The sequence below is a fragment of the Plectropomus leopardus genome, chromosome 7 (assembly GCF_008729295.1).
Source record: "Plectropomus leopardus isolate mb chromosome 7, YSFRI_Pleo_2.0, whole genome shotgun sequence".
Taxonomy (NCBI): Eukaryota; Metazoa; Chordata; class Actinopteri; order Perciformes; family Serranidae; genus Plectropomus; species Plectropomus leopardus.
In genome coordinates this window covers 19,501,630-19,623,525 of record NC_056469.1, presented here as the reverse complement: position 1 = coordinate 19,623,525, position 121,896 = coordinate 19,501,630, and the positions used below count along the sequence as shown (strand labels likewise).

Sequence of the window (121,896 nt, the reverse complement as noted above, 5' to 3'; positions counted from 1 at the left end):
TCAACAAGCGACAAAGATGATGGAGCCACAGCTTCGAAACAGAAGATATTGTTGTCATTGACAGTCTCTTGCTGCTTCGGAAAACTGGAGCCTAGTCGAGGCTGATGGGAGATGTCGTTCGGCGCCAGGCAACCTGAGGCCGCCGGCGTGGCCTCTGTACTGCATATATTTACACTGGGGAGGAAGACGGAGTGAGGAAGGGGGCTGACACGGAGCAGAGAACACTATAGCGATGCGAAGGGCGACTAGACAGAGCACATTGAACAGAGGGGCGGGGTGGAGGGGGCTAAAAAGGTTTGGGTAGTGAGGGGGTCTACATGCGAAACCGTGGTATAAACCCCCCAAATTACATAAAGGGGTAGTTAAGACTGACGCCGTCACCACCCACCCTTTTTTTTTTATACATTTTGACATCATTCATAGCAGCTTCACTGCTACACAGTTAAAATCAAAAAGCCATACATATGTGTGTGTGTGTGTGTGTAGGTGTGTGTGTGTGTGATCAAAGGTGACACTTCACATGGCCACCACTTGGACAATTTTCAAAAGGTCACATGACCATCAGTACCACATTATAACTATAATTTCCATAAATATCCACCATAATATTGAGACTTTATGTATCGTTTCCATAAGGCAAACATTGTAGGTCAGTCATTAGTCTATGTAGTATATTACATAAATGATCGTCCAGTTGTTAGATTATCTATTTTTCTCATTGATCACCGACACAATAATCGTTAATATACACTCTCTATCAACATCGGCCCGGTGGTAATAATGAAGGGAAAACAAAGTGAGGAAGTACCGAGTCAGACAAATCTGCAAGGCATTCTGGGAGACAAAAGAGAGAGACAGACAGTGTGTGTGAGAGAAAGGAAGAGATGTTGACAATGGTTTTGACCTCGAAATTGAATTGAGGGTGGGGGGGGGGGGGGGTTTCTGGGGGATTTGAGGGGGTAATGTGGTCGTGTGTTTGATGTAATGATTCAATGGCTCCTGGAATAATGCATATTCTTTTTGTTCACAGATCACTGTGAACAAAAAGAATATGCATTTCCTTCTTCCTTCCGTAGAGAGGGGTGGGGAGGGAGGGGTCGAGGCGGGGGGGCTTTTTTTGGGACGTTTTAGGGACAATTCCAGGTGGCGCTCTCGATCTTTACACCTTCAGCAGAAGAACAGTAGAGAGGGAAACCCAAACACACACGCTGACACTCATCCCTGCATGTAATCCGGTCCCTCGCCCCTGTATGGCCCCCGGTCCTAGAAGGACAAGAGATGAACCAAAAGAAGAGAGAAGGGAGGGGAAAAGGAGAAACGCTTAAAGTTAAAAACACAGGAAAGATTATTATTACAATTAATTAATCATACTCTGATACCTTGGCATAATTACTCATTAACATTTAAAGGAACTGTAGGCTATATGACATTCAGAGCATTAATATAGCAGCAAACCACTAGTTTGCTATGTAAAGATATAGTGGAGCAAGGACTCTTTTATGCTAAACATCAGATACAGACACAGATGAAGTCCTCTGTTCGTACTCGCTGTTCATTTTTTCTGTATTTCTGCACATTTTTTGAATGCTTACAGATGCAGATGAAATGGAGCAGTACCACCTGAGATGATGGGGACAGTGCAGCGTAGTTCAAGCAAGATTTGACCGTAAGATGTGATAAGGATATTTGGAAAAAAAGACTATCAATGAGCCCTAATAGAGTCCTGAGCAGAGAATGAAATCATTCAACCTGTGTGTGTGTTGTAATTTTAGCTTCCCTGTTTGTTGTTGTGGTAGTGCAGCCATGCATGCATGTTAGTGCATGTGTGTATCGCACTGGCCAGCTAATAGCCACGACTCTGCACCCTGCTCGCCCTACTGATATCGGCGTTGTTACTGAGGTGTAACACCCACCCTCTGGTTTCCCCGCTTTTTAAAACCGTTAGCTCTGTCAGCATCGCTACTGTTGTTAGCACTGTTGGCGCTGATAGCACCATTATCTGATAGCCAACGGAATCTGAATATTGTATAAATCTCCTTTAAGACCTCGCCTGTGCATTACAACAGTGATACAGTGTTTTTTTTTTTTTTTCGAAATTAGAACTTCATATACTATAATCAACATTTCATTTTAAGTAAGAATGACTGAGCATCAGTGTGTACTTAAAATGGGAAATTTTAAGTATGTTACAGTCATTATAGGGTTAACATGCATTAATGTTAACCACCAGAGCTGACATTTTGACTTTTCAAACACAGGTCACACTAATAACTTTACTGTTGGCTCTTTACCTTTTGGGTGTCTCAGAAAGACACACAACTGAACCCTATATGCACAACACTGACACTGAAACACCTAATTGGAATGCAGCCAATATGAATGTTATTAGTTACACCTATTTCACACGTCTAAATAACCACCATGACAGAGGGCTATCGAATTTTCTAATTTACCAACATGTTAACATGGTTAATCTCAAGTTACAAAGCCATGAAATACTGGAGTTAAATTGTTATAGGCCATTAACGATCATTTTTCTCTTGTCAAACATAAGTGAAACTATCGACATCATTGGTGTGCCTGAAAGGCAAGTCCCTGAGCAGTTACTGCAGCACGAGCACACAGCCGTCATTAATGTGATTAGTTATACCTATTTGATACGTCTTACTGACCACCGTGAGAAAAGGCCGTTGAATTTCTTTGTTTAATAACATGTATATATAGTTTATCTCAAATTACAAAGCTGTGAAAAGCTTAAGTTAACATGTTCAGGAATTACATTTTGACTTGTCTGACAAAGGCAAAACTAATAACATTTATAATGGCTCTGTTCCATTTATGTGTGCCAGAAATCTGAGCCAGCATGCACAATACAAGCAGCCTGGCAACAGGACACCTCAATGAAACGAAACCCTTATTTAGTCATCAGTTACACCTGTGTTTGACAAGTCAAAATGCCTAAAGAGAGAAAAGTCTGTTGAATTATGTAATTCAGTACAGTAACATGGTGAATCTTAAGTTGCAAAGCCATTAAATGCTGTAGGGATATCTTAATAATGGTTCTCTAGAAAGCAAAAAAGTCAACGATTTTTAATATACAATTGAGGATGGTAGATCAGGCATGTAAAATTTCATCACAACTGAAAGGACAATTGTAAGAAAACCTTAATTTACCTTCTCTCCTTCTGTTTTGTGCCATTAGGCAATCTAGTCGATTTCCAAACTGTAACCTGATAGCTTTTAATGTAACGGTGTGGAGTAAAAGCTAGCACAGGCTGCCAGTGGTGTCAGTAATGGGCTCACTGGTTGAGGGTAATTACAATAATGTGCCAATTTTGATGTGATAGTGGGTTGTTGATATTAAATGCTACATGTGGCACCTTTTAAAATGGTGAACAAAGAGGTACAAAAGCATGACGACAAAGTCGGAGGAGGAGGAGGCAATGACAGTGAGGGACAGCGTATGAATACAAATGCCACAAAAGTATCCGATTATGGTCCGATTTTCCGTGCCTGGTCCAGAACAGAAAGGGGGTTTGTTGTGTTCTAATGATGGCAGGAGGAGATTAGGAAGGAAGGAAGAGGCAGAAGGACAGATGATGGAGAGATAGGCTGACAGAAGTGGCAGCAGTGGTGGAGGAAGAGAGCAGGAAGATGTATGGGTCTGACGGCGGAGTGAGTCATTGAAGGGAGACTGGCCGAGATAATGGGTAAAGGAATGAAAGAAGAAAGGGGATAGATGAAGGACTCACTTAAGATGGTAATGCTGAATGCAGTAAAAGGGGGGAGGGTGGGTGGCGGGAAATGGAAGGGTAGGAAATCGCTCATTGGGGACGGTTAATGTGAATTGGGCTTGGAGAGAAATGACAACTTCTTGGGTAACGGGACAGAGCAGAGCGACAGTCTGTGTGTGTGCACGCGGGAATGTGTATGGACGAGAGATGGAGGGTGAGAGCATGAGTGAACGAGGGAGAGAGAAAGAAGGTAATATAGGCAAGCAAAGCTTTAATGGGGCGGAGAATAACGAAAATAGGGAGAGGGAGATAGGAGAGGGCTGAGAAAATGCTTGTGCTGTGTGCAGAGCAAAAATGAGACAGCGCGAAGACGGAAAAACAGAGTGCCATCGCATGAGCATCGTTTTGCGGTAGTATGTCACGTCTGTTTGCTAGTCACACCAGATAAATGTGATCATGCTTATGTTCTCGATGTGTACCCTGTGCATGGACCCGCATGTTCTTCAATGTGATAACTTACGAAAGAGCAGCATGCTGGCGTTGGAAGCCCCCAGACGGTTCGAGGCAAAGCAGGTGTAGTTGCCAAAGTGTTTCTCTGTCACATTGGTGAACAGCAACAGCGAGCGCGTCTTCTCGTTTTTGATCCTCAGGGTGTTGTCACTCTCAACCGGCCTAGGTGGTAGTGGTGGGGGCGCGAAAGTGAGGGAAGGAAGCAGGAAGAAGAAGAGAGAAAAAATGGGTGACAGAAAAAAAAGAGAACACCACATAACATCACACCTAGTGACTCAGCCCGCATAACAGGCTTCTTTTCTTCGTCTCTCCGGAGACAACCAAGCAACACAGTCCCCCTCCACACACCGGCTCTGTCTCACCTTGCACTAATAGTGAATCTAACAGTCCATAAATAACACACCTCCTGCTGGGGCACATTATACTCTATTAACAGCTCTCTCTAGCTGGCAAAGGCTTGTCTAAGTACGTCTGCATCTTACTTCGGCTGATGCCAAATCATCCTAACTCCCATACACTCTGTGGGACCTTTTACAAACTTGGAAGGATGGGTTATGTGTGGGTAATGGAGAGCAAATAGCTTTCCAACAAGCTAATATTTCTCCAGAGATGGCAAAAACATACATGATTACCTCAGACCTATACTGGTGTCAGAGGTGAGGCGAATGGATGGCAGCCAAGACTACGTCCACTGAAGTCAGATTGTTTTTGTAAAGATCTCATGTCCCCACTGACAGATGCAGCCAAATGATTCTGCCGAGTCTCAGCTTGTTATATCTCTGTTCTGCTCCCTCGTTTTCTGTGTTAACACCCACTGTATACTGTTGTTTTTACATACTGCAGAACTCTGTTTCACTCTTCTCATTATCATACTTTCTGTTTCTGTTGTCAGACAACTGATTGGTTTAGTGTAGTTTCACCATTTTTCAGCTAATACAACTCAAATATACACCTGAAAAAGTCATTACTTTTAAAGCAGTGACAAACCAAAGCTAGTTTTGCTGTCCAAAAGGTTGTAGGCTGAAGCTTTAACTTACATACCCATTTTACATGTATTTTTTGTACTGTCTCCCTTTACATTTATACAATAAAATGACAGAAACAGGAAAAACATAATATATCTATATCATATGTACTCAAAAGTCCCAAACCAAAATTCTGTATATGTAAGTCTTTCTCATATATCTGTGTTTTGTATTCATTTTTTATCTTTCCTTTTGTGAACATACAAAGTCCCCTCAGTTCATGCTGACTCACTCCAGTTACGAGCAACTTCTGGATACAACCAGTACGGAAGCGTCCTATTTTTTACTTGATACATGAACTGTGCTTTTCTTATTGTAAAATTCTTATAGCTCTCCTCTGTAGCATAAAAACCAGATCTTTGATTGTTTTGTATGTATTTCCCAAACATCTGTTTAAAAGAAAGATAGAATATATGTAATGAATTTAGATTTCTGTATTTTGTTTTGTGCAACATTACAATTGACTTTGACATTGTTGTCTATACATGATTAACACTGAACAAAATTTAAACTCAAAACTACAACAGCAACTGCAACATCTGTAGCGTTGTATTGTGTGATCTTTTTGTTAAGAACATCCCAAGGCACACTTAATCAGCACCTTGTTATGCCACACCTGTCTGGTTGATGCATTATTTTGGAAAAGGAGAAGTGCTCACTATCTATTATGTATATAAAAATAGTCATATTTTTACTTAAACCTGTGTAAAATGGGAGCAAAAACAAAAGTGTTGTGTTTGCATTTGTGTTCAGTGTATATGTAGTTTTTTAGCAGAGTTTGAAGTCTATCAAAACCCAGAACGCATTCATGAACTTTCTATATAAAATAGTGTAAAACAGTGATTCAGTTGAGACTCATAAAAGCTGGATGTTAACCAGACGCTGCACTGAGACATTGACTAATCGTCATAAAATGAAAGCACGGGTTAATGATGACACCTATGTGATCGGCTCCACTAGAGGGAAAGTTGTCCTCTACAGCCTCCAAACTGTGTCTGAGCGGGCCCACTGTACATCATTGTTTCAGAAGCTGGTGTTTATGGACTCTGTAGAGCATTTTTCAAAAATCTTGATTGTGTGTGTAAAAAAGCCTCTGCAGAGTGAGAACCAAAGTCAAAGGAAACATGCATTTTAGATGGAGCTTAATGTGAAGAGGAGCCCTGAACTCTGTGGCGTTCTCACCTGTGGTCATCTCTGTACCACTCAAAGGAGGCTGGTGGGACTGCCATGGCTTCGCAGCGCAAGATGGCCGTCTTACCCAAATGGGCTGGCATGTTCTTCATGTCTGTGATCATGGGGGGGTCTGGCAGAGAAAACAAAGGAGAAAATAATGGACAAACAGAAGTAGGGAATTCAGCAATTAGTATACATCAGCCCTCTCCGAAACGTAGAGCCAGGTCAGCACAGGGTTGCAGATCCCCTCCAGAGAGAGCAAAATTCAAATGTATGAATTCATACATAATAATGCATCTGAAGTATTAACATATATCATTAATACATCATTGTTCTATAACACCGTAGGTCTAGTGTGAGCTGAATTATCACCACTGAGCTGTTGTTGTGGTGCAGAGAGGAATACTTACAGTTGACTGTGACCTTGACCTTGCGCTGATCGGGTGGAGCCACTCCGTTGTTGGTGATGCATTCGTAGTCCTCAGCCTGCTGCCTCTTGATCTCTGTGATGTCTAGGAACTCCCCGTCACTCACCAACCCATCTATTGACATAAGATGTTAAGGGTCACTATACATCAAATGCAAGGTGACTCAGGCTACTGATTTATGCTTGCAGACTGACATCCAGTTTATAGCTAATATAGCTAACAGAGATCTGGAAAGGCACCAATGCACATGTCAGATTTCAACATATAGTACTTGTTCAAAAGATTTGGATGACAATCCCACGCTTCACTATCCAGGATCAGGATCAGTACTTTAGCACCATTTTTTTTTTATAGTAACATTGTATTAGATCACCCTGACCCACATACAAACTTTTAAAGATTACCAAATCTGGGTACCCAGTGCTCTTAGTGGGACTGCTTATCACGATGTAGGCAGCTACGTAAAGAACAACAGATACAGTAGTCAGTGTGGGGTCACTTTAAGTGATGTTATTTACAAAAACAGAAAACAGTATGAGGAATACAACTGTTTAATGACGTTCTTATTGCAATTAATACAAAAAGATTAAGGGAAGTAAAAATTCAAATAATTTTGTTTGATAGTGATAGCTATTTGGGGGATAACTGTATCTACTTCATTACTAAAGTGATTAAACAAATCAAGTGCAAAATATAAATATATGTAAATATATTTGTCCAATTTAGAAGTTTTTGCATTTTGATCCTGAAATCCACCCTGAACCCACGTTTCTGGTGGGACCTGGATAATCCAGATTTTTTGGATTAAAAGTATCCCAATCCTACACTAATCCTACTAAAAGTTTGGAAGAACGCATGCTGAAGGTTTGATCCAGGTCAAAACCCAAACTGATTATATGATGTAATCTTATTGCTGAATCCTTTTTTTTCTTCCTTTGAACCATCCACTTTCAGGATTTGATCCCATCTGTTTGCCAAAGTCTAATCAAATTACTTGAGAGCAATTGGGCCCTTGAAATTCTCTCCAGTACTAACATATAGTTTCATATGGTGAAAATCAATGTCACAAAACAAGATTACACATAAAATACGCAAATCATGGTTCACAATCAACAACACATCCTAACTCTTAACTCATCAATTATTGACGCTTATCCGTGGCCCTGTACACTTCACAATATGACGTCCCAGGTACCCCTCCTGTGTCAGCTTTGGATGCTCATGAATGGCATGTCAATATATGCTTTTTTCATGCATTGTGTCTTTTCCCTGTTTTCACAGGGAAATAACAGCTTCTGCATGTTGAATACATAAAGTCATTTGTCTTTTAAATGCATCATTTTCAAAATAAACTTAGAATGTTTAGTTAAAAACTTTGTCTTGAGGTTTACATCCTTTGGTTTAGGCAACAAAAACATGTTTAGGTTTAGGAAAAAAACATTATGGTTTGACTTAAAACATGTGTGTTTCTAACTAACTTAACGCAATGTCACATACATCACGTGACATTCGTCTGGCATTGGATGCTACATTTACTCACACATACCGCCGCCAGAGACTGCCTTAGTGTGTTGTGTTCTGACAATGAGGGCCACTGACGAAACAACAGTGTTGGGAGTGAGACTGGTTTGTAACGAGCAGTTTTATATAGTCAAAACCTTTCTCACTTTGTTTATTTCTGATTACAAATTGCTACTTGGAATTATTTATTTTGATGACAGAAAACAACTCAAATCAATGAGAAATCAATAAGAAAAAGATCCACTAAAACATATGATGACACTGAATTATTGACAAGTCCTAACAAAATATCTGTAATCAAGTAAAATTGATTATGTTTCTCTCATATTTGTAGCATGACCCAAACTAAGGGCCTCAGGCTGGTTTATTGAGAAAAATAATGGTCAGTCAGTGGCTTCTTGTGTAGATGCAAAGTAAATAAACAGGATTTGACAGCAGTGACACCATTACTTTTACAGTGTCAGGGGAAATTGTAAGCTTTTCTTCCAGGCAGCGGACACACCAGGGGGTGGTGGTCTGTTCACTACATTATGCACTGAGAAGAATATTTGGCTGTTATTTGATGTTGACAAACTCCCAGGTGCCCCCAAAACAGAATTAGTCAGTCTAGCACTTTCACTCTTTTTCCTCAAGGCGACAAACAGCCACAGAATCTTTTCAGAGGGGAGAGTCGAAGGGACGGGCTACAAGTTATTGCTCCTTCATGTGAGGGAATGGATGTTGGGGGTGTTATTGGATCGACAGCAGCGGAGAGAGGAAGAAGAATGAGTGTGAGAGTGCACCCCCCTCCTCCCTGTAAGTCTTAGCAGCCAGCTGTCTCAGAGCCTCCAAAACCATTAGGCCTTTTTTTCCTCCCCTTTACCCCATTAAAGAAGTCAGACTGTGGAACACGACATAATATATAATCTCGCCACTAACAAGGAAATCCAGCTCTTAAATTGCTGCTCACTTTTCCCTCTCAAAGCCCCCCTAAACATACACACAACCACTGTCAATCAGTGGACCTTTACTTCGACTCACAAACACCCAAACGGCGCCCGGGCACGTTTGTGAGCAACACCGCCGCAAACACACACACATACACACAAAAAGGCGCTAAACGCCATGATTATTCCTGTCAGAGATTAGCGCGGCGGTTCTAATTGAAGATTATACTGGAGGATTATTAGTGTGGCTACTGAGCTGGAGACGATTATTTGCAGCTGCTGCGGCAGAGGCTGAGCAGCGAGCGACAACCGCTGTGATGGCTGCTTGTGCCACCCGAGCAAGTGTGGGCAGGCGCTGGGTGCTGGGGTGGGTGAAATGTTATTCACTCATTCCATTAGTTTAATAAATATAGCTCTCTTGTGACATCTCTGTCAAGCAAGCAGAGCACCCAACATTGCCAGAGGGGGTGGCTGAGGGTGTGTGTGTATGTGACGGGGGGAGAAAGATAAAATCAGACAACTAGCACTGGAGAAATTACACACAAGGCTGTTACAGATGACTTCCAAGAAATAAAAAGGACAAAGAAAATAAAAAAAATGAGAGCGATCGTGCTAGAGAGCGCATTACAGACACAGAGAGAGTGGTAATTTGCAAGAGATACCGAGCAGGACGCTGAATGAGATACACAGATATAAAGATAGAAGAAAAAAAGCAACATTAAGTGGGAAATGGAGAGATGTCAAGTTGTGTATTTGATGTAGTTGGCTCTTTCGTGGACTTTTCATCCTCAGCACCTATGTGTGATGTAATATGACAGTGCAAAGCAGCCCTCTCACTCTCCCTTTCTCTCTCTCCCCTGAGATCTCTGGACTAGCATCGCACACCTCTCTCTACTTTGGTGGGAGATCATATCTGACTGCAGCGGGCCCCTGGCACTCCTACAATGGCCTGTAAAATACATCTCCATCAACCACTTATGGCTTTTGAAGGAGCCTGACTCCTGACCACCAGAGATAGTTGGATTGCACCTATGAATGAAAGGAGGGGAAAAAAGGATCAGGGGTTCTGGCTTGCCCTACAGTAAGACTGTGCTCTATTTCCCCAGCAGTACTTTGAGCCTGACTAGATCATCAGGGCGCTTGATTTCTCGGCTCCTCTTATCCATTTCCATTACAAAAACTACTGTCCAGGCAGAGAGGTCTGATGTCGGGTTAAAACAGAGAAGCACAGACAGCCTGACAGACTGTACAACTGTTCCTTTGGAAGAGTAAAGGGCTGGCCGGTGTGTTAGTTGACTTGAATGAAGCTACAATAGAGTTTAAACCTCCTCACACATGCCTGAAGTTACTCCATGGCCTCCTATTCAGGTGGTTTACTCCAAACGCTCTCTCACCTATGTCGTCATGTATTACTGCTTTGCAGTGGAATTTCGTGTCTTCATATTACATTCCAGGTATCCTTCTGCATCTGCTGTTTAGGTTCTGTGAGGCCGCTACCGTGATGTCAACACAAATATGTGGGATTATGTTTAGGTTACAACAGCACTTAACAGCCAACGCCAGGATGTCAACAAATGCACATGCTGGCACAAGTGGTTAGGATTAAGCGGCAAGAACCCGGATGGTTAGGTTTAGGCCGAAGAGGCACTTGGTGTAGATGTAGAAAAAACCTATCACATTCAGACGGGAAGCGAACACTGGACTCCTGCATGAAAGTCCAGGATTTGTCAGATCCATCCTCCACCCCTCCTGCCAAACATGAAGGGACCTTCATGTTAGGTCTTTATTGGCAGTATTTCAATCTGCTGTATGATCTGGACATACAGGCTCTGTCCAGCCGCATTCTCAACTGATGCCTATGGTCCATTTATCATGCTGCTGCGGAAGGTGTCGTCTAGGAATTAAGCGGCGTGTAATGACACTGCAAAGGGCTCTGTCCAGCTGCGTTCTCGGCTGACGACGTCCAGCGGCATATCATGGGGATGAAAAGAGTGGCTTTTGGCGTCTGAATCTTACACCTTATTTGATCTTATTTGATGACTTTTGAATGAGAACAATAATGGATTTTCAAATCCCAAGAAAAGATGAAAAACAACAATCGTCTGTGTAGCTAGGGTCTGATGTATCCTCTTAGCCATAGATCTCCATGTTTATCCACGCCGATATTCAGGCTCTTCTCATGCACTGTTTGTATGTTTTCCTACAAAATGTAATGGTCAAAAATTCATACTTATCCTGAGTAATCATGAGCTAGTGATTTGCGCATAACCCATGTACTAGCCTAAACACAGGAACTTTACTTGCCTAAAACTAGCCTCCATAACTTTGCATCAAGTACATAACGTCGTTTAAAGGGTGCTAATTCATAGGATATCATACAAACTGTTATTTAAGGATACGTCGCATTGAGCCAAAGTTGCACCATTGACATGCTCTTTCATTATCATAAACACGGGAATTGCATTATATTTTGATTTAGTCCCACATACAGCGTCCTGCTGCTCTAAATACTCGCTTGTGTTAAGGCTAAAGTAAACCTTAGTTGGTAAATTTTCTTAAGAATCCACTGCAGGTAAACAAAAACAATCAGTCAGAGTCAAGCAGTTTCTAACGCACCTGTCAATCATGTTGGCCACTGCTCATGAATTGCGGTCAAACTGTCGAACAGCACTCATCAAATATGAATCAAGATCTACTGCATTGCCTATTTCTAGCAGCTGGCTCAACTACAAAATCTTGAGCAATTTATCTGGTGAACAGTTGCAACAAGGATCAAAATAAACACACAATTAATGTACATAATGCTGGCAAAACAAACAGAAATGAATGTGTTTCAGCTACAAAGCCATTGTCAGCCATTGTCAAACAAAGCTGGGATGGCAATTTGTACAATCAGGTGAGGTCGAAGCAACAATCAGGACAGAGAAAATGACCTATTTGCATGATAGGATCCACCTGTGAATGAATGACCCACCCAGCAAAATCCTTTCCTGAGTAGGAGGAGTGTTAGCAGCAATCAGAGACAACAACTGCCTGTGTCACAAGCTGAGAAGTAAAAAAAAAAAAAAAAAAAAAGGGATGCCAAGGATAGGAAACAAATAAGACAAGACTTAAGTTAAGAAGCTATAGAAACTACATCAATAGATAAATGAAGATGCACATAAAAGATAAAACAAAACAAAACAAAAAAACCTAATTACTGTGCAAGTTGAAAGCTCAAATTACACATTTCACAGAAAAATCTCAGGGACAAAGTAATGGGGACACATAGCAATTATGAGAAAAATAAAGTAAGAGGCTTTCTTTACCCAACTAGCCTGAATAATTCAAGACAGCATTGAGAAAAAAAAGTGGGAAAATTAATACATACATCTATGAAAAACATATTAAGAACCAAAGGATAATCGGCACGTACAATTTAATAAAGAGCTGTATGACCCTGTTAGTTTCTTAAGTTAGTTTTCACTCCCGTTTAGTTTTACCAACCAGTGGCACAGATAAATTGTTGCTGTGTCTAACCAGTCAATATTATGATATTTGTCATAAAAATGCAAACTGCTCCCACATGAGAGATGCTACCTGGCTGGCAGAGTTGCGAGCTTGCAAGCTTGCAATCATTAGCTGGCAAACTAGCTCTCCGTGTCCATAACATCAGCCACTTTGCACAGTCAGCATGAATATTATCTCGGAAGGCGATGGTCACTTGCCTGCATTCGCTCGTGTCACTGTGTTTTATGAAGATGAAGTTCTTTTACTTTCTTTTAACCCTTTAAAACGTGAACAAATTGGCTTAATCTCTTCCATGTGGTACGAGGAGGAGTGTATCATGTGCAGACTGTATGTATGAACCCAGAGAAAAAATTTGCCACTCCAATAATCATTTCTTTGTCGCTTAAAATAAAACCAGTTTATAATGTAAATTAAAAAAATTCTAATATTTTTCTCCTAAACCCCTCCTCAGGAGTAAAAGAATAAATCAGCAGGAGTTTCTTTGCTGTGCTCATAGGCTTCTCAGAGGTTTCTCAACTCTGACAACAGATAAAATACAGAGTTGAGACTTGTTGAAGTTTCCTTTTGGATCTCTTATCTCACAAGCTGATTATTTCAGACAAATAAAGATCAGTGTAGTCAGAGAGGAAAAAAGAGCATTTTAAGATCTTAAATTAGTATTGGGCTGAGATTGAAGGAAGGCTGTTTCTCAGAAGCTTAATTTAAGAGGTATAAGAAAAAGGTCAAAATCTCATAGTGATGTAATTTTGAGTGCAATTATGTCCAGGAGAAATAAGCTGGAAAAATATCTTATTTTGAATTTTCTTTTCCTATAGTGCCGCTTTCAGCAAATATTAAAAAGCTACAGTTATAAACTTTATACATGGGACAAATTTTAAAGATTTTTTTCTTTTAATGTTATTTGTTAACAACAGCAAATATAAACTAGTGCCAGTCTAAATCTTAACATAGAGCATATAAACATTTTTGATAAGGACCCAATAAATTTGTTTAACAAAGAATTGTGAGCAAGATATGCACTGAATGGGATATTTTGCTGTTGAAAAATAAACTTTTGAGGGCTCTCTGGCAACACTTTCCAGCCTTTTCCAATCACCTGATTTAGACACTCAACGTGGACACCTGCTCTTCATTTTCATCAAGCCACACCTGTCCCTCATCAACTCCACTCAGTATACCCATACAAAAACACTTGTCCTCTGTCACATCATCTTTGCTGCTGAAGCTATAGCACTCGCTCCTTTGTCCCTGCCTGTTCATGTTTTCTGCTCATTTTTGTTTTCTGCCGGCGTCCTTTATGGATTTGTTTGACTCTGCTGACTGTATTTGTTGCCAATCTCTGCTTTTCCTTTTCAGTCCAACCTGCTTTTTTGTTGGGTCAAGCTTTTAGACACCCAAATCATCCAACCACACTCAAAAATCATAAACTCCCTGTCAAATGTTTAGACTCTTTATCATCATATTGGTAACTTCTTAGTATAAAGCACATTCCTGTTCCTTTTCATCACAAGTATCCACTTCACACAGAGCCTTTGTGTGTTTTAAAGGATGGGTCAAATGATAAGGCCTCAATGCGCTGGTGTATTTAACTGAATGAGACAGAATGCCCGTATGTCTCTGAGCGGGTCAGCTGATGGATGCCAGTCAGAATGAATGGGTGGGACAGATTGAATCTGTGCTTTGGCGGAGATGAAGGAGGCGGCGCCCGCAAACAGCAGAGCAGCGTCACCATCTGCATGTGAGGGGGGACTCTTTGGTTAAGTTGCAAAGGAGTTGAGGACTTTTTAACGGGTGTCTGTCTCACCTTTAAGGTGGTGCACCTCCTCCTGTCCTACCACCAGACGCACACATGCTCTTTCCTCCACGTACACATTTCTCCTCATCCTCCCTCCCTGCAGTTTATATGCAGTCTCTGAGTAATGGGGACAGATGGCTGGCAGCTTCTTGCTGTTTCTTTGGGCTAGTCCAACCCCCCCACCCCTCTCCGCCGCCCCTGGTCTCCGGCAACTGATGGCTTGGTTGCACAGACTCCCACGGAATAGCAATGCGGCCCCTATCTCTTTCTCTGCAAGCTGAGGGGTTATTGGGGGAGAGAGGGAGGAGAGGAGAGGAGGGGAGGGGAGGGCGGTGTGAGATGGTAAGGGGGCGGCTAGTGAGGGAGGATTATTGCTGACAGAGGAGAAATGCTGTAGGCTTGCAAGTGAGGACAACCGCACAGAGTATGTGATGTAAGCTGTGTGTGTGTGCTTGCTGCAGGTGTGTGTTTGTACATGCTCTTCTATTCTTCTATATTTTTGGGCGTCTGTGATCACTAAGTGCCTGTCCCTGCTTGAGGTTTTGTGTAGGTTCACAAACTGTGCAGAGAAGGACATTGGATGCACAGCAGGCTAAACCCAGGGACAAACAAGGGAGAGAGGAGGAGGAGGAACAGACCTCTGAGCGAGCCCAAAGCTGTCTGTTAGTACAGCAGTACAGTATAGGTTGTGCTTTTGCATAACAGTATAATTACAGCATGTTGAGCAGTTGTACACGCTGACCTATTTATTACTGCTGTCTCGGTGCTGCATTTGATCTGTGTTGCTGCTGCTCTAGTCAAGCAACTCAGCCAATACTGCTGCACGATGAATACGCTTTAAACATGAATTCTGTGACACTGATGCAACACCAGCCTCACAAAGAGGTCATTATTTGACTTTCAAAACAGAAAAGTCAAAATAATAATCCTCGTTCTGTTATATCTACCTCGTCTGTCTTATTCGAAAGTTTAATCTGAGATACTCTGGCACACACACATGCCCAAATCACACACAACAAACCAAAAAGGTCACGGAGCTCATGCAATATGCAATTTATTGTAATTTATTTTAGCCCAACTGATAGGGAAAGCACTGTATTAGAAAACTGAATGTTAAAAGAGACTAGAATTTTTTGCTTAAATGCTGACAATTACTGCAGTAAAATACATTTACAAATATCGAGTCATAGCGCAATGGTATATTCAGTACATAGCAATTTTCTTTATGTGCCAAACAGATGACACAGCACTGCCATTACAGTGCTAATAAAACCAGACAATCTCTAGAGGCCATGTAGTGGTTATTTGCCTGACTTTGGACATTAGTGGTGACAAAGATGGGAACAGATAGGGAATAAACACTGCGCAAATCAAAATGGATTTGACTTCATCTATCAACTCGTGCAGTCTGACCGCTCTGAACTAGTTTTGATTCCACACAATGATGGGAGCTAAAAATAGCCGATTTAATGCCAGAAGTGGCTGTTAGCGTAGGCTGGCACCCCGATGCTGGTTGACAGGGTGGATGAAGACAGATGCTGATGATTACAGGTGGTGCGCTGGGGATAATTACGTATAATGTGCAGTTATTTGGGACAAAACATTGGGACGCAGGGAAAATTCGAAGAGAATGAATTTAAGATGGGGACAGACTAAACAGCTGGGTTTAAGAGTGATGGCACAGGTATGTGGGATAAAGATGTGGACATGGGCTGAATGCTGATAAGCCTTTAGGAGGGGACAGAAGGGGGGGGATAAAAAGACGATACAAAAGGTGGAACAGGGTTAGGGATGAATGTGACGGCAGGGAGATAAAGGTGAAGCTGTGAACAAGAGGTCTCCGGATCTGAAGACAAGCAAACAAGAAGGGGTGGCTTACATTTCTGGTCTTTCCAGGTGACGGTGGGCTCAGGCCGACCCACTGCCAGACAGTAGAGGTTTACATTCTCCCCTTCGTTCACCGACACATTTTTTGAGATGTTGACGATTCTGGCCGGCACTGAAAAACAAGATCAGGCTATTAAAATATGACCTCAAAATCCCCCTTTTTTTCTTCCATAAATTATTGATTACAGCCTGTTAAGGTGTTTAAAATATGATGCAAATCCCTGCACCTCAGACAGAGAGGCAATCAGCTGATTAATGATCTGTGCCTGAGTGCTTACTAAAATGTGCAGCCATACGCTTGACCGTCTATTTAAAATGTACTGAATTCTAAATTGCTGCAAATGGGCATTAAAATCTCCTTCGCTTGACATCTAATCCAATTTGATATTTAAAGAAAAGAAGAACACTGGTAGATATGGTAGTCAGAATTTTTACTTTTCAGGTGAATGACCACTCCTGAACACCGCTTTGCTCCGAACTCACCAAGAGTTGGAGCACTGTGCATGTAGTTAGTTTGATAACAAGATGGCCCTTGAATTTAAATGGCCCATTATCATTGCTTTTAATGAGCTTGGCCCTCAGATTGCTTTTTTTTTGCACAACATATACCAGGGATTCTATTTTTCTCTATCTTGGTGGAGTTGAACACTTGGAGCGATAAAGCACAGATTGGAGTGGCGGTGAAGCTGCTCCCGCTTGATGCACTGACTTGAGGGTGTAATTATTTTGTGTGATATCAAGCTAGGGCTGGAATTGCAGGCGACTTGGAAATAGGTATATATGGTCATCTGTGCCAAGCCTTGCACCCTGCAGACAAGAGTGTTTGTTTGGCTGCAGTGCGATGGAAAAACTCTGTTAGTAAGCAGCTGACATTGTCTCCGCCACCTGTGAGCCAGGCCTTGCGCTTTTGTTCCCAGCAGAATGTACCTCATATATCCTGTTAAAAGTTTTTTTTCTGCTGGTGATGTACAACTGCAGTCTGCACAACACACAGTCCACAACATGCATAAAAATTGACACGTGTAGTGAAAGGTCTGAGATCCATCCTCTGGGCAGTTCTGCACTAATGTCACTCAGGATCAGTCAGACTCTCACTCACTTAGCCGCTGACTTGATGACTGAACGCCAGTCGTAGTCCTGCGCTGTCAGTTATTTAGTCGTTGGACAGCAGCCCCTGTGTACCTCATCTACTACACACGCTCAGTCTCATCCATCTGATCTGCCTAATGTTTAGTTTATACAGACAAGCAACCTGAACTTGTCGCATGGTCGTAAAAAATGTGCTTGAACTTGGCCTTCTCATTGAAACTGTCTTTGTGGTTATCTGTCACCTGCACACATACACACATCAGCCAACTGAGCTTGCAATTTAAAATAAAGATAAATACCAACCTTAAACAGTCAAACATCATGAAAACATTAAATACAGTTTTCTATCATAAATTGAAGCCTGAATTAACACAAAAGAAACACTGACAAGTAACCATAGAGAATCTTAATTGCTTCCCCTGATGTCAAACCTCTTTCACACCCAAAAGACGGCACTGCGCTTGGATGAATGACGAAATGCATAATTAAGCCATTTAGTTTTTATCCAAGGCTGCTTACAGTAACATTGCTGCACGGATATCTTTTTTTGTGCAGCCGCGGTGGCAATCAAATCTGCAGGCTCTGGATATATCAGGGAAATGAGCCAGCACTTATAATGGAAACAGTAAACATTTATTACAGCTTCCTGTTCTGTCTCAACTCAGCTGCTCACCTTGGACAATGAGGTAGACATGAGCGATGCGGGGCTTGTTATTGGCCTGGAAGGTGCAAGTGTAGGGTCCCTCGTCGGTTACTTGCACCTTGTCGATGTGGATGGAGAAGTCACTGTTGTTGCTGTTTGCCAGCGTAACGCGCTTATCCAGCGACCACTTGTCTGTCCCCGTGAACAGGATGTTAGAACGGTTCAGCCAGGCCTTGTGGGTCACCTCCTCGTCAATCCGACATCTGCGATAAGCCAGGAAGTGATTAACAGGTGAGACGCCTGTTTGACATTATGTTAAGGGTTGATATTAAATACTGCTGAGGAGTGATTTTATCATTACATTCATCATCTGTGCAGATATACAGCAGGGTGACATATCAAAGGAAAAACCAACATAAAGAGTTGTCGTGTTGAGCGCACCGGGCAGGATTTAATGCAACTTAAAAATAGATTGCACAAGTCTCTTGAAGTTTACTGGAACACCATTCACCCAAAATATTCCACATATCTTCCCTTTTCTAGTGCTTTTATTAGAGGTGTTCCAGTACCTTTTTTTTCTTTTCTGATAACAATTATACACCAATACTTGAACTTGTATCAGGGCTAATACCAAGTACCAATTGGATGGCATTGCATAAAAACAAACAAACAAAAAATAACAGCTGTATTTTACGAATCCTTTTTATGGCATGGCTAAGGTAAAACCCTAAACTGGTAAGAAAAAATAATGGCCATATCGCTGGCATTTTGCTAAAAAATAACAATACTCCATTTGCCAGCAATAAATTTATCTTTGCTGCTCTCAAACAACAGTTGCCAGTGACTGCACAGTGCAACAGTTTGCCTATGTTACTCTCTTAGAGGCAAAAAGAAGAATTGATTTCCTAAAAAACTAATGTTTCATACGGGTGTGAAACTACTTCAAAGATGTGTAAGATCAAGAGGGGAGGATTGCAGAATGCAGCTGGTTGAAACATTTCCCAGCTAGAAATGTTACACTTTTTACTGAGACCTATGTGTAATTAGAGGTGTCTTCTTCTGCAAAACAAATGGTCGTGGTGAACAACACCAGTAAAAACACTGAATAAATTTGAGTATTAATAGTGACTGCAACCTTTTCCATTACATATAAAAGACAGCCTTCCAAGCAGCACTCAAAGATTGATCCAAATTTGTCTGCACTGAGTTTGAAAGAGAGACTGAATAAGTAAGAGATATATAAAAAGAGAAAACCATTTTAAAGTTTTCACTGGTCTCTGTGTTGCTTTGTACTGTTTACTAACCTGTTTTCCGGCCTCTCCGTGGCATTGAATGTCACACCAAAAAACAATAAAAAAAACAGCACATACACAGAAAAGGCCTGCTTATCTGCTGCAGAGCCATGTACACATACCAATAGTGGTATCAGAACAACTTATTATGATGGTGGCGAATGTTACTGATTATGTTTCTCCCATAGGTAGTCATTTAGGTGAAAAATACAGTGACTGCAAAGGTTATAGCAGATGATTCACATATTTTTTTCCTAATCAAACCATTCAGGGACCTCTTGTACCCTGTACTGTATGTAAGCATCTGCATTAGTTATGTACTCCACTAATTTATTTATTTTTCTGTTATTTATCTGTCTGTAACCTCTTGGGTAACCCAGCACTAATGATTCTCCATCACTCCTTTTACACAGGTAGAGAAAATGGGTCAAATTATAAAAAAATGTCTGTGATCAGTTACAGAAAACTTTTGATTAAATGGCTGCATGAGAAATGGTTGAATAACATTATTCTCTTAGGAGTTGTTTTGTCTGTAAAATTGAAAATAAATGCAGTCCAAGATACAATTCAAGTCCAGGTGAATGCTGACTGGCCGTTCGCCTAAAACTGTCTGTAAAGTCGAGATTAAAGTTAATGGCAATGAATGAAAACAAATGTGGACATAAGGAAAGTATGAGAGAGTAAATGATAATGGTGCTAGTGATTAAAGCATAGTGAATCACTAGATTTTTTTTTCCTTCAAAGGATGTGGCACACCTCAAAACAAGGACCATGATCCAAAGGTGTAACTTCAGTTCTTGTCTTGACCACTAGATGTCCTTACCCAGCTTCAGCTCACTATGAGGCCATGCCTTTGTAGTCCTCATGTTTAATTGATATGACCTGGATAAATATCACTGTTGAGGTAGATCTTAGATCACCTGCCAAGTCAGCGGCAGTGACACCACAACGCATAAAAGCCTCAGTGCTGAGGAAGTTTGGAAGTCTTCAACAAATAGGCTAAAAGGCACTGGACTCACGTTCAGGTGGACACATGACATGAGGATGAAACCATTCAAAACAGTTTTGAAAATAAAAGAAAAAAACAAAAAAGGAAAAAAAAATGATTAAGATTCTGTTCGTGGCTGGTGGGTTTCTATAAAGTGACAATACTTAAAGAAATCCCACCATAAAAATTCATTATCTGTTTACAAACACTCTGTTAATCTATTTTTAAAATTAATCACTTCTCCACTGATGATGTTGCTACAGGACTGCAGGCCCAAAGGAAATGAGCACCATAATAGCATCAAATGTGCCTCTTCTTAATGGCCCGCATCAAAGCCAACACAACAGCATTGTCTCAAGCATAACACAAGTATTTGTGCCACTTGGGCAAAAGTGATTTTACATGAAAATAGAGTTTATTTATAAAGCTGTTTAGTCTTCTGTTTGTCGGCTATTGGCCATTCAGTGCAGACTAAACTTATACATCTGATTATAAAATATGCCACCACATTTCTAGCTAGAAGCTATAAAGGCTGTGTTTTGTACTGTGAAACTTCCAAAATAATATGTGGAGCACCTTTGCGTATGTTTTAAAGCAGGGGACCTCCAAACACAAGCCTGAGTTGTGACATGGTTAACAAGAGCAAAGCAGGGAAACATATTTCTGCTATGAAAAAATCTCCAATCTTTGTGTTTTTTTTCTTTTGAGTAACTGGACAGTGTTTCATCTTTAAAAATATTCATATAAGACACTCTTGGAGGGAAACGCAGACTTCAGTTGATAAAACATGAAGACTTGTGCAACACGTAGAGGAGCCACAAGCAGTGTTGTATGTTTTATGCAGTGTTTTAGTCCCGATCACCATAATAGAGAACAAGGTTGACCAAAACCAGAGTGTATCAAGGCTGAGACAAGTCCTTTGAGGGGTTGAAACAAGTCAAGACCAGGCCAGTGCCAGTCCCACTCTGCAGGACACACTTTCAATAAAATGTGGAACATGCAAACCTTAGGCACTCAAACCGATGTGAGAGATTCACATGCCCATAAAAAACACCCAGTGATAACAAATTCATTCCTCTTCATTTACCTATTTTATTGCCATATTGTGTGTGTGTGTGTGTCTGTCCAGTGTGTGTATATGTAAGGGTGCTGCTGAGAAATGTCTTGATAAAATCATCAAAAGGCGTTGCAGATGTGAATATTATGTGTGGGAAGCGTCCTTTGTTTTCTATGAGCAAACAAATACAGACACGAAGGAGCTGAAGTCCATATAACCATCTTTGTTCATCACTCTTTTTTTGCACAGGCAATTTAGTGATATCCCCACAGTTGTGGTCTTGAAATCGAATTCCAAGTCTTTTTTTTTGCTGAGACTGAGACAAAACTTGGTAAAAATGTGGTTGAGTTCCTTCAAAAGGTGGTCTTGAGCACGATCTCCAGATTGAGAGCAGTCTTGAATAATGTAAGAGTGTTCTGTTATGGTGAATGGCATGAAAGCTGGCGACACTGAAACGGACACAAGAAAAAGACGCTCGTAACGTGACACTGCTGCACAGCTTTGCTGATACCAAACTGCTGCTCAGGAATAGAAGTTGACATTGAAAGCACAAATTTTACCACCCAGGTGCATTCAGGTTAAAGTTTTTTGGTACGAAAACACGCAGATAAATTCTATAGCTTTGACGTCTTCGCAGCGTCAAAGCATCTTCAGGCTCCGTGTCTTGATGACATTATCAGCATCCTGACTCTGATTTCCAGAGTTTCAAGTTCCAGAGACTTGTTGATGTTGACACATATTGATAGAATCGTGTTTGGCTTCGGAATGAAATATGTAATTGAAGTGGAAGGCCCGCTCTTCTTTTAGGAGAAAAAAAAAAGGAACTAAGAGTGGAATTTGTTCACAGATCTGAAGAGGTGTAGGCTTAAAAGTGATGGAAGTAATGTTGACTTGGACTTTTTGGGCTGCTGAATGTACTGCCAAGCCAGGTCACATCCACGCGAGGGGAAAAAAAGCAAGTTGGCTGTTTTTCTGCTTGGTTGGGAGCCGGGGAAAACTGTGATTTCTACTTTATCACTCACAGTTAGGCAGGTGGGGCTGGCAGCAGAGGAGGTCCACCCACCGAGCAGACCTGTGCATCATTATTATCACATCTATGTAAAAGGTGATTGCAGACAGACGGGAGGATGCCAGCGACATCTGTAGCATCATTTAATCAGCTATAAGATAGACAGAACTGGAAAATATGGCACGGTACAGGATGCCTAATTGAAGTTTTGTGACAGAGAATTGGCAATTACATCAAAATGACAGGTGGGGGGAAACACAAACATGTTTTTCATGTAATTAGTAGGTGCAGGTGTAGGATCAAGTGTTACCTCAAAGTGACGCTTTCTCCTTCCAACACTGTAATGTTGTCCGGCAGGTGTCCGAATTCTCCTCCGTGCACGCTGGACGCTGCCAAGAAAAATGAGAGAAGAGACCAATGAGCATCCAATAATGGCACCAGACGCTCCACTGGTGTTCATCAATCTCAGGTCAGGTGCTCAGAAATCGACTACTTCGCCGAATCAGGCTGGGGCGGGGATGTGCTCGGCATCCTGCCTACTTATTTCTGAAGGGAAAGTAATAAATATACTAAACAAAAGAGTCACAACGTCTGCACTGACCCCCATACTTGAATAATGATTTGGTTTTACCCTGCATTCTGGTGGGATGCGCGTTCATTGAACAGCACTGATAATGAGCCAGGGGAAGAGGATTCACGCGGAGCTGCCGGAGCGTGAAATGAAGGGACAGCAACGGTAACAGAAGGGATGCTCATCCTGCCTACCAATACACACACACAGACACACTCGGAGAACAGAGGCACATGCTTACAAAAGCACAAACACCCACAAGAACAGACACACACACTGAGAGCCATTAGCAGAAGTGGAAGTACAAACTTGGCATCTCTGAGATGTGTTTCAGACACTCAGGTGAGAAAATCACTTTAAAACAGTTTGAAGTCCTTTATGTGAACTTGCTTGGACTGCAAACAAAGATAACCAAAGATCTTATATGCTGCCAGTGATATTGCCCACTGAGGCTGGCTGCTCCCTGGTACGAAACCTGGCCCTCTCCATCTAAACTCTGCCAAATAGCAGCATGACACCGGCTACCTCAGCTTGTGCCCCCCCCCCCATCTCCAACAATCTCTTTCTCCCTCTGCCTGCAAAATGACCTCAATATCTCCAATAGGCTTTTGCTGTGGTCTAGCCTTGAGGTTTAATAAATGGTGACTTTATGAAACGAAACCGGTGCAGTGTGGAGCTTAGAAGCACCTCAAGGTTTGTTAAATAGCCGCACAAAGTCAAAGACATGTTAAGCATGCTGAGTGAGAATCTGCTGGGAGATAAGACCCAAAATGACGGCAGTGCAGCACTAAACGGACAGGAAATGTTGGGTTTTAAATTAAAGAAAGGGTCTTTGAGGAATCAGGGTTTGATTACAAAGAATAATGAGAGAGGCTTCAGAATTATCATGCACATCATGGATTGCTAATCAAAAGGTTTTCAAACTGCATAGCAAAAAGTCCAGAGATGTGCCAACTACACTAAATAATAATTAATCATCTCTTGAATAAAGACTCATCATGCTCGTACTTTCCTGTGTGAGTTTGTGAAGGTGGTGTGGTTTGGCATATCTGTGTAGATATGCCAAACTAAACATAAGCTTCCTTTGTGATTATGTATTCATGTATTCGTGTGTGCATGATTATATGTGTGCACCAGTGCATGTGTTGCTCATGGTTGAGTTTAAGTAGTTACAGTATTGAGCCGTCTGTTGCTCATTTGTGTGAATGTGTGCATTTGTTTGCTGACATACCGATGCAGAACAAGAAAGGAGGACAAACTAATGACGCCTCAAAAGAAAACTGGCCCTGAAAATCTCCCACTAAAAGCTGTAATCGCATTAATGGGTGCTGCCGCTGCCGCTGCCGCTGTGCTATCTAGGCCGGCCAAGGATCCCAGAACTGGCTCCGTCTCTCTCTCTCTCTCTGCTCTCTGAAACCCTTGGGGAGGGGCGTAACACATTAGCTATTGTGTCCAATGTTCAAAAACTGTCACAAGCTTTCGTTTATCTGTGGTTTTTATACAGAGTGATGTTGCATAGCATTGCTGTGCTCATGCTTCCTGTCTTCGACTGAGACAGTCCTCAGCTCAAGCCCTCAGCTGTTCCATTTCAAGTGCTCTGTACTCTACACACTAGACTTTATTTAGGTTAATTCAATTCAGTTCCAAGGCTTGGGGCTCAGAGACGGGAGTGACATGCTGTCACAAATACACACTACCCCACATACGCAATTACAGACACACACATAGAGAAAAGACGCTCTCGATCACATAATGTAACCAGTGGGACACACACGCCACGCACACATTTTGATTGAATGAATGATGAATGCATATGCCGAATGCTCCAAACAACATTGCGAAGGTTACAAACCAGCGGGGAGCAATTCCCATTTCCCTACTCAATTCCCATTTTCACAGCTCGATTGGCACCTCGCATTCTAAAACCTGTATCACCCTGCCTCCACTCCCAGACGCAGCACAACACGATAACCAGGTCAGCACACTCAGCCTCACATTTCTTCTCACACGCACTGCATCACAGGACCAATCACACATGCACTGATTTCACACACACGTATGCAAACACACTCATCGATGTGACAACAATCCAAACAAAGATTTACTTAACTTTCCTCGTGGAAATTACAAATGTGACTTGATCTAGATACACAAAGTCGAAATACACACAGAGAAACACACAGTGATATCTTGCACCACTCTTCCTGATTTACACACACACCCACTACTGTTTAACCCCTACTGACCTTTCTCAGTCACTCTGAATGCTCAGTGCACAGTGAAGTGTTGCTTTGACCATGGCATAGGTAGAAGTATTCATTAGAAGTGAAAATGATGTGAAAATCAACTGCTTGTCTAAAACAAACAGGCCCAGCGTGTCTTTGAGAAATGGGAGACAACCTCTGTCCACTGAGACAAAAGCTGGCATTCATGCTTCTCTTTTCACTTTTCTAGCAAAGCATCACGTAAGAAGCTATTGTGTAAAAATATTTGCTTTACAGCTGGACTACGTTGTTTTGGCACCAATTTTGAAAATAGAAAGCAGACCACAATGCATATAACCCAAACCCTCAGGATTGTAAACTGGCTATATGCCTGGAACTGGCTGCTGATTATAGCTAAGTTTGACAATAAACTGAGACAGTCATGAAAACATGCACAGATAATGGAAAGAAAAATCTCTTTTTGTGTTACCATTGCTGTGACTCCACTCTCGAATTTAAACTCCTGATATGATGAGCCAAAGCGACTTGCGAAACGTCTTACAACCTCAAAAATGTAGCCTATACGCGAGGTGCAAAGGTGCATAAGAATAAATCGATTGGGTGTCTTGAATAACAAGACTAAAAGTGTCAAAGCAAGACTGTACTGCAGTGTTTTTTTGTAAAAAGATGCTGTTAATAACAATGTTAAGATGATGTTTAGTATTGTAATGTTCACCATCTTACTTCAACGTGTTAGCTTGCTAACATTTGCTACATAGCAGAGGTGGGACCAAGACATTGTTTTGCTGTTAAATCCCGATTCTAGACAGGGAAGTCCTGAATCAAGTCCTATGTCAACACCGATAAGTCCTGAGGCAAGTCCCAAGTCCTAAACTTTGAGTTTTGAGTACTATACATTTTTCATATTGCATTTTTTTTGTTGCTGACCACTGTGTATAGTTTTTCTATGCAAATTATATTGATTTTGGTGTCTTTTTTTCTCAACACAACAGTAGTTCTTTATGGTTCTCCCCTGCAGCTTCATTGGATGCTGTCAGATTGGCTCAAACTAAGTGGATCTCGAGAATTAAATGTTGACCTGCTGGAAATAAACAGTCTTAATTTTAGTTGATTCAGAAAATTAAGGGAATTGAATTGATGTGCAGCATACTAGTACTAGTCAACTTGCAGTAAAGTCATCAATTTGTGACTTGAGACTTACGTGAGTCCAAATTGTCTGACTCGAGTCCTCACCTCTGATGCTTTGCACTTGATAGAAAGTACAACTAAAGCTTATACAAAAGTCATCAGTGTAGGATATTGGACAAATTAAAAATTTAGCCTGATGATGGCACAAGATGAAGAGTCAGGGGATATTTTACCCAAAACCACAAATGTCATGCATGCGCGAGATGAAAAGCTAAGGGATCACTGAGGTCACAAGGATTTGTGCTTTGTGTATCATGGACATCTGTGCCAAAAAGTCATGGAAATATTACATATTTTAGTCTGGACAAAATTGGTGGACTAACTGACCAACATTGCCATGCTGCCAGAGTGATTAGCAGGACAATTTCTTAGTTTGTTGATACTTTTTTGTTTACTATTTTAAAGAAAATTTGTCATTGTCTGATAATGATCACTTGTTTGGTAAAAATTTTAATGCTAGATGAGATTCTGAGTGCTTGATTTTCCGTCAAGAATGCTACACAGCAGTCTTCCGTTGTCAAAATTGGCTAAAGCAATCAAATCAAATTTAACACTATAATGGTTATTGCTTCTACAGATAAAGGAATATGAAGTGCGCATCTGCAGCATCTCATTAATGGGAGAGCAGGGGTGCTGGTCGTAAACATCATCTGGCTGAATGACTGCATGTGTCTCAAACCCTTTGATGTAATCATCGTGATTTATCCCTTTCAGGCAATAAATTCAAATGTTGCTGGCCAAACACAAAAGATCAAACAGAACAATAATGAGCCCAGAGAGCAACCAGCAGTGTGCTGTTTCATGGCCAAAACAGAAGAGTCAGACATCACTTTCAATTCCTGAGCTACTTTTGGCTTTATTGATCCCTATCTCAAATTCTGCTTTTTCTCTGCTCCCTCCTGGGGCTCAGCATGCAGGCCGATGAACTGCACCCACCAGGGGGATTCAGGAGTCTTGCCCATTGACACTCTAGTAACACGGGTGTGCCTGCCAACGGGGAAGCTTAAACCACCGACTACCCTGCAGACTCTAAATGCGGAAATGCAACAGTGTGAATTCCGAAGGAACACTTTTTGTCTTTATTGCTTTAGTGCGATACTTTTCTCAAACAAAAATGGTTTTGTATATGAGAGAGAAAATCCTGAGCTTATATAAAAACACAACCAAGCTGAGAAATGATAAATAACCACCAGTGTAGTTGGTGAGCACTGCATCAGGCCCTGGTGTTGAGGTGGTCACGGGCATATTAAATTTCCCTGCTCACTGTTGTTTACAGCAGATACAGTCCGTAATGGCCACTGGTATCTGTTGTCCTTGCTATGACCTGCTGTTTTGGCACACAAAAGGAGCCCACATTTCCATACCATACATGTACAAACACACTTGTACTCTGTCCAAACGACCCCCGTCAAGCTTTTGTCTGCACATGGTATTGAGCCTCGGGTCTAGACTTGTCTGGCATTTTTAAGAGAATAAAATTTTATGGACACGCCTGAGGGATTACACACAGGAAAACATTGGGCCAGCCAACCATTAATTCACCTATACGGGAGGTCTTTGTCAATCAGTTCAGCTGCTGCAATGTACACCCTGCAAAAGCACAGATCTTTTTTTCTCATCTTTGGATAACGCTTTATCTATTGCTGGCCCATAGGAAGGCATTCGCATAATTCCCTCCTCTTGTGGTCCAGTGTTTTTGTCTCTCTACTCTCCTGCATTGTGTCTTTTGCAGCGTTGCAAGGCTGCTTGCTCAGTACCCATGAGACATCTATTATGTGATTTGTATTCTCTTGACTTTTACATGCGCCTGTTTGTAATTGCACTTGCTACTGGCAGACACTTATGAGTAGAGCTCTATTGAGCTGTACAACTTTAGCCTGCGTAGTCCTTGCAAGGCTGTCTTTGTACTGTTCATCTATTTCGCGTTGCCCTTGACGATCAAATAAACACAGAAAGGAGGCAAAGCTACTTCTGAAAGCATGATTGGCGTCAAGACGGATAACAGCGGAGGCTATAATGAAACCCATAACAATAATCCGTTTTAACGGAGGCTGCCGTGGTTTTGAAATTGAAAGGCAAAAGAGAGAGGCATTGCACAAGGTTAGAAGGGAGAGGTGAAAATAGATAGCCAGGGTGAGCTGAGGTCCTAAAGAGAAGAAAGTCACTGAGAACGAGGTAAAGCTGTAGTAGAATATGGAATTACAGGATGTTGTGTAGTAGCAGCAATAGTAGATGTAGTTGTAGCAGCAGTGGTGATAATAATGTGGTGTTGATAGTAGCAGAAAGAGAAGCAGCGGTGAAACGGCAAAGAAAGTGCGAGGACACAGTCTGTAACACTGGGGCAGAGAGCAAAGCAATGGAAAGACACACCCGCATAATTAACACCGGCATGCTGCAGCCAATTAAATATTTACAGAGGCACTTCCCTCCGACACCTTGATGATGAAGAGAGGCAGCCCAAGGATTATCAGATGCCAGGAGCCCAAGGCAGGAGACAAGGGGTTGGGGGTGGAGGATTAAACATTAACTGGCACAGATATCCCTTTCTCTTCCTCGTCTGATCCCATTAACTCTAGACGGCCCAAATCCAACCTCATGTCCACCCCTCTGAAGCCCCATCTTCTTGCCCTCCTCCTCCTTCCCCTCTTCTCCTTCACTCCACTACTCATTCCACTCCCTATTGATGAAATCCCTGACTCCCCTTCTGGCTCCTTCCACCCTCAGCACCACCTGTCAGGGACAGAGCAATGGGAGAGCAGGGAGAGAGTGATGGGCCAGGAGTGAGAAACCACCTGGATGCTGCGCTCAAACAGCACAACAAGATGGATATGCAGGGCGCAATTTCTGGTGAAGCAAAATGAATGTCAGCAGGATTCCACTTGACAGGAAATCTAAGAAATGTCAGAAGTCACGGTGAATGAATTGTTTTGAATCTGCTTGGTAAAGTCATTTTTCCCCTTTCTCAGACCAAATACATTTTTTGTCCTGGTGGAGGAATGTGGTGGAATGAATAAAATGAGTGTCTACGTGACCTGTGGTTGGTTTTGACATTAGCTGCTCTGGTGAGCAGAAGTTATAACAGCCCTGACACACCAAGACGACTGTCAGCCATCGCTTGATGTTGGACTGTCGGTGGGTGTCTGTCGCCTTTGTTTTTGCATTTTTTTCTGCATATTCAGCATGTTGAATTGACTGTGGAGACAGTGGAACAGTGGACAGTGGAGTTCGTAAATAAAAGCACTCTGATTGACAGTTTAGCTAACAAAAGTGAGGAAAGCTGTATATGGCTAAAATCATAAGGCCATGTACGATTATTTGTTTTAGTCATTGAGCTCTTCAGCAGAAATGGTTAGTAATAAATTCTGTAGTTGTTTGTTGGGGCATGATAAATAGCGTTTGTTCATTCAACAGTAGCTCATGTTGTTCATGTGCTAATAGGCTAACAAGCATCTTGAATCCGTCCCGCCAGTCTCCCGGTTTCCCTTTTTGAATTACGAATACAGGATACTGCTGCCTGCTGGTACGGTGAGTTACTGTCTCACACGTCGGCACAGAACATGAGCAACATGAGGCAACTCAACAGTTGACCAACATCGCCACCAACTCTTTGACGATGGTGTGGTGTGTCTGAGCTTTATGGCGTCAGGAGGATTAGTTGGACATTTAGCTGTTTGTCAAGGTCATATATTTAGCTGGCCTTACTGGCCCCCATATTCCAACCATTATGACACACAAAAAACTGCTACCACAGCATGATCTCAGCAGTGAGTCAAAACCATCAACATTTACAGAAAAGCAGGGCATAACCCTCGGGTGTCAAACTTGGCCTTACCAAAGATGTGACATCTGCCCCTTTTTTTATTGTACACATGCTGCATCCACAATTCTGCCTCTGGTTCGCTCTGCCCATCCCTCCCTCTCATCCAGCTTCTCCTCCACTCCCTCCCTCCCACCCGCTAATCCCTCTTCACACATCAATCAATAGAGCACTGCAGAGTGCACGGAGCCATACAGTACTCAATGCAGCAGTTGTACAACTTCAATGGGCAGCCACAGATCTTTACCATTGAATCAAGCGTGGCCGGGTAGAAAAGCCGAGCGTGCTAAAACCAGGGACGAGCCCCACTTCGCTTTCCTTTACCCCCCATTTTCCTTGGACTGACGCCTAAACCCCTTAGCACTCGTGAAATCAATACAGTAGTTAAACTGTTACTTCCTTTCCCAGTGAGTACACACACACACACGTCCGCCTTACACAAGGCCCTGTAGACTCCCCTAAATACACCCTGTGCACTGGTAATTTGACAGATTTGTGGGCAAGTGCTGTCACTGTTTTATAAGAGAAGCTTTAAATACTGATTCACCCCAAGTAGCTCTGCATCTAGCATCGTCTGACAATAACGTACTTTATAAGCAGAAAAAAGGAACAGAATACAAATATCAACATGGTGCCTTCTCTGGCACTCTCTAAGTGTGAGTTGTAAATTCACATTTTAGTGTTATGATAAAAACACAAGGTAAAGGTACAATGGATGGAGAGGCTGAAATATTTGCAAAAATACCTCATAGAGTGTCTAATGGATACAGTTGGTAGTTATGTGAATGCCAACAAAATGTCATATCCCTTTACGACAAAGCGGGAAAACAAGTATTCATACCATTCTGAAGAGTTGCTATGTGGCTGTCTGCACATCAAACAAACTTAAAGATCCAGAGTTGAAGGGCATTTTTCAACCTGGACTCTATTTTCATGTGTTTGACCGACTAATGGGAGTGACTAATGGGTATAGCATTTTCTTTTAATTGGTGCAGTACTGAGGGAGAGTAGCGGCCAGGCTGTAATGTAATCACTCAAGTGCTTGTTTTTGCCACTGACAGGCTCAGAATGTTATTATTTATGTGTCTGACAAATTGATTGAACGGGTCTCTATAGAGACCAACCTTTATAAAACCTAAGATTTCTTTTGTTCAATCAGAAACAGCCTTAAACTCACCCTCATCAAACCCACCAAACTCCATTTATATTAACAGAAATTTTATGATCATAAAACACACTGCATTCAAAGTCAACAGAAACAAGATCAAATCCACAGAAAGCATCTTGGTTCATCTTTCCACTGTTTTATCAATCACCAACTCTTATTTCATTGATATAAACCCTTAAATCACCCAGGTTGATGTGAAAATATGCTGGCTGTAGACACACAAAATTTGCTTTTTAAATGGAGTCCAGTGAGTTTGGCAAAGGCGATTTTGGGATTTTGCAAAATTATATAACTCTTTTCCAAACAGTGAAAGACAAGACAGACAAATTGTTAAGCCTCTGGTGAAACAAGTTGTGAGCCTTGAAAGACCTGTAGTGGTTGAGGCTGCAAATCCCTGTGTGATAACATTATTGCACATCATCAAAACAAAGGCTAATGGCAATTGTAACATTGTGCTATACAATCTTGAAATGTGCATGGAATTCACTAAACATAATGCTTGTCTCTTACATCATTGTGTTAATGGCTGTAGGGTGCTGGTACTATTATTTTAATTCATTATAGCTCAAGTAAATGTAACTGTGTCTCTTATGTAAGTTTAAAAACTGCACTGTCCCAGCATGAATTGGGCAAAGATTTGTTTACCTCCTCACCCACCACACCCCCTAACAATGACTAGACACTGACTGTATCTATTATCACTGTATTGTTGTCCATTCAACCAGACATTATGAAAAGAAAAGTAAAAATCTGTATTATATTAAAAATACTCTTCAGGCTTTTTGATGTTTACATACAAAATTATGTTTACATGCAGTGTCTCCTCCCAAATGCATTTGTATATCCTTGAGGTCTAACAAACTTGTTGATTTAATTTCCCTCCTCGGAGAACATTTGCAAAGACATTTTTCTCATGTTTTTGAAACCTCTGCATTGTTTACATCTCTGTCTGCATGGTAGTAATTTTCTCCTTCCCTGCCTTCGTCTGGTGCATTTCTTGTTGCCATTTCAGCACTGAATGTTTAATATTGTTAAATTGTTGGCAGGGATGTGTTTTGGGTTCATGTGCAAAGACTAGTAATCTACAAAACACAAACACAACAGGGACCCGCTCTTCAAAGCACTGCTCCCTATCGTGAGTAGTGGTCAAAAACTCCACAGGATACCATTAATGGGAATATATTTATGTGATCTGTATCTATAATAACATATGACAATGTGCAAAATCCAACTGAACAACACTTAAAGTAATATTTCAGCTGCTGAAATTAAGATCTTTTCATAAAACTAGTCTGTCTATGCAGTAGAGAGATGCAAATAGTTTTGACATTGGTGCCATATGAACAGAGAACGCAGAGTAAAAGGACTGGGGCCATGGAGGGATTACTGAATGGGTCTACCAAGCACAGGCCTAGGGGCCCAAAGTGCCAGGGGACCACCTTAAACTGCAGTGTTACTTGAAAAGACACTTACCGACCTAGAATAGACTAAAAATTACTGCGAGTAGATGCAAAGGAACTGCAAAGAGACTCATAATAACTACAAAAAATGGCAATACAACCACAAAAAGACACAAAATGACTACAAAGATACACAAAACAACCACAATTTTGCAAAATTACCCCAGTGATACAAAATGACCACAAAGAGACAAAAACACAAACAGATACAAAACTACAACAAAAAATAACATCTCAGCAATTAACACAGAATGTCCTCAAAGATACAGAAAAGAACTACAAAGAGACACAAAACAACAAAAGATGCATAACGACTAAAGAAAAAAAAGGAAAACAAAAGGCAAAGCCACTACAATGTCTGTGTTTCTTGCTTCTTTGTAGGGAAAGTGGTAGGGCCTTTTGCATATCTGTGCCCAGGGGCCCAATGTCTTATAATTTGGTGATGGCTGTTACATTTGCTTATGCTCAAGAGATAGAAAACCTACAACTACCAGAATGCACTGCACCACAACAGACCAATAAACGCTCCCACTGCGAGACTTAATGTGAGATTCCTGCCTAGAAACAATATGGCAGCTGGCTGATAACAAGGAATCCCATTTTACAACTAAACAGTAAGTTAAAATATGGGTCTAAAAATGTTTCGGGCAATAAATAGGCAATGCAGTAACAGAATTTTGGTTTATATTTGATCAGCCTTGCCTCGTTTTATCAAGTGATCCCAGTTTAGTGCAAGTTTAGATGTGAGAAAAGGACAGCTCTATCAGGATCCTCTTCCATAATTTTCTTGTCCTAACAAGGAAGTACAATCTGTTGTTGGAGTAACGGCACTAGAGCCGGTAAAAATCTGTCATATGACACATTGTGTGGTAAAGTATCCCTTTATCTGACATTCTGGGCTGCATCATTTGTCATTGCCTTCAAAACTGTTACAAATTGCAGTTGCACAAATAAGACAGTTTCCTGGCATTTTCTGAAACTTATGATTCTGTCATTTTTCTTGGGCGGACCAGCTTAATATAGTATAATGTCAAAATAAAAAAAAAAATCCATGTAATAAAACTGTGAATATGCTCTGCTGTTCTGTATTTTCCCTGTTTATAGGAGCTCTTTCAAATGCTGTGAGACTGAACAAACATTTCCAGCCATGCGGTTAAGCTTCCAGCACAGTGGCGAGGCTTACCCTATAGTTTACACTTGAGCCTCTAAGAGGGTACAATAAAAACAGCAATTACCGGGCGATAGTGACAGGAGACAAAGGAGTGTAATAGCATGGGAGCAGTTATTTTCGATAGGACCATTGGCTGTAAAGTGGAGTCAAAAAGAATGAGGCATCAAAAAGTCAGTTGAGTGTTGGGCAGTATGTGTGTGAAATGGACGACGAGGCGATACGAGCTGCCAATGGTCATTTATGACACACTTGAAAAGTAGCACTAATGGGAAAAAAACAGAGTTTGACGAGAGCTTGAGAATTACCGCCGCTGCTGTTCATCTGGACATTAACTTACAGTGAAAGAGCCGAAATCATGCAATTTCCATCAAAGACAAAAGATGATGTGCTGATGATGCATTCAGTGAATTTCCAACAAAATCTCGAGTCAATGTGGAGCTGAATAAAAGATCTCATTTAGCTTTTGTTTAGATATTTTTCTGGGCGCACAATCCTTTACGGCACCACCACTGACTTAGCTTATTAATTCCACCCAACACCATTCATTTCACACTGATAATAACACATTTCTGTGGAAATATGCAAAATATGTAATATACTCAAACAGAGTAATAAGACCAGTTAATTGTGATGAGTGAATGGAGGGAAATTAGCCACTGTCTGAAGCCGCCATGGTAATGAGCAATCTAAAATAAGTCATTCTTTGTCTGCGCCTTTTGCAAACAGCAAAACAAAAAGGAAGAACATTTTGGCTACAGGGGAGCAGCGACATTTTCACATCAACACACTCAATCTCAAAGAATGCACAAATAACTGAGTGCTCTGCTGGAATACGGTGCTTTCGAGAGCACCTGGGTTGCATCTAAGCATTTGTGTGTCCATGTGTGTATATTTTCTGGCATGCGTGTTTGAGTGAACATTTCTAAAGTGTGTCCAGCTCAGCATGCATGTGTGTTTGTTTATGTGTGCGGGTGGGCTGATGTGTTGTTCAGGACCACTGGGCAGCTCGTTCAGGGGTCTCGATACCTGCACCACAGGGGGGTTAGTAAAGGAGTTAGGATGAAAGCATGAGATCCAGGCAGGGAGGAAGGATGGAGGCGCAGGGAGGAGGGAAAGGGAGGAAAAGGAGTCAGGGGAAGGAGGAGGGGGGGTGAGGGCCAGAGCCCAGGAGTAAGGTGCTGTCAGGATAATTCACAGCAGTAGTACTTGCTTGCAAAGAACAAAACAGAATTACCTGAGGGAACAGAAATCAGCTAACACCTGCTTAGGAGGGAGCTCCTGAGGGACGGAATGGGAGAAGGAGGAAAAAAGGAGGGAGGCATGGTGCAGTGCACTAAGACGTTGGCAAGTACAGCAAAGTAAGCATCATTGTGTGTGTGTGTGTGTGTGTGAGAGAGAGAGAGAGAGAGAGCGAGTGAGCATGAATGTGCATATGTGTATTTGCAAGCTTGTGTAAATCCGTTTGCTGCGTGCGCGTTTGTGAATCTGTGCGCAGTGTTTAAGTGTGTTTTTGTGCATGTGTTTGCATACTTCCGTCTGTTTGTGTGCAGTTGGATTCCGCCTGGCTGTGCCCACAGCCATCCTTACAGCTGTGGATGGGGTTCATTTGCATTCTGAATCGCAGCAGCTCTTGCCATTGTTGCTCGACTGCTGTGACTCGGCACCGCTAGTTTCTGCACACATAGCCGCCTTGCCAGTTATGCTTGGCTACAGCTGTGCTGGAGAGCTTGTGGCAGACATTCAAACCCTCGCCACCAAGCTCAGGGCCTTGGTTTGTAAGTTCGGGGGAGTTTGGTTCACGTCATCTTCCTTTGTGAGCTACCTGGGTTGCTAGGCTCCAGTGTACTCTCCTCCAGCGCATCTTGGAGCGCCCTTCTCTTTCTCTCTGCATCCCTGTCTCACACCAGATGGAAGGTGGATGACACCCTGGCTAGCTTTTGGCGCCAGAGGCGTGCTGCCACTGCTCGATTGCAGGAAAGCCCCTACCCGTTCCCTCGACAGCACCATAGCCTCGCTCACATGCTCCCTGGTCTCTCTTTTCATCTTGTTGAGCAAAGATGAAGTTAAAAATAAACCCCGACTTTGAACACAAGTCTCCCTCCCTTTTCACCCTCCAACCCCTTCTTGCTGCCCGGGTGATGACATGCTTTTGGTATTTCTTTGGAGAGGCCGGTGTATTAGAAAAGAGCAATCGATAGAGAGCCCATTTAATCTTTGCAGCTGAGCAGAACTGAGAGGGGTCTTGTGTATGACATGCAGAAAAAAATACTGAGAATCAAGAACAGAGAGATGAGAAAGAAAGGTAAAGGTGAATTAAGGTGTCATAGTGTGTTTGAGGAGGAAACAAGCATGCAGCCAGTTACTTGGGGCGAAGCAAAGCTGTGTGTTTATGTCAGCCCTGGTGGACTGAGTCACTGATGAATCTGCTGGCTCATGTAACTGATGAAGCTGTTTTACCAAAGCCCGGGGCTATCGAGGAGCATGAGGAAATCAGGGGCATAACTAAAGCTGTGATAGAAGTAATGTGTAATTAAATACAGTGCCACTGGCTAATTTGCCTTTCATTTATCACTACACATCAGTTTCTTGGGTGTTTTCTTATTGTGTTTCCTTGCAGAAAGGGTTGTATAATTCACATTGTGGAGGTTATTAATCTTTCCGTGCGCTGTTACAAACATAAACAAATTCCTAAGTAACCATAAGTTATTGGGGTCCGTCTCCTTGGAGCTGTTTGAATTGGATTAATGCTCCTTCATGTGGAGCACTGAAAATGATCTCTGGCTCCCCTCTCCCTCATGTATGAATGAGCTGCAAAACAATTTCACTCCTGTGCCACAAGCACACATAAGCATGTGAAGACTGCAGACATTCCTTATGCATATGCCCACATTTAAAAAATAAAATAAAAGCAGGTATCGTACGCGCCTGCTTTGTCACCTTGACAGTTTTTACTGTCGATAACGGCAGCCCAAAAAACTTGGATGATCATTAAAATTTCAAGTGTCTTACACTTTACAGAATACAATACACTACGGAACAAAGGGGCATCAAGACGTAGCCATCTTCCTGAGACATAAATTGAAATATTAATAATAAAACAAGCACAGCTGCCAGGATGTATTGCAAATGTCAAAGTCTTCGAAAAAAATGAGTGTGTGTGGCAATAAATCTTGCTCAAGCGAAAGCTTATTCGATGCTGTAAGGAATATTTCACCAATAATATAACAAAACTAACAGAAGCTTTATGAAGTGGAAATAGAGATATTCTTTTAAGCTGCATGCTAATGTAGCAAAGATTTTTTCATACAGCCTTAGTTTAACACACTAAAGACTATCAGACAGCTTTCTTAATTTACATGTCATTCATTATTACTATTCAGCAACTGAGCAAGTGTTTGTGTCATAGCGAGATTGCTTTTTAGCACATAATTTCTAACCTTTTTACAAGCTGTCTCATTATCTTTACTCACTCCGTAATGCATCGGCACCAACTTCATCTGCAAATGACCCGACAAAACATTAGCCAGATGTTTATTCTCTACATTTGCAAGAGTCTGGGAAAAGATTGAAATCAACCCCCTGAGATTTAGGTTAACCTCCAGCAAGACATGATTGTGCCTGACTCATGCATTCAGGCCCTGATTGAGAAGAAAAAAAAAATTTTGAACAAAGAGAAGATGGAGAAGATTACCTGAATATTTTCAAGGAAAAATCTTCACTCGGATTCTTTTACACTCTTACGTAACTTATCATCAATCTGTGATGTTCAGTGTGTTCCAGGAGTTATTTTGCCATGAAGTAATTTACTTTTTTTGTGTGTGTGTGTGTGTGTGTGTGTGTGTGTACCCAATTTGACTCAGTCTGCCTCATCTGCTTCTATTAAAGCTAGAGATTTCATGTGCTTCCTAGAATTGCACTGTTAGAGCAGAGTGAGATGTCAGCTGGAGAAATAATGACTCGCAATACAAAATGTCCTTAAATTGTAACATTTTTTAAACCTTCTTTGCATTTTGTTCTACTGAAGCTACCTTCAGCTGAGAAAAATTGGTATCTTTGTCCAGTCTACACTGAGTTTCCCCCTTTAAAATAGTTTGGCCCTAGGGCAAATTGGTGAATCAAAAATACAAACCCTCCTGCCTCTATGTTTCTGATGAACAGAAACCAACACTGTTGCTTTTGTACACTGCATCACTGCTAACAACCTTGAGTGATGCCTCATCATCTACATTTGGCTGGTTATCTGAGTTAGTTTTTTTATTTATTTTTTAAAGAATCATTCTAAATGAGTATAATGAGTTTTTTTCAGTATTTTCCTTGAGCAGGAAGATTTAAGAGGCTGTCAGGAACATGAAGCAATAAAAAAGGAGAACAGTCATTTCTGTTGGTTAGACCTTTTCTGACCTCACAACTCTTGAGAAGACATTACCTCCTGCAGCAGTTGTTAACTGCACTTTCATCAGAGGGACTTTTTCTCAGTTAAAGTCATTTATGCACTGAGGTACAATGTCAGAATTGAAATTAATGTTGATGTTTTCCTTACTCTGCTCCTTCCTTGTTTATCTCTACGTAGCAGCGTTGTAGTACTTGAGATTGTCGGTCTTCTTGAGACTGGTCGTTAAAATCAATATTTACTATATAAGTGTAACCGTGGTTAGTGTACACATTGTATTTTTGGGGTTATTTTAGCAGGAATCATTCCATGTTATCATTTTGGACTTACTAAGTTATTTTGAATTGTTACATATAGTAATTATTCATTTCTCAGTAATATCACTAGGACTTTTTAAAAAAATCTATATTCTTTTCCGTATCTTTAGGTTGCTGTTTAATGTCCCCCTAGCCTCAAGTGAGAGTAAGAGTAACATTAGTTACTACCTGCTGCTGTCTGCAGAGACAGGTGTGAGTGTAACAAACTCAGGTTGATATGTGCTGGAGTTGGTGAACAGAGTAGCTGGATGTCCTCTGTCTTGCCTTGTTGGTGTTAATTAAATAAGATTAAAACAAAAGAAGTTGTATCCCGCTCATTACCCCCATGCCAGTCGGACTGGAGAGAGCTACCAAACAAGAAATAGGGATTACGCCGATATTAAAATATTATTAAAAATTGCAAGCAAGTTGTGTTCAACGGCTAGTTAATCACTTAATTAACTTTTAATACTTTTTAAAACCCTGCAGACACCCTGTAATAATATTCCCAACAGCCTCAGCTACACTTTGTGTTTAGTGCTTATTAGCAAATGTTAGCTTGCTATCACGCTTAAGTAAACATGGAAATCATCAAACCTTTGATTGGGCTTTGATTGAATCTACTTTGTCCTTTTCACTTGTGACATGGTTTGGTAACCTCTCTCTGAGGAACAAAATCTCTCTAACCCAAATCGTCAAATTGGCTAGTAAGCTTATAGGTGAGTCTTAGCTCAACCTGTCAGCTCTTTACTCATCACAGCTGCAGCGTAAGTCAGCTCAATTCCTCAGGACTGTTCCCATCCCTTAAATAGTGAATTCCAGCTTCTTCAGTCTGGCTTTTGGTTTGCCTCTAGGTGCAGAACAAAACAATACTGAAATACTTTAGTATCTGCAGCTGTTGCACTACTGAACAAAGCGAGCGCAAGACGATGCACTCGGCACTTTAAGCTTTGGAGTGAGTCGATGAGTGTGTGTATGTAAAGGCACTTGATGACATAGGAGTTTCTTGTATTTTGATACTATTTTAATACTAGATGATACTTGTTTCAATGGATTTTATTTCAGTTTCCTTTAAATCCATATTGCTGTGATGTCTTGTTCTGGAACGCTGAATTATGCCATCTACATGGCAAATTTACCGTTGGGTACTAATAAAGAAACCTTGAACCTGCTAAACAAAGGCATTTAAAGAAGTATTTCACTGCTGGAAAGATGGTCTTTTAGAAAAACAAACAAAAAAAACACACTATGCGGTAGAAAGCCAAAAATACTGGTGCTACATGACTAGAGAAAACAGAGAATAAGGATGGCTAACCTAGTTAACTACAACTACCAAATTACACTGTACTACACCGGACCAATAAACACTCCGGCGTAGGGGCTTATCTGTTTTCCCTAGAAAACAATATGGCTTTAAAACTGATACAAAACTATTTCTAATTACAGATAAACAGTTAGCTAAAATATGTTTCTGAGGGCATCTTAGTTGAGAAATAGGCAATCGAGTTACAGAATCTTAGCTCATATTTGATCAGCACTGCTTACAGTTTGATTTAAATATATTCAGCCCCTGTTTTTACAACACAGGAAACAGTATATCACAGATTTTATTGTTCAAAAATTCTTGTTTTACAGCTAAACAGTGCACTAAAATATGTTTCTGAAAACACTGTAGGTGAGAAAATGGCACAGTAAAAGAAACTTGTTTTATATTTGTTCAGAACTGCCTGGTTTTACACTTTGGTCTGAGTTTGAGAGAGAAAGAGGCAGATCACTCTCTCAATCTACTTTTGTAGGCTTTGGGTGTGTTCATGAATACAATTTGATGCTCAAAATTACAACTTTGTTGTTCCCAGTAACAGAGTGTTCCATTTCTACATGAATAAGACAGGATTAGCAAGTAAAGTTTCAGTAATACTACCTGAGAATCCTGCCCGCAGTACTGCACCCCGAGCAATGCTTTCATCAGTGCTATTGTCTCAAGGATCCACTTAATGGAACAGAATATATGACATAAGGATGTTTCACATTTGGCTGGTTTCAGCTTCTAAATGAAGTGCAAGGTGAATAATCAGCAGGTGTGGCTATAATGTCTGGAGGTTGGCGTGCGCTGATCAACGTTACTCATTCATCATTGACTCGATTATTGACTTGACTTTTCATCCACAAATGTTTTAAAATGTTAAAATTTTCCGAACTTCTTAAACAAAATTCTTGGGGGTTTAGGAATGATGAATGCATCCACTTCACGATACTGAATTGCTCTCCAAACTAAATTGAATAGTTAGCAGCCCTGCTGGCTAAAAGTGAGAAGCCTGCTTTTATCTCTGTCTGTAATCATATCCCAATTTAAAGAATTTCTTCAAATTTGGAGCCGTAAAATCTGCCAGCGATATCTGAGAGCTCGACAGGCAAAGCAACTATCCTCATCTCAGCCTCTTTCTCCCTCCAAATACCCTGCTCAACCACTCTTCCCCTATCCTAACCTAACCTTTTTTCTCTCATTTTACCACCTTCTTTCAACCCTTTTTCCTCCTCTCTTCTACACACCTCTCTACTTCCTTATCTGCCCACCTCCTTGCTCATCTCCTCTCCCCTGCAACGCCACAGCTGATCGTCTCCACTCTCTAATTCAGCAGCTTATCTGAGCATACAAGTTCCACAAAGCTCCATGATCCCTGTCACCTCGCAGCCCTCGTGGGAATCATGAGTCAGTGCTGCAGATAGATGACGGTGTAAGAGCTGGTTGGGGGGGATGAAGGAAGGTGGGAGGTTGAGAAGGTGACAGAAAGAGAGGTAGAGGAGGAGGGAGCACTGCCGGGGGATGGCCGAGGAAGTCTGAGAGAGAGGAGGAGACTGGAAAACGCAATGAAGTGCAGAAAAGAGGGCAAAGATAATAGAAATCGGAGGGGTCAATGATAAAATAATGGAAATAAAAGAAAAACAATAGCAGCCTGTTGGATTTGCCAAATCCATCTACCTATTGATTTTTCAGGTTTAGGACGTTTTCTGCATTTAATCCGCTCTCCTATGCTTTCTGTCACCTATCACTGCAGATTATGTCAAATAAAGCAGAGATGCCGTGAAGTCATTTTAAACAGAGGCAGGAGAGAAACAAAGCAGAGGTAATGGATATATATTAAGAAATATGGAGAGAGGGGGAGGAAAGGGAAGTGAGCGACAGCTCCCCAGATAAAGACAGAGACAGACAGATTGTCGTTTTAAGAGATTTAGTACTGATGTGTCACACAAATCCTGATCTTTAGTCTGACAGGCACAAAGAACATCTCGCTGCCACACAGACGGAGATGATGAGGAGGACGACGACTATGGGGGGCATAGTCGTCGTCCTCCTCATCATCTCCCCCTCGCCAACTCCCCTCTCCGCAAGCTTCTCTCTCTGTTGTCACTTCCTCTCTGCCTCATTTCGCTCCACTCCATTCCTCCTGTTTTTTCTCTTTTTGCTCTGCATCATCTCTCCCTTTCCTCGTTTGCTCAGTTCACCTCAACCTTCTCGACTCAATTTCCCTGCTCTCACTCCTTCGACTCTTCTTCTCTCGTTTCTGCTCTCCTTCATTCTTTCGAGAGCGATGTTTCATTAAAAATGCTCCAAAAAGTCAGATTTTGCTGCCCTGTCTGCTGCTGCCCTCACGGTCCCCTCTCTTCCCTCCTTGCCTCTTTCTCTCCTGGTGTGTCACTCTCCTGGTGGATTCTCCCTTGACTCTCGCCATTAATGAATTTTGGGCACTTTGCAGCCACAGATGGTACAGCAGGCAGCCGCTGGCGGCAGTGCCTTGGCTTAACAAAGAGAGAACGGGAGACAGAAAGAAAGAGTGCTGCAGTGATAGACCGTCTGCCATCACCTCTTTTAAAAAGAAGATAGAAACCAACACATTGCTGCGTATATAACCCCCACCTAAACCTCACTTCCTCCCATGTGGAGATACTGACATACTTACTTTAGTCAGAAAGCCACTGTAAGCACAAGGACCACCCACCCTCTTTTAGTATATTTTCTCTTTTTGCTCTATTTTCCACAGCTCTCACCAGCCATGCTTTTTTCGCAGTGGCTCTTTGGTTAATTGCAAAACCTTGTTTCTTTCTAGCAAGCTTGAAACCTCTTTCCCTGCAAGGGAGCCTTCAGGCAAGGAAAGCAGCCTGAAGTTGTACTTCTCTCTCCATCTATGCAACCAGCACCCCACCCTTACCTTTTTTTCTTTTTTTAATTCATCCCACTCACCTGATAAGATTCAATGCTTAATTCATTCTGCCCTTGGTCACTGAGAACCTAAAAGGCATCAGAGTGGGTGGAGGTATCAATGATGAGAGCATGCATACTGTAAGAAGACATGAAAATGGGATTTGGAACAAATATTTGTTCAGTAAAAAAAAAACAAAAAAAAACTCCCAAGGTCTCAGTGAAAATCTTCAGCATAATTCCTGTTATTATTCATACTGCTTGGATCTCATTTTTGTGGTTTTATCTTTTGTCATTTGTTATAATAAATTGTAATTATATATTTTAAAACACGAAAAGGGGTCAATCAAAACCTGTTATATTTATATTATAATAATATAATATGATATAATGTATAAGAAATATACTATAGGTAGGTACATACAGTATTATGTATTAATACATTGAATATTCCAACCTCAGCTGGAGTTTGATTGTCCACTGTAATGTTGTCGACCCCAGCTGTGACCTGGGAAATCTCTAGCTCAAAAGAGTTTCTCTTCTTGGCCGTATTACGCCTCTCCATCCTCTCGTAAACTGTGAATATATTGAGATGAGATATTTAAATGACAGTTGTTTTCAGATGCCGCATTTATCAATGTCCCATCACTCCTATGCTGTGATGGGCAAGATACAAACATTTCATGAATCACATGCCAACCCTATCGTTAAGTGATTTTTGTGCTGAGATCTGCGTTGGTTTTGATAACTGATGGCCAGTATTTAGAGGCAAAAGTGAAAGAAAGCATATCCAGATTTTAAAAAAATAGGCCCGATAAATCTTAATGATCCCCTTAAAGCCTGTCGTACTGAACTCAGGTGTAATCGCCTGGCGGGCATGTTTGATTACCTTTGCCCACCCCTCAGCTCTGCCATCATACAGAGAATACTGTAAATACACGCACATGAGAGAGAGGACTGTGTACTCAGTGTATCTTGTGTGGGCGTCCCTATATGGTCAGCACATCCTGAGGTAACACTGAATGATTTATGAATTCTGGGAGATTTAACAAGCTCAAAAGGTACTGCTCCACACTATGCTATGGTAACCTCTATAGAGGGCTATGTATAGCACCAATGAGCATATAGGTTAATTGTGCTAACTCAAGGGCATCCCAGCTGTGGTGCATTCGAGAGTTGGACCATTATACATTTTAAGGCCAAGCAGTCCTTCCCCACAAAGCTTTCCTCTGCCCCCTCCCCCCCATCTCTCTCTCTTCTACCATCTCTTGCCCCTCTGCAAACAAACTGCCTAGTCATCATCATCATCTCCCTTGACAATGATGGTTGCTTTCGGTGCCCCAGGTGAAAACTGTTCTCCCACGCAGAGGTCAGAAGTTCAAGTCCTCTGTCTACTCACAAACTTTTTGGGAAAGCGGGCAACATCACCTTGCTGTGCTTTTGTACTCTTGACATTTTAGACAAAGTACATGTGATAAAAAGAGGGGTGAAAAAAAATGCTAGACTCAGGGGTTTTCTGGATGTTCAGGGACACAACACAAAGTATCAATGTAGACTTGGAAGTTATAGCTGTTCCCTCTGGTGTTACATGATTTTCTGTGTGGTTGCTGCACACCCTTTAAAATCTCACACCTTTTCAGGAGGTGTAATAGCTGTATGCGAAAACATTAACAAACATATTATATAATAATGTATTTAATTGAATTTTTTTGGGATAATTGTCTCACATGTTTTTACACCTCCTTTAGAAAAAAAGCTTTTATTGTGCTGCTTGCTTTAATCAGTCCAAACCTGACCAAACTGAGCAGTGGGCGATGTGTCGTGGATACCATCCTCCATCACAGAATCGAAGTCATGAAAGGGGTTTATTATGTGATAGAGTGAAAATGCTATTAGAAAGCCCCTTTTCAAAACAGAAGTTACAAAATGCAGAAGTCAATAAATCAGACAAAATAGAGTGTATGATCCACAAAATAAAAATGATAAAATCAAGAGAAAGCCGAAGAAAACAAAACGGCTTCAAGATGGTTTTAAAAGTGGTGCACTCACTTTGGATTCTCTAAGACTTAATAACAAAAAAACCCAAATGGAAATATCTGTGTTTGGCTAATCCAGTGAATTAAATGACAAATATATCATAGCAATCTAATTCAACTGGGGCTGCAACACTGTGAGATTTACAATGACCATTGAAGATATGAAAACAGGAGGGTTTTTTTTGGTTGAACAAATACTTTATTATAATTGAACCTGAAATTGTTTTATAATGGAAGTATGTGTAAAGAGTCTGAACGGCAGTTTAGCTGATAGGGAGATGAACAAACACAGGTGAAATTCTCTGTCCGGTTGCGTTTTTTCTCCAATACCGTAGATAAGCAAATGTAGACAGTACTGGTAACTTTAAATTTTTAAACCATGGTATACAGTGAAACTGGTATACTGCTGAAAGTCTAAATTCAAGTAATAAGTATTTTTTAGTATTGATGAATCTGCTCTTTTGCCAATCACTAAATAAAAACATGAAAAAATTAATTTGAAGTTTTCTTTCATTAGATTTTACATCCCATCATCCCCTGCTAGTTGTGTGTGTGTTAAAATGCAGAGTGTACGGGAAAAATAATAACATTCATTCAATAATATATGATTGTATTTAGGATTGGCCACTGTGGGAGTCAGAGGGAGTGTAATGTACAGAAGTACATAATATATACCCACAAAAACGAATATCAAGCAAGCAAAATGTATTTATATAGCACCTTTCACATACACCAGTCACAAAGTGCATCACAAACACAAGAAATATTTGCAAAGAAGTCAAAATAAAACCCAGATAAAATAAATCTAAAAGTAGATAAAAGCACAGGATTGAAACATTATTTTTTTATTAGGACGTATATATTGTAGAACTACATTCTACATACATCACAGTGTAAATTAATTAAAAAAAATAGGGAATGGGAAAAAACAAAAAAAGTGAAAACAAAAATTTGATCGCATCTTAGGGACCAGACACCCTTGAGCAAAGTGAATACAGAAGAAAATACTGCACTTCCCAAAACATCCTCATCGCTGTTCAAATGATATCTTCCAAATTAGTGTCCCACAAATGTCATTGTCACAGTACTTAGACTATTTAGCTCTAAGTAAAGTTACAGAGATTGCATTAAAGAAACATGGTGATGACACACTTTACGATAACTCAGATTTCACCTGGTTTTACAGGGGACATGAACAAAAGTCTCCTGGGAGAAAGGCCTGTGTTTGTTTGAACTATCTACCAACCCAACCTTTTTCCTTATGCATACTGTCACACTCTATACCCCTTCCTCCTTTACTCCCGTTAGCACACTGGTCACATTATTGTGGCACTCACACTTAAGTGGGTTTTATCAAAATTCTGGTGCACCACTTTTTTAGGTATTCCTACAAACATTGCATGAGAACAGCTGACAGAAACTACTGTGGAGGCTTGAGTAAAACCAGAAAATAGCGGAAAATGTCCATAACAAATTTCCAGAGTCCAAAGTCTCAATAATATTTACTTTACAGTGAGAGCAGAAAAGCAGCAATGTCCACATTTTAAAGGTTAATAAGTTAAGCCCATAATCAATAATCAAAGAAGCAGAACTCACTGATTGGTAACGTTGCTCTGAGTATAGTAAAAGTATTGATATTAAAAAAAATCTATCTTGGTAAAAATGGTTAAGCAACATCTCTAACCAGTTGACAAATCTCTATCGCCTCAGGATATCTATCTTCATATCTCCTGAATCTAAACGGAACTTAACTCTACTTCATCCAATAATGAGAGCAGATGATGACTGTACTCCATCTCCTCTCTGGCCCATACTAACACATCACACTCCTGACTCGCTCTTACAGTCCTTGTCTCTCCTTCTGTCTCCCTCCCAGAGGAATAAACAATCCACAAAAAAAGTTTGCTCCAACCTTTTTTCTCTCCAATCCATCTCTCATCATTGCTCTTCCCTTTTCTGCTTCTCCCTCCATCGTCTTCTCATTCTCCATCACTCCCTGAGGTAGGCGGTGGTGCGGGGGAAACTGACAGCCATCATTGCATCGTTTGTCGGCTCGGCTGCTAATCTGCATGGCGTTAATAATTGATTGAAGCCTGCAACCACAGATCTATGATGGACTCTCTCCCCCTCCATCTCTCTCTCTCATTCGTTCCATCTTTTCTCCTCCGCCTCTAAATATACTCCCACTTCACTTCCCCCATGCTATCAAAATGCATTTTTCTAGCATTTTTCTTCATTCTCTCTCTTGATGAATCTACTGAACCATCCTAATTCTTTTCTCACACTCGTAGTCTCTCTCTCATACATACACAAACACACTATGTGCCCTCCTCTCCTTCACTGTGAAACCTTTACATCTCTGTTTCAGCTTTTCATCCACCTGTTCAGTTTTTCAGAAGAGCTTTTTCAAGTCCTTCAGCTGTCTCTGTCTTGTGAGGTGGCTTTATGTGCTTTATCCTTCTCCAACAAACAGCAACTGAACAATGCTGTGTCAATGCCTCGCCACCTGTCCTACTGTAGGTAGCACCACATTAGACACATACAGGACCGTGCGCACACACACACACACGCACACACACACAATTTTTTCTTGACAACATAATCCTGCCATGCTGCTGTCTGTGATTTATGAGACCCAGTTAAAAGGATGTGAGGGTTCTCTCTTCCCTTCACCTCTCTCTCTCTCTCTCTTCCTTTATATCTCCAAGGTGTTTGTGTGTGTGTGTGTGGGTGTGTGTGTGTGTGTTGTGAAGTAGGGGGAGCATCTATAAGAGGCGCAGGGCGAATCAAGTCACTTGTGTCCCCCTGTGATTTCTAACCACAAGCTCTTGCACCAAAGCACTGCAGTGCTCATCACTCACCTGCCCAGTGTGCGTACATACACACCAGGTTACATGCATCTACTCTGCAAAAAAACATAGACACACCCCGACACACAAACAGAGGCCTGTGATGGTGCACACACACACACGCAAACGTGTGTATGCAGGTTGTCCCTTTGTATCATTCTTTGTCCCCCTTCTAAATCTAGAGGTATTTGCAGGTCTGTGAATGCAGCATAGGGAGAGCTACCCATGCGTTTTGGTTTTTGTTTTTCCCCAGCTGCAGTTTGAGACTGGCGCGGAAGATAATTGATCTGCTGATCCGTTCATAGCTGATCAGATGAGATCGATGAATGAGAGAAGCAGCTGGAGACTTTTAGACTGACTTAAAGCCACACAACACCACCATCCAAAGCCAACCACAAAAAGCACCACCAAGACTTAAAAAATAGACATAAGAATCTAAATTTAGCACAAAGGTAGTGGAGCTGACAGAGAGGTGACTGGAAATATCCACATCTATGTCATAACAGATTATTTGATGTGCAGTGTATACTTATCAGTTATCTAGCACCCATGATATGAGCAGAAAGGTAACAAAGGTTGTTACCTGAGTCCCTAAACTTCAAGTTCACTATGTGGCAATTAGTTTGTGGGTACATGACAAATACATTTGATTGTGAATATGCACAATGTGTAGTTTCTCAAAAAATGACAAGGGACAAGCTTTTTTTTTACACTGTGTTGTACTGTAGTGTAGCAGTATCTCAAGATCTCATTTGTTATTTCTGGGTATTGGACCGCTTTACTTTATTGGTGCTTACTGTACTGTACTGTACTGTACTGTACTGTACTGTACTGTACTGTACTGTGTTCATGATAAAACTCTAAAGTAGCTTAAACTGGCATTGAAAGTCTAATCAATTTTTGTTAATCTTATTCTGAATAAAAAATAGCTATGTACATTTACACAAGCAGAGTAGTGAAATGCAGCTCTGGGATATTTATACAGTACTTGTATAGTTCCATTGTCAACTTTTGTGCTATTTGCTCCACTGCCTTTATTTTAGAAATGTAATAGTAGTTACTTTGCAGATTCTGATCATTAATGCAAAAATAACCAACAAATAAATTATGATGTATTATTACAGGTTAAGTTGACATAAGCCTTTATTGATCCTTGATGGGGTTGGTGTCAAGGTTAGTGTTAGGATTTTGGGGAAAGGGGGCAGGGGGTAACTGGCAGTATATAAAGTAATCAAAATTACTTTTGCTATTTTAACTTTATTTTGATGGTAATGCTTCTTTTGTTTTATCTCTTACTTCAGTAGGATTTTGGCTTTTACATGTTATATTTATATGGTTCCTATTCCAAAATAAACAAAAATCAAATTAATCAAATTAATCAAATTGCAAACTGACTGACCGAAAGCAGACCTGGTGCAGTGTAATATTCTATAAGAACATAAAGAGTCTCAGCATCTCCGGTCAGTCATGTGCTCTGTACCTGAAGGAACTTCAAGCTGTATGCATACTTAGTGGGAAGATTCGGGGGGGGGGGGGGGCTTATTAGCTCATTTCTGCCCCGGGGCCCCCGGCAGGTTAATATGGGTCTAGCTATGCATTTTCCTATGCCGCACACATACATGTTCTCTCCTGTTGCAGTATTTCACAGGTGCACAATCAATCTCATCTTTCTATATACTCTCAGCACATACATGTCTGCTGCACTTGCACACACACCTCTACCCTCCAGACATAAATTCATAATAATATCTTAAGGCAGCCATCCATAGCAACATAAACACATTTAGAGGAATCTAAGCAGCAGGAGACACTGCGACTGTATGGGTGTGTTTGTGTGTGTGTGTGTGTGTGTGTGTGTGTGTGTGTGTGTGTTGGAGCGTGCTGTGTATGGGGGCTTGGCTGGGGCCGGAGCTTTGGCAGAAGCCAATCTGCCCAGGCTGTTAGTCACGACGCTGTGACACCCCCAGCTCCCAGGCACTGCACGGGTCATTAAGGAGCAGCAGCACAGCCGGAGGATGGCTGCACACACACGCACACATGAGCACACTAAGACACACTGACATACATAAGCACAGGAACACAAAATATTGTGTTTGTTGTATCTATCTGTCAGTCCCCTTAAACCACCCCTCCAGGGTGCTGATATACAGTACAGCTCATCATACACACACACAAACGCACACACACACACACATACACACACACACATGCTACTTCAACTACCTTCCACAGGGGGAGCCTGCGTGGCATGAGCTAGCCAAATGGGAATCGTCTATTCAATTACTGAATTAAATCCAGAGCCCCAAAGGGCCCCGGAGACTCAGGAAGAGGCTAATTGAGAGGACGGGATCGTCGCTGCAACCTCAGTGTTGCTCTGTATCCTGACCCTTGGCACTGCATGTTGCTGCGGCCAAGCAGGACAGCATGGGGGACAGGGCACGAGATATGATCTCCAGGCAAAACAGTCAGAGCCAGGGGGGTCAGAACTGGATGAATCGATGAGATAAGTGGATTAGAGTTGATTTTTGCTTCCGTGGACTTAACTTTGAACCTGAGGTGGGGTAGCAACAGGATAGATAATCATGAATAGTTGGTGTAGCGATACATCTCCATTTAGACCCCCAGAGAGCAGTTGTTTACCATTGCAAGGGGAAAAAGGCATTTTTATGACCTCATTTTTGGACTTTAATTGCACTGATCTATAGGTGTAATAAAAGAAGCTGAGAAATAATCAACATCCCAGGGAGTGTTGAGTGGTTTCTCGGCCACCAAAGTGGGATGCTCCCCACCCGGAGGGGGAAGTTGTTTCTGTTAAGGGCAATGAAGGAGGAGGGAAGAAAGTTAAATGGCTTTTAATTAAATTTTAATCAAGAGATAATTTTCCCTTCCCCAAACCAGTTAGGAGGAAGAGATGGATAGACCTGAGTAGAAGGCGAAAGAGGGATCCCCATGGCCATGATGGATTGGATGTTTAAACCCTGTAGAGAGCCCAGCACAGGTGTCTTGTTAAAATTTAATCGAACAGTTGATTCTCAATGAAGCTGCCAGATCTTAAAAAAGATGAAGTTGCTGTTAAGATGGAATTCTTCAATCCGGCTTGCCCTGACTCGTCTGAGCAGTCTCTAGGGAGACCTGTTGTCAATGTTTTTGCTTTAACATCAGGTTAAAGTATTTGTAAATGAATATAATTGGTGTTGTCATCCACTCTGGAACTCACTCATTATTATGGATAATGTCACCACCCTCTGTACTGCCAACACCTTTGCTTGGCCACCAAAAATGCCCCGACCTTTAAGCAAAGCCTGGTGCTCAATACGACTTTATTACTTTATTGACTTGGCTGGCTTAGCGGTGCCACTGCTGCACAGTAGACATTTCATCCCCAATGCCAGACTGCTGATGTCATAGCTGCCCTGGAAGCTGGACCCATCGTCATGAAACCATAGAGCCATGTAATCATCCAGACCCCTCAACTCCCCCTCGCTCTGCTCTACTCTCTGCTCTTTATGAGGTGCTTGGTGGGATGGGCAGGCTGCATTCTGGCCCGGAGCATGACCACGACATTACACTTTCCTCACTGCAATATAAGAAAACACCACCAATAATCACATTATCATATTCACGCAGCATCTGTGTGACTTATAGGGGAGCGGTGACTAGCTGCAAGCTGGATGTTGCATTGGATTACATTTCAGCTGAGTGTTTCCTGTCGTTACGGCTGGCTATTACTATTATCACCTTCCTTGCTAGGCAGGATGGGAGCGCAGCAGCACATAAAGTGAAAATGTCACAGGGGTTTTAGTGGGTAGGAAGAGGTTTGGAGGCTCCGGTGCGCAGGGCAGAGTGTGTTTCTGACATGGTGTGTGACGAGGGGCATCGCGCCGACCCCTGCTCATGAATAAGACATGGGCTGAGAGGGCCGCCGGGGTGCCCGCTGTCCATTTGCCATTTGCACGCTTGGCCAAAGCCATGGAGGATGACTGGTGAGGGAGTGCTGTATGGAGCCACTCTAGGAATACAGCATGGATATACAGAGTACACAGTGGAGACCGCTGCTTGCAGCTGTGCCATTTGTGGATTGAGGTTTTGAGGTCTACTACACCACCATAATTAATGACTGGTTTGTCTGATTACATGGCAATGAACAGCATGTCAATTTGATTGAATTTTTAAGGGAAAGCATCTGGGATTCTGATTTGTTTGTCTCTGGGTCTCCACATCACTCGCCTGTTGTATTAGAATATTATAGAAAAACAATACAAAATGCTCCATATTCCTGTTCAGTCTGTGTCAAACATGTGACACCAGGCTGAAGTAGAGAAATAGCTGCAGGGGAAGATTGGGAAATGCAATGCAGTACATCTCTAGTGCTTACTTTGGATACAAATTTCTGCCTTTATCATTTCCGAAGTTGGCCTTGGGCCCACAAGTCAATGTCCTTTAATGATTTCCAATAATTATGCAGTCACAGCATTTGCAAATTCAATATGAAGGAGGAGCGCTGAAAATTGCATGGAAATCTGAATGTTGAGGTAGCTTTTGGAATTAAAATAAACCAAATCATTATTTCGCTTCTTAAGCTCAGGCTGGCACACCAGAAATGGTTAATGACTTTCATCCGAAACGCATCTGACCCATCCCCCCATGGGAGGTCAAGCTAACATCGATCCACCCCCCTCAACCCCATCTTTCTTCTTTTTTCCTCTCCTTTTCCACCCGACCAAGGCAGATGGAAATCAATAGAAAATCAAGGAAACAGCCAGAAAATAAGTTGGTCGTGAAATGTTCCAGACTGAACTTTTACTTCAAAAGGAACTTCTGAAACAGGGTGGAAAGACGGACACACCAGTCACAAGAACTTTGAAGCCCAGGCCTTGTGGATGTGAAGCAGCAAATTGAGGTGAAGAGTCAGAGGGAGGATGCTGGCAGCTCAGATAGAGGATAAGAGGTCAAAAACACCACAGATGAATGGGACAAATAAGTGTGGTGCTGTTAACACAACCTGACACCTGTACAGAAAGGCTAACCCTTGTTCAACATGACTGTTTTTCGACCATCCTCTGGACGGATGCTTGTTAAAGTGGTTTGATGTTTTTTAGCTGGCTGTTTGAACTGGAGTATAATGACTGAAAACACAGCACCAGTTATGCCTCCCCTGTCTTTCTTCTGGAGCTCTGATAGGAGTGTGTGCAATCCTCCCGTATAACAGTGTGAAACCTGCCTGCTCTCCTCGAGGCTTGCTCAAATGTAAACAACTCCGACTGGTTGACTCAGCCCTTAACCTCCAAGCCCATGGGTCTCCTCAAGCTTTTAATACACCTTTCAACTGAAAAATGTGTATTTCAGGAGGCAGCAGGATAGTTCACGGGAGCTGTTAACCACTGACCTTGTGGCTCACAGTGCCTGTTAGCAGATTGACATGTCTAACCCAACTACACTAGGCCAAACAAATTAGACAATAAAGCAGGCAAAGGACTGGAGGCACCCAGCTGAATGCAGCCATAACAGCTTCACTCGGGTCCAGTAGAGAAGCAAGGAAAGCAGCTGCAGCCCCATACTAAAATATCTCTTATAATGAAGTGCTGAAGTGCAAGGGAAGATTATTTGTTACAATAGCCGGGATTGATTGGGTCTGTCTAGACAAAACCTGCAGAAAAACAAACTCAGAAGTACCACAGTCTACAAATCAAACAGCCCACATTTTGCCAAACCACCCAGCTTTTTAACCCATACATACAGCAAGAAGAAAAGCAAATCTGGCCCAGTGTGCAAACAGTTGGCTCAAGAAAATTGCAACTTAAGTCTTTCAACTGATCCAGAAAATATCGCTCCAGTGTAGTACAACATTAGAAGACATAAGACTAAATGACAGAGATACCCATTAGCAAGCAGTAGGCATTCATTATGTAAGAGATACGTATTTAATGAGATCACACTACATGGCTGCTACACGCTCAAGGAAGAGGACAAGGAGTAGTAAAAAATGGGTGTTCATATCAGAAAGCCTTTAATTAGAGCTGAGTGGAAAACATCTAGAGGACTGGGAAGCTTGCTCAGCGGGGACTTTGGTTGGACGGGAGTAGAGGAAAGAGATGAAAAAGATCAAGAAACAATTGGGATAAAATAAAAAAAGAACAGAACTGAAGCGATAATTGCAAACATGTTGGAGAAGGGTAAGCTGCTGTTGGAGGATTGATGGAGAAGGTGGAGGTGTAAGGCAACAAAGGGTACTAGCACTGTAGGAGGGAGAACTTTGGTACAGCAGGTAATTAGAGGTGATAAAAGCAGACTGTTCTGGGTGAGGAATGCTGTGGAAGAAGGAAGTGAATGGGAATAGACTGAGGTGCGGAGGTGCACAGGTGGGGGTGGGGACAGGTGGCAGGCTGGTGATTCGGGGTGGTAATTGGTTGGTAGGCTGCTAGACTGAGCCTATTTCTGCACTGTGTGGCAGTTTAAGGTGTGTGTGTGAGCGTACAGCAAAAGGGAGGGAGAATTGATCATCAGATTTGTTCATTCCTGTGGAAAGTCTGGAGGCAGGACAGGGTACCAGGGGTCAGAAGAATTGGGCTTGTCTAGGTCCGATCAAGGGAAAACAAAGGTAAACAAGGGAGACATGGAGCAAGCAGAGAGAGGAAAAGTAGTAGAGGGTGAGTGGAGATGAAACATAGGGAGGGAAACAAGACAACATAGAGAGGAAGAGAAATACAGACTCATGGGAGGATTAGGAGGCGAATGCAGTGGTGAAAAAAAAATAAGAAAAACTCATTTACAGAAGTCGGTCGGAGGCATCTTCAAAGTTTTGGAGTCGTTCACAGAATTTCAAGTTAGCCAGCCAGATTTCAGCTAACTCACTCCGAAATGCATGGTCCACTGAGAGGAAGACATCTCCTTCCATTCAGGTGGCTCAGACTGCTGGAGCGCATTATGTAGTTGCAAAAATTGTATGTCCAAGTCCAACTCACTTCAATCTTTCCTGTCCGAATTATAACTCTAAATAGCCCAGTGCTGCTTTGACATTTTTTTTAGCTCTCTCCCAGAAGGGCAGAGGAATTGGAGTGCTGTGGGAGAGCTTACTGTGTGATGAAGATTGAAGTGCAAGTCCATGATGAAAAAAGCTTTTTCTTCCATAACCCTGACCACATGCCTCAGCAGTCCTTGCTCAATCTGCAATGCTTACATAAACTGTCAGTGTGCAGCATTCTCAGATATCACAAACCTTTTTTTGTTAGTACAGTGTTTGAGTCCAGCCTTCACAAATATCGTCAGCTCACACATAGACTCTACACTTTACCTTGTGAGCCGCCTGATAAGTGTGCAAATCAGTAAATCCACTGGAATCAAGTGGATGAGAAATTCCGTTAAGGAATTGTCTTTAGACACATGTGTATGGCTTGCTTTAATATAAAAACTTCATTTTTTAAAAGTCATGTGAGCTATGGGATTGCGCTTGGATGTGTCAATCACAATCATTTTGAAGTGTGGGCTGAAAGAGAGCTGCAGAAAGGAAGATGCCACGATAGAGGGAAGGGTAAGGGGACAACAGCGAGCGGTAAAGGGAACAAAAAGACAGGAAGGTGAAAGAAAGAGGCGCTGCGAGTGTAAGCAAAAGCAACCAAGAGCAACGAAGCGATAGAAAAAGGAAAAGCTTAGATGTTTGTCGCAGTCACATTGCAAATCTCTTCAGAGAGGAAGTGAGGTGAAGTGAGAGGGGAGGATGGCAATGAAGAGAGACATTAATATTACACTAAGTCAAGCAAGACTTAGGTGTGAAAATGGCCTCCAGTTTGTTCGCCAGTACTGTTGCCAAGCTATCAGCCTGTCCCCTTCAGGCAAATACTCCACAGCACAAACAGACACTCATATTCAGGGAAAGAAAAACTTTTCTTGCGGCAGATAATCAAGCTGCAGTTGCATGGTGCTGCATTTGTAATGTGTTTTTTTCCATGCTTTGGGTTATAATTCAAGACTGAAGGATTCTCAAGCACTTACACAGTCTTGGTCATTCTGCTGTCAAGATGATAGGTGAGACATCGATAAATCTTCCATGAAACCAACCCAAAAGTGAGGAGAATAATTCTATAAGCCCAGAGGGAGGAGGGAAAAGGACTCGAGGAATTTCAATGGGAGAAGAACGAAAACAGACACACTGGAAGAAATGAGCAAGCTGGCTTCAAGAACCCTTGACCTACATGTCAGGCCTTGAGGCTGAGCCACAAAGCCCACTCCCCGTTTGCATGGCAATACGTTTTGGCAGCAGATGCTCTGATGTCAATCAGGCATCCTTGATGAATTTAAACAAACTGGTGTTCTTGAATGAGGAGCGCAAGCGAGGAAGACGGGTAAACAGAAGACAAGAGAGAAGGAATTTGAGGCTTGAAAGGCAGAATAATTGTCACTATTGAGAGTGTACACTAAACTAGCATGCATCTCCCTTCCTGGAACTTGCCCCCACCCTACAGCCTACCCTTTTGAATCCCAACTCTTTCACTCCACCTCCCCCCACCAACAAACCCAGTCCTCCAACCATCCCCCCTGCCTGCCCCCTGGAGGCCGCTCATACTTCCTGTAAGTTTCCACTTTTCAGTGCCAGAAACTGGAGCTTGTTGCCATAGAAACAGCCTTGTATAGGAGGGGAGGGGGAAAAAAATCTCTGCCGCATTGCTCGACTTGGATGAGTGTTTTGGATGTGTGTGCATGTGTGTGTTTGTCGGATAGAGACCTTATGAATGAGTGTGTAATCAGGCACTTGTGGAGATGGGATGCTGTGTGTTTTTGTTCGTGTGAGAGAGGGAGGAGAAACAGTTTGTTCCTCTTAACTGTGTTTCAATGTAAAGCAAAGTCAAACTGTCCATCATCCTACTTTGTATGCTCCGTATGTGTGTGTGTGTGTGTGTGTGTGTGTGTGTGCATCCATGAACATGCGATTGTGTGTTACTGATCCCATTTCCTGCCCATGAATGTATATCATTAATGTAAATGAAACAGGATGTTTGACTGGTTACATCACTTACATTCTCTGCATGCATGGCAGGCTCATTACGCGCCGTGGCCCGTTTAAAGCCTCTCAGCCAATCCCAGGATTGCCGTGGTGGAATTGAATCTCTTCAATTTGCTTCTGGATCCCAAAGACCTTAACAGCCTTTACTGGTGGCAGGCCCCTTCCCCCTCACTTCTCTGGCTCAGCCCCTCTGGTGACTGAGGTGACATATTGTATTAGACCATCAGAGGAAGGTTACGGAGCCTTGGTCTGCACCTCCCATCCTTCCCCCAATTCTCATTCAGTCCCAGCCTCTGCCTCCTTCGCCTCTCTAGCCGCTCAGCAGCCTGGCAGCCCCCCGTCCTCTATTGATCCCACAATCTCATCAAGCACGTTTCCTTGAAGATGCAATTTCCACCACATCAACACACAGGGGCCGGAGCACTTTGTTCTAGCCGTGCCCGCCGTGTCATCGATCTAGTTCGCCGCTTGCTCGCTGGCTCCTCATCCTCTCCTCCTCGTTCTACCATCATTGCAGCCATCATTGCACTGCTGCCAGCGTCACCTGCAGCTGCCAAGCGATCCACCCCACCCAAAAAACAGACACTCCCCACCCTCCAACGGCCACCAAAACGCACCTCTCAATCCTCCCTGCATCTCGGCAAACGTCCACTCCGCTGTGCACTTTCCATCACTGCCCAAGCTTTTGATTGAATAGGGTTCAGAGGAGCGGTGAACCTTAGCGCACCCACACACAATGCTTATAAACACACACACAATGCACATGCAAACACACACCACACGCACAAGTGCAGGCATATGCCCCCCATCAAAACGGTGGCAGCAAAGGCCACGAGGGACTCAGTGGGAAGGTTGATGGGTATCCCTGTTGTGGAAAAAAAATCCTCTACTGAAAACTGTGTCACATTCAATCAAACCTCCACACAAACAGCAGCTCTCACCTACTATCTATTTATACTGTACAGTAACCACCAACAGAATCATTCCCTGTATATTTGTTTTTTTACATCACCCTCATTCCTTTTTATCTCTCTTTCCTTCACATACATCCACACACTCTTCAGTACACCCACACACATCGCATATAGATAAATACACACACACACACACACCTCATCTGCTGGGCTTCAGCGCTGAGGTCATGGCGGTCTAAGTCTACACCTCAGGGCCTCCGAGACCTCATCCAATTCCTGCCTCCTCCTACTCCCTCTCCCATTTCTCCTCCTCCTCCCCTCGGCCCTCTGTAATCCGCTTCTATTTCTCTTTATGTAATCTTGTCGCAAACGCGTTTCAGATATGACTAACACATCCTCCCGTCCATTCCCCTCTCCTTTTCTTCCACTCCTTTTTCTCGCCTTCTTTCTTTAATTACCGAGGCAATCATATTTACCAATTCCCCCCACTTGTTTATCCCTCCCCGCAACTGTTTGAATATTGAAATTGCAATATTTATTTGTCTTCTCTACTCCTCGTTCTTGGAGAAAAAGAAGGAAATATAAGACAGAATCGTGGGGGATTTAATTGAGTGGGTCAGTGGCTTTGGGATGAATTATTAAATAAGCAACAAACATCGCTGACATGCAGGCGGTGGCACCGGCAAAATTGTGATTAAAAACACCACACGCTCGTTCTGCCTTCTCACTCTGCTCCTCGTCTCCCCTCCCTCCCACTCCTCACCTCACCCCCCCCATATTGGATGTCAAAACTGTCTGTCACAGTTCTTTTTAGCAGGCAAGACAAGACACAGACTTCGCTGCAAGTGGCCTTTGAGGCACTAATGTCAGTGTTTATTTTCCGGTGCCCACAATTACGCTACTCGATATTTGATGATGGTGTCACCTTGAGTTATGCCATGAAAACGGGGAGGGACACACATGAAAGCAGGTGAGAACTCAAACAAATGCTGAATATTTTTAGGTACGCACGAGACATTTGGATGCATGCATATCTTTCTGATTTACCTGATGCCTCCTAACTGATGCTGCAAAACTCCAAACTAGAAAACAAAAACCTTGCTTTTCTAGCACTCATGTATCTACAGCTTTTACATCCTCTGACATTGTTTTTCCTGCAGAATAAAATAGGACCAATTATCACATCAGTGTTCATACACACAGAGGAAATGGCAGTACAGTGAGAAAAACCTGCTATGGTTTGTGTACAGTAGTGACTGTATACACTTAATGTCGGTCCACGTGAAGGTAAATAAGACGATTGTTGCTCTGTTGATCTGGAGTCACAGAGCATCAAGCTGCGTCTGCTCTTTAAATTGAGAATCATCGGCCATGATGCACGCGTAACCGGACCATCATCAAAGACTGTCACTGTTGACACATTTGGCAATCAGCAAAGAACTCCTCTAGAGGCCGGCCTGATTACCCCGTAGGGGGTAATGACATTTCTGAGTGTAATTAATCACGTGTAGAGCGCTACTCTTGGTTGGCGGATGTGAATCATGCCAGACATTCGTACTGAGACCATCAGAAAAGACACCAAGTGACTACTTTTCCCAGCTTGTGTTCCATTTACATCCAATTACCTGGTGGTGGGAGTGACACACACACGCACACACATTCTTCAGCTTTGTTTCCAAGAATATATTGACCTTGTTTCTCCTTGCTTATGAAACAGAAATTAGAAAGCCTCCACTGTCTGACCAATCCCTCCAAGTGTCTGGTTGCAGTGCTCCTCTTGGTTTTAATCAGTAAAAGGATGGGACTTGCTGGCCTGTCTGAGGTAATCAACATCAGGGGCCATAAAGCGATGCTAATTGAATGGTCTCCTCATTGTCATGCACAGGGGGTATCTCTCCTCGCTCCCTTTCTCCCAATCCTTCCCTCTCCAATCTAACTCTCCCATCCCTTTTTCTCTTGTATGCCTCTCATACAAGTCCCTTGGAGACCCTCCATTGCTGGCTCTGGCTTTTCCCACCGACAGCTCTAAGAAAACAGGCCTTGTTTGAAGTGGATGGAGGAGCTGCTGAGAGAGTTTAGCCCCTGTTTGGATCCAAATTTAAGGGGGACTGAGGAGAGGGGAGGCATTGGAGGAAATGGTATAAACATTTTAAAGAGATCAACAGAGCAAGTGAGGTGAACATGCACGAGTGGGTGTGAGTCTGTAAGTGTCAGCTATACGGTATGTGAGTGTAAAGTTTTTCGTGTGGTAGGAAGAGATGCTGCCCACACAAGAGGTTTTTTTTTATTGAATTCCACTTTTATTTCCAAGATTTATGAGTATGTGTCGATTGCAAAAGTCGGTCATGTGAGGAATTCCACTTTAGCTTTGCTGGAACTGCTAAAAAGTATTGACTGTTTTTAAGTGTTCATCCCTCGCAGTGGCCCCTCACTCAGACCCACACTGTGAATACCCATACAGACAAGCCAGAACCGTGACCAAGCACATCGGCTAGAACAAAAGGCCACTGATTTTATATCCAGCTTTGCAGATGAAAGGAATTAGAGTTACATCACGTACTGGGGTATAATGGCACATCAATGACTCACGTCGAAGCAAATATTGTGGGAGGATATGTTTTTTTTTTTTTTTTTTTTTTTTGTTCCAGACATCGTTCAACAAATTCATGCAGTTGCATAACAAGTCCGCTTAACCTGAACAAATGGCGTTGCTCACACTTAGATCAGTGCCTCTTCCGCATATGGAGGCGATCCCCCATTGAGAGTCTCTCCTCCAGGCTACTGTGGCAGAGGGATGTCATATGAGAAGGCACACATGCCACTTCCAGAACCAGAGGCGGCATTCTCCTGCGACTACTCCACAAAGCCGAACCATCGACACAGCACCTCCGGCGACAGAGCGGAAACCACACAGCAGAGACGCAGCCCGTGTGTGTGTGTGTGTGCCGCACAGCGGCTCAGCAGGCAGACCATAGCATGCTGCCGACAATTGATTTTCTTTTGTGTGTGCCCATTTTCACCTGGAAATGCAACAAAACTGTAATCATCCCCACACTCCCCATCTTCTTCCCCAACGACCCCCCCGCTTCCCCTCATCACCACCCACCCTCCCGCCCCCCAGGCAGCTGCTGCTCAGGCTGCCATCTGGAGAGAGGCTGACCACCGCTTATCAGCCCCTGGCTCATCACACAGCTGGCACAGTGGCACGGAGAGAGAGAGGGAGAGTGAGGAGAGAGACAGGCAGAGACGAAAGAGAGGAGGAGTTAATGAAAGAGTGGAGGACGGCGAAAGAGATGTAGCCATGGAGAGATAAAGGAGGGTGAGAGCAAGATGAAGAGCGACAGATGAAGAGGGGAAAAGAAACGACACTAGAAGATGGAGGAGTAATTGGACAATGTGACTGCCAAATCAGGAGATAAGCAAAGATAGCGCAAACCAAATGACAATGAGGGAAAATGAGTGATGAAAGTGTGTGAAAGGGTAAAAAATAGAATAAAAGTAAATCAGACACAGGAATCTCAGGGGCAGGGGGCGGGCAGTTGGAGCTGAACCAATGTGTTTGTCCTTTATGCCTCATAAATTGTCTTTCAGGGCATCATTGTGTGGACTATTGATCTGAAAAAGACAAACACACCCCCTAAGGTCCGGGGAGACGACTGCTTGTTGCCTCCATTGATGATGTCGCCGTTCACTCACTCTTTCATAACAGTCCACTCACCTCTCGACCGCAGAAGAGTGGACCTTACACTCAGCCTTCTCTGTTGGCCTCTTAGCATCTTGGCCTACGCCTCCAGGAGCGCAGGCCGAGTGGGAGGCTCCGGGAATAGCCTCCTGGGTCTCCTCTCCTCCTCTACCTATAATGAGACTTTGTGTTGCTGTGAGTCACCGTGTCAGTCAGCTCACTCGGTTGTGTCTGTCAGACAACTGCTGTGAATCAGGGAGTGTGTCATGTGGGTTAAATGGTACACAGTCCACTGTATATCTCCCCATCAGCTGTCAAAAAGTGTCTGACATTGACGCAGATTAAATCAAAGCGCCCTCCTTTCCGATTCCGCCTAAACACCCCGGCCTTGTTTATGAATCTGAGGGCCTCCCTCTGTCGGATGGTGGACGCTGCCTGCTCAGAGCTGCGATTCCCCTGGAGGTTTGCAAACCTGTCTCCTGTTTGGCTCTGTTGTGTTACTCCTCCTCGTTACCCAACACGTATTTACATCAAGACACTGTTTGAGTGCTTGCATAGCACATCGAGACCCAGTTTCACTCCTGCAGGATTTCATGATGAGATCAGTGAGTAGGACTGGCGAGAAAATTACGTGTTTCATATGCTCAGCCAGTTTTATTTTCATGATTCAATCATCCAGCTTGGCTCTAAATTGGTCCTCCAGTGCCGGGATCTCCTACTGGGTCTGCAGCTGTGGGAGCATGTTGAGGCTCCGTGGGCTAGAGCATCTCATAGGAGAAGGCTAGCCGGCACCAGGTGTGGTCCGACTGCCTCTTGAGAGTCCAACTGGCTTGCACATTTCCTCTCGACTCTTGGCCTTAATTACCAAATTCAACTGGTCATTTGGATAATAACTCACACTGCCTGTTTTATTCTGTTTCTAAGTCTTGGAGACATGTCCTAATGAGCTGATAATTAAACAGTACCTGAACTTGTGTGCCCCCCCCCCCCCAGAGGAGTGACATTATCTCTCCTCTTGGTTACAGTAGATCAGTGAGATGCTGGTTGTCGCTGCCACAGCTCCCTCCCGTCTTGGAGGCAGGGAGTAAACCCACTCGTTGAGAGACAGCCAGAGCAACCTGATTAAATCAGCAGATTTATTTTTCTGTGTTGGTCCCCGTTGTCTCTTTGTTCCAGTTTACTTGCAATCCAGAATGCTTCTGATGGGGAAGAGGGGAAACAAAAGAAGCAGCAGCAGTAGCTTTCTTCTTCTTTTCTCTAAAGAGATTATAAGCGCTTGTGAAATGACTTCAAGGAAAAAGCGCATGGAATTGTCTTTTTTTCACTTCATATCAGCCCGCAACCATGAGCATGAGACAGCTTCCGGGGAGACAAAGTGGCTTCAGACATCTTGCCACACACACAGTCGCAGCAGACAATGGTCCGGCCTCGTTTTAAGCCTGTTCCCCCAGCTACCGTAACCATCTGGATGGTCTAATAGCTTGTTAGCCTGAATCCAGTGGACCAGTCAGCGGGCTGGTGTAGTGAGTAGAGTTGACTGGCTAAAGGCTAAAGGTCAGAGTGTTGGATGGGGCGCATCCACCAGGCATCCACAGAGATGATTTACAGTGATCCCTTTAATTAATCCGTTCAAGCGTGTTTCTCCTCCTGTCATGCACACGAGCGCTGACTTTTTACACATGCACTGGACAGGCAGCACTGATGAACTGCAGGCTTGGATTTAAAAGATGTGCTGAGCTTCATTGTGAGTTCTTCCTTTAACGCTTGTTATAACCACATTTTCTCTTTGTAGCCGAATATGGCCGGGGACAGGCGACGCCGCTCTGCCAGGAGTTAGCATTAGTGTGGGTCTAAAGCTCATCCATCAAAGCTGGTGTTTCGCGATGCTCCCTGCCTCTGATGCTACCTGTTTCCCGGCTGATCAGGTCCGCTAAGCCTACAGCGCCATCCAAACGCTCTCTCTTGTGAATTGCTTCTCCAATCCAAAGTGACTGATCCAATTCCACATGAAGAAAAAAAAAATCCTGGTTCTGTATCGATGTGAGGGCGCCACTTGCTCAAATCTTTTGAAAGTCAATTGTATCACTTACTCCCCATTCCCTCTGTCCCGTGACACTCATTTCTGCTCGGTGGAAGTTCTAATGAGTTTTTGGCACAGCTCTGGCTGATGCACGCGGCACAGATATTGGAGACACTTTGATGCCAGGTGGTGAATTGCTGTGTGGAAGAAAAAAAAACTTGGAGATGGTTTTCCACAGAAGAATCCTATCCAGCTGTATTGACAAATGAAATTTAATGACTTGCTGTTTATTTTAGGGTTTCAATATAATTCAGCTGTGAAATGGTTCAAATTTATGGTTATGTGCTACATTTAAAGAATAATATTTAAGTGGTATCCAGGTGTTCCTTTAATCTGAAGGCATGATGAAAAGGTAATTTTTGATTTGGGAATCACAGAAAATATTTTGTCACCTGCTTCCACATTAATGAATTTGAGAAAATTAAAACACTTTTTGGAGCGTGGTTCTCATGATAAATCTTTTTATTGTATTCATTATATGCAGCAAGAGCAGTTATAGTGTAGTCATGTGTTTTATGAAGTCAGTAATCATGAATCAAAGTTATTGATGCTATGATATTGGTGAATAATCACCACTTCTGTGTAATTATTAACCAATTTGTAAGCGAATGAATGGATAGAGTGTTTCTCTGATAAGCACCACCACAGTTATATGGATAATGGGGATTTCCAACACTGCGAAGAAATACATTAGCTTGGACATAAATCTTGACACAACAGTCCTTTTTGTGCGCAGATGAACTCTTGTCAGAATGAGGGAAAAGGGGATATTGGTAATTATAGTTATTAAATACATGCCTGTCAGTATCAGCCTGCTAGGAGGCAAACATGATGGGCTTATATAGAGAAACCACTTCATTTGCTAATTATCTGAACAGCCAGGGCCTCTTATACGGCTTCATGAAAACATGAGTGCTGCAGTGAGAGGTCGTGTCCGTCACTGTCAAAAGAGGTCCTTTTAGTGCATCTGATGCTATGCGGGTCAAGTCACACTTGTACACTTTTTAATGTCATTCAGATGGGTGTATCAATGCTCATTTCCAGTTGATGGAGGCATAAAAATGCACGGTGGCCCGCCGCTTAGTGTGAGGATATGGGAAAAAAAAAACTGTCAACATGAGCGACAGCCGGCAAGCCTGAGCCGACGCATGATTGCACTCCAGAAACCACCTTCTGGGGAAAGGGTCAAATGAGACTGTAATCCTGACAGGATTCTTAAAGTCAGCGGGCTCATAACTCATAACTAAGTATAATTTAAGGAAGACAACAAGGGCTGCAGCTGAAAATAGCAGCTAATGAAACAGCCCCCAGAGTTGTGCTGTGGAGGGAGTGACAAAGTGATGATAACGTGATGGGACATATGATGGGATGAGAGTTAAAACGGAAAGCAAGTAGGAGGAAAATGCCACTCACTTTCTTGCTCTCTTTCTTTCACTGTCTTTCTCATTCACACACACACACACTCACTACAAGCACATATTGACCCAGTCAAGTAAAGCAGTCCCAGGGTTGCCCTGGGTGCTGCCCATCAGGGACAATTAAACCCAGTGATCTGTGACCTCCCTGCCACTCCGTGTCACTGGTTGCCTTTCAGGAGATACACAGAGACTCTTGGTTTCTCAGAGAATCACTGGGGGCTACAGTGAAATCAAGGAAATCATAAGAATCTGCAGTGGCTCACGTGGTGTGTTTTCTTTCATTGCTGTCTCACCCACTGTCTCTTCACCTTCCACTGGAGTCTTGCAAATTAATTCCAGTGTCATGAGTTTTCACCTCTCTCAGTGCAATTTAAAATGCAACGGAGTGAAAAAGAAAAGCATGTTTTTTATGAGCATGTTCCTCTGTAATTAGAAGTCTGGGCAGAAATGAGCATGAGAGTGGCTAAGTGGGATATGGAGAGGAGGAGCAGGACTACTTTAAAAGATCCTGAATGACAGTCAGGAAGAAATGATGCTGCCATTAGATCATCTCACACTCGTGCTTGCTTTTCTGTTGTTCTTTTTCTGCTTTCTATCAAGTCCATCATCCCACCGTCACCCTAAATGCAGCACCCTGACATGCATGCGAATTGGCTGATTTGCTGCCTGCACTTGTTTCCCCCCAGACTCATTTGCGAGGCCTGGCGTCTGCCGAACACGAGCTGGATGCACACCAGCAGGTTCACAGTCAATTAAACAAAACACAATGCTACGGTGATGAATAGAAAGCAAATGGATTTGACGATAATTTGTGCCCTTGTAACACCATTTGTGAAACTTTGCTTCTGAAGCGATCTATGATGCTGTTATCACTACAGAGAGAAAGAGGCAGAAACAGAGAGAAAAAAGACAGATCCCATGGAGCTGCTAGCATCAGCATTCAACTTGTATAACAGCCAGCTAGTTATGAAAAGCCTGGGCGCGTGTGGGTGTTCTGCTTTTAGTCAAGTGCAAACATTTTAGCCTTAAGAGGGAGATCTGCCAGAGTCCATTGCCAATATGAATGCGGCATCAACACCCACGCCATTTTCCAGAAACTCAAGTACACACCTCATACATATGAACAGCACGACAGCACACACTCCAAACAAGCTCTTCATATACATTCACTCATGTGTAAATACTTTCCTGCTCTCTCATGTGCATTCCTACATGCCTCCACATTATAAGAACATGCGAATGTGAAAATACACACATCTTGATAATTGGTGTGTTACATCACAGCGTTCAGTACAGAGCCAAGAGGGCAATATAAATAATGGAATAAAATATAATTATTACCGCTGAGGCCCATTGCATCACCCCGGGCCAGACAAACCATGCACCAGATTACATGGTCGATTTCCTAATAAAACTCCTGGACTTCATACTTTTTAATGAGCTCCTTCCTCATATTTGACATGTCCTAAAGTACTCTGTTAGTGCATAGGAAGACCTTATGACCTTTCCAAAAACCCTCAGACTTTATGAACATTTTGTGATGTGCCAGCCCTATTATTGACCTAGCTACTGCGATTGCTTGGTTTAAATTTTAAAATGTAAATGTCTGACTATTCTGACTTGTATCTGTGCAAAGTTTGTCACTACAGAGAGGTGTGAATCTGAGATTCAAATAAACCTTGGGCAGGCTAGATAAGGTAGGTCACTAATCTGAAAGTTGATAGCTATGTAATACAGGAAACACATGCTGGCATGGGAACAGATTTGACACCGGAGATGAAACCCAGAACCTCTTGTGCGGAGCAGACTTGTCAGTGCAGAGAGCACAGTTAGCATTAGCATACTAAAGATTTTGACAGCAAACATAATAGAGTGTGCAGTTTCTGGATGTCAATCAGCTTCCTTCCACTATTTACCAACAAGGAGATACTGTTGCATGTTTCACAAACACTAACATGGCCACTGCTAGTTAGCCTACACGCTAACAAACAACATAAATGCTAACTACACTTACAACTCTGATACATTTACTATAGTCGCCAATTTTTGTGCATGTCAGAGTCCTCATCTGAGTTAGGATCCGACTAAGGCGCAACATATATGGCTGAATCTCTCTGATAATTACTCTTTTGCTAACTCAAGTCATCCTTTTGCGTACTGCTCTTTCACTGGTCATCCAAACAATGAGCAGCGCTGGAGTAAGGAAAAGCAAAACAAAACATACCACTGGCTCCTCTCTCAATAAGGGACAAGGAGAACATGTGCTTCCAGCCTCTTTTCCATATATTTATTTAATCTATTGTGTTGGACAATCATGTTACACAAAATATCAACATATCTGGAGATGGACTTTAGGTAAGATAATAATCAACTTCCAGGATAAAAAAAGCACTTCTGGTACAAGACCTTTTGTGGTGATATTTAAACGTTGCACCACTTGCTAAATTGTGACTGAACATAAACAGATCATTTCATACAACTGTATAGGTCACCATTTGGATAAGGGACCAATGCAGTTGTTCTTTAGTGGTAAATTGTTATTGGGCCTTTGTCCCCTTTAAGTCAACTTCTTATGATTAAATGAAAAATAAATGTTGGGCTTAACCTGAGATATAACCTGAGATTTTTCTAATAAACTCTCCTGAGTCCTTCCGAGCCACCGCTCCTGAAGGCCCTGTCAATCAACATACATCTCCTTCAGTCAGAAATGTTTGCAGCTCTTCACTGGACCGGTTATATGAGTTGTCTAGACTTTACAATTATTTCTTTATTCTGTGTACTCGTAGATTCAATAGTATGTACATATTTTTTGGGAGGAGCAGCATGTGATAACTCTGATTTACGAATCTGATGAGTCAATGAAAATGCAGAGGACATGATGGAAATGTTTCGTCATGCTGCAAACCTTGTAGCTGACAACAGCGTCACACAGGTCACTTGCAGTATGTACGACAACAAAAGAAATTTCGACCATATTGCTGGTTAATGAGTGTGATAGTGATTCTGGGCTGTCATGTGTGCACTCCGTGGGTCCCCATCTGTAGCAGTGAAGGTCAATGCGACATGGCGACAGAACCATCGAAACCTCTCACCCCGTCACAGTGACGAGCAGGCAATGCTGCTAGTTCCCATTACAGATCACCTCCTTGCTGATTAATTAGGCTCATTCTGCTAATTGAAAGTCACCCCTCACCCACTGTTTTGCTGTGAGACTGAGGGCAGACTGAGAGATTGTGACCGTCCCACTCTGGAATGGCGAGCCACTGAACTGCCACACTTTATTAAATCAACCAGCCAGCGCCACGTTTATTCTCATGGCGTCTCCTCCTGTCACCTCCCCTTCGTGCCTCTCATTGGTCCGGACGACTCCCCCTCTTTTATATTTTGCGGAGGCCTCCGATGAATGACAGCCAACCCACACCGGCTGCCCTGGGAGCAATCGGCATAATAAGCCAATTAACTAATTAAGACCTCGTTTGGAGGCCTAACGAGGAACACGGACGCTCATTTGTGTAAATAAACAGCGATTTTTTTTTGACGGCATTTGGAAAGCTGAAATGCATGTGTTCTTCGCAGAGGTCAATAAATGAAAAAAACAATGCAACAGAGCGTACTCAGGTTTCTGCCAATAGACGCCTCCTCGTGTATGCATGGAGCGAAGAGGCAGAGACAGTGCAATATGGTGATTCATTTATTCTAATGATACTGCTGACATCAGCCAAGCGAAGGAGCGGATCAGATCTGTCTTATCGCAGTAGGGAGAGGGGAAGCTCTTAGCCTCCTGACTGTCAACTCATTGGCAGCCTCAGTATCGTAATAGCGTGGCTGCATACCAAACTGTAAACACACGCGAGCTGAATTGTTACTGATTCTCCTGCCGTCCAGTCTCAATCTACATCAGGACACATGATGCCCATTAATCTCACATCTTGGCACATTCTTTGATGAAAACGCTCTATAAATTAGGACAGTATGATGGAAAACTGGATGTGTAATGTGCTCCCGCATTGCTTATTGGACAGTGAATGTGCAATTTATTGAATCACAGAGCCTGTGTGCTAATGCTCAAAAACGTGTGAGAGCAGCCATCATTGGGAGATATGATGCTGAGAATCCATTTACAGCTTCCATAGAATTTCAGACTGCTTATGGACTCTCGATCGGGGAAAATAGTATTTTTTTTATTCCAATGACAGATATCACTTCTGTAGTGATTTTATTGATGATCGTATTGGTACAGATTTAATGTGAGAAATAAAATTCTACCACTTTTCCTTAAGAAAGCAAGTGGTTGCTGGGAGTTCATTACCTGTAAGTTTTGCAGTGTTTTAAAAAATGAAAATTACAGACACAAAGCTAACAGTTACAAAAGCCATCTCCCTCTGTAGACTGCTGGCTTGAGCAAGCTAGCAATGTTGGCTTGAATAGACAGAATGAAAATGTTTATTTAAAATAACTTACAGGTTGAAAATCCTTGCACGTATATGAAATCAAACAGTGCTGAGCAAAGGCTGCCTCTATTTGTTAGTTTTTTTGCAACCCAAAAAAGGCTCCCCCCCAAAAAATCAATATCAGTTTAAGTGTAGCCTATATTTTGAATATTTTCACTACTTTTTCCGATGGGGAATTGAAGCCGTTATCTCAAAGCCATCATATTATATTGACAAAAATAACATTTTTACTTTGCACACCTCTGAGTTACTGGTCTGTTGCGTCCTTGATTGGTTAGAGTATAAGTTAAAGTGAAACAAATAAACAATGTTCTGAGTTATCTAAATGTACAGTGAAAAACAAAAGTGATATGATTTGTAAAACACATGAATGTTGCAGCTATTAAAGATAAATCCTTTAATGGATCGACTTCAGTTTTCTTGTGCTGTTACCCTGGGTAACAGCTTCTGAGAGGCTTCTGAATGCAGCACAAGAAAACTGAAGTTGATCCATTAAAGGATTTATCTTTAATAGCTGCAACATTCATGTGTTTTACAAATCATGTCACTTTTGTTTTTCACTGTACATTTAGATAACTCAGAACTCCTCTCCCTGATTAATATGCCAACAGAAACAACCCTTTTCCCAAAAATATTGCATACAGTTACACTTTTAGTGATTTCATTAGCTGGTCCCCAGCAGTGCATTGCTTAGCTTTTGTTCCAATAGATTGTTGCTTTGCAATCATTTTTGATAAACCCAAAGTACATAAAATAGGCACAGCAGGAACATTAGATAGGTCTGACCACAGTGTTTAACTAAATATCTTTAAATGTTATAGTGACAGCTAAAAGCTAAAAATGACAGAAAATAAACAACTTTTTTTTCAATTTTACATATCTCCACAGTTTTAATGAACTGCCATTTGTCTACAAGGAAGTGATTGTTGATGTCTGTGCAATGAGACAGTGATTCAGTCTATAAACTTACTTACAGATAATCAATGATTGCTACAGACCCTGGTGTTTCTTGACGGTGTCCATGTCTTTCTTGTGACTGCTGCAATCCGTGCTTTGTGCTGGTTAGTTTTTTTAGGGTAGCGGTGGACTTTTATTTCTCACATCAAGTTGATACTATGTTGATGAACCTGCCATTAAGCAGCAAAGTCCTAAAACTAGTTTCGCCCTCAGTGTATTTCCGTTCAGGTGGGCTAAATTTCAGTGATTCATATGCTGTTTTCACGCAGCAGTGGCTGGACAGGAAATCTAAGAGGAACAACAATATTGTTTCCTCACAACTACCCTCGCAAGATGCCTTGAAATATTCTATAAACTCAAGTATTTTTGTAAGTTGTAGCTACTGACTGGAATAACGTGGCACCTGGAGGGCGCCAGGTAATGAAAGATGATGAGATCTGATAATTGGCACATGGCGAACCCTCTTCAGGTTGACATGTTTTACTGGTGGTGCAGAAATGATTTGTGTTAGGCAGCGCTCAACTGACTAAAATGTCTTTAAAAACTCTTTTAAAGACAAGAATACAGCATGAGCAGTCCAGGATGCCCCATAAAGCTGAAATACAGACATCAGGCTCAAAACCCCAACATCTGTGTGTTATTAAGTGTCTGGTGTAAATCTTCATGCCTCAGATTCCACCTTGGCAACTGCAGAGACTCTGATCAAGTCTGTGGCTAATCCCCTATGACTGAGCCTCCAATACGGGCTACAAACAGCAGGTGGGAAGACAGAGAGAAACGGATGTGTGTCAGCGTGTGTGTTTATATGTGTGAGTGCATCCAATCACCCCAGGCTGGTCCTTTATTTTCATATATTTTATTTAATTGAGGGAGGAATTGATGAAGTTAATTTAATTTTGTGTTGCATCACGATCCTTCTGCAAGATTCACATTATATATTTGATGCAATGTGATTTTCTAAATCTCTGCATGCAGTGAATTTACAATTTAGCTTATCAAACCGTAGCATTACTTTTAGACTTAATTACACTTTTGTGCAAAAGACTTCCATGATGCCATCGCAACATCATAAATCACATCTTGATGAAACAATATGACAGTATGAATACAGTATAGTTAAGGAATCTACGCTTCTTTAGTCTCCAGTGTGATTACACTGACGCAGGGAGGCAGACAGAATCCAGTCCAAGCACTCCTGCCACAGCAGATCAATAGGCCAAGACATAAGGCAGGACACTACAAAATATTGTAGGAAACCATCTGGAAAGCTCATGCTGCTCACAATAATGTAAATGAAAGGTAGGTGACAGGGACTGGAGAGGTAGGGTATTACGTGAGAGAGAAAAAAAACAGCACACATAATATACCTCACCCAGCTTGGGTTGTAGGTTTGCTGTCGCACTTCTCCTTCCTGTGGTTGTGTCTGAGGGCAAAATGTCCATGTGGCACCTCCTCAGGACCAGCTACTCATTGTGCATATATCGACAGTGGTCAGAATTTTATTTCTTAATAATAATAACAACTTATTTTTATACATTGTAGTGGATGCAGTAATTTTTAATCTGAATTCTTTCTTTTTACATGCAAACTTATTTTGGGAGGTGGAGAGGTGCGTACTTATGAAGCATGCAATGCCATGGGCAGGCATTGCATCCCAGTGCCCCTCCCCCCCTTGAGCCTGTGTGTGTGTGTTTGATCATCTGTGTCAGTGTACACAGGGCAATAGATGTGCAGAGCGAAGCAGAAAGGAGCAGATGCAAAAAGGAGAGGGTGAAAGATAGATGAGCAGGAGGAGGAAATATGAGAGATGGGAAAGGGAATTGGAAAATTGGATCTTGGGATGAAAAAAAATGCTGAACAGGGGAGCAAACACGGGAGAAAGTCACATCTGATATAGGCTAAGTGTTGTCTGGAGAGAAAAGGGTGAGATGGAAAATGGCAGGTATGATCGTGGGGAAGGAACGGGGACCAAAGGGTGGAGGAGGGACCTGTATTGTTGATGGTTGTGATAACGGAGGGGTGGGGAGGGAAGAAAAGAGCTGAGGGTTTACTTTTTTTTGTCTTTCTTTTATTTTCCGCTTGGAGTCAGCAGGTTTGGGTGTGGACTGCGGGCGAGCGGATCGATGGGAGTTTCTATAGCCAGAATACTCTCTTCCATCTCTGACAACCACCGTGACGGCGTGATAGACCAAGGGGATGGAGGAGAGGGATGGAGGCAGCGAAAACAAGTGGCAGAAAGGGAGGAGGAAAAGTGAGCAATAGTGTGATGGAGTGCAAGGCCATTTGGATTAATAAATACACTATATTTTCTATGTGTTTGTAAAGGGCCAGCTAACATCTGCTTTCTGTTCCATGTCCTGCCCCCAGTAGATTAATCTCACCTGGGCTGCTTAATCCACACACACACACAGCTCCGTAAGGAAAGCGTGGCTATTATGTAATCCTGCTGAATGTAAAGTGAGGTCGAGCCTCGGACTGCCACCACATAAGTTAACAAGCTGTGTAAAGTGAGCAAGGGGAGGGTCTCTGTACAAGGTTGAACGTGCTCATCAGGGCTGAACACGCTCATAAACACACACAAATAAAGACCCGCTCACATAAAACCTCACAATTCATTATCTCCGTTCTGCCAGCTACTGTAAATATGATGTTAATGTTAAGCCACAACTGTGTCATTTACTAGATAGCATTATGGTCTGGCTTAGGGGAGCCACTGAGAGATTTATGTTTGTCTTTATTTCCAGTACCACCTCACTCTGGGCCTTTCCTCTCATGCCGTGTGATATACTGCCTGGTCAATAAAAGAGGGAAAAAAGTCAGGAAAACAAAAGGCTGTGTTTTGGAGTAGAACCAGGCCATTCAAGCCTGCAAATGGGTTTTGAGCCACCTATTGAGGAGCCCCAGCGTGAAGTAGCCCTTGCATCCACTCCACACTTGGGGGGAGAAAGAGAGAGAAAAAGAAGTGTATAAGACAGCACATAAGTCCCAAGATGAGGGAGTGTGTAACAGTGACAATGCCCTTCAGGAAGGTCCTTAACCTGGCCCACTCAGGCAGTACTAACTCGCTAATGTGCACTGTATGAAAAATGTAAGTGGCTTAAATTGCATTAGATTAAAGCAGCCATGAAGCGAATAACTGACAGAATAAAACAATAAGTCTCAATGGGAGTAGCACCAGCGGGGGAAAAAAAGCATGTGGCATGTCGCTTTAGTCCCAGGGCCCGCTGCTGCCGGCTACACGCTGCCGACAGCCAGTTGGACACGCGCCACAGCCAGGTGTAGGGGATTTTATGCTTGTTACCTTGTCCTCTGTGTGAATATTGAGTTAAATTACAATCCTATAACCTCAAATGTGTTCTAGCGACTTTGTTTTTTTATTTATTTACTGTACCTCCACGGCAATTTATATCACAGTGTTGCCATGTGGCCAAGACTCACCTGAAAATGGATCAAAGTGCTGCATTGCATTTTTTTCTCCCCACTGCTTTTAGTTTTCTGCAGAGCCAGGTAGAACTGCGCTTGGTATATACGTATATAACACAGCAAATCATATCCAACTCGGTTTTCCTTTGTCCCCAGCTGTGTCCCTTGATCCCAAACTGCTTTGCACCAAGTCGTACAGCAAGGAACCTTGAGGGTAAGCGCAGGATTTGCTTCTCAACACAGTTGAGCTTTTTTGTACGCCCCTCATCGATCCTGTACCCCTACAGCAGGTAGTTCTATCAGATTAATAAAAATCATGTTTCGTGCCCTCTTTCAAAGGAGTGCTGGAGTTTGTCTAACGTTGGTGTAAAGACAAATGTTGGTTATGTATGTCAGTGATTTGTCTCTACAGCAGTTCTTTGCCTCTGCACGTTCCATAGGACAAGGACAGTAGTGCAAGGACAAACTGCAGGACAAACTCCACACTACATAAATATATGACATTATACTCTCAGCTGCAGATGGGGCAAAATGAGACTTCATTAGTGCAGTGCAGCATGAGAGAGTTTTAAATAAGATCAAACAAATGAAATGTGCTAAGAGGATTTTAGAGGGTTGATGTAAATCCGGAGGTTGTGTGTGGTTGCGTAATGAAACTGCATATCTACAACTGTGCATTTCACAGTTGAAAAAGCCCATACTTACTACAGTTAGTAACTTTTATAAGATAACTTTTTGTAGTATTTCCTGAAACTGTCACTAAATCCACAAAGCAGTACAAAAGAGAGAGAGTCTGTAATAATTGTTTTTCCTCCTCCTTATTGTGCTTCAAATACAATTTGCTAGAATCTACTGTAGCTGAACAACCAATCAGAGCTGTGGCATCTCTAACGCAGCTGTCAATCACTGCTGGTTAACTAAGGTCAAGCTGTCAAACTAGGCAGCGCTGATTAAATATGAGTGAAGATTATGTTCCTGCATTGCCTATTTCTCGCCTCAAATGTTTCAGAAACATATTTTTGTGTACTGTTTAGCTGTAAAATAAAAAATGTTTGCTCCAGCCACTTGGTGGTGATTCAGTTCAGTTCGGCAGTTAACCCTAAACCTACCCACAGTAACTTTACATGCCTAAAACTAACCTTCGTAACTTTATGTTAATTAGGTAACTTTTTCATAGATATCAGACAAACCGTTGAATGGGGATACATTGCTGTTTTGGAGACTCGAGAGACAGAGACAGAGAGACTGAATGTCTCACATAAACTGTGCAAATATAGGGGTTTCCTCATCTCATAGTCAGTCGGTTTTTTTGAAAGGGGTTTTTGGTTGGAAGTCTGAAATAGGTTTTGTGGTTAACACAAGCTGAAGAGACTTTCACGTTTTGTTCACAGACATATAATAAGTCATTTCATACCCCCCTTAAACTTTGAAGCTTTTATGTGTCTTAAAAAAGGCGGTGGCTAATGTGATTAAATGAGAGTACAGAACACCATAACATTTAGCCACCCCAAGCACGGTTTTACAGCCTCGTGGCGGCAGCAACGCGACTGTCATGTAGTTCATTATAGCCTAACAACAGCTTTTTACTTCTGGCGATTGCATTTTAGTTTCAAAAATCCTATAAGTCTTATTTAAACTCTCATCTTACTGAACAAAACATGGAAGTATCATAAATGTTTGTTTTCTTCAATTATCTAAAACCCAATGAAAATGCGTTTGACTTTTTTGATTAGGGAACCAGGGTGAAGCTACTTTCCTGGTTGGCCCATAGAAAACCGTCATCCCTGGGGTACTCTATAGAGACAGTTTCAGCAAGTTTCCAAATACAGCTTTCACTGTTCAATATGTGTAAAATTTGAAATCTCAAGCCATCACTAAGGGGTTAAAAAACAAAACAAAACATGTTTCTATCACAGCTTTCAGTGGCCTATAAATGACACAAATAATAAAGTAAAGTCTCAAAATAGAGACCCATAGGTTAGCTAATTAGAGCAGAGCCCCAAAAGTATAATTTACTCAGCAGATAATATATCAATTATTGTCATTTCTTATTTTGGCTCAAGAATGAGGCTTCTTGCCCTCAGAGCTAAAAAATGTGTTTTTGAGCAGCTTAAGATGAAAGTAGTTGAGAAAGTCTGAAATCTCAGCAAATGATGAAGTAATATTTCAGTCTTTAACTGCAAGACTAAACAGCTACACACAAGTTCATGATCATTTTGTGCTGTGAAACAGCAAAAATAATTGTTTCCACATCTTAAAACTTAAAGATATAAAGAATACATTAGAATAAATTACGAAGATGTGACGGTAAAGGAAGTGAAATGTTGGCTGGAACAGCAGGGAACTAGGAAAGTTCAGCTAAATAGGCCAAGTATGGATGCTCCCGGTCACCTTGGGGCTCTGTGTGTGTTACGGTGGAAGCTCATAAAACTGTGCGATGCAAGCCCCGGGCCTGAAAAAGATCCCCTGTCTTCAGAAACAGAAACAAAGCTCTGCAGTCATAACGCTTATGTTTAACAGCAATGTAGCGGTATAATGAGCAGTAACCTGCAAATATCCAACATATACATATCTCATGCAAAAATACAGGGCTTCTTAATTCTAAATGAAATGTTGAATAATGTAACTAAAAATAAACAATGCAATCACCATACTGATATTCCCACTGGAATGCTGCTGCAGAGGTTGTTATTATCCCGTTTTATCTCAATATTTGCTTTACTGATAACATTCTCTAAATATGTTATTACAGGGAGAAAATAATTGAATCTAATCTGAATGAGTCAATATTAAAACAAAAAGTGTTTCATCAAATAGATTTTGAGTTGCACATCCTCCCATTCATCTAACACTGAAGTCCTGCCTGTACACTACACAATAAGCTAATTAGTCAGAATACAATGAAGAAGAAATTGAGTATTATCATTAATTTATTTCCAAGTGGAACGGCTTTAGCTTGGTTCATTGGCCAGTTCCCCTCGGTGATCTGATGATCTGAAATGATCCTTTCCTAATGATCCCCTCATAATGATCTGACTAGTTATATATTGTCTCATTTAGTTGGAAAATTGGCGCCTTTGTTCAGGACGCGACAGGCTCAATGCTGAACTTTGGCATTTTTGTAGAATAAAACTAACACTTCCCAAAAGAAGAAACTCATATCCTCTATGATCTTGAGGACAAGTTGTCTGTGCCTGAATCCAAATATCCAGACTTAACCGCACTTAAGGACTTAAGAGGCGTGTTCCCAGGAAGTCAGCGAGTGCAGTCTACAGTTCTTAAAGTCCATAAGAGGCCTCAAACAAACTTTCTGTGGACTTCATGGAGTTTGACCAGAAACTTACCCATAATCTGCAGAAATATTCATGTGACCATAGTTATTTTTGGACAGTTTTCACCCTTGAATTATGTTGTAAGTTTATTGAAGCAGAGAGGTCTAAAATGCACATGAAATAAGCATAAACTGAGCAATTTGTTTGTTTTGGCCTTATTTACAAAGTCTGCAAAGTTTTAATTAATTTTTTAATTTATTTATTTTTTTTTATCCATCAACGATGTGAGGATCCTCAGTTGATGGTTTAAAGTGGATAAAATATTAGCAGCTCACACACAGGGAAAATGTTTGTGCACCAAGACACCTGGTTTTAACACCCACCTGCACACCTGATCCTCATTCTATCATCAGGCCACACCTGTTTCTCATGAGCCACACTCGGCATATTACCCTGGCCTCAAACGCTCGTCTCCTTTCAGACCTGCCACCCAACCACACACACTGGCTGACTCTGAAAAATACTTGGAAAGGGCTTTTAAAAGAGTAGTCTAGATGTAGTAGAATTCCAGTGCTCTCTGACATCTGAACACATTGTAAGGTTTTAGTCAAAGACTGTAAGTTTTTGCAGAGATTAGGTAGATTGCAGGGTCAGTGTTTTTAAACCTACAGCTAGAAGCCTTTTTCGCTTCACTTGTTCTTGTCCTCCCCGGAGTCCCCTCCATGTTTACTGTCTACCCAGTTTGCTGCTTCTGGTTTGGTGTTTTGGTTTTCAACAACACTCACATCATTGAACTGAAATATTTGCATAAGCCAAGACTAAAAACATACAGTAATAAAAAAAACATATTTGGTTTTGTCAGAACCTTAAAGCCAAGTGAAAGACCAACATTATAAACTGGGTTTTATGCCCATATTACACCAAACAGTTGAGATCACGGGAGCGCACCACAACTCCAGCAAAACTCTAATTTTTTCAACATTTGAAATTTGTCTGCGATGATGAAATCGCTTGAAAAGTGTTTTGGTGTAAAGCCGGCATTGTCTTAATGCTGTATTTGTGCTCCTGCCCTTGTTCTGTTTCGTCTGTTCATGATTGCTTTTTGTTTTGGGATTTTGCCTGTTTGTCTGGATCCTTCTTGGCCTTCTTTGCCCTTGCTGACTTTCTGCCTATTGCTTACTTGTTTTCAGAACATTTACCAAAAAAACCTCCTTGTAACCTTACCTGCTCTGCCCTTTAGTGCCCTCGAGCACCAAATATAGCTCTTACAGTCCATAAAAAAGCCTTTGTGGTAAAACACTCCTCCGTTTAAGGCATTTTAAGTATTTAAGTCAAGTCAATTTTATTTATAGAGCCCATTATCACAAAACATGGTTTGCCTCAGAGGGCTTTACAGTGTACAACATCCCTCTGCCCTTAGTCCCTCACATAAACCAAGGAAAAACCCCCGAAAAAGAACCCCTATAACGTGGGAAAAAAAAGGAAGAAACCTCAGGAAGAGCGGTAGAGGATGATGAGGGATCCCTCTTCCAGGACGGAAAGATGTGCAATAGATGTCGTAAATAACAAATGAGAAAATAAAGTAGAGATGAGAGAGAGAAAAGTGAGAGGGGAGGAGAGGCGAAAAGGAGACAGAGAGAGGTAAAGCAATAATAGAAACAGAATTTAATTTAATGAGTTTTTGCACCAAAACTCAGGCATTGTTTACACTGACACAGAAAAAAATCAAATATTAGCCACTACCAAGCCAATTTTGGGGCAGAACCGCCCTGGCAACAATCAAAGCAGCCAGATAAATAAGTAAAACCATAAATAATAATAATATCAAATATAAGTCAAATATGTGGAGGGCATTTTACAATATATAATAATATAATATTATCTACAAAAAACAATCACGTGTATCAATTTGAACACAAAATATCTTCTCTTTGGAATGTTTTCAACTGATTATAGATCAAAAGAGATTCACAAATCAATGCATTCAGTTTCTGATCATCATGATTTCATGATGATCATCGTCTCCAACATGTTTAGACATCAGACAGGTGGCTGTTGAGCATGTTGCTTTCGATCGTGCTGGTTGCAGAGCGTGCTTTGTAGTGCAGGTGGTGCTGATATAGGTCACAGGGGATTTACAAATCAGTTTTCTGTTTTACACAGCATCAAACCTTTTTTGGAATTAGTGTTGTACAATTAACCTTCCATATGTGTTTTTTGGTAAAACTGTTAAAAATGTTCTGTAAAATTATGCTTTTTATTTACTTTTTTCTTCTAAAATTACTACTTTGTTCTTATATTGACCGTTTTCCCCCCAAAATATTGACTTTATGTTTTCCATACCATGTCCACTATCCATCAAACCTTCATCCTTATTATATAATTTATATATGAAACATTTCTATGAGATCAGAACTGAGCCAACTCAAGGTACTATCAGAGCTGCCCTGTGTATTACAACCTTTAAACCACGCATAAAAACACTTCACTCCCTTTCACATCAGCACTGCCACCAGATGAGTACATCTCTCAGCACTCATCTAATTATGGGGGTCAGTCAGCACTGCAGAAGGAAGAGGAAAACTTGACAGATTTGCATTCATGTCATGAGTGGAGTTCAGATCATTTGCAAAGCCATCAACTGGATGTCCTTTCATATCCTAAGTCTCTGCTGTCCTATCACTCCTACACGCTGGGGATCTTAATGATGGCTCTCTTATTTGCAGTTATTTCAGGAAATTCAATGACTTGCTTGCCAGGGTCATGAGCAAAATGAACAAGACAAGCATCTTTGAAGATTATGATAATGAAAACGGAGGGCAAAATTGGAATTGTTTAAAAATTCACCCGCACGTTCCACATCTTATTATCCCTCCACTTGGCAGCCACCCATTTTCAAAGGCGTGATAAAAATACACATTAGATACATTCACTGCCACTGCTATGAAGCAGAGAATTTTATGGCCTGTAAAGTTTGGCATTTCAGGATGAGAAAAATAAACACTCTTCACAGCGAAAACTAAAAGGCACGAATCAGATCTACTGGGAAGACGGATGTTAGTCCATCCACAAAATAGTCATTAGGATTTACTCGGCACAGCAGATGAAATACAGTCCTACATCATATAATTTACTCTGGTTTTTGACGCTCAATGCTACAGACGCCCTGCGTGAGAAGAAAATTGAAACCTTCCGTTCGTGGTGGGAGAATGACTATTCAGTTCTTGATACAGCACTGAACTAAGGACCAGATGGTGCAGACTAAAACATACTTTAAGAGGGAGGATGTTGTTTCAAAAGGCAAACTCATGCAAATCAGGTCCACAGTGAGGCTGTTGACTCATGCAATTTCACAGTGTTTACCAATAACAAATTGGAATGGAACATTAATAGTGCTTTCTGAGCAAAACGCCGGATAAAGCTAAATGTTCAGAGGAATGCGTTATTGCAACTGACCTCAGAACCAAAGTGCTACATTAGCAAATTATGAAAGGTTTAGTAGGTGCCCTGCATAAAATGACTGGAGAGGAAAGGACGCGCTGACCTCAGAAAATAACACGCACATTAAGAAAATGTCAGTTATGGCCTTTGATCGGTGGGAGCTAAACAAGTAGTGACTAAAACATATGCAATTACATCAGCTGGGCAGCCGTTGAGGCCACATGTTCAGCAGTGTCACAGGCAGTCTGCCTCACCACAAAAATTATTCATCTCACTCTGAACCTGCTGCTTCTGTGGTTCATTCTTCCAGCCACTAATTAGAGTTACACAGAATGCAGAGTTTGCATACACTTGATATAGTTTTTAGGAGGAAACAGATTTTCATCATGTCAAAATCATTTGAAACAAGGGTCTTGTGGGCTGTAGCGTTTGAATGTGATCAAGTCAGAGAATGTATTTGTTGACCCTCCTGATGGAAGAAACAGTTTCTTTTCTGCCAGTATTGCAGTTTGGACTGTTCTTGGATGTTCTGGATATGAATCCCCTGTCGTTTTTTCTGTTATTTTGTGCACTGGGTGCTTTGTGTCTATTGTGTGTGTTGGTTCAGCCCATTCTCACTCCCAGCTCGTCAGTATCACTGCTTTGTTTGCGATGCCGGTGTCAGTAATCCACACAAAGAGGCACCTTTCGCATCAGTGTGATTTGCAACACGCATGTAAATTTTAGAGGCAGTGGACAGCAACCCAACTCCTCAAATACGTTGTCAGTAGACGCCGGCATCGGACACTGACACATCAAGACGTCAGTATCATAGTGGTATGACACTGTTTTAAGACTCATTTAAGTTTCCTTCATTAGTTAATCTGTCTTTGTTTTCACTTGGTTGGCTTATTATTAAGATGACAGTGTTTTCTTGGTTTTTGGGTTTCATTTTACTGTGTTTTTCGCCTGTGTCCCTGTGTTGTCTTTCCTTCATTTGCCCGTCCACACAGCTGTCCTGCATCAGCCTCGTTGGTTTCTCCCAGCCAATCAGCTCCCTGCCTGTTCTTCAGCCTCATCACCTTATTCCCCTCACCTGAGTTTCTCTGCCCTTTTTCTTCACCTGCACTTCATCCCCTCATCAGACTAGTTTGTATTTAATGTCCTGGTTTTCAGTTCAGTCTTTGCTGAAACCTTGATTTGGTCATGTGTACTGCAGTTTGCTAGCCTATATAAGAAGTTATATATCTGAGCTCCTGTTGCCTGCAGTCTCTGGCATTTGGGTCAACCTTCTTCTTACCACATAAAATACAGAGAGCAAGAATATTGTTGATTGCAAAATGCAACAAACAAAAAAGACATGATGTGGATCCTTGGGCTGACGTTCAAATGTATAACTCAACATGCCTGAATATTTCCTTAGACAACCACTGTTTACCTCTTATGTTAACATTAAGCCATGCCGTGATGTTTGTTCCTAAATCTAACCATGTGCATTAGGAAAGAAATACACTTAAAATAAGCATCTTACCCATGTTGTAAGAGTATCTTAAAATGACTGCATGCATTTAACAAGCAGAAACAAACAAACGTAAGTTGACAGAGTGTTCAGGAGCGTTAAAAACAGACTCAGGAGGGTATCTAGTGCGTCATAGACGTGAAGGTCCACTGGCAAAACCAAAGTATTTGGCAGGTTATAAGGACATGTTTGTGTAAAAAAAGATCACGAATAAAAAATAATTTGTGTGACTAGATTTTAAAAAAAAAAAACTTCCCAACCACCTGTCTCTTTCGTCCTGTTTTCCATCTGGAGTGCAGGAGTAGCTAAAGGAGCTTGGAAGGACACGGCAGACTGCAGGGAAAGACAGCTAGCTGTACAGTATGCGGGGGCGTGAGGCAGCCAGGTGCTGTGAAGTGTGAGGCTCTGCCCTCCCAGCTGATGATCAAAGACAGGCATAACTGCCACTGATGACCATGGCTGCTGGCCAGACCAAATGCACAGAGTGGACTGTGATGTCAGCAGAGATGAGCCGTTTCAAGGCAATGCCAGCTAGCAAAACACTAATATCTCTGGCACCACAACAACACAGAAGATCCACACAGAAGCTCAAACTGAATAATGTCTCATCAATTATCTATGAAACCCTTTTGTCTGCTTTTACTAACCTTGAGTTCCCTCATTTACTCGGTAATGACTGCTCTTTGGTTGCACATTTTAAAGAGGGTTTCGTGGTCGGGGATTACTCAGGATGTTGCAGTGGAATTAGAGAGAGAATGTGTCCCTGCAGCCAGTCAGCCAAGATAATGTTAATGATGTCTTGTGGGATCCTCCACTAGAAGGACTCTTGATCTAGATCCAGGGGGATCCACTGCGACTTGTGGCTCCACTCTGGAGCTCGTGATAACTCCTACGATTAATTCCCCTTTAATAGAATTAAACACTTGATAAAAAAAAACCTTTCCATAGGACGATTATCTCTCATGTCAAGTTATGTGAGCATAGGTCCTCTTGGGTATGCATGAGGGAAAATCTCTCCCAGTTACTGAAAGAGCTTTGTCACAGGGATGTTATAGAAAAAGAAAAAAACAGTTTGACTGAATGGGAGGTGAATGTCTTGGTGTCCCAGTGCTCTGTTGTGAAAAAGCCTCTCTGTGGACTACATAAGAAAAGACCATTCATTGTATGGAAAGCCCCACACATGACATCTCATCCTAAATGCGTTCATATAAAAGAACATTATATTACATCATGCCACAACAAAAGCCAAAACTGTCTTATGAGGCAAGGTCAAATGTATTTCAAATGCAATGCAGTTAACATGCAAATTGCCTTGCGTGAAAGACAGTGAGGAGAAATATGAAACATGCCAATGAGGCTTTGAAAACGCAAATACAAAGGATGGAAACATAAAATCATAAACAGATACATTGAGAAAAGGAAGTTCAGGATGTAAAATGGGCTGTCACCCATGAAGAGAACATTTATATCAATTACTATTTTATATTCCTCGGCACCAGTGATGTCTGAGGCTGGAGGCTTGTTTGCGGGTTGTCCGTCCATCCGTAAGTTGGTACCATCCAACACATTCTTGTGAACACAATATCTCAAGAACTCCTTGAGGGATTTTTTTTCAAATTAGGCACAAATGTATGAGTAGAGTCAAGGATGAGCTGATTAGATTTTGGTGTTCAAAGATCAAGGTCGCTGTGACCTTGCATTTGTCTCATTTTCGTGAACGTGTAATATCTGAAGATGACCTTGAGGTCGTTTCCTCAAATTTGGAAACAAATTAATCAGATGGTCGAAGGTCAAAGGTCAAGGCCATGGTGACCTTCTAAAACATGTTTTGGGCTATAACTCAAGAACCTTGGGTGCCCACATAACTGTGGTAAATTTAGTTTAATTTGAATTCCTGAGAAAAAGGTGGTTTTTCTCACATGCCTCTGTGATGAACAAAAGATCCAAAAAAGGCAAACAGTCCTCATGAATTTAAATAGGGACAGTATTTAATGACAGCAAAATTATAAAACTATATCAAAACATCTGTTTACCAACTCTCACACAACTCTTGTAGAATAATCCAAGTCTTATTTATCCAGTTATATGCTCACTACTACTTCTCAAACAACCTGCAACTTCTGTGAATTTGTAAAATGTCACAACTGTACTATAACGACGTCTTTAGACTTGAAACATGATCGATTGAAATGGGTCCCTTTGTGTTTCCTCTTGGAATATTTTGCAAAAAAATTTCGTGTCAAAATCCCCACAAAATGACTTCTAGCACTATCTAGATTTAAACCATCCAGTCCAATAACATTTGGAGTCTTAAAGAGCGGCAAGGTTACATGTTTTAGACTGCCATTCAAGCTAGCGTGGCGCTAATCCAGAAGTCGGCCGCTCCACCGGCAGAAGTTAGCCACTCGGGCACACGCGGCTGTGCTCGGCTGCTATGAATCTCTAAGTACGCATGCTCTATGGGCCAGTAGATCCGGGTATTTTACACAATTCTACACTCGGAAAAGGAGCTTTTTTTGCTAAACGCCAATAAACAGCTCTGCTTTTAAAGGCATCATTTAAAACCAGTTAAAGGATGTATTGGTATTTATGATGTTGTTCTGGAATCTAGTGAAGAGACCTGAGAATTACTGATGCACTCAGTAAGGTGAAAGAGTCTGTGCACAGTCTTTGACCATTAAATTCCATTAGAAAAGTCAGCATTTCATGCAGTATTTATTCGACATAAAGATGTATTGACAGCATTGCTGTTTCTGTATACTCCATGCGAAACCTCCACTATGTGGTTATAATGCACCATGTCTGAAAGCCACTGCCTGGGTGTATTCCACTGTCACGGATGACATTCCCTATAGTAAAAGCACTGAGAGATCAATGCATGCAGGGGCACCACCTGTGCCGCCTGGAGCCCCACTAAAAGCCTCTGTGTCTCGTCTGAAGACGGAACTGGCATCCCCAGGGACTCGCCTTACAGCAGGAAGAGGGAACCCCCCCCCCCCCCTCGCACATTATAGCTGTGGAAAGCTCCATCCTAAAGTCATCCACTGCTGGGAAATCAACGCGACTCCTAGTAGTTACGCAGTCTTTTCTCCTTTTTTCACTTGTGTGGTTCGAGCAGGCCTAATTAACTTTCTGTAACAAAGGGCTTTGCCACCGTTGCACAGCCTTATTGGGCAAGCTCGCGGCACGATAGTACGAGCTGAATGTCATGCTCTCCTTGGGCCGATCAATCCAGGCGATCAGATATCAGACACCTGAGGGATGACTCTAGCCACAGATCACTCACGCGCACACATGCAAGGATGCGCGCACAATCAAAACACATTGCCAGTCATTGTGCAGGCACGCACACAATCACAGGGAATCAACACAAACATGCACTGAGCCACGGCTGGGGCCAAGGGCGAGAGCTCGTCCGCAGACAGACGTGCTGAGCTGAAAGCTTTTCCCAAACATTTTGTCTTTCTCCTATTTCAGCCATATTATTATCTGCATGTCAGCTTGATGAGATGACTCCCGTGTTGATAAGACCCTCTGTTCAACGCAATTGCTGCACTTGTCACATGCTTACTGACTGAAAATTGTGTACCTTGCTCAAGGTCACAGACAGTGGTTTTCCCCTGAGGGGGAGAGGGAGCCAGACGTGCAACTCCCTCTGTTCTCGTGTCTACGCCTTTGCTCCATTTCTAATTGCCTCTGTGAGAGGTTGTGGCCTACGGGGGGAAAGTGGTACTGACAACAACAACCATTTTGTATTTGCCTGTATTAGTCATTCAAAAAACAATCAGTGATGGTAAACATGCAGTTTGCCCTCCCTGGGAGTGTTGATGACAATCATTCTGTTAGTAGATCATCTGCCTCTAACCTAGAGGGATAACGACTCCCTTATGTAAACCGATGAAGGGATGTCTTACAAAGTTCAGGGTTCCCACGCATTTCCATGGACAAAATTCCAAAAATTTTCCATGACTTTCGAAGGACCCATAATAACATTTCCATCTTGGAAAAGCATGCACTTCACTGTGTCTGCGGCGCAGCTTGTTGTGATACTTTTCCACAAACACATACGAGAGATTCTCACTTCCCTAAACAGATGCCGCCCAAAGTACTTAACCTAACCTTTCTATAAGGGGAAAGCTTGACTGGTACGAGTCATGGGAAATGACGGCTGTGCAAATTTTCCATTTGTATTAAGCACCAAATTAGTTGTTTGCATTAATTTGCCTTACTGTACGTACATCCTTTGCTGCAATGATTGCAATGTTGATACTGAAGCAATAATCGGGCAGACGTAGGCCGACACATATTTGAGCTGTTATGTCAAAAGCAGAAAATACATTTTCCGTTATGTTACATAATGTGGAAAATTATCCCGGAAGATTACTGCAACTATTTTTTTTTTTTTTTACATACAACAAAATTCCATGATTTAGTTTTTAACTAAATCCATGATTTTTCCAGGCCTGAAAATTGAGATTGTGAAATGCCATGATTTTTCCAGGTTTTCCATGACTGTGTGAACCCTGAAAGTTGGGATGGAGTGTATACACTCTGAGATGTTGTTCACTGTGGCGATGAACGCTCCATTCGTCTAAATAACACTTTTGTCATCCTCCCATTGCTCCTATCTATCAGTGCTTGGTTTTTTTAGACAGTCAGACAGTAGTTCTCCCTTTTTTCAGCCTTCCCAGCCCAATCAATATGGTTAGCAATAATACATGAGTGGAGCTTGCCTCTGTATCTGTATCTCACCCTTTCTTCGTCTCCCTCCCTGATTCTTTCTCATCCTCACTGTACAATGTGCGGCTGTCTTTTCAACCCTGACCACCTCATTATCCCCCTTCGCAGATCCTTTTTCCCTCACCTAACTCTCATTTGCAGTACTCTCCACCAAGGCTAACAATACTCCTCAGTGTTTCTGTCATCAGCAAAGTGTTTTCCCTTGACACCGCCGTGACTTCTTGTCTCCATTACAACAAATACTCCCATTATTCTCCCTCTGTCTTTCTTTCTCCTCATTTTCCACTCTCTTTACTTTTTCCTCTTCCTCCGACTTGGTTTGGTTGAAATGTAGGGAAGTTGACGGGACCCCAGCTATTCTCTGTGGCGCGTCCACGGCCCCTCTTAGCAGCAACAGAAAGCTTAGGCGGACAGGCTTCGGTCTCCCACTGAGCTGCAGCGCTAATCCGCCTGGGGAATCACATCAAATAGAGTTGCCCTTATGTGTCATTTGTTTGAGAAAAAAAAAAACATAAGCATGGCTAATAATCCTTGCAGATGTACTTTCTGTAGACAATTCATTGTCATTAAACGGGGTAGCTGACTGCAACTACAATTCCTCTGAGACCTCAACCACAAGTCACCAGAGATGACGCGTTTGTTAGACGGCGGTGCACAAACACACTCAGCCGAGCTCTGACGACAGATATTAGGGTTACTTTTCTTGGGGTTTTCAGGATAATATGGCGAAACACTTGTGAGTAACAAGTGCTCTAGTGACGGGGACTGCTTAAACAATCCCAATCTGAGCATGTCCATTTACTCTCCTTTTGATGTACTGCCAACATATTGAGCAAGCATCTTCCTGGATACTGGAGTAATCCAATCAAAATGCATCATGGGGATACCATTATGTGCTCATTTGTAACGCTGCAAAGCATTCTCCTCAAAGAAATATGTAGAAATCAATAACTCAAAACCCTACTCTCTCTCAGCTCGTCCTTTTTAAGAAGTTCAAATTAGTTTTGCGGAGTAAATCAAATGAAAGTTTTGTTTTTACTCTCAAAGCTGGGAAAAAAAGGCTCCCGCTTATCTTAAGTACGACAGCAGAGTGAATAAGAAGGTCGTATCGTTCAATCTCAGCTTGGGATTTTGTTACACAGTTTAACTGGGAAGAGAATGAAAAGGCAGAAGATAGTCTTGGAGCGCTCGGGAGATGCATCATTTTTTGCTTTCTCTCGTTCCCTTTCTGAAGGGAAATGGGCTTAGAAAATTCAATCAGCTTTGGAGAGCCAAAGCTGTATGTGATCCAGCTCCGCCTTGGTGTCTGTGTCCTGCGTACACGAGTGAAAGGAAAAACAAACAACCCCCCCACCAAAAAAAAAGATCAAACAGAGAAAAAAAAGTCATTCAACCAAACGGCAGCAGAGCGTAAACATAATGCACTGCCGGTTTAAGAAAGCCACGCATGTCCCGGCTGCATGCAGCTAAACTACACTTTCAGGAAATAGGGACAAAATTAAAGCTACAAAACTTTTTTTTTTTTACAAGACCATGTCTTCTTGCCATCTGGCTCTAGCGCTTCAATCTCTGTTACACCTTTATGCTGTTGGCTGAACACAAGCAAGCGCTGTGGTATTGATCCAGTCGTATACCCCTTTTATTATCTCTTCTCCCATCCAAAGGCAGCTTTCCGCTTTGATAGCACCACTGTCGTAGAAAAGCATAAATTCTCAAGCCCATTTGCTGTGAGGGGGCGGATAAATGGATGTGAAATCAAGCCATGAAAAGCCAACATGGCATGGTGGGGAATTTTATCCTGAGCTCATTAGGAAAAGCATGTTTCCTTATTCGTGCACCGTAATGTTGCACAATATGCTGATAGAATTTTTTTTTTCTCTCTGCCTCCCACATTTTTTGTGAATGCTTTTTAATTGGGAATGTTTGTTCGAGCTTTTGTTCTGCAGATATTCTTTGGCACACTAGCCGTGGGAGAAATCAAGCCTGGCTTCAGCTTGTCAAACTAACAGTGGGCCATAGAGGAGGTGAGGAAGAGGGTCCTGAAGCCTCTCCATGCTTTGTGACAATAGGGCAGCTGTGTGTCAGGGAGACCAGAGTAAATAGGGCTGTGTGGAGTCACAAAGATTCCCTGATCAAAGGCGTCTCTCTCCGTTTGCTGTCACAGTTTCTAACGTCCTCTCTGTTGCTTCTCCGCCAGTCAGTCAGCCAGGCAGGCTGGGCAGAGGTTCTGGACAAATGTGAATGCAGGACAGCCCCAAACAGCTTTGCCAGATGGGTTATGTTAAACCATGGTACCACAGGCTTAAAATGACTGTATTCTGAGGAAATTATCATACGTGAGTCATAACCATGAGAACAAATAGGCGTAAATGTGCAGTTTTACAAAACACATATTTGAACGACTTTTTGACACGCTTACAAATCTACCCACATCATTTTTTTTAGTAAGCTGATGTAGCTATGATGTGCTGAAGGGGGTATGAGTCCATAATCAGCACTCTGACAATTTTTTTTAACAGCTGAAATTAAATGGTAGGACAGCACGACTGCAAAGCTGTTGATATTCTGCATGAAAACAGTTAAGACCATAAGCTAATTAAATAAATAACTGGGCTCACTGTTGCATTCAAAACAACTCATCTGAACACAGCATACCTTAGTGAGAACGTTCAAGCTCCAGAACGACTAGTGAGTCATATTCATCCAAGCCTACACCGAGCATGCCTGGCTGGAAAGAGGTCGCTTGACAAGAGATGTGTAACCGTAGATGTGTTAACCATGTTTTGCTATTTGATCACATAACAACAAAATAACAACAAAAACAGGAAAGATAACCACACAGAGAAACAAGATAATCACAAAAAGTAACAAAACAACCAAAAAATTACACAAAATGATGAAAAGCGACATAACACAACCACAAGGAGACACTACACGACACTACTGACTACAGAGATGTGATGTGTCTTGTTACTGTGTAGGAAAGGTAGTGGAGGCCTTTGCAGATCTGTGCAAAGCGTCCCACTGTCTCAAAATCTGCTCATGCCAAATTCGAATAGACATAAAGAAGACTAAAACCAACTACAAGTTGTATGCATCGCAAAATGATGAAAGAATCATACATTATGGCACTTTTTGGCATTATTGATTGTACAGAGGGCAAAATCATCATACAAGTACAATAATTATCGTGTATCTGACAATGCTGAACCCAGAAAGAGACACAGTAATGTGTAAGCAGTTTGTGTGTGAGTCTGGAGCTGCAGCAAGTTCAAATTTCCAATCCCTACTACTCCTGCCACTGATTGATCCACTGTTGTGTCTTAAGCTTAGAGAAAAACTGCATAGGTAAAGGTCCAGCAGGTGAGCAGCACCTGTTGTTTTCCTTCAGTGTACCTCCACCATGCTAACACACCTCTATGTCTACGAGAACTGCACACATGATATAAGACCCTGAGGTGCAATGTTCCAACAGGTATGCTAATAAGATTCACTAGAAGGAGAGATTTCTCTCTCAGCTTTCTTTCCTCATGGATGTGCCACGCCTCAGGGGACTGCTATGCATATATTACATTACTGCACATGGAGGGGTTTGCTGGAGTATGCATGTGTTTATATGCATCTGTACGTTTATGCAGCAGCTTTATGTTGCATGCCCTCTGAGAAACACATACGCACAAAAGATGCTCTGAGGCTCTTGACGTTACTGGACCAAGTTTTATCCCCTCCTTCTTCACCTTATATATTTAATAGCGACACTGCCCCCTCCACTGCAGCCTAGGTCCACTGTGCATATCTTGCCCTCTTTCCCACATGGTGGGATCACAGTGAGGTGATGCGTGACTGCTCCTGATTGAGTCTTCTTTTGCTAACAGGTGCTATCATCTCTGCAAACGTTTGCCAGTGCCTAACACGCATAGTCCCCACAAGAGGTGTACAGAAGAACAAATGTATAAATTATCTGATCACAAAGAGAGGCACAGCATGAAATCCTACACTGAATGATAATTGAAAATGGGCTTTTGGATTTCAGGATATGAGCGGAGGAACAGTGCTGAATATCAGAGGCGGAGGTGGCTTCCTGGATTTTTCTGTAGGCAACTCTGGTGATTTCCAAAACTGTTGGCTGGTGCAGATTTGTCTGAAAACATGAAATTGATGCTGCATTATGATGAATGAAGTAGCCCGGCTTTTAGAGACTGCTGTCCTTGAATTAGGACGGGTGTAAGGAGTGTTTGCTCCCAACAGGCTCCTTTAAAAAACCCCAGAAATAACCCAGTACCCTCTTCATTTATCAGGCTGACACGTCTCTATTGGCTTATAATTTTGAGAGGCGGGGGTGCTCCATAAATTTTACAAGATGGCTGGCGAAAGAGCCCGGCTCTGTTACCTGGACAAGGTTTAAGAGCTCCCTCTCGCCATGTCCTCCTCCTTATCGCTCTCTCCACTTCTCTACAACATCCTCCTCCAGGTTTTGCCTCCGCTTCCCTCCCTCCAAATCACAGTCTTTGCACCTGTAACCCCTGGGTGAGAGATGATTACACCTTCCGAAGCAGAAATTGAACCGAGAGCTTGGCCCTGACCTCACTCGCACACCTCAAACCTCCACCCACCTTGGCTTGGGAACACCAAAACAAGAACCCTTAAACACAGATGTACACCCACAGAATTAAAAAGCACAGTACTCGCTGCATCAATAATTAATCATCATGTCTGTACATCTTCTTAGACATGCACGCTTTGTACACTAATAAGCACATCACCCCCAAACACTCAAACCTGCTTGGAGCGAGCACGACAGTGGACCAAAGGCCGCCATTTCTAATTCACTTAGCCCCGAGGCTAAATGACGGGTAGCCAATGTCCTGTTTCTCTGCATGCTATATCTCCCACAGGGTCGTCAACAAACTCATTTTCCCCACTAGAAAGAATCACAAAGACTTTGTTGGCCAACAGAGAGAGCGGAGACGGAGAAAGAGAGAAGTAGGTATAAACAGGGAGGGGAGATAGAGGTTGAGGGCAAGACGGAAAAAAAAATGGGGAAAAGATGTGATGGATTGAAAAAACGGAGAAGGGAGGTTTGAAGTAAGACTAGATAGCGTCAGGGTGGGGGGAAGGAAAAAAAAAAAAAAAAAAAAAAAAACCACGGAAAAACCCACACACTTCCCGGGCTTATTTACACGTAGCTGCCAGTATGACAGGTAATTTGGGCAAATTCTCCACAGAGCCTGCAGCAGACGGCGGGGGGATAAAGACGAAAGGAGAGAGCAATAAGAGAGAAAAAAGCAAAGGGAGGAGAGAAAGAGGGAAGCGGGGGGAGAGGCTCTGAGGGGGACGTGCGCAGACTACCTGACACGGCCTGAGTTGGGTCTGAGAGCAAGACAGCAAATGGGTTTCCAGATTCCAATCAGAGGGGAGGGGTGGGATAGGAGGAGGGGGCGACGAGATGGAAGGAGGAGGGTGAAACAGGGGCGGAAGTCATCCTGTTGACAGAGTTTGATCATTTTATTTATCTGCAGCAAGGAAGAGATATCAAAAGCACTTTTTAATTCAATTTCTCTTTGCCTGTTGAGACTGAAAGATCAAGCAGGAGGCAGGAACGGATGAGGCGAAAGAAAAGAGGAGAAAAAAAATACATATCCAGATCTCTCGATTTATTCAGGCTCTGATTTATTCACTTGTTTGTCTAACTTGGGGCTTGGTGTGCGTGCATATGTGTGCCTGAGCGAAGGCAGGTGTGCGTTCCTCTCAGTACACTTCACGTCGTTGGGGCGAGGCAAGCCTGTTAGACTTTATTTATAGAAAGCTCTTGTTCTTGTTCGGCATGTGGCTGTCTGTCAGTGCTCAGAGCCAATTAGAAAACACTTGTTAATGGAGCAACCGCTCCCCTTCTCGCTCGATGTAGGTGTGCGTGTGTGATGACTTTATTCTCTCTCACAGTGACAGCAACGGAGGTGTGGACGACAGTAACAGAGATAACGATGAAGGGGATAACAAGGTGTTTGTCCCCATGGGTGGGGGCTCCCTCAGGGGTTGTGGGGGTTGCACATTGCACTGGACTCTCTGTTGGCTTCCTCTTCCTGTGGTGACTCATGATTTATGGGAGCTTCCCCCACGTCGACCTTTTAACCCTGCCTCCTCCTGTGCTCAAAGCCTCGGGCATCACAGACGTGACCCGTGCTTCTCTTGACACACACTTACACGTGGCAACGCAGCCATGAGCGCATGCCTCAAATACTGCTTTTCCATTGCCATTAAAACAGCGAATGACTTTCTGTTTTTTTTGTTCTTGCATGGCACATTTGATATACAGACAGGCCAGAAAAAAGGTTAGTAAACAGCAGAAAGCAGCATGGAGGCCAGTAAAATATGACTTTTTTTTAATCTCTTTCTTATTCATTGTCTCTCTCAAACTTAGCTTGAAATTTTGATTGATGTTTGAGACAAATGGTAATTTGTGTCAACCCATCATTGCGTCACACCAGCAAAGGGGCCAAATAAGCACGTCCACTTGAGTTTCAGCGTCATTTCTCTCTTTCACTCTGATTTATAATCCCTGTATGTTCAAAAATGGATACGTCTGTTTCAAATGTTGTAAACGTCACTTAGAGCAGCTCCTTGAAAGTCAAAGCTCTAATCAGTCGGAGGCCCTCAGTTGACTGAAGTTTAGCAGTTGTTTTTTTTCCGTGCTGTGGTCTTTTTTTTTAATCCTCAGATTTTGCAGCGTAGTGAGTGTTTTTGACTTTTACGTCGCTCTTTGCCGCTGCAGGCATGCTGCAGCGGCACAGAGGGACACAGAGGCCGCGCTGCAAAGTGAAGAAGTGGTGAATTTACAGCTCACAGCAAGTTGAGGATACAGTCTGGATTTGGTTGATATCAAGTGTTGTGGCAAAAAATGTTGTTGTGCATTTACAATCCGTCGTTGGCTTGTTTACTGTATGACATCAATGTTGCTGTCACGCTGAACATCCCACGGAGCCCATTCAGACTTTAAAACTTTGTATGGAAGCAAAACTGATCAATGAATATTCATATTGAAACAGCTATCTGATTGGAGTCAAATACAGCCCTAATGTCACTGCCCTCTTACTTCATGTCCTTTATGACAGCATAAATAAAATGAAGAGATGGCACTGGAGGGCAGAGTCAAAAGTTGCACATGACAACAAGCATGGCATCAGTGGAGGACATTGTGACAAAGTGCTTTTTAATAGAGGCAGCAGAAACAGTGGTGGTCTCGGAGGCCTTTAAATACATTGCGACTTGTCAATGAAGAGTTCTTTTCACTATATTATCAATTAGTTCCGTTCCACCATTTTTTGAAACGTCTCCTACAGTCATATCTTGCTTGAATTACGCTACTTTGCCCCCAAGATTTTTGATGGTACTGCTCTGTTTCTTCTGTATCTGTAGGCTTTCAGAAAATGTGCACAAATACAGATGAAATGAACAAAGGATCCATCCGTGTCCATATTCATATCTAAGCTTGAGAAAAAATGAGCCCTTATTGTTTTTTGGGGTTTTTTTTGCCCATTGGGAAAGTGTCTATTTATGAATACTCCAGTGTGCGTGCACAACCACAGCACTCATGACGTCAGTCCTTCTTCAAAGACTCTGGATTCACTTTGATACACACTGAGAATAAGCCAGGTCATTTGCACACACACACACACAAAGCACACACATAGAAATGTGCACAAACACTTGCATTCACAAACACACCACCCCTCCATTGCAAGCACCCGTACCCCTGCTAAACACCATCTGCACCCCAAACAGTTATGTCACAGTGAGAAAGGAAGAGCAGCAGAGGTCCAGCACATAAAAATGAAGAGACAGGGGCAAACTGAATGAAAAAGAAACGGGGAGCAGATGGGTTGAGAGAGGAACACCCAAAGGAACAGAAAGAGACTTCACAAGAGAGGCAGAGAGAGAGAGAAACAAGGAAGCAGGTTTGAAAGAAGACACTGACGTAAAGGGGAGGAGGAGAGTCAAAAAAGGACAGATGCCCAGTTTTAAAGGAAGGAGCAGATCCTAGAGGAGGTTGCATGGGCGGGTTGGGGAAGTGAGGGTGGGCTGGGGGGATTGGTGGGTTGAAGAATGAGTGCAATGAAATATAATCAAAGACAGTGAGAGAAAGGATTACCTCCTTTGCTTCAGTGGAGTATGTAATTGTGGCAAAAAAACACAGTGACTCGCTGTGACAACAAAACACAATTGTGCTGCAGAGAGCCGAGTGTGATGCTGGGAATTAGCAACAGCGATAAAGATGGAGATAACAATGAGAAGATGGGGAGGAAAGATCCGGCTGATTATCAGTGTTGATGATAACAGTGTTGGTGGTTATCATAATGAAGGTGGTGAGGATCAAACGTGGCATAATGTCTTGATGATATGACAAAAAAAGATGACTTGATTAAAATTGCTACTGATGCCAGTGATGATAGTGGTATTTTGTTGGCACAATTTTAATCACAGAGATTCCAGATTTTACATATTCTGCCATAATTCAGTACAGCAGGAAGGCGGTTTTGCATCACATAATTCCCTTTGGGGGTTTTTGCATTGTGGAACGCACTCCTCCATACGACTTCATGAATATTCAACCACCAATACTGCCCTGGGGTATCAACACTGGTGTCACTCATTTGCTTTTATTTTAAATCTAGTATGACTGCTAACCCTAAAAATTAAATTAGGACTACATGGTCATTTTATACCTACAGAACTGAATTATTTTAAATTTAATTAACTTTAAGCTTTTAAGCTTTTACAACCTCTTTCCTCTCAGTCGGTTAAGGTCCTACCCTAACTCTTGTCACCCATACTGATGAGCTGTCCACTATCTAGCCTGAGGCTGAGCTAACCAGCATCTATTAAGGCCAGCACAGGTGTGGAAGAACATAAAAAATGGTAATTGGCAACATCGATAAATAATTTCACATGTATGTTAATGAGTTCTGCCGGCCCAGGGCCAACAAGAGGTTGGATTTTGAAGCTTATGCCATCTGGTGGTGAAATCCAGAACAACTCCAGTGCCAGAGTGTATCACAGGCTGATTAGAGGAAGGATCTCTGCTCGGGTCCCTTGGTATTACAAGAGGGTTATTACATTGTGTTGTCTGGATCGGGGGTATCAAGTGTTGAGTGGGGAGGAACTCTTGTCTGCTAATGTCTGAGTCATGTTGTATGATTATTTGATCCTCATACATGCAGTGAGACAAATTCTTGTGTGTAAAAAAACACTTTTCATAAACTGGAGCTACACCAGTAAAAGTGGAGGGAAGCTGAGACAGATTACACTGAAAAGGGTTTTTATACTTAGAGCTCAAATAAGGTTTGTTTGGGTAGATACAGAGGCCATAACCATGGAGTCAACATTGAGGGGGCCACATCAGCCAAGGGGCTCTGACACTTTTCACAAATACAGTTCTGGAGAAAAATAATGTATTGATATTTTGTTTTAGGTCATTTATTTCAATCCATGTAATCAGTTTTCCAAGAGAAAAACACATAATAAAGAACAATTATCATCAAGGCATGACATCAAAAGGAAAAACAAAGAAAACCAAAACAACATAGACTGAAAAGTTTTAGAGCTTTTTACACATAACCTTTAACATAGCATCTTCTCATGAGGAAATCATTTACTACTAAGTTTAAGTTAAGTATAGGGTGCTACAATTATCATTTTTCTGTCAAAAGATGGGAACCTTATTGTATCCTAACATTATGTAAAACTAATGTGTAGAATATTCTTAGAAAGTAAGGGCTGTTCACTCGCTACACTCTGAAAATATCACAATCAGCAGTGATACAGCCTGTAACAGTAATTTCACATTTTAGTTTTCCACTTTTTAACACCACACTTGGACGGACAAACCACACACAGAACTGCATAACATGTAATAATGGAAACAGTAGTAATAATGGTAATTTGTTAGGTCTGTTTATGATTAGGATTAAATTATTCCATGATAACACTGACAATGGTGCATAGTGTCCTTTTGTGGCATCATGAGATCAAAATCTATATATGTATTTTAATCAATATATTGTGGGGAACAAGGAGCATATTAGAATGATATGCTGAATATTTCCCTTGTAATTACTGCCTTGGTAGACACACATTTAAAAACATGAGGAATAATTGCATTTTGAAATAAGATCTGGAGGTAATCACATGACAGCTCAGGGCACATTATAAATCAGTGTCACTTGGATTGGACCCAGGGACAGATGAGTCATCTCTCCCTTGGATTCAGGTTTCACCTACTGTACTCCACACTCCATCTTTTTTTATATGCCGCAAAGCATGTTGTGTTGCATATTGTCCAATCACAATGTGTTAAACGGTACACCATTTAGAACATAAACATGCACAAACAAGATAAAAAACAGATTCATAAAGCATGAAAATAACTTACTTTAATGTCGCATTTTGCACATTGTAGGTTTCGCACACAAGCGCACCAAACTGATTATGTTGTCTTGTTACGTCTATATTAAAGTTCTGTAAGGTGAGTCGCGCACTTACGTAAACAAAGCATTGATTAAATGGTCTTTACTCTGACCCCAATCTTAGAAAAGCCCAGATATGGCCCAACTCAGCGTGGCTTTACACAGGTAATGTATGGCAAGGTCATCCGTCAACCCTGTGTAATTAACTGGGCGGCCTGAAAATGCGCCTTTAGGATACCATTAACCCGTGGTAGCCTAACAAGGCTGTGCAAACACAGACTAAATACACCAGCAAACACACATCTGTGAATAGAGTGAGTGGGAGAGCGGAGAGGAAAATCCATTTCATGAATATTGGATTTCATTATGAGGGTGAAGAAACAGCTTTGCTGTGGATCATTCTTTAATGACCCAAAGTCCACATGCATGAATCTTTTAGTAGAGGCTGTCTGTTTGATATGGGGAAAGGAATAAGAGAAGGAAAAAAAAGAGGGGGGAGCTGTTTCCCCAGTGGGTTTTGACGGACCCTGAGACTAGACTAGGGTTGAGTACCTGGATCATGGACTCAGACAATTTTTTGGACAGGTGGCTCATCCTGTTGCAGGAACAGATAGAGGCCGAGTGGGGATTCAGATCCCAGACATGCTTGTTGCGGTTTCTTTTATTTATGGAAACCTGTAAGGAGAAACTGATCTTAAGTCCAGACTTAATGTTTGTGTCACATCTTCCAGCCTGACTTATTTTTGGATGCTTGAGGATGGTCTTATTTCTTTGTTCAAGGTTTGTTTTCATTATGAGAGAAGCAGCTTGCCACTGAGAGCCTCTTCTTCCCTCCAAACTGATTCTCACTGATTGACCAAGAGGTCAGACTCCTCACTTTACTCCTTTCTTTCAAGACACGATACTCCAACACCCTTCAGTTTGATTTGTCGCTAGCAATTCACAAACAACTCACCTTTCTAGCCAGGGCAAAATTTGCACAGCCCCAATTTTCTGAGCTTGTGACATAACAGATGTGAGAGTGTTTGTGTTTTTTTTTTTTTTTGCAGCTCGAATCCAGCACCCAGATATTTTCTTGTGCCTTATTTTGGAAAAAGAGGGCTGTCATATTCAATACATTTAATCCTTAAAATATTTTTATTTTGACTCCAAATTCTCCTTCAATCAATCAGCAAGTCGGTGAGGTGATTGACATTATGTTGAGTAACAACAAGGAACGCTGGTGAGAAACACAGCTAACATGCCAGGGAACATGATGTAAGCTAATATTAGTCAGTGCTGCTGAGTTGATTTGTCACCTTTACTTATGTTGTGAAAATCAGGATTTTGCGGTAAGATCAAAGCTCATCTGTATTCAACGACGCAACCCAGAGTATCTGAAAAGGGAATATATGAGATCAAAAGGCCAGTGTGTGCACAAGATCAAAAGCTTACAGCTTAAAGCCAATACGGGAAAATTAAACCTATTATTTATCACTTGTAATTACAATAAAACCAGCATTAGTAGCTTTATTAATTTTTTCTCTGCAGTTTGAGGGAAAGCAAGTGTTCCCCGATTATGGAGCTACTTAAAGTCAGGAGCTTCAGCTGAAGGCGCAGGTGGAGTAACACAGGCATGAAATGAATGTGGCAACCAACCTGGCAGAGCTAATAAATAAAACAACCAACCACAGCCAGACACGGCCCGCCATATGGTGTGCTTCTGTGTCAACCAACTCTATCTGGCTCATCCATCCTTTGTGCAAAGTGCAGTCCACCCCAGGGGTGGCCTTACCCTTTTTCAGCCTGGCCAATTACCTCCTGCAATGCAGCATTCTCCTCAAATTCCACTTTCTCACATGCAGGAGCCATTACAGGTGCTGCCTCCTCCTGACTTTACGTCAAACAGGATTCCTCAGTTCCCCAAAATCCTTTCAGTGTGACTCTAACTTTGGGGTTTGTAACACAGGGTCAATTGCAACAGCAGCGTTAAAATGTTTTAAAAGGAGCACAAAGCCAAAATCACTGCAATAGGTATCAAATCCCCCTATGAGATGGTCTGAGAGAATTTTTTTTGTACCACCTCAGCGTCCCTTGATTTTAATAACACCACATATCATACGCAAATCCTGTTTTCACATACTTTAGCACGGGAATATGAACATGTTACCTGTCAGCAGAAAAATGTGGGACAAAATCTGGGCTAATACAGATATTTTAGATTTAATCTTTGCATTTGAAAATGTGTTTTTTTTTTACAGTGTAACTTTTCTGGCAATATATTTCTATATAGATCAGCAAATGGTTAAGTTTTGCTTTAACTGTGCCTGGCACTCTGCTGCTCCATCTGTGGCCAGAGTACAACTCTGCACTTTTAGAGGTGTGGTGCTCTGAATAACCAAATGGTGTATATACATACATATATACATATATACATATATACATATACATATACATACATATATATACACACACACACACACACACACACACACACACACACACATATATATATATATATATATATATATATAAATATATATATATATATACACCATTTGAATCGTTTACAGTACAGTGACTATTAACAAATGTGTTTTTGTGTTTTAGAGAGAGTAAGGGAGAGGCTGGGCTCCAAAAATTGAAAAAAAAAGGGGTGGCAAATGCTGATACTGTGGCAAGCTGCCACAAAGAAATTAATGTGTTGAAAATTCTGAAATATGTTCACATTGTGCTATCATTTAAAAAAAGAAGCAACTTTAATCAAAAACTAAAATGTTTATAAAAAACTTTGTATTCATTTGCCATACTAAGATATACATATATTTTACTATTTCTATAGAATTGAATTATTATACATCTATTATTAGTATTCTTTTATTATAATGTCAGCCTGTCATTATGGACAGTATATTCTCCCACATCTGCTGTGATGGAGGCACGAAACCAGTTATTCATATCATTCCCATTAAAACTACTGCAAAGGACAGAGGAGGGTGCCACAGCAGGGGAGGCACAGCTTTCATTACCTTGTAAGTTGTGAAGATGTGATGTTCCCCAGGTAATCAGGGCAGAACCCCGATGGCACTTTTTTTAATCACATATGTCCATATCCCTGTAGGCGTCACGTTGCCCCAGTAAAAGCAAACAGATGGCCGTAGGGTGCTCGCTCGTGTCTTTAAGTGTGAGCTGAGAGCGGGAAGAAGCAACGGGTGAGTGGGCTCAGTCAGATGGCCAGGGGGTCCCCGGGGCAGAGCGCTAAACCATAACTTATAGAACACAAACTGGATGGGTTTTTACATTATTATAAATGTGGTGCTGTTGTAATGCAATTCCATCCACTTCCATGTTTGACTGTGTAATTACTGTCCCCTGAATTGAAATGTTGCAGTTTCAAAGACACAGTATTTCAAAGCCATTCAGTCTGCAGTGTATGGCTTGACAAGTTGTGTTGTGCCATCTTTGCGTTCAGCCTGTGCAGCACACTAAAAGAGAATCTCTGCTCATTTAGAAGTCCCCACTTTAAGAAAAAAAAAAATCACTGCGCTACATCAAACTGCACTGTCAAAATGCTGACAACGGACATCTATATACTTGAGAATAAAAACCTCGCTGCGATGAAGGGAGCAGAAATGAGGCATTAAATGACAGACATTGGCTAAAGCGTTTCTTTTTCAGCGCATGATATCAAACATATTTGCTCAAGTCCATCTTAGTCAGGGCTATGTCAAATTTAAGAGGCACAACATGCTTTAATCAAGTGCAATCCATTACACATATATGATGTCATTGCTTTAACTATCTGAAATAATTGAACCTTAAGGCAAGTCTTTTCCTGCCATGACTCTTCACATTAATTCACCACACAAAACCAGTCTGCATTTAAAAAAAAAAAAATCTAATTAAAGGAAAATCAATCACAACAGCAGAAGGCCTTCAAACATTTTTTTTAATTTAAAAATTATAGGACTTGAAATTTCTTTTTTTTTTTGCTAAAACTTTTTTATTGGATCAGCTGCCATCTTTGTTTTCTCTAACCGTCAAAAAAACAAAAAAAAATCTTAATAACAGCCCAATGTCAATAAAGCTTGATCATGATGGATTCAAGAGAGGATCAATCACGTCGGCCTGATTGAGAAAACACCTGCACTGTCTGGCCCACATTTGTCATGTCTGATTTAGCTGCCTCCCCGCAGTATACAGATCAATTCTGATTACAGCTGTCAAACCCGAAATAACAAACAAAGGTAACCGCAGGTTTGATAAAGCAGATATTTACGATAAATAGGGCAACATGAAGCTTAATAACAAGCGTTGAGTTGGGCTGTTTATCTTCTGTGCTTCAGATATCACCCGATTTAAATTTCAATACGGTGGGGCTTGCTCTGACACGAGGCTGATTTTATTTTGTTTTTCAAAACTCTTTTTGCTTAATATTGAACCTTATCGTGTTTTATTTTGTATTGGTGGCCTTTCATCACATCATCACTCAGTCTGTGTCAAGATTTTTTATTTCTTGATGCCGTTTAGAGGCACCTCTGTCACTGACATTTTTTTATCCTGTCGATAGCAGCAGAATTGCATAACAGGTTGTTTTTTTTAAAGAGGTACCGAAACAGGTTCATCACAACATAAATCAGCAACTCCATCCCGATAATGTCAACAATCCCAGTAACTCTTAAAGTCCAGTGCTTGTTGTCAGGTATAGATATTGACTTGTCAGCAAAAACATGTTGTATTAGAGTACTGTTGCCCAACATTAAGCAGCTAATTGCCCTTTTCTGACACCTTCATTATTTCTTAATGGAATTGGAGGTCTGCTGGCCAGATAAAGGTCACATCGATGCAGTCAGTTCCCGCTTGATGGGGAGAGAGAGTGTGGTGTTTTGCTGCTGTGACAAAATGATTTCACAGAGTCATTCTTAAAGAGAGATTTTCATAAATGATTTTGTTTTATATGCGCTAAACGTACTGGGCACTTCCAGCATTATATATATGATCAGTCTATCATGACATTATAACATAGCATCATCATAACATAACATTAACGCAATAATTTGCCAATTTTCCACCAGAATTGTATCAGCACAATGCTGGTAGTATGTGTGAATGAGCTGCGATAACTTGCCTAAATCTTGCACTATAATGTGGTATTGGTGTGCCGGCCCTCAAAGACACAAAGAGCTCCCTCCCTCTTTCTCTTCCTTTCTCTTTCTCTCTCTCTCTCTCTTTTAAACGCAGACAGGACTCCAGTCAAAAGGAAAAACTATGCAGTACTGACAAAATATAAACCAGAATGCTGTTACTGTATTGCCTATGTCTTGCCAAAAATGTTTTCAAAAGCATATTCTAGCACACTGCTTAGCTGTATCACAAGAGTTTGTGAACAGGAAGTGGGTGGCATACTGTTTCCTATCTTTAAAAAAATAGAAGCTACACAAAAAGAGACTACACAATAAAATTGAGCAGTAATGAAAAAATAAAAACCAAAGTTCTGTTTCTGAAACGCCTATTTCTCACCAAAAATGTTTTCAGAAACATATTTTAGCGTGTCTAACACAACATCGTTTGCCATATTGTCTCCTACAGAAAAGGGAAAGGTGTAACCCACCGGTGCGAATATTTATCGGTCCGATGCAGAGCAATGCATTCTGGTAGTTGTAGGTGTTCTACCTCTCAACAAATGACTCTCTGATCAAGACACAAATTTAAAGTATTTGTGTCTTTCTACTGCATTGACAGCCCAGTTTTGTGAAAATACCATTTTTCCAGCAGTGAAATCCTTTTTTAACCCAGAACTGTTTGGGAATATTGAGCTCTGCAGTCATTATTTGTTGATACATTAACATGTTTTCTAGTATTGGAATAAGTGCTGCAATTAGGAGTAGTGGCTCAAGGAGGACGGACTGATAAGGAATTTTAATTGGAAATTTGACTTGAATCTCTGGAATAACATGATGCATTTTTATGAGTCCAATTTAGCCAATTCCATCATATTTTGGTGCAGCTCACAAGAAGAAAGAGAAAAAAGAAATAATTGACATAGCCTATGTTTCTAAAGTGAAACACAGCCTTGAAATTTCTAAAGAAAATGATATGTGAATAGAATTTGGAAATCACACTGGCACCCCAAGAATGATATTACAAAACAAATTAGACTAGCGCTTTTCACCCACATCCCTCATTGAATAAAGGAACACAATGTGATTGAAGCACAATTTAAAAGCATGCCATATCTTTGAAATTTCTTAAATAATGTCACAATATTGCTCTCAAAACCGTCCCCATACAGGTCCAAGCACTAATGGAATTTCACTCACTGCATTACAAAACTTGGAAGAGCAGAACAGGCTTTTAGCGTTATCCAACCCCACATCTAATTACTGAAATATCATAACACAATAACACAGCAGCATCTTCTCCCAAACCCAATTAATGGTCTATTGCTGCACAACCGTTTGATGAAATCTCACCTAACATCCCTATTACCACAATAGGACCACAATATCACAAATTTGATATTTTGTTCAAAAAAATATTCCTGTGATCTTCTGCTTCAAAATGTGTGCGGCAGTTTTTAACGCCTGATACTCCGGAGGACACGGTGAAAGGAATCAAAGACACTGGAACATTTCCTGTAAGTCCATTTATGGGCTGTCACAGCCAAATCCTTGGTGAAATTCTGCTTAACTGAGTCTTACTGTCAGGATGTCGCACTAATGTAGACACTTTATTACAAGAAAATCCCACCGGCACCTTCCCAGCTGGAGCTGGAGTCACGTGCCGGCCTTAAACGACAGGACAATCTTGGCGTATCTCTAAATCGCAGCATAAGCTCCAAGTGGAGGGCAACGACTACGCCAAGCGCTGACTTCCACTGGGCATCAGCATGGCTTGTTTTCCTCATTATGTAGCTTTCTGAATCGCAACCAAAACATCTAATGTTACTATTTGATTGCTGTGTGCACTGGCAATTTTAAAGTGTCTAAATGTAATATTTTATATAACCTGTGGATTCTTGACAAGCTCCAAACCACTCATTATGATGTGGGCACACTGTATGAGCGTCTTATTAGAGGTGTGCTGTCTCGCTGGAATGACTCCCTTACCAGTGGCAGATCACATTAGCACCAGCTCCTTAATGCCGCAATATCACACATCAAGTGACCCTGAAACAATTTAGTACTCCCACTCACAGCAATATCACCCAAACACAGTTTTCATTGGCAGGATAAACCTGCCATGTTTTTTTATTCCACCTAATCATCTGCCTGCAAAATCAATCCATCTCGATCACTGCCTGTTGCGGGTCTTTGAATCCCTCCTCCCCTTCCTCCCTCACACCATCTGTCTCTCTTCCCTTGCTTCCTCCCAGCAGCCCTCCTTCAATCATTTTTTCATAACTCCTCCATCTCTCCAGCCTGTCCACCCTCATAAGCTCTCTGTCTTCTCCCACCCCCTGCTGCTACACACTCCCTGCATTAAACATACATACCACATTATATATACACACCTCATGCAGTGTGTGCCTTTGTGTGCGCAGATTTCACAGCAAAGTAAGAAACCTATTGGCTAATGATTGCGGAGCACGGTGGCATTGACACCGACCACGCCTGCAGAAGCAACACGTTAGCCGTCTCAGCTGCTGACCGGCTCATTATCATTTAGAGCTGCTCGCTGCACAAACTACACACCCACACGGTCTGTCGCTAACTCCTGACAGGAATTAGAATTATGTGAAAGTCAGGAAGAGAGAGATTCTTACAGTCACTATTATGTAGTGCCAAAGTCCAGGGACCCAGCCTCTCATATGCCTTTTTTTGTTCCCATAGGAGACAATGTTGGTATGTGGTGCTCGTTAGCACACCCCGTGTCGCTTCTCCACCCCTCACTCATGCCTTCTCTCTCTGTCTATTAAAGTCTGGGACACAATTATCCCCATTCTCTGTCTCTCTCTTTCACCCTCCATCTCTCTCGCTCACTGTGAATGAGAGTCTGGAACACAATTACCCCTGTTCTCCCTCTCCCTTTCTTGCACTTTATCCATCCCTCCCTCTCTCTATCTCTCTCTCTCCACCTCTTATGGCTTCAGGAGGAGTCTGTGAAGGGAGCAGCTGCTGAAATATTTATTGATCTGTTTTCCACAGTTTTATTTATTTCCCTCTCTTCCTTCGTGCCCTCCCTTCCCCTCCGCCAAGACCCAGAAACACCTCCAGCACCGCGAGATGTCAGAGGCGGCGGAGGGGCTGAAAATCCACAACATGAAACCATTATTTAGCATTTGTTGCGCCCGGTAGTTTTACCTGTGTAAACAAAACAAGAGGATGGGATGAAGGCAAATGTGAGAACAACAACATCAGCGAGAGCGAAAACAGATGCGGCGCAGATTGAGCCGTGAGACAGGTGGATTGTTTGGTATGTTTTAATGCTGGCATCCACTGCAGGGGGTTGTTGACAGGAAACACCAAGGTGCTGCTCTTTTTTCCATGTAAAGGAAGTTGTACACAACTGCAGGCTATTGAAGTAGTAGTAGTAGTCATGGCAACAATGCCCTGAGCAATTATAATTACAATGGAAACAGTGTTAGTACTGGACTAAATGGATTCAGTGATGAATCTGACGTTATCTCCGCGTAATTAAAGGGCTTCCGTGCTATCGTATGTCCCCGTGGTAAATATCAGCGCGGTTAACCGGGAGTTTTGAGGTTACTCCAACGGCGAGCAATTCAGCAGTCATTTGAAACTAATGTTTTTCTCCAGCCTTCTGTTGTAGCACAAATGATTTAACTTACACACACACACGCACACACACACACACAAGGGAAGAGATCACACACATAAACACATGCACACACTGAGACACACACACACACAAAAAAAGCTAAGTCCCATCACCAGGCATGGCCTGCATTAGTGCCTAAGCCTTTTCCATTGATTTGCCGGCGAGCTCCTTGTCTTTTGGTAATGAGGACAGGGAGAGAAGCGGGACCCTCGTCCCTCCCGGCTCCCCTAGGACAAGCCGCCTGCACTAATCTGAATTGTGTTTCCAATGATGCTAACTCCCTGGCACAAAAAAGACTAGAAGGAGGAGGAATAGAGGGGGAAAAAAATCACACAGCGCTCTCTCTCCCCCTCTAACAGTATTCATTCCCCCTTAAATGTGTAACATCTGCACATCACCAAACAAGAAAACATCTTTCTCTCCCTCTCTCTTTCTCCCTGCAGATAGCTCAATCTGCAGCGTGGACTGAAGCATTGAAAACCAGAGGGAAGAAATTTGCACTGCTGAGACTTATTCGATTTTCTCTATATGAACGCTATTGAAAAGAGATCAATGAGAGTTATTAATACCCAAGCTGATGTGTGTGTATATATAAAGATGTCCCCTTGTCTCCTCCGTGGTTTGGCTCCATTGGCTTTCCATTGATTTACCGCTCACACCTTTAGAGGGGGAATTGTTGAAATTCATCTTCCCAGTGGTCCATGTAAAGGTGCTATTCCACAGTGTATGCATGCATACGTTCATTTCTGTGTGTGTGTGTGTGTGTGTGTGCGCTTGCGTGGGCGGTGGTTGATGTGAGTACACGAGCCACCACTTATTCCTGCTTCTACAGCCACTCTTCTGCCTCTTGAATGATCCTTCTTTTGCACGAAATAAAACATAGCCTTTTTTCATTTGTTACTACGAGAGCCAGTGTTCATATTCACATCCTAACCGAGCCAGATCTTAAAGCTGGGACTGGGATGCGGGGACGACGAGGGGAGGTTGTAACGAAGCGAATTACCACAGTAATTAAACACAGTAAAACTACCTGTCCCGAGCTGAGAGCTGTCCCAGTTCCTTTCCATTACACTGAACTCCATATATTATAACTGTAATTATAATTGCAAACAAGCCTAGCTGTAATCATTATTTATGACACTGACACTATGTGTAATTGCCAACCCCCGAACCAATATGTGAGGCCCAGTGAAGTGTTTATCAAAACCGACAGGAGAAATCTCGAGGGCAGCGAGGTTGTACCGGGCCCGCCTATCGTCCGCGGCAACACTGTGGCTAACCATCCTCAAAGGATTTGAACCTGTGACCTCTCAGTCACCGCTTTGGCCAGATAGCTGCTAACACCACGAGAGGCAGAGTTCAGTTTCAGCCTGGCAGGTCGCGGGGTCACCAGCTCAGGGGTTATTCATCTCTGTCTAGTCTTGTAATTGGAAATGCTGCAAAACCCAAGGAGTGAGGGCATGATAATGAAAACCACTCAACATCCCTCACTGTTCTGGTCTTTTTAGTATTGCCACTGATACCTGCCACCCCTTAAATAAAGAGTTTGAGCTGCTTCCTTTTGGACGAAGGAACAGACTCCCCAGAGCCAGGCGCAATAGATTACAACATTTCTTTTTAGAAGCTCGCTTAATTCACAGCCTTTGTAGTTACAAAAAAGACAGGGCCTGTCTTAGTTTCCTATTATCCAATAGCTTCTTTTTTAACTTGTTCTTTTTTATTTATTTTTATAAATGTACTCACTGTTTGTCGTTTTTTATGGTTCCTGTGTTACTCTTTCTAAATCACATTTCTTTTTTTTAATCTGTTTTTTTGATGGATGAGTCTGCTGTGGTGTCTGGCCGTGTTGCAAGCTGAATTTTCCACACAGTTCAATAAAGACTGAACTGAACTGGTTGTATTTAACAAGCCTTGATGTGGATCCTCAACACCTTGGAATCTAATAACAATACTGTTAGTGGTTGTTCATTATTGATTGATTCCATGAGTTGTATTCATAAGGCTTAAGTCATGGTACAATAGCTTTCTTGTTTCTACATGACTATTTTAAGTCAGATCAGTCCGCCATGTTACACTGCCATGTTTCTACAGTAGCCCAGAACAGACAAACCAAACACTGGCTGTATAGAGCCATTCGTGTATCCACATTGGGAACCGTAGTTAGCGGCCCCTTTGCAATGAGCCAAACAGCATCAGAGAAATACTTATTTGTGATGTGAAACTGCTTTATTCAGTGTTATTTTTTAATTTTTTTAACTGGTTTAAATCAGTGGATCTGTTTGTTTTGAGAGAAAAAAACTTTGACATATAATTCAGCTTCTGGTTAAAACCTGAACGTCTGGATCTTGTGCTGGGATAGACATTTCAGCATCAGGAAAACACTGATTATTAATGCGAAACTGCTTTCTTCTGTGTTTTCATCAGCTTAAATCACCTGCCATGTTCTCTTTGGAGAGAAAGATACATCTGCCAGTAATTCAGCTGCCGGTTAAAACCTCCATAACTATGAACACTAAGGGGATTGTAACCTGGAGTTCAGCATGTTGCAATCTGCAATCCCCACTGCTAGATGCTGCTAAATCCAGCGCCCCGCTCGTTTAAGTCAGATAAATGTAGTGATAATATGACAAATCTTCAGTATTTGACTCCTTTCAAGAACTACATTTTCAAAATTACAAAAAAAACTTTAAATTGTTTGCACCCTCTGATGCCTTTACCCACAGCCCTTTCAAACGTTGCTTCTCCAAGAACACTGGAAGATTCTTAAAATAAATCTAAATTAAAACATGTCTCACGACTCTTCACCAGTATACCATGCCTTATTAGGCCATCCTTTATCAGTGTGGCAACGTGTTTTCATTTTGAGATATTAAATCTCTGTGGTTAATTAAAATGAAGTTTCCATAAAACACCAAACTTACCAATTCCTTTTCCATCACAGCACCTGTCTCTGCCAGTCCAAGGTCAAAACACAGCTAGATTTTCTCCAGGTACTACCTTGTCTCCATTATGTGCGAGGAACAGATTCAGTGGAAGGTGCTGGACGCACAGCTCCACAGGCCACCACAGAGCGGCAAGAGAAATAGAAAAAGTCACACCCAAGGGGAAAAAAATCAGACCACAGACCCACTCCAGGCTGGTTAAACCTCCAACCCTTGTCCCCCGAGGCCCTCGAGACAAAATCCAGGCCCTCTCACTCCAACACTTGCAGATAAATAAAACCTGCCAAAATGGCAGAGCATTTCTAAGCCAAACATGGAGAACAACAGCACACAGAAAACCATGGATTTCAAAGGCAGGGAGAAAAAGCAGAGTCCCCTCCAGAATAGGAGCGCAAGGCATCTGTTGATGCTGGCATCTCCCTTCTCTTCATCTCCAAGCCAAGACTGGTGATCCAGTCGAGTGTGTGTGCCTGTATGCGCGCGCGTGTGTGTGTGGTGTGTGTGTCTGTGTTTGTGTGTGTGTGTGTGAGGGGGCGAGACGAAAGAGGGTAGCTACTTGCTAACATGTGCAATGCGCATTGACCCCACTTGGCCCCCATATGTTGCTCAAACAAGAAGGATGGCGAGCTACAATGCGACCCCACCTGTTTTCACCTGTGTTCCTGCCTTGTACACTTCCTCTTACCAGAACCTCCATCACAGCAGTGCATGTTGGTGGGAAGATCCATCTGTTGGACTGTTTGAACATTAGTGACATGCATGTACAGTGTGAAAGCTGGATTTCCTGAAATAAATGCGTTAAGGATATCTGTCGGGCAGAAATCTGATTTTTAAATGTCTACGTGTGGCATTAAAATAAAATCCCTTGATATATAACCTTAAACGTCCTCTGCTGTGATATATGTAGCCCCGTAAGCAGAGGCAATTTCTCTTGTCATCTTCATTTTTCACTGAATCAATGACGGCATTATTCTCATTATCAGATCTTGCAGGTTTCTGTCACAACAGAAATCCTTTGAGCGGAGGGTAAATTGTTTAATTTTGTGGGGATGTGTGTGTGGATACATTCACAGCCTTAATATTCCATAAGCCTCGCAGTGTCTGGTCTCATAGATGAAACAGGTTTCGGTTAATTGCAGACAGCTTGTGTGCCAGAAATACATAGATATTTCACTGTATGTAAGAGCGGGCACCTGGCCATCCACCTTTCTAGCGTAATGGCTCTCAAACATTTCAAGTGAAAGAAAAGGGAGAATAAATGTTGAAGGGAAGAGGCATGACAGCATGCCAGGAGCTGGCCATCGTGCCCATGGAGTGGTTTGTACATTCACACGCCAAGCCAGTAGGAAACCTTTGAATAGCCTAATTGTGTTTTGCAGAAAAGACAAAGCCCTTTTTCAACCTGGCTGGCATTGTACAGGTCTGCAAACACATTTTACTATCTGCTTCTGAGGGGTATGAAAGATAAAATGGTGCTCTCTCTTAATAATTATTTGTTGTGCATAATGTGAAGTGGCTAAATGAGTGATAATCACCGTCAACAGGAAGAAACATCCTCAGGTACTCAAAATCCTGTACAGCCATTCAGGGGAATTTGTCATATTCATCATTAAGCGGGCAACAATAACTCAGACAATCTGCTAAACAATGGTGGTGAAGCATTAAAGCGACCACAGACCACACTGGCCTGACTCTTAGAGACACCGATACAAAGGATTATTTCACTGCTGCATGATTTATCACGCAGCGGACGGTGCCCTTTTAACAGTCATGTACTTCCTTTATAATGCATGCTTTCCATGCTTAAAATACAAACGTGTTGTGGACCCACAGCAACTCTGAGCAGCAGGAGGGATCCCTCTCTGAGATGAATCTCATTCGCATGTGCTGTAATGTGCACAACTCACGTCAATATCCAATCATTCCTCAACTGTAGCGTACGTGATTGGTCACACCTTCACATTGCCAAAAAAACCCCACAGGTTACAAATTCAGAGGGCTGAGGGCTGAAATGAGACTCAGTGGTTGCAGGGTTGGTTTGTGTGGTGCTGAGCCCATTGTGTTTGTGTGCTGTGTGCACGTCCTGCAGGGCTGTCCGTCTGCTCTCTGCCTGGTGTGGAGAAGGGGCTTGCTGTGGCAAGCCAACCATGACCAGCTGGGCTCTCCTGCCCACAAGGAGCTCAGGAGCAGGAGGCTATAGCCCGTCTGCATCTGCACGTTGTTAACCTCACATCTTATTGCACTGACACATCAATTATTGTTATTAAGGGGCCAGAGTAATTTATTTATATACTGATTTCCCACAGGATGAAGGCAGGACTAATTGAGCCAGGTGTGTGTATTTGTGTATGTGTGTTCAGATGGGAAAGGGAAAATTAGAGAGTGAATGCCATGCACAACTAATATACAGTGGGACATCCCATAGCATGGTGAGAGTATTAGGGGGATGACATGATGAAAAATGCAGGAGGATTTTAAATACTCCCTGGTCAGCGTTCCCTGTGGACGACAACAACATAACAACACTGTCTGCTTGTGTTATTCATAATGAAGCAGTTTAGAATCTGAATCTGCTGGTGTCCGTTATCTCGACACTGTAAAAGAGCAGATGAATGAAGTGTGTTTTCCTCCTTTGTTGAGCTTTGGGGAAGATGTTTTACGCCAGTGATGAAAGAGGAAATATAGACTTCACCACCCAGTGCATGTTTGACCCCCTCAGCCCCCCAACTGTCCATCCTTCTGCATTTATCTCCCCGTCTCTCTCTCTCGACCTTGGTTTTGAAGACAGAGAACAAAATACTGTCTTTCCCTCCTGAGTCTCTCTGCATTGCTTCTATCTGTACTTAACCCCCCCCCCCAACCCCAACGACACCCCCCATCCCCAGCTTTCTGTGAACATTCCTTTACTCCCCCCCTCTTCGCACTGGTGGTGCGTCGTGAGCGTGGGATACCAGGCCATTCAAGTCACGTAAAGGAATGTTCACAGAAAACTGGGGATCTATTTTTTTCTCCATAGTAAACATCTTAACATGCATCACTCGTTGCTTACACTGAACCACGAGGTTGGCTTGGAGATGAACCTGGCGCTGCGCTCGCACGCACGCACTCGTGCACGCACAAAGACGCGTGCACACACTCACACGCGCACACACAGCATCTCTCTCTTCATTTATCTCCGTGTGAGCAAATGGGAAGCTGGAGCGCAGTACAGCAGACACGCGTGATTCACAGGCAGGTAGACCCCCCCCCCTCACACACACGCACACACACACACACACACACACGCACACCACCACCACCACCCTCCTCCTCATCATTAGTATTCACCTCCACAACCGTTTTCAGGAAAATGAAAGGCGAAGATACATGCGTAGAGGCGCAGCAGCACAAGCACATAGCGAAAGTAGATGGTAAGAACTTACCTTTCGACAGCAGAACCAGCATCAAACCAGCAAACGCGTTCCGCAAGAGTGGGCAGCCCATGATGGAGTTGTGATTGATTTTCTGCTTGTTTTTGCAGCCAAATGCCTTGGTATTCCTCCTGTACGGTACCGTTGCGGGGAATCTGTGTATTTAAAAAAAATAATAAAACGACCCAATGGATGAATGTCAACAGCAATAGTCCAACGCTTCTACATGTGACTGGACGAAAACATCATCCAGTTGACTTTTCCTTTTGATGACCCGCGTCGGACAGAGATGCGAAGAGAGCTGTTCTCCTGTGTAGACTCTGTCAAGCAGAAAAATATCACAGCAAAGAAAAAAAAACAAATATCCCAGACACTTAGTTTGTCTCTCAATGCCTTGCAAGAAAATATTTCAGAAGACACATGAGACGAAAAAGGAGGAGTTTAAACTGTCCAATGACTTGACAGTGCTATGGTTGTTTGTTTGGTTTTTTTGCCAGAGAACAGGATAGAGGTCTGTGCGTCCTGACCAGCCGCCACTTGAGCTTAATTAGCCTGCTCCCGTATGTCTCTGTTGGTATGCAGCGCGTCTCGTCGCTCCGCACTCAGCGCGTCGCAGGGAGCAGCAGTGAATTCGAGGCGCACAAGAAAGAGCATGATTGACAGTTCAAGGAGAGCCCCTTTCTCCCAATCACCGGCCCCAAGGAAGGAGGCGGGATTTACGATTGCACCGATGTCCCGCTCGCAGAGGCCGGCCCGAGGAGCTCCGTCGGCCAATCGGAGGCGCGCGGTGGGCGGGCAGACCGCGAGGCGAAGCACGGCGCGGTGATAATGCAATGTGATTTATAGCCAGTTCGATGTTGCTGCAGTACTCGGAGAAAACAGTCCACAGGGGGACAGGCGGGCATAATAACTACAGGGACAGAGGTGGGGGGGTGAGTTAGGGGCAGGTGGAGCCATATGGGCTCCGGCGCATGGGTTTTGGAGACGATAAATGAAAACAGAACGAGGTAGAATGACAGGTTGTGCTGCTGATAAGCAGATGTTGCTCAATTGCTGAAAGTGAACACTGTCAGACCAGAGACGGTAAAGCCTGTAAAGAGGAAGTGAGAAAATTGCCCACATGCAAAGAAGTTGTGGTAACACTAGGTGGACTGTTGCAGTGGCATATCCAGACTTTTTTTGGGGGGGGGGGCAAGTGGGGCCCTGACTTATGCAGGGGTGACATGGAGTTTGAGCACAGCTATGGGCACACACATTGGCATAGCTTTAAATTACCATTTTTGTCTGCACTATGCGTACATACTTAAATCACAAAAAATGCAGTGTTTTACCTTCCTGTTTATTGTTTAGTTTAAAAAATAAATAGACCCACCAATTGCAACAGAGTGGCACCACACAAATCCTAAGCAAAGCTTCCATACTTTATTAAAGAATTTGCTCCTCCAAAAGCAAATAGTAAAATAGCAAGTATAAAGTGCCAACAAAATCAGGTACCAAAATTTAAAATGAATATACATTTTAGCAGTTGTATCAATTTATTTGTATGTAAAATTAGTCAAGCTAAACACTACTCTGGCACATTACTGCCTCTCAGATTTAAGACTAAATTGCACCTTCAAAGAACCATTCAGTTTACTGGTCAAACAGTCCAAAACTGACTGGGCAGATTGCAAATCATTATGGGACCCCACCCCAGGCCACCCCAGGCCATTACCTAGACACACCCCTGGTGTTAGAGCAGCCAGTAGCAGCACTGCAGAAAGCACCCCATCTGACTTAATCACATTGTTGACTTAATGGCAGGCGACATAAACCCATGCAGGAAGACACTTTATATTTATACAGAAGTACTAATGAGCCATTTAAAAACATGTTCTCTTCATCTATGTGTTGCATCTGGTACTAAAAGTAAGAAGCCGTTGCTTATAGTGAGGATCTAATTTTCTTTAAAAGGCCTTTCACGTGGTGAGATAATCATCTTGCATGAAAGCAGAGGCAGACGCCGACTACTACACAGGAAGCTTTGAAACTCCTAAAAAAAATTGATTGCTATATTTATGAATACTTCCCTAACATTTGGCCCTTTGTTACATTCATATTGCATCATCAGCGGACCTCCTCTGTCAAAAAACACACAACATGCTGCTCATGCAGCATGCAGCTCATGCAGCGCCCATTGGCTCCATCCCTTGCAATATTTACTTTATGCTTGACATGATTATTTCATTTTCCTTTTAGCTGATGTATTGTTCTATTTGACTAATACACTTGTTTCTCTATTCCCAAATAACCAATTAATGCTTTATTACTGCTGAGTGCATGGGTAACAAAGCACCATTTTATGATTTACAGTTTTTGGACAGAATTAAAATAAATACAGTTGAGGATTTACTGCATATCTGCCTCATGATGAAAGATGGAGAGCGATAAACGAGCAAGAAAACCCTGGACTGATTAATGAGTCGCTAATCAAAGCCCAGCATTAGTTACTAACATTGTGTGATTTGTTTGTAAATACTTAGTATTCACTATTAATTAGATTTGACACACTGGAGGGAACCTGGAGCCAGTCATGTTCATGGTGTTAACCACTGGCTCATTAGGCTGTTATTTCAAACTAATGATCCAATGTTTCTTCTGACTTTTGACTTCTTACTGATGCAACATGTATGATTTATGAATACTGCAGATGATAGATAGATAGATAGATAGATAGATAGTCCCAGTTTTTATGTAAATCAGCTGCAGCAAACAGTATCCCCCTTTACACTGCCTGTTCAAGGCAGTAATATCGTGCAGTTATGTCGCCTCGCCATTCTGTATATAAGGTATAATTGCGGAATGGGAGGATAGTTATCTTTCTATTAAGGGATGTGTGGGCCAAATCTGTGTCTGTATAAACAAGATAGCAAGCAGGATGGGACCAAGGGCAGGACAGATGCGATGTTTCGATGAAATGTTATGTGTTTAGTGTGTGTATCTGTAGGAGATTTAAAAAGCAGCTGGTCGCAGTTAGTAGTTAACTCAAAAAAGAAGAAGAGCAACCGCAAATGTCAGCAAATTGAGAAAACAATGACAGTAGGTTTTATGTCACATTAGAGGCTGATGCTGTTGTGTTTCATGTCACGCCTGTAACATCACTTTTGATTCCGCAATGCCGACATGCTGTCTAAAATCATGCATTGGAGCAGAATGATGCCGCCGTCATTTGGTGCTGTGTAAAGATGAAAAGGGGGCATAATAAAGGGACTTTTCAGCACAAGCTGTGTGTAAAAAGAGCTACTGAGAACATCAATATAAAGATAATACAAGTAATTGAATAAAGAGAATAGGTCTAGTCTTTTGCCTGAGGGAAAACTCAATTCAACATGGCTTATACACCCTTAACTATATGCTATTGTTTGTACAAAACAATTAAGCCTCGCACAGTGCGCCACACTGTTTCTCTAATCAGCATGTCCTCCTCCTCTTGGTTTGGACATACAGTATTTGCACTGGAATGCCGCAGGACAGTTATTGTACAGCTTCCACATTAGCATAGAAACATTGCCTCTGCATGACACTAAAAACTGTGAGCCAAACAACAGATACTGTATATGCAGTGCGGAGCTTCATTAATGGTATTCATGATTGCAATCAGTAATTCAGCTGGGGTTCTGTCAACTCCCAGATATTATTTATAGACCTGTCACAAGTTGCAGTTTGTTTGTACTCAGTTGTTCCAAGTTATTCAATAAAAAGTAGAAGCACATGCGAAAATGTTGACATAAATTTGCATTTTGACTCAGATTTTACAAAGCCAATTACCCTCAGACCTCAGCTGCCCCCATCTTTCTGTATGACATTCTGAGTAGTGCGGGAGCGGAGTGAGAAGAAGACACAGGAATGTTTCTTAATTTTGGGAAGACTGACATGCATCAGCATAAGGAAAAGGTGCTGCATTTTGCATTTGCAATTAAAGGCAAAAAACTAATTTACACATGCAGCACTTTCTGTAGACGACAGGCTCCCGTGTAGGCGCATATTTCGAGTGTGTGTTGTATTAATTACGGTGGTTCTCAACAGTATATAGTTTATTTTCTGTGCCAAAACAATGCTGATGGTGAAGCCAAAATATACTTAGGCTCTAGACCTTCTGAGGGGAAAGTGAGTGACTTTGTTTAAACAGAGACAAAAAAAAGATGCGATTCTTTTTCTTAAGATGTGATGTTAACGTTACTATGATGTTGGTATAAAAAATAGGCCGTAGGTAAAACCTGTCTGTTTGAAAGCCACACAAATGCTGGAGCATCAAGTGCCACAGACTAAGCTTTATCTTCAAGCTTTCATAAAGATTTCGGTAGGCTGTAGTTTCGCACTAAAACAGCACAGTGTAACAAAAAGTTGCTGGAGGTCAAGATGGTGGAGCTCATGTATATTAACTTCAACTAAAACGAACCAGGCTAAATTCACAGTAAAGATTTTTACTATGAATAAACTGCAACCTCCAAGGCTAAACATTAAACCAATGTGGAAGTGCCAAAAACTGCAGCTCACTGAATGACCAATTGAGGCTAGCTCTAGTCGATCCTCATAGACCCACAAGTTAAAATGCCGAACTTTACAGTAGAAATAGACATGTTTATAACCTGGTACAGTACAGCAAACTTCCCTGTTCATGAAAACTGTAAAGGGGTCATTTTTAGGCCCAAGTTACGAATTTTTAACAGGGGGGCCTGCTTGAGTGACATGTGTCACTACACACTGTGAGTCAGATCCACCCCTTGCTCCTCCACAGCCTCAACCTCTATCCTAATTTGTTCACTTCTGACTCAATATTAAAAAAACAGCAATGGTGTAAATGCCGAACTCAAGGCTTCAAAATGGCAGGTTGCACAAAAATTAATGAATTTGTTTGTTTTTGGCTTAAACATGACAAGCTGTCACAAGGATTATCAGCATTTGTCTGAAAGGTTTAAGGGCCCTGACACACCAAGCAGGAGGTCAGCCGTTGGTCAATGTTGGGCCGTCAGTGAGCATCTGTCGGCTCAGTTTTTGTGGTGTGTCCTGCATTGTTGGCACTTGTTGACCCATGCCGGCCCTTGTTTGCTTTATTTCAGCCAATTCACCATATTGAATTGGCGTCCAACCCAGAGAAGTGAAATCATTCTGATTGGCAGTTCAGCTCAGTGCATGTGAAGAGAAACAGAAGTGAGGAGAGCAAACAAACAACTGAAGTCAAGGGGCGGGTGAGATCGAAACAAACATTTCAACATCAGGCTGTGTTGTCAGATGTCTTCCAGTTTGCATGACAAATAGTGACTAGACCTGCCCGCTGGCATGGAGAGTTATTCCCTGTCACGCTGGCGCGGAACATACGTGTTAGTTGGCCGTTGGCTGTAGTCTTTGCCGTGTGTTCAGGTGCAACTTTTTGGCTTCGACACAGGTTCCGTTAGGTAACGCAACTGTCGACTTTAGCCGCTAGTTTAATGTTTGTTTGGTGTGTGTCCTTAAGGTGAAGCAGTGTGATTAGAAATAGTAAACAGGAGACAAGCGACACGGCCAAATAGTGTTAATGGCATGTCTTTAAAAACATGTCATATTGTCATCTTCTCTCCCCCACAAATTCCACCATGCCTGGCCCCAATTTTGTGCCACAGATTCTCTTTTTAGAGTGTGTGGCCTTTTTTTTCAAAATGGTTGCTATCTCATGTTGGAGTGACAAAAATAAATTATTATGTATTGAATAGATTTATATTATCAGCTAAGGGCTGGAATAAACAGGAATGGACTAGAGCAAGTTATTATCTCTTTATATCTTCTGGCTGCTTAGTTTAAAATCATCTTGGCTGTTAAGTCTGCTGCAATGTTTTCAAATTTCCATCGATTTATTGTGTTCAATTACTTTTTTGATCTAAAAGCATTATTGTCTCGGTGTCTGATTTTGTCCCTGAAGGCAACACTGCAGAGAAAAAACATGGAGATATGGAAGGCCTGCAGAGACTCACTAAGTCGACTTACAGAGATGGATAGTGGACACACATTTCAGACTACATGTGGGAGGAAAACATATATTGGTAGAATAAGCAAATAGAGAAGAAAAGGGGGGAAAAAAAGTAAAGATAGCAAGTGAAGGCATGTAGACAGAAGGAGGAAGGTACGTGTTTAAGGCTTGAAATGAATGTGTGTTCTTGTTAAGTCATTTAAAATGTTGACTGAAAGCAAAGCAATGCAAAAGACAGTTGGCTCTGTAAAACAGGAAATTATGTTATGCAATGGACAGGGCAGCTTCTTAGGTCTGGAAAAAGAAAATGGTCCCGAATTACTTTCGGCTGAGCTTTTTCAGGCCCTTTTGCTCACACAAGAGCACAAGACTGGTTTCTGGAGAGGAAGACCTCATCTTCTTCGGCAGTAACACTAATTAGAGTAGTCATCTCAAAGCTCTGACCTTTTGTAGACCTTTTTTGAATTTACCTTCAGTCTTTAATTTCCTTCTACGTGAATGTTTTTACAGATGCCGCAACCCGTTATTGTAACTAATTTCTGACTTAATAAATCCAATCGTTTTTGCAAAAATGTCTTATCATCATCTCCATTTTTTATGACTTTGGTGAGTGACCACTTTCTTGTAGTCGGCCTTGTACAGAGATAACAAGCTCTTGCTCATTGTGCAGTCATAGCAAAGACAGAGTCATTATTAAATACCTTTTGCTGCCTTGTGTAAGAGATGAAATCTTAGAGTCACAGTTATCAGGGTTGTTTGAAGCCTGATGGGGTCAGGATGCATTCTGGGGTGTGATTGACTGGCCACATTGCCAATGAGTGCCTCATTTTTCATCAGGAGGAGGAGCGCATAGGTTAGTTTGATGGATCGTAGCTTAGCCACGCTTTTGCACCAAGCTTTTTAAAATTCTGTGAGATGCACCGTAGCATATGTGTGCATATGTTTGTATCAGCTTCTACTCAGTAAGGGTATACGCCTGAGCCTATCACCTGCAGTCAGAGTCACCGAGACACCTTGAGAGCATGGGCTGAAATGACAGTAATTTCACACCCAATTAATAGAGTATAAAGCAGACCCTGTACTATAATGTCAGATGTTGGCACCTTGACGGTAAGGACAAACACGGAAGGACACCTTGCCGAGCTTGTTTGAAGAGCGGGGCAGTTTATGCAAACATGTCTGACTTGGAGTGCGTCTGGCTGGGGGAACCTGTCCCTGAAGTGTCTGCTGTAGAGCTACCAGTCGCGCTGAGACGCCCCACCAGACTGTTTAGTATGGTAATGTATGGAGATGCGGGCATGGGCACTTTTTCCCTCTCTCCCCTTGCTCCATCTTTAAGCCCCACACATTAATTGGCATGGCAGAAGCGGCAGTGACTTGGTTGTAATCATTGTCCCTCAGAGAACCCCACTGAGAAGGATTGAAGGAGAGAGGGACGGAGGGAGAGTCTCGAAAAGCCTGCCCTCTGAGTTATGTTATCCCAAGAGGTGCAAGGAAGCAGAGAGATTGGGAGGAGGGCGAGGAATATAAGGAACAAGGAAGGGGAAGACGGGGAGAAGCTGGAGAGGAAATTGTCGTGTGAGCTCCCCCTGCTCCCGGAGAAATGGAGGACTGCAGATGGAAGGCGAGGAGAATTGGATAGGAGATTCATGTAGGGGATTATGGATGGAGATTGATAGTTGGATCAGTGGTGAAAAGGGTATAGGGGGATGGTGGTGAGGATGTTTGATCGACATGGAGAAGATGAGAAGGGAGTGGTGAGTCAGAGGAAGATGACAGAGGTCGATCGACACTAAAGCTCCACCTGTTGCACCTAAATTGCTTTTCATGCTCCGCAAACTTTCCAAACTGAGAGAAAAAGGAACAGGAGTCACATTTCTAATTGATTTATTAACCATGAGCTATTAATCTGGCTCATTTCCACCGCTGATACAACACTTGCTGTTAGCGCCTCACAAGTTGATGTTGTTACATCCACTTTAAGCACACAATTGTTTTCACTGATGATTGCTGCCGCCGCAACACGCCACGCTTGTAAAGTACCTTGAAATTGAGGAACTGCATCTGAATCTGAAGAGGAGACGAAAAAGAGAGCCTGCCAAGAGATGGAGGAAATGGAGAAGAAGAAGAAAAACAAAAAGAAAAACTGAAGGCTTCTCCCTTTGAGGGTCAAAATGTAAATGCTGTACTCCATCGTGGCCAACGCTGCTAATTACTTTAACCAAAGGATGAGTGTGTGGATAAGTGTACGCAGGCATATATATACATGGATGTGTTTCCCCGAAGGCGGAGAATGATGGATAGTAAATGAGTGATGAAACACAGTGCGGGGAGAGTCACCTTTTAAGAAGCGAATAGAGCCTGAGCGCGTCAGGGAGTGCGGCCTTGAAGCCAGATCAAAGCCACGAGCCGAGCTGTAATAGATGATAGAATTTAATCATGTCTGCTGCCTAACGTACTCTGTCTCTCTCTCTCTGTCTCTCTCTCTGTCTCTCTCTCTCTCTCTCTGTCTCTCCCTCTCTCTGTTTTATGGCTTTCGAAATGCAACTGCCATTTTCCATTCATTTTAATTCGCCACTCCATCAAATTTTTCCATCACTGCACTGCAACACTGACTTTCTAGATGCGAGTCACTGACATGGGCTATTGAAGTACAATCATACAAAAAAAAAACATCAGTGTAATTACTTTATTCGTGATGTCGGATCGGCCGGTCGTGTTTCATGTCACATCAGTGCCTTAGTTAGCGTCCGCTGGTTGCCTTCTGGCACTGAGGAGGCCTTTGCTGCTGAGCTCTGTCGTTTTCCCTCAGTCCGAGAATAAGTGCTGCGTCTCACTCCGCGAACCATCCCCTACTAATTAAAAACTTCTTAATGATAGTACTTCAAGAGCATTCCTCGTGCCATTAATCATCCAGATATCTCATAGATCTTGAAACAAATGGGCAGCAAAAAAACTTTTCACTGGTTGGAAGAAAAAATAGCATGCTTCATTATCATCAAGACTACTTTTGCATCCATTTGTATCCATAAATGTTGCACTTTAAGTAGCAACTCATTAATCAATGATACATTTGTGGGAATTATTGAACTCTGACTCAGCCATAAGGCAGCAGCAGCAGCAGGGTTTGGTTTGGATTAGTCCAGTTAAAATCCTTACAGGAGAGGCCGTGAAACACTTTGCTCTGAGCCTGAATTTGTAGTCTTGCAGCCAACAGAAATGTGGCATTGATGAATAACTGGTATCAAAGGTAGATATCTATCATGGATAACCATGCCAAGTGCCATAGTTTTAAGCTTTGAGCATGTCTGCTTATGACTGGCTCACACATCATCTCAGCCACTCCCGAGCGCCCTAATGGATTCTCTGCCCCCGTCGTCCGTCTCTCTCTGCCTCTTTTGTCCTTTTTTCATTTAACCGCACTAAAAGCAAATCATTCCTTATCTCTGCCTTTCTTTGATTTTATTTTTTGTTTCCAGTTGTTGTCTCGCTGCCCTTTTTATTTCCATCG

At 42.2% G+C, this 121,896-nt stretch overlaps 1 protein-coding gene across 1 annotated transcript; it reads right to left on the bottom strand.

Annotated features, from left to right (window-relative positions):
• Window positions 1-1,071: 1,071 nt before the first annotated feature.
• iglon5 (IgLON family member 5) lies at window positions 1,072-112,853 on the bottom strand. The gene is made up of 8 exons (XM_042490323.1): window positions 112,415-112,853; window positions 22,898-22,976; window positions 18,272-18,504; window positions 16,502-16,621; window positions 6,853-6,984; window positions 6,452-6,572; window positions 4,255-4,406; window positions 1,072-1,263 (listed from the first exon to the last, which is right to left on the bottom strand). The coding sequence occupies exons 1-8, from the start codon at window positions 112,473-112,475 to the stop codon at window positions 1,160-1,162; spliced, it is 1,002 nt and encodes a 333-aa protein (XP_042346257.1). The 5' UTR covers window positions 112,476-112,853; the 3' UTR covers window positions 1,072-1,159.
• Window positions 112,854-121,896: the final 9,043 nt, after the last annotated feature.

Coding starts and splice junctions, on each gene's coding strand:
- iglon5 (XM_042490323.1), bottom strand. CDS start 112,475: ATGGGCTGCCCACTCTTGCGGAACGCGTTTGCTGGTTTGATGCTGGTT. Junction 18,505..22,897: donor GGAGAAAGCGTCACTTTGAG/GTAACACTTGAT, acceptor GGCTTATCGCAG/ATGTCGGATTGACGAGGAGG. Junction 1,264..4,254: donor CGCCAGCATGCTGCTCTTTC/GTAAGTTATCAC, acceptor TTGTCCTTCTAG/GACCGGGGGCCATACAGGGG.